The 137,083-nt window shown below is 38.7% G+C and overlaps 2 protein-coding genes and 2 long non-coding RNA genes across 9 annotated transcripts in view; 2 read left to right on the top strand and 2 right to left on the bottom strand.

Moving 5' to 3' along the window:
• The window catches only part of DMXL1 (Dmx like 1), a 74,259-nt gene extending 73,988 nt beyond the window's left edge, over positions 1–271 (bottom strand). For all 6 annotated transcript variants that reach the window (XM_041398414.1, XM_041398415.1, XM_041398416.1 and 3 more), the window contains exon 1: positions 83–271. In XM_041398414.1, the coding sequence (XP_041254348.1) occupies positions 83–169 (87 nt within the window). In that variant the 5' untranslated portion in view covers positions 170–271. The remainder of the gene's footprint in view (positions 1–82) is intronic.
• Positions 272–15,431: 15,160 nt separating this feature from the next.
• On the bottom strand, positions 15,432–21,167 carry LOC121332711. The gene is made up of 3 exons (XR_005952188.1): positions 20,895–21,167; positions 20,698–20,799; positions 15,432–18,330 (listed from the first exon to the last, which is right to left on the bottom strand). It is a non-coding gene; the product is annotated as an uncharacterized LOC121332711 (long non-coding RNA).
• Positions 21,168–21,336: 169 nt separating this feature from the next.
• On the top strand, positions 21,337–86,239 carry DTWD2 (DTW domain containing 2). The gene is made up of 6 exons (XM_041398413.1): positions 21,337–21,491; positions 47,336–47,426; positions 50,771–50,865; positions 58,679–58,865; positions 80,447–80,575; positions 82,716–86,239. The coding sequence occupies exons 1-6, from the start codon at positions 21,337–21,339 to the stop codon at positions 82,884–82,886; spliced, it is 828 nt and encodes a 275-aa protein (XP_041254347.1). The 3' UTR covers positions 82,887–86,239.
• Positions 86,240–132,816: 46,577 nt separating this feature from the next.
• LOC121332708 overlaps positions 132,817–137,083 on the top strand; it is a 6,905-nt gene continuing 2,638 nt past the window's right edge. Inside the window, exons 1-3 of the long non-coding RNA XR_005952187.1 lie at positions 132,817–132,981; positions 136,512–136,598; positions 136,830–136,959. This is a non-coding gene — a long non-coding RNA (uncharacterized LOC121332708). The remainder of the gene's footprint in view (positions 132,982–136,511; positions 136,599–136,829; positions 136,960–137,083) is intronic.

The following is a 137,083-nucleotide window of genomic DNA, read 5'->3' as shown; positions in this document are numbered from 1 at the left end:
GCCCGGGGCCGCCGCGCCTGACGCAGCCGCTTTCGGCGCCGGGCCCTGCAGAGGCGCCGCGGCCGCGGCGGGGGACGCTCACCGTGAAGGGCTGGTCGTGCAGGCTGCCCACGGAGAAGCAGCTGTCCCCGGGGTTCACGGCGCCCGTCAGCACCTGGTGCAGGTTCATGATGGAGGGCGCGGCCGCTCGGCCACCACCCCTCGTCCCCCCGCGCCCGGCGGAGGCGGCGCTTCCCGGGGGCGGAGCGGGCGCTGCGCATGCTCGGCCCGGCCGCCGTCCCTGGGACGGGCTGGGGACTCCGTCCGCCCCGTGGGGAACTCGACATTCCCGTTAAAATAACCCGACTGTGCTGTCAAAACAGCGCTGGAAAACGCCGCCGCCGCGCCGGAGCCCGGCGGTGGTGACGGAGCGGACTCGAAACCTGCCGAGCTGCTGCGCTTCCCGCCTGCCCGGGCCGACAGCGCTGACCCCGAGTGCATCCCCTGCCAGCCCCTTCCACAAGGGCAGGGGCTCAGCCGCAGCCCTCCCACCGGGCAATGACAAGAGGAAGCACGTGGTTACAGGAGTCTTGGGTCCCCGAGGTCAGGGTAACAAAATGTTTTTGCTTGCACCTACAGAGTGGCTGTAGGCAGCGGGGCTTGTCACCGCCCGGATGAAATGAGGGGACATGGGAGCCGGCTGGCAGCTCAGGAGCGCGGTGGGTGCGGGCCGCTCGGGCCCGAGAGAGCGGGCAGTGTGCCCTCCGGCCCTGCGCGCCCGTCCCACCGGGACACCTAGCCATTTCAGCAGCTCCTCGGCACCGAAAATACGCCAAGCTGAGGTGTCTCCCAGCTGTGAGGCGGCTTGGCCATTCTCTCTGCTACACTTAAAGAACTTTGTAGTATTTCTTTCCACTGTAACTAGTTTTTAGTCTTCCATCAATTTCTCATAGGGAACTTCAGCATTACAAGTGTTTTCTCTTGTAAATTACAGGTCCCACATCAGTTTTCATTCTTACATTATCCCTGTATCAAATATTAGATCCTCTTTCTGCCCACCAGCTCGTCCAAGAAAAAATGCAAAATTTGACGGTGTTAGGCATAACTTTGTGTACCACATCGAGAATACTTATAAAGTGATACTGTGTATCTGTAGATGGCAATGCCTACGTTTCGGGTCCTCGCATAAGCAAGGTCAATCTCATACACTTTTGGGCATTATGTCTTACACATAGTTTTAGTAAATATAAGCCTTGCAACCTTTGAAAAGCAGATTGACAAGCATGTCACCATAACACAATTTGCTGATGATAATTCATGCATATTAAAAAAGACTTATTTTTAAAGTCTTCTGATATGAGAAAAAATTATCAGGTTTGGCAATCTGTGTATGCAGATGTTCCTCCAAGGAAAGCTATAAACTCCTGTAACCCTAATCATTTTTCTTTCACAAAAGATCAAAAAGCTTATAAAAGTATCCTGTCAATGAGTAGGATCTTACTCTTGCAAGGATTGCTGATCACAGACAAATGATCTTAATTCTTCTGCCAGCTGCAAAATCTCAAAAATCAACCCTAGTGAATTTTTAAGGTAACAAAAATTCTGTTCATTGGGTTCTAGGTAATAAAGAGAATTATCACTGAAAAGAGTAGGAGACTCTCATCTGCAATTTTCAGCACAACCAGCTACTTCTGAGCTCACACTGTGAACTGCTCTGACTTTGCTTGCAGCCAGTTGGGACTTCTTTCCACAAGGACTGATCTGGAATACACTGGACAGAAGAGGTCAGAGGTACTGCAGATCTATATTGGTTCTTCAAGTCTTATTGAATTCACAGGTGTAAATTTCATAGGATTTGCAGTATAATATAAGAAAGAGCAGGCTAACAGTAGACAGCAATCCCAGACCCTTGTCTGAGGAAGGTGAAGAAACCAGGAAGGAGGGGAAACTCAGGACGCCAACGAAAATGATGAAAGGAAGAGTTTTACTCTGCAGTTGATAACTGCTTTTTAATCTATATCTATTTACAACATAGTAAGACATAACTGCAACATCCTAACATGCTGATATGCTAAGAAAATACAGAACTTCTCATTTCCTTTCTAAGTGAATTTGAAAATTGTCACTACTCAGATTAGTATGTTTGGCTTACTTTATAGAAGGACATTAACTTGTGTACTCTCCACTGTGGATAGAGTGAGAGCCTATATAATGACCTGTCAGATATATAAATCCACATCAGGGCTCCCATCCCCACAGGAATAGGGCACTACCTTCCTCCTCCCACATTTGCTGTTGGCAACGTGCAGTAGTGCAGGACTTTCACACCTCACCTTGCTGCTGATCCCTGACACGGCTGCTATGCTTCTTCCACTTCTTAGCCTGGGGAATGGCAAGAACAGCCACCAGCCATGTGTCCTGCAGTTTGATTGATGCCCCTCCTCACTTCTGCAACATCTGTGAATTCAGCTGCAAATTATCTACTGTATATTTTATTATAATGTCAAAGTGAATGCATTGTAGAACATTGGCATTTAAAAAGAAAAGCTTTAAATTGTTTAATACAATTAAAAGTGTATTTGTACATTGTCTTGTTGACAAAAGCACATAAGTTGGTTTATCTCAGAATTTTAAAACTCAATGGTTTCTCAAAGGTAAAAAAAAGCTCAGAAAACTAACAGTTACAACAGTTTTTTCACATATTTTTTGTTCATTTTGCATATTTCCACACCTTCTAAATAAACCTGTTTTCTTCTATTAAAAAGATCTTGGGTTTGCCTTTCACTCAGAAGAATTAAAAAAAAAAAGAATAGGCATTGAGTTTAACTTACAGTATTATAAAGTACCGTTATAAACTCCTTTTCATTGTTCCCCCCCTAACCTCAGTAAATCTTCTTCATTTGAATCTTTCAGGAACTGAAGTTCTTCTCACAATCTGATGATTCCTGTCATTCACAATTGCTAATGAGTATGCTCACTCAGTCCTTGACTTTGTTTCTTTAAAGGGAACAGTATGAAATGGTATCTGTATTAGAAGATCAGGAAGGTCTAATTTCCCAATATTTTAACACACAGTGGCCGTGGCTGTTCTGAAAACCTGACAGAACTGCAGCATTTGTGCATGTACAAAAGGGCTTGGAAGTGAACAATTTACTGCTTTTTGATTATTGAGAAAAGTATTACTTTTTCAATAACAATGAGGCCCTTAAATGCTCCATAAAGTATATGCATACACACTTCTCATTAGTAAATTCTGCATATATTTTCCTGACAGTATCCAAGGAAAGTCTAAATGAGAATTTTAAATCATACTCCCACGAGTCTCTTCTAAATTAAAAATTGCACATCTGCACAGCAAATCCACATTAACGATATTCTTCAGTGTAATGAAGTACAAAATTGATATATATATATATGTAAATTATTTCACTTGCAGAATTACAATGACATACTTTGTGTTCTTTCTGTACAAGAAACATCCATGAGTCACTCATTAACAGCGGTGAGGCCACTTATGTCAATGATATACAGGCAGCTTGAAAGAAGCTGGCATTTTAAGTGGCAAGTTTAGAGTTTGTCTGTGGTACTAGAAAATGTTGAATTCTTCCTGTATTTCTTAATAATTAGCTACAGAAAGGTAAGATACATTTTACGTTTATATTTTACCTTTCATGTGAAAAAACCAATGACTGCAGCCAGGAATAGCTGTGCCACCTCATACACTGTTTGACCTTGTCTTTGCTGCCGTTGATCTTTCTGCAGGGTTCCTTTGGTTTGTGAATACACAAGGCAAAAGTGGACCTTAGTGAGGTTAAGACTGAAGAGCCCTTACTGATCTCCTCAGGAAAAGGTGTTCTCCCTTTGTGCTCACACTGGCAATCACTTGAAGAACTACTTGATTCTCCTCTTGAGCTTTTGTGACTTCTAAAAGTGTAAAACAGTAAAAACACACCACAGAATCTTGGAAAATGTGAAATGCATAAATACATACATATTGGCATTTAGTAGTGAGATTCTAAACCGAAGACCACTTTATGAAACTTTTCTCTCCAAAAAGCTTGCTTTATTCATGTCTTCAGTACCCCAAGTTTCATTATTTGTAGCCTGATGCTTAGAGTGATATTTGGCTGTTTGGTTTTTTTTTTAATATAATTTTCATTTGGTGAAAAACGTTTTGTAACAGATAATGTTGCTGTCACATCTCCTGTACAGTGCAGTACATTGCCTTTCACTTCAGTGATCTGATATGACCTTTTACTTGGTGAGGGAGATATATAGTGACTGGTATCCTTTTTTACAAGATATGAGTAAAGATATTTTCATTTATTAAATTCAGGTTTTCTTTGGCTTTTGGTGATTCTTTGGTTTCAGCAGAGAATATCATAACTAGTTGATTCTAAAGTAAAAATCAACAATTACTAGATCCCTCAGGCTTGCAAATTAACAGTTAACAATTAACAGACTTTTAAAATTTCCATTCATATACAGAGCTTTATATTCATTTCACATAACTGAGATTAAAACTACTTTGAAGAAAGTCATGAAAGGACTGGTGGATAGTACATTAACTGTTCTCTCCTTCCCCATGTATTTATAAAATATTCTGTGATCCCTGACAGCTGAGGATGTTATCTCTTGAGTGAGAGTAGTGGGGGGCCCTGACAGGTCCACCCATCATTTTCCAGCAGGCTGCTCTCAGGATACAGATCTGCACCACAGCAGAGCTGGGAAGGCCAGGAGGGCTGCTCTGGCATGGAGGTGCTGTGCAAAATATCCACTGGTGGATTACACAATGCATGGTTGAGAGTGATCTTGTTTGGCATGTAGAAGTCCTGTCCTACTGCAAATGCTAAATAGTGATGATTTCCAGATGCATCAGTCAGTTTTCACATCATCTGTCTTACGTGAACAGGGTACTTTTTGTGCTGTGGTGCAGTAGTCAGTACCCTGGAAATGACTGAGCCTGGCTTTCTCCACCACTGCAAAGATGGGTCTGGTTGGGTCAGTTCTTTGTGTAAATCTGGAAAGCTCCATCTGGCCTTGGAGAAGTTCTGCTGACAGCTCACTTGCTGGCACTGAACACTGACTAGGCTGCTGATGTATAGCCTGTTACTTGAAATTCATATGAACAGCTGCTGAAATAGTCGTTATGCAGTATTATCTACCGGAAAGTATTTGTCCTTTTTATGTAAATTCTGAATTGTTCAGTAAGTCTGTTTCTTTTTTATAAACTCTGATTTTCATGTTGAGCATAATAACAAATACTATTTTTTTTTTTGTTTACTCTGAAATGTCAAAGTATATGTAAATAAAAATGTAGACTCCATATTCACATAATGAATTGTCATACTGCCAGTCTATTCCAATAAAGAATATTCTTTTATATATTTTGAACTCTCTGGGGTATTTCAGATGGCATATGGTTTCCATATCAAGCTTAAAAGGGTGACACCCTTTATATGTGTCCCTAAGAATCTTACCTGAAGTATAAGGCAATCACTTTACTTTTCCTTTCATGTTTATATCAAGAGCTTGGATACGTATGTTTCCAAATTCACTATCAGCATATCTCCACAAGTCTATTGCATACAGACATTCATATTTAGGCCTTTAAAATGGCTTGAGACACTTAAGGGCTAGCCTGGGGGAAAAAAAAAAGTGATTTTATGCTATTATTTCAACTTGTTACCTTTTTAAGGTTGTTAATGGGTAGGTTTTAACCTCTTATGGGGATGATTGAGCTTTTGACAGAAGACTCATTTTTCCTTATACCTGTACATAGACTTAAGCAGATGGCCATTTAAGTATTGGGAAAGAAAACCACAAAAGCCCATTGTTCTTTCCAGTTGCAGTGGAACTAGCAATTTTATCCTTAAATGCATACACTCCTTATCTCACAGGCATTTTGTAAGGTAGCCCTGTATTTTGTTCTTTGCCAGCAGTTTTCATGGTATGCAACTCAAAAGTTGTTTCTTTTTCTGATTGCTACCTTTCATTAATATAGTTCACAGTCATATGTACAAATGCAGGGTTTCTGAACTGTCAGGCATACTTGCATTCACAAGATTAATATTACCTTCTTTATACTGTTTTTATTCCACAGGTAGGGAAGAGAAAGGAAGAGCAATCAAATGAAGGATTGTTCATCTGTGTGTTAATGCACATTCATTCCAACATTAAATGGCATATTCATAATGCTGTAGAAACATAAAATTTAACAATGGTGCTGAGACAAACAGAATGTTTCAGCCTGATGGTAGATTCTCTGTTGACTGTTATAGGCTGAGTAGAAAATGGTGTTCCAGTGACTGATTTTGAGTGGAACAAACCACACACCTAACAAGGCTTGACAAAAGCTATTAAAATTGCTATCTTTCTCATCACTTGAACACCTGTATGCCATCTACTTTTCTTTACAGGGTAATAGAGTGTTTGTGTTTTTATAGGAATGGTCTTGAAGCATCTTCCATTTTATAAACATTTATAAACATTTTTATTTTTTTAAAAACAAAAAGTCATAAGATTTTTTAACATAGTTGTGGACAGGAAATAAAATTTATACATGCACATTTTAAAACATATTAAAGAGCGGCAGTTCATTATTACCAGACTTCATCTGTTTTGCAACTAAAGAAAATAATTTTTTACCAGATTAAAAAAAAAAAAAAGCACATGCAATTTCCTTGTTTAAAGATTGTTAAGAGTGTAAAGTGTCACTGTGTTTTATGAACACTATGACTTTCCTGAAACAGCATGTGGGTTTGTGGTGTACACTGTTTAATCTGCCCAAGAGCGATATTGCTTTCTCGTGACTCTTCTTCCACCACATACTGTACACTCCACCTCAATGGACTGATTTTATTTACTGCTGAGTCAATATTTATCACTTTGCTACTGCCTGCCTGTTTTAATCTCTGTCTGAGCAAATGAATGGTACCAGGAGCTTTTTAAAGATTTAGGCCTTAATCCTGTCACATTCATCAAGATTCTAGTGGAAGTTAAGGATGCTCAGCACCCCAAAGTACTAGAATGCCTTGGTTATTATTGTTTATTTCTTGTATTGCAATAGCTCTGGAAGACTTGATTAAGCAATGGGGAATACTGTGAGGCAGGACATATATAAAACCTAGAAGGTGCTTCTTTTTTCTACAGTGTTTTTCTAACCCCATGGAACAAGTAGGAAAAATAGGATTTTTTTCCCTGCATGTGTGAACAGAAGGGATCCAGTTGTACCAGAAGCATACACCTGAGAGGAACCAAATGTAAGAGGAAATATGACAGAAATGCCACAACAATAGCGATCAAGAAACTGCTTTGATTCACTAAATAATTTTGCAAATAGAGACTCCAGACTGGCCTGTTTCAGTCTTTCTTCTGAAAATCGGTATATGGCTTTGTAAGCAGTTTATTCTGACAAGTTTTCAGCAGTGATTTAAAACCACAAAATCTGCTTGAACCACACAGGTATTAAAATACCAGTAGGGCAAATGAAAAACAGCTGTGCAAAGCTTTCTTCTGTAAATACAGGTAGCTCACATGTAAAAAATTGTATCGTCTTGGAGTAGACTGTCAGCTGTGTTGTAAAGACACTGTCCTTAAAGACATTTTGGGAGAAATACATTTATCTTCTGCAATTCCAGTGTTTTCTTCTATATGTTAACTGCAGAATTTCCATTGCAAAGACCACTGTGACTCTCTGAGCATTGTGTAATGCTGCTAAATGAACAGTAGTGTTCTAATTAATCTCATGTCTACAAGGAATAGTTGCTTGTACTTAGTATCAAGAATTTCATCTCTATTTTTTCTGGGGGACTGCACAAAGAAAAGAGGTAGCAAATACAGTCACATGGTAAAATAGAGACATTGTATGTGTTCTGGTTTGTATTTGCAGTTTACTCTTCTTTCCAAAAAGCATAGAAAGCTCCAGTATTGCCCCAGGAAGAGAGAGAAATAAAATTGAGAGCAATCCTATATAATCTATAATTAGACCCTGAGTTTAAATATACTAGTCCAGAGGAAAATAATTAAACAGGTAAATAAATAAACAACCAGCACTAGAAAGCCTACAAGTGGCAGTTAAATCTAGGAAATCGTTTCCTGCTCTTGAGGTCCATGTGAACATTGACCAGTCCTGTTTACCTCATTGCAAATCTATGTGTGCAAATGTGTACATCCATTTTTGTGGTTTTTTATGTAAGAGAAAGAGACTGTGAATCATCACCAATGCATGCTATTTGGCACATTTTCAGCAGGCATAGCAATCAGCAATGTTTACTTGAAATATGAAGAGATATGAATGTTTAATTATGTCATTGCTAGATGATTCAAACAATAACACATGGACCTTTGGGTTACAAGATTTTCGTCATTCTAAGAATTCACAGTGCTTTCATATTACATAAGAAATAATATCTAACATAAAATGGATTCTTTCTCAAGATGCAGCCTTACAGTTTTTGCATTAACACCAAGTGACTACTTGAAAAATCAATCTTTAATTATTTTAATGTGCTATATAATAAGCAACAGAAGATACAACATAAAATATGAAAACTGTTAAAATCAACAATTTGGATTTTACCATAGATAAAATTTACTGTGACAAATGTAATTTTCCATTGAATGATTGGTGTACATCCAAATAAAAATAACTGGTCTCAGGAAAGTTCCAGTGAGTATTATGTGTTTGTTTCTGTACTGCTTGTGCAGTTTTAAAACTGTCATCTTCAATAACTTACAAAACTGTAAGGAAAAGCAGGGCTCAGACCAAAAGCATTACAACCCCCAATAAATTTTTAACAAAGGATATAAGTATTTATTGGGGGGAAAAAAACCCCAACAAATGAATTGTTCATGTTTCATGATTTGTGACTTCCATGTTAATTCTAAACTTGTTTTGGTTCTGACTTTTAATTTATAGGCCTCTAATTTCAATGATATCACAGCATTCTTTTTTAAGAAGTTGTATTTCACAAGGACCATAAAAGCATTTTAAATTTGGGAAATGGTAATTGTTACAAGGACACATTGCATAATATTATACTAAATAAAATACTTGAATTTGAAGAAATTTAAAGTTTCATAAAAGAAGGAAAAAATAGTAGATTTGCTGCACAATTTTATATACTGGTCCGACAACAGCAAGGAGAATGAAAAGTAAAGTCCAATGCAAATCATTAACTAAATGTATCAGCTGTCAGTTTAATGTCAGACATTTGGAGAAGTCTAATAAGAAAAATATCTACAAATAGCTTCATTCTTCCTAAGACAAGTTATCTAATTTTGGCAAAGTTATCTAATTTTGGCAAAGTGTGTGTTTTATTCACTGATTACAAGAATTGGGAGATGGATCTGGAAATTTTCCAAACCCTTTTATAGATATTATATATATGAAAAGCAAAATATATATATGAAGTAACATATATATATGAAAAGTAAAAACATAATAATCTTTTATGTAAATTGGAAAAGTGATTTCTGATTTGGTGTGTGAAATTGATGGATTCAGAAGTACGTATATATTGGTGGAACAATTTACCCCTCAACATATCTGGGCACTTGCCAATGGAGTGTTTTAAGAAGCTCACTAGTGCCCTCTAAGATATTATTTCATTCCTGTTTATTGCAAATATTTGGCCAAAGCCCCCCTAAGAGCCTCTCCCAAGGGAGAGCAGACAGGGCTAAATTAACTGAGCAGAGATGGAAGGGTGTCCCTGTGTCCCTTCTCTTTTATTACCAATATGAAATATGTGAGCCCTTGGCCTAAAATGCTTTGGACACTAAATTTATTTACAGGTGCCCTTATTAAGATCTAAGTTTTTACAAACCTACCTTCCAGAGCATTTTTGATAGGTGCAGCAGCAGGCAGCCACATAACCTGCCTGTCATGTCTGTTCAGGCTCATGTGCAGCTCCCATTGTTGCTTCTTGCAATCTCTTTACAAGTGTGCTATGGGCACAGGACAAATCTGGTGGTCTGTAGACTGATACAAACCAGATAATTTTACAGTTAGCTGCTTGCCATTAAAAGTTTTAACAATTTCCTACCTCTACATAAAGTAGCGTAATGCACATGCTGAGCACCTGAAAGTTGTGTAAATACATTTCCCCAATAATATCACTGCTCATTCATACACTTTTCGGCTTTGCAGTGCATGCATCACACAACAAAATTTCTATTGCGATGTAGTAAACAAGCTGTGTGCAAATCAAGGTAATCTGAGGATAAACCTTTACAAGCTACCCATGAATTCATCACCTTTGTTCATATCAGCACACACTTTTTCACATAGAGGCTGTTTTCATAATTTTACACCTGAGAAGGACATACAAAATTGACACACACTGCTACTTTTTTTCTGCTTCATAGTTTTAGGTGGCAGCACCATAATAAAGACCTCTGCTGTGCATGATCACACAGATAAACAACAGAAAAATCAGTGTCAGATGCAGCTCAAGCTACAGAAAATTCTGAAATGTGCACCTTTGTGTAATACGGTGCAGCCAAACCCCATATTAATTGCAGTATTTCTGTTGTTTGGCTGTTAAGTGGGTTTTCTTTTAGCATTGAATAGACATATTTCTGTTGCTTTTGTAGTTTTGTTTTTTCTTTTCATGAGGATGTCACCTTAGCTGGCCTGAACCTGCATGAGATAAATTCCTTCCAGCTTATTTCCCACTCTTCACTGAAGTGAATGCTGATTTTTTTTTTACCATTCTCAGTAGGAAGTCCATTGAGCCATCTTTTCATATTATCTCACAGGTGTTCTTATATAGTCTGTGGGCTGCAGTGTTGCAGCATGGAACTTTAAATTCCTCTGTGCTTCAGATCATACATCAATATTGCCTTCTCATCCTGTTTGTTAAAAACTTCAGCAATATTCAAGAAAATTGATAGCTTCTATGAGTCTCCTTTGTCCTTGGATCCAGCTTGTTAAAAACCTTGTGGCCTTTTCCCACAATTTTGCAGCATTTTAAGTTTCCAGCCTTCTAATTCACAGAATCACAGAATAATTAGGGCTGTAATGGACCTTCAGAGATCGTCTAGTCCAACCACCACAAATTTCATTTACTTTTTATCCCGAAAGTCAAAGAATCATCAGGTTGGAAAAGAACTTTGAGATCAAGTGTCACCCTGTAGTAACAATCAAGTCCAACCCATGACCTAACTATCAGGTCTTGGTCTTGGAACGAAAATTATGCTAGCAGATCCTTTGAGATTCACTGCTCCCACTGATATCAAAGCTGGCTCTGATTCTCCAGAGAATAGGCTCATTCCTGAAGTGTCCATCCAACACCATGACTGACCATGCTCTGTCTTACCAGACAATGCTATAAAATTCAAACACATGCCCAGGGTGTTTCTTAAGTAGTGAACTACCTTATAATAGTGATGTATTCCCTGTCTCCTTTGTCCTTATGATATTTTTAATAATTTTGCTGGGCTGGCATCTAAGTACACTTTCCTTTTCTCTTCCCCATGCCTCCAATGCAGCCTCATGACTAAAATAATCTACAGTAAAATCACTACTACATTTGGTGTCCACATAGGGACAGGCTGTTTAGGTCCATAAGTACAACCCATCAAGCTATTTAGCCCCTGCACAGCTCGCTGTCCTTAGCAGGACAGTGTCAGGGACAAATCATCATTCTTTTAGGAAAATCCCTGTTGTGACTTGTTGCAAAGCTAGAGGGTTTTGTAGACTGGCTGAAGTGTTGTTAAAGACAGATGCAAAGATAATAGATGAAAGATAATAGATGCCATGTCCTTGCCCTAGGAATTACATTGCAGGGCCATTATATCAACATTACATCAAGGTTTCTACTGACATAATTATATTAGGCATTGATCTTGCCTACTACATTATCTATCAAGCAGATGGTGAAGTAACACAAATATATCGACACTCACACAACAATTTACTGTGCAAGGCCACTCATGGCACTACACATTTGGGTTATTTAGCACTGGTCAAAACTTTTGCTAGAATGTAAAATTTCTTGGGGGAAAAAAATCAGTCCAATCTAAGGAAAAGAATTTGATCAGGGTGTGGCAAAGCATTAAAATCACGGTATTAAGAAGGAAACAGTCTGATCAGCAAAATAATAAGATTCCCATAATTAATAAAGCAGTTTATTTTTATTTCCTCTGATTTCATAGCTGCTGGAAGAAAGAGTATGTTTTGCTTGACAGTATTTTCTATGATGTAAAACATTTCTTTGTAGGGGATACAAATCCATGAACTTCAATTTTAACTTCTTTAAATGTCTGATACCATTAAGGATATTGCTGGCATTATGAAGGATTAGCAAATATATGCCAGAGTAAGCACAACAATCAGAACCAAAGCAAAAACAGAGTCTCAGAACCCAAGATGCAGAAGTAACTCAGGGGAATATTAGTACATATGCACCATTGCTAACATTTAGTTTAAAAATTATCCTAGTTGTTTATCTGCATCCATTTAACAATTCAGGCTTAACCATTAGAATAAAAATCAGTATGGCTGAGATAGATGCAGTATGTCATGGAGTGTAAGACACAGACAAGAAACAGTACCTAATAGCACCAGATTTGGGACATCTGCACTGTTAGATGCAAAACAAGAGAATTGATCTGCCCTGTGAGTTGGAAGCATCAAAGAAAGGTCCTGTCCAGGACCAGGAAGCACCCTGAATCAATCCCCTTACTGCACCCTTGCTAGCACAGAGGTAAACATTATCTCCTGTGCTGTACACTTTGCTGTCTAAGGCACAGTTTTGTTCAAAGCTCTTTCTGCTGGAAATATGTGTAACATTAATGCAGCTTTCTTTCCATGTCATATACTACTGTCTTCTCTCTTACTACACAGGATGAACTTTTGTTTCCATAATTGATGAACTTTTGTTTCCATAACAGCCCTCCTCACATTTTACTGTGACATGTATCTAACTACAACCTAGTCCTAGAGTAGCATGGCAGACATTCAGATACACTATTTAATACTAGTCTAGAGTTTGATGTATAAATCCAGGACAATAGTGCTGCATGAATTCTGCTTTAAAAGAGAGCTTTTCTGACTTACTGTTTACTTTCACATCTTTCAATAATTTTCTTACACAGTATAGAGAGGAAACTTGAAATGCTCACATTATATGGAATAATTTTGTTACTTTCTTGTTCTTTACAAGAAGACTGAATCTCCTGTGCTATTGCTGCCACCTGAGGCTTTTACTGTATTTGCTGTAGTCTTGTCTGGAAGACCGTATTTGCAGAACCAGAAAAAACAAATCCTATAGAATCCATTATGCATCCATCTGTGAAACTGCCCAACCTAAGAAATGGCAAGATATTGCTAAACTCATGGACATGAGTAAAGTTGCCCTGACATTTCCCCTTCGCATTGTCATATTTTCCAAATGACCAAAACGTCTTGGATTTAAAGAGAGAGGTACTTCTGCTTTTCAGAGGTGCATTCTTTGCACCAATAAATAATCTCTGTTGGTTGCATACGCCCTTCTGATAGACGAAAAAGAGCACAAACTGAATGTTACATTGCAAGGCAGGTACAGTTTAGACTTTTCATACACCTTTAAAGCTTTTTACTTGACTATTCATTAAGTGCAGAAGTAATTCAGCTACACTTACTGTGGGAGTTAAAGAACAAGCAACAGTTTCCAGAGAAGTGGAACCTGTCTCCTTTGACCACCTAGGGAAGGCCATACCATTACTGACAATGGAGCAGGAAACACTAAAAATTACTGTAATTATGGCATTTGACCAGCTTTCCAATCAGAAATGTAAGAAACGTCACACTCAGGTCATAATTTTCTTATGGCTTCGAAATGACTTGCTGAATGCAAAGTTTTTTAATTGAGTGGAAAAAGAGGTTGGTTTTGACATCTCAAAATGCCCTGTAAAGGTACAGCTGATTGGAACATTGACTTCTAGAGGACTTCAATAAAAACTCAAAGATTTCTGTCAGTATTCTGAAAAGTGCATTCTTTTCTCTCTCCCTGTAGCAAGACACATCTACATGAGCAGTACACTGATTCTCTGATAAAAGTGAATTCTCTGCTGACATGCTTGTCAGCATTCAAGAGACATGTAACGTACCGGAGTCTCCACTGCACAGTCCTGAAAACAGAAGCTTTATGGTTTAGCTCTAAAGCTATAAAGCTCTGGAGGACATATTGACCCTTGCCTATAGTATTTTACAACTTCAAAGACCATCTCTCTTCTACCTATTTTAATCTCCATCACTGAAGTTTACCTGTTTTGTTTTACATCTGCTCTTTGTATTTTCAACTGCATTTGACAGTTACAAAATGGCATACACAGCACACCAAGATTATACAACCAGCTACACTTGTCTCTATACAGTGCACAGGCTTTGATTTTTGAATCTGACTTAGTTAAGAATTTTGAAATTAGCATGAAGGTCTCAGGAACCTCTTACTGTAATGTGCTCCAAGTCATCAGAGTTGCGATCACAGAGCTGCAACTACAGGCTTAGTGATTGGAATTACCTGTTATTAGCTATGTGTCAGGAGTGAAACCATTAGAAGTGACCAAACTTTCAAATCAGTGATGAAATGACTGATTGAAAATGTGTTTACACCTTACAAATGTTTGCTTTTGCGAAAGAAGCAAATGAATGTGAGTGATCTGTCACAGAATGTATTTCACTTACCTCGGATGTTCAGTCTAAGCTGTTTCAAAAAGGAGATGACAGTTACATGTGACCTTATAGAATAACTTTATGAAATCCCATGTGACTTTCTTATGCAACATGAGAGATCTACTTGCAACAGACAAAGCCAAAAGGAACTGAGAAGGCAGTTAGTTTTTACAAGCATAAAAGCAATCACTCATGAATTGAATTAGGCAACCAAATTATAATTCAGTGTATTTTTCCAGACCACGATCTCTTCACATCTTTTGCAACCTACCCATAACAGTGAAACAAAGAATTGAGTACACAGAGATTTTCCAGATCAGCGAAGCCTTGTGAGTGTTGTGCTGGCAGGGAGCATGGTCCAAGCAGCAGCCTGGCAGGTTGTTTCACAGCACATCGTGGCACAGGCGAGATGAATACTGCAGCAGTAGAGCAACATGAAAGGAAGAGTGGCAGCTCACAAAAGGAAGGGTGACAGAAAAAAAAAACACAAGTGAAGCTGCCATGAAGAGTTATTTTTAGCTGGCAATGCTTGCATATATTGCCATATGCCCTTCCACTATATCATGACTGTACTCATCACAGGGCTGGCCCACAGCAAAGCAGCAACTGGTGACCAAGGCCAACCTCTGCAGGCACCAGTACATGCCCAGAAAAACAGCTTTTTTCCCGCAGCATTTACATTTTTACTGGTCTTTCACTTTTTCATTGATGCTAGAGATCAGAAAGGAAAGCAGGACGTTTTTCTCCTCATTCTTCCCATGAGCATGCTTATGCCAGCATGAATGTCTGTCTAGTCACAGGGTAAACCCAGCTGGTCTATCTGAGAGGAAATAGAGAAAGAAACATGCAGGGTAGCTGATGGGCACATGGGGACTCACATTAGCACCAGGCAAGATGGGGAATGTGGGAAGGTGGGCAAGATCATGACCTTCACCAGCTCTGATAATTTATGTGCACCTTCAAATTATTTTTTGCATTAAAAATGTGCTGCCATTTTTAATGTTTGCAGGCTTTAGCAACATGCTCATTTAAGCTTGATGGAAATTGGCTGGAGGCAGCCTGCAGCAGCATCGTCTAACACCTGCTACCCTGCCAGCACTCACCAGTTTCTGAGCTGGAACAAGTGAACATTGTTTTACGAGAATCCAATATGTCCATGTTTGTTTACAATCCTCATTAGGAGAAGGAATTGTTAATCCACCACTAAAAGTGACTACTTGATCAGGAACAAATACTTGCAGAGTGACTGGCACCTGCCCACCAAATGTAGAATGCTGAGCTCACAGCACAGGTAGACTGCAAACAGCCATACAAGTACTACAGCTTTTATTAAATTCCTTTGGAAGTGGCCATCTTCCTGTATAATTAGCAACATTTTATCATAACAAATGCAACCAAAATGTTCAAAAGCTGCCTTTCTATAATGTCTGCTGACCTAATTGTATCTATGCTAGAAGCTTAGGGCTCTGCTAGTTTATCTGTGTGAGGTAAACACTGCAAAACGTGTTTGCAAGTGATGAATGGTAACTGCACAAGTGTGCAGCTGCAGACCAACCTTTGGCCTCCTTAGGGTTTCTCTCTTCAAAGTGAAGCTCACATAAGCCACTTAGGCTAACCTGGATGAGACTTCAAAAGCAAAGCTCCAGTCTGTACTGATATTTGTCCTACCCCATATTCCTGGAAGAAAAATATTACTGTGTAAGTACCTTTATATAACTTCACTCAAATTAATTTCAATGCAGATTCACTAAAAGTTTTCACTGTTTTAAGACCAAGTAAAGAAATAAGGTTCTACTCATAGTATCATCTTCACTATTTTTTTTTTCAAAATGGCTAGTAATTATCCTCAAGGGAGAATGAGAAAGAACACTTCCTGGTATTAACAGTATGTGAAAACATGTAAACCAGTGGTTTTGAAATGCAGTAGTTACCTTGTAAAGTCATACCCTTATTATTTCACAGTAACTCATCTGTGTAGTTATGCCAAACATAAAAGTGTATGCACAGGAGATGGCATGAGACAGCTGGGATGGAATGTTACTTTGAGCTATTTCCTCACACAAAAATAAGTTCCTAACTGCATGTTCTTATAGGGTATCTGCAAGGTGTGGGGAAAGTTTCAATGGATAAACATTATTAAGCCCCAAATCCTTTGATTCTGGGAAGTAAATGAGGCTATGGAAAGTACTCTTTTTTTTTGGCAAATATGTAGAAGAGAGGTGCTAAAGAACAAGCTCTGCAGAAGGCTTTTCATCAAGCAGAATAAAGGCATAATCACTGCTGCAAAGCATTTTGGACATGATTGCACAAATTTTAGTTCTTGGGTCAACAGAAAAAAAATACAAAGGAAAAATAAGCAATAGACTGGATGTTTCTATTGCTGGTGCTGTTTCTCTAGTTTATGTAAAGGACATTTTCAAGCCCCCAGCAGTAACAAAAATAGCTGAAATGAATTCTCCATTTATCAAGTCACTTGCTGTTAGTATTTACAAAGCAGTGATCATAAATGACAGACAAATCCAAAGCCTTTAAACATAATAAGTAATGTCTGAAGCCCACAGGTTAAAAGATTGGGAGACAACAATATGCACCATACATAAATGTTACACAGGTCTGACCATGTAATCAGTTTTTTAATACTGGATGTTTAAATCTTTGTAACTGTTGTTTTTTGTTGGTTTTTTTTTTGTTTGTTTGTTTTTTTGGTTTTTTTTTTGTTTTGTTGGTTTTTTTTCTTTTGTTCTGTGGGGGGTTCTTTTTCCCTTTTTTTTTTTTTGGTGTGTGTTCTGTTTTGTTTGTTTTGTTTTATTTTCTATTTTTTGTTCCCTGGAATGTAATCCTTAGCTGCCCAGGCAAACAAGTAAGACGGGTGCTTTACTCTCATCCTTTGTGTTGCAAATCTGTTACAGAACTGATTCTTCTGGAATAGAGACAGGCACAGGCAATTTTTGCCCTTAAGTCTCGCAGTATCTCTGTGCATGTGGAAAAATACAGTACCTTCAGCAACAGTCACCAAGTCCTTGGTGGGAAGTTGGAGAGGATTATTCTGGGCAGCTATCTTGTCTCCCTAAAAACATACTTTTTCCTTCAAAAAGGCCTGTCTTGGGAAACAAGTGGGCTGACAAATCAGGTCAGTACATGCTTAGGTCAAACAAAAAGCAAGCTCTTCCTCAAAACTCAAGAGTTTCTGGTTTTGAGTTCAGACACCCCCACACTTCTCCTGCACTGAGCTCCATTTCCACCCTGAGTGGTATTTACCAACATTAAGCTGGAACCCCCTTATCTAGTATAGTCTTCCATATTGCACATGGGCTTCTGTTTGCACATGTTGCAAGCTCAGAAGGTGCTTTGTTGATACCATTCTGCTGTACAAACACCAAGACGTTTGTCTGTCTTCTGTTGTGAGGCAATGAGGCAGAATCATACAGCAAACAAAAGCCTTCTTCTTCATGGCAGCCTTTGTATAAGCATCTGCCAGTTCACCTGTCTCAAACTTGTTCCCCTTGGCTCACATTTCCCAGTGGCAGTCAGATCTCCAGGCTCATCTGTGGTGCTCTTAGGCAGCAGTTTTAACTCAGCATGGTTTCCCAGCTCCCAGTGCACTTACGTAGACTGTTCCTCTTGCTGACACCAGTGACTGCGCAGTAAGACAGCTCAGGCAGCCCCTCCAGCTGGAACGCTGGATCAATCACCTGAATGCAGGGACAAGGAGGGGGATGGACAGGAAACATGAACCACAGCTACCTGAATTCAACAGTTGTCAGCTGCCATGAAGGAACACTCTGTACAAGGACACAGCTTTTACAAAGAAAACAAAAGAAAAAATATAATGCATCCAGCAGGATTTCAAATTACTTATGCTAGTATTTGAAACTCTGAGTCAAACAAGCCAGTAGAAACAAGGGACTTGGAATTAAACCGGCTAAAGCTCCCTGGAAACTACACCTGCCATTTGCATATGCTTCTTTGAGAACTGCAATCCTGACAGCTTTTTCACATCTCTTAAAATAAATGTATATTAAATTTGAACTTCTTGGCAAAGAAGGGATTTTTGGTGACTTGTAGCAGCAGGAAACGTAGCTTGTTCTTACTCAGTAAGGGCTAACCCTAAAATAAAATAAATGCTAAATCCTAAAATAAAAGAGAAATGGTTTATAAAAGATGCAGAAAAGATTGGACATGCAGAAGAATGGTACTTTCCACAAAATTTAATGGACTTTCCACACTACAGTGAGTCACTAAACACGTGACCATTTATTATCCCAAAAAGGGAACAGTGCAGAACATCAAATGTACTAAATGCAAGAAAGAAGCTCTCAGTCACAATTTAGGTCTGTGAATTTACAAATTGTAAACATTGGTTCAAAGAGATGCCGTGAATTCCTCAGGTTTCTAATATGATGGTGGACATGTTAATTTGCACTCAAGTCTGCACATCAAATACTCAAGCTACTAATGCATTAAAGAAATAGTGTGAAAATGAATACCCTACTAGCCTGCAAAAGATTATCAAGATCTGTCATAAAATACAATTTTTTTTTTTTTGTCTTAGACTTCAATAGTCAGTCAGTTTTCCTCTTAAATCCCTCTTTATTCAAGCAAGATGTTTTGGTCAAAAAAGAATGCTTCCAATTTTAAAAAAATTAGTATTTAGTGTCAAATTTGTAGTTTTTTGGCCTTTAGTGAGAAAAGATGCTTTGAAACAACACAGATATAGCAAATTCTAGCTCTGTTAAAAAAAAAAAAATCTAGGGTTCAGCTGGCTTTTAATCTCTTCTACTGTTGCTGGTAGTCCAGAACAGCAATGTTCTGCTAACAGGAACCCTCTGTCCTCAAGCCTATCCTTTAGTCATGGTCAGGTTATCCTAACCTGATCTCATGTTTCCATTTTCCTTCAGTTTCAACTGACTCACTTTGTTCTTCAGATGTATGCATACAGAAAAAAAGCATCCTCTCGCTTCTGAACCTCTCCATATTCACTGCCAGGTTTACCCATTTCCTTGGCAACAAAATTACTTCAGACCAAGTTATTGTTACATTTATTTTAGGCATCTATCTGCAGATCTATTTTCTTCTTTTGTGTGGTCCAACCAGAACAGTTTACAATGTTTTACTTTCTTTTAAAGCTGATTACACTTAGCAGAGCAGATAAAAAACTCAAATCTTTGAAGGCTTGTGGAAAGCTGTGAAGGCATATCCAGGCTGCTGCTGGTAGCCCTGCATGGGGATGCTTCTAAGCAAGGTGGAACTAAGTAATCATTAATAGTCCTTGTCCTGTCCACTACAACTGTGATCCTTCTAACAATAGGCCTAAATAAGATGTTCATAGGTTATAACAACTTTCCTCAAGATAAGGCTTTCAGCTTAACAAAAAAGTTTCAGCCTTCCCCACCACCCACATTAGTCTCCCTGTCTTAAATTAGGACAGGCCTAAAATACTAGCAATAGATAACTCTCTAATTTTGAATTTGCATCATGGTATTTTCCTTTTTATCTATTTTTTTTTTCTTTCTGTTTGTTTCTTTGGTGTTTTTAAAATTTATTTGGTGGTTCTTTTCAATTTTTTAAAAAATTACAGTGTATAAGTATATAGCCAGCTTCAGAATCAATGATCTCTGATTTTTTTAACCTTGTGAGGAAAATTTATTTTAATGGCTACACAAGAAAATTAGCGTATATGTACCTTGAGCTACAAATACAAAAGTACAGTACAAAAATATACAACTTAAAAGCAAAACTATGTTAATATTGTGCATGAATCTAATACCAGGAGGCCTGAATTACATTAAATGGCTCTGATCATTGTAAATACGTAAACACAATACAGTTTATTTTGGGTACAGAACAGAAAACAGGAAATAATACAACCGGCCCACTCATCTACAGATGCTAATTTCAGGAGACAATCTCTTGTGTGGAAATTTACCGCTGCTATATTTCAGTAGATTTCTAATGTAAACTGCAACAGCTTTGGAGTTGAATTTCATTGCAGTGTACAGTGGACTCCAATAGACTCAGCTTACTAACATACCTACCTTAATGACCACAGTATAACTTACATTTTGTCTTGTGCTGCAGAAACTCTCTCGGATCTGTGTCAGCCCAGGACAGGGTATGGGGCATCTAGGGCACGGGAAGTCCTGAACTCTTACTCTGCAGCACTTGGAATAAAATATCAATTCAAGCGGTCAGATAATCATTTAACAACCAGAAGTCCGTGATTAAAAAAAACAGTATCAAAAATTCAATCTCCCACCCGAGAGTCACTAGTAGCACCAGGAGCTGCTATCCACGCGGAGCGGGAGACTGTCAGCTCCAGGCCGGGGCTGTTTGCCGGTGTCTCTCGGCAGTGCCGGTACCCGTGTGGTGAGGGCAGTGGCGGGGGCGGGCCGGGGCTGCCCGTTCCCCGTTCCCGGCGGGCCGGCGCTCGCCCGCTCCCGGCAGTGCCCGGGAGGTGCCCGGGAAGCCCCCACGGCACCACGCGACCGCCGCGCGCCGACAGCGCACCGCTGCGGAGCGCGAGCAGCTCTCATTGGCACCGCCCCGATGGACGGGGCTCCGCCGGCGCTTCCCGCGCTCCTATTGGGCGTGCCCCGGGAAGGGGCGGTGCCGCCTCCTCACGTGAGCTGGGGCCGCGCGTTCTCCTGCTCGATGGCGCCCTCTGGCTGTCGGCGGTCTCACGGTCTCGCCACGCCGGCATGGAGGGGAGCGGCGGCGGCGGCGGCGGCGGCGGCGGGGCGGATCCGGGCCCGGGCCCGGCCACGGCCCCGGGCGGGGAGGGCGAGGGCTGCGAGGGGCTGTGGGAGCTGCCGGTGGAGCGCTGCGAGAGGCGGCCCGTGTGCGGGCGCTGCAGGTGACGCGGGCGTGGGGCCGAGGAGGTGCCGCTGGGCCGGTGGGTCCCGCCCCGCTCGCCGTGAGGCGGCGCTGGGGCCTCGGGCGGGCGCGGGTCGGTGGCTCGGCAGGGACTGAGTCTCCCTCAGGGACACCCGAACAGAGCGGGTCGGTGTGAGGGGGGTCTCGCTCGCCCTATGCGCCCTCCAGCGCCTATGGCATCGCACAGTCCCGGCACGGGTCGGGCTGGGAGGGACCGCGCGGGGTCATCTGGTTCAGCCTCCCTGCTCAAGCAAGACCATCCCAAAGCAAAGGATTGCATCCAGATGGTTCTTGGGTATCCCCAGTGACGGAGACTCCACAGCCTCTCTGGACAATCTGTTCCAGACACAGTAGAGATGTTCTTCCTCGTGCTCAGGTGGAACTTGGTGTGCATCAGTTTCTGGTTGTTTCCTCTTGTCCCGAGGCCATCATTTCCTAAAGGCACGCACACACTTCTTGTGTAGCAATAACATGACATGAATTAACTCTGTTGTCCAATAAATTGGTAAATGTGATGGGGAATACCTAGAAGCTCAAAACAGAGAGGGTGCTACACCTTTTCTCTGTATGCTCCCCTTTGAAAAGCAGAGGGGAAGCAATGTGTCCTCTCAGTGCCATGCAGCGAGGACATGAGGCTCAGTACGTCTGGGCAGTCTTTGGTGCTCTGTCAAAAGAAAATGAGAAACTAGCCTTACCTAGTAGCTTTACAGCTAATTGTGAAATCCATTCAACACTGGTTAATACAGCTTGTGAATTCAGGTGTCTTTTTGAAGCAGGCTGACTTATGGTCTTACAGAAATACCTCACAACCTGATATTATGCTTATGTATATATGTATGTACTTTTAGTAAAGTGAGTGCAAGTTCCTGAACTGAAATGCTTGTGCATAACTTCCAGGGAAAAAAGGCTTCTTAGCACCTATACTTATTCATCTGTTCATGGTCATTGGTGAAATGAGTAGAAAGGCATGTAGTTTTGCTAACGTGGTAGTTGCAGTCTCTTTCAAGTGTCAAGAGTTCAGAAGCTTATTGCTGGTGAGTTTCCTGTATGTAAGTTATAATAAATAATATGTATTGTGCAAGTCATAGTATTTGTAAGTGTTCACTGTTAGAAAAAGTCGTCATAAGCTATAGTTGATGCTCAGAGATGAAAACCAAGCAGATGAGTGACACTAGCCTTTTGCTGCCCTCTTTTTCTCCAGTGACTTCTAGCTCAAAGAACTTCTTGAGCCGGATGTGGTTCTGTATCTAATATCCCCCAGTAAATGTAGGGGGGTTTTTTTATGTGAATTTCCCCAGTCCCACTTGAACCCATGTAAATTCCATGTATCAGCAACATCTGGCTAGCAAGGACACACCACAGGCCTACAAACCACAGTGGGGAGGAATTAGCTTTTAATTTATTTTGACTGTGGCTTCCACTGTCCTCCCTTGCACAAAGTATTCGAGGTATGAGCAAGCCAGCTGGAGATTTACACCTTGGGTGGTGCATTTCTGTTTATATAAGGATCCTTCCTCATCCTGTAGCTGCTTAGTTTCCTAGTAACCTTTTGGGAACTCTTTTGGAAAGCCAAAGTTGATTTTTGTCAACTACAGCACTCTCACCCCTGTATTTATTGACTCTTTCAGAGATCTTAAATGGTTCTGAAAAGTTATGTTTCCTTTTCCTAAAGCCATGCCAATTCTTTTCATATAAACCATGTATTTTTGTAAGGTTCTACTAACCATATTTTTATTTGTAGTTTCTGTTCACATTAGCAGTCTTCTTTGTTGAATTTTTTTTGTAGTAGTAGTTGCTTACTGTTCAACATTCCTAGTCCTTACATGCCAAGGAATTGGCTGAGTGAGAGTTAACCCACTGTCAGCCCTTACTGTGCTTTTTAATTTTGAGTTCTTTCAAAATGCCTGTAGAGTACTGCTGTTGTTGTGGTTATTTTATTAGTGTGTTTCACAATATCTACTTCAGATCCTTAAATTTTGAACAGATTCTCTGAAGAGTCACATACAAAAATGGTTTCTAGAATGGGTATCTCTCTGTTTTCTTTCATAGTAAATGTGATGCAAAATATTTGTCCAGCTCCTCATTACCATGTAGAGTATCAAAATATCAGCTTCCTAAAGAGCTGTGGATGAATTACATCTCCTTGTGAGGAGCATGGGAACAATGAGCACAGACACTGAAAGAAATGTAGGGGCAGAGAAACCAAGGAGGATGTAAAGACCACAGGGCTACTGTTTAAGAAAAAAGGAATTTTTTTTTTTTTTGTGGTGGTGACAATGCAAGACTAAATTGTACATTCCGTGTACTTTTGCACTGTATCTCCTCCATGCTGTTCTTCAGGATTATAGCTAAATTTCATTAATTTATAGCTAATTTTCATTAATCATGACTTTCTGTGGCATGACTTGAAGTGGGTAACACTGTAACTTAGGATGCCTCATGGGAAGCGATATTACCCTTAATAGTATCATGTTGGTTGGGGCCAGGTATATTTAATTGACTTCCTCAATTTTCTGAACTCTACATTTTTGTTCTAAATTCATTAATGAATGTGATTTAGGTCTGAAATCAGTAGAAAAGCGTGGAAGAATGGGTTCTCTTTAGCATCATCTGGTGATTCCTCAGGGGAACTGACTTCAGGTTCTGATTTTTTTTAGAAATGTCAAGACAACCGATTGACAACTTGCTAACAAGTGCTCAGTCAGTTAAGATGTGGGAGTAAGGTAGATAGGTTTTCATTTTGGATAATGTGAATGTCACTTGAGTGTCCTGAAGGAACAGGATGTTTCTAAGTGTTATGTGTTTGAGGCTTCTTATTGCCTGTGGTGGTGGAGAAAATTATTAGCATTTGCAATAGCTTATGGGGGAGAATTTGAGTGAAACAATGTAATACAGTTTTACATTTTGAAGGTGTTGTGTGTGTAAGTGCCAGTTTAAAAAAAAATTAAAATGACCCTGCTTATGATTGGTGTTTGAGATGCATGCAGCATCTGATGCAAATGAGGTCTGTGCATCATACTGTTTTGTTCTTGAGGAGAGAATTTAAAACACATTCTGTCTGCCAAAACCAAAAGATTAGTGGTGATAAACTATGAATTAATGACTTCTTAAGGCTTTCATAGCTAACTTAAGTATTCTACTTGCTTTCAGAAGTTAAAGCTCCACACCCAAACATTTAAATAGGAGACTAGGTTTAATATAATTTCCAAATTGCTATTAGCTTGAAAAACAAAATGAGCAGGCCCTACAACTGAAGTAATGTAGGAGAACAATTTGATTTTGTGGTGTGACACTGATAGTAATTTAACATTTTGAAATTGTGAACTTCTCTGGGTCAGATTTTATTGTTTTCTAGATAGATGGTGTTCTGTTAGGGAAAAAGCCTTTTATTTGTACAAGAGCCATGAATTGACTTCTTGCCATAAATCTTGACTATAAATATGGAAAGCTCCATTGTTATAAGAGAATTTCTGGGTAATATTTTCAGAAGAAATTGTGACCTTAAACTGTATTATGTATCATCTCTGGACATTGCTAGGTGTCACGTAGGCCATCAAAAATACCCACTGGTAACAGTCCTCTATATTTGCAGGACGAGTTTGTGTTGTAAAGTTAGGTTAACAACAATTGGTATTTTTTCAGTTCTGCTATAATATATGCTGTGCTGCTGTATATGTATTTCAAGGGTGGGGGCAGGAAAAGGAGTAACATTCTCCTTTAATAGAAATACTCCCTTTGCCTATAACTAAAATAATGACAGTGAATTTGGGTGCTGTGAGGGCTCTTGATAGCATTGATAATTCAATGATGACTTATGATGACATATTTTTCTTCATATTTTGAGGAAGAATATAGTGTTCTTATATAAGTGTCACATATTTGTTAATAATTCTGTTATGTCATATAAAGGCTGAGTCTGAAAAAGCAATTTGGGCTTTCTTCAGCACAATAGATATATGCATTTGCTTTATAGCACACTGTTATGATATTTAGGTGCAAACGTGAATTTTTAAAGTTTGAGTAGCAGTCGCAGAAAGTGAAATAAGCATGCATTAAGTATTTTAGCAATGGCTGTTGCGAGAAAATAGCTTCATAACCTTTTATTACTTATACTTCAGGATGATTTTTTTCCAGTTGGCATGTTTTTGTTATTGCTGTGTGGAGATGAATACCTGCTTCCTATGAGAACATAATTGTCAATTGCCACCCTGTCATGGATTGAGGCTGGCACAGTGTCAGCGCCCCCATGAAAATATACTTTCCCTAGTGGCCTCTGTGAGATGTGATCAGGAACAGAGCAAAGCAGGCTCTAACTTAGGAGTAAAGGAAACAAACTTTATTAATTACAATGTCTAAAAAGGAACAGACACAGCACTAAGAATGAAAACCTTCCAAATACATTTCTCCTCCTCCCCCCCCCATTTCTTCCACAGCATGAAATAACACCATAGATTTCCACCCCGTCACCATCTCTCAGATAATCAACTTTCAATCCATCACCACCCCTTAGAATAATCGACTCTCAAGTCTATCAGGGAGAGAGGAATCCCTCCTTGCACCATAGGCTTCCCCCAGAAACACAGTTGAAACCTCTTGTGTTTCCATGTCACTCATGGAGTGAGTGACATCTCACTCCTGGAGTGACATGGAAACACAAGTGGAGTGACTCCTGGAGCCTGGAGAACATCTGCCCTCGTGACTTCTTCCCTCCATGTCCAGTGCTCTCACCACTGCACATGAACCAGGACTGCTTTTAGGGTTCCCCTATTAAGGATGCCCCACCCAGTTCCAAAAGCAGCAGTCTCTCAGCTTCGGGACACCAGTCCCCCCAAATTTACCCCCTGGGGCCGAGGGGCCTCGTGAACAGAGATCTTCCTCTCCACTGAAGACAGAGGGCATCACCACACCCTCCTCAGCCGTCTCTGTTCACGCCACTGCTTCACTGCACTCTCTTGGCTCCAAGGCATTGCCTCCCCCCCCTAAATGCAGTCTCTGTGTCACAGGAAAAACATGGATCTGTCCATGGCCATACAAGAAAGAGTCTAGCCTAAGGCCACTCCATCATCTCCTCCCACCTAGGATTCTTCTCACCTCTTCTGACATTTCTCGCGTGCATCAACTTTCATCACACTTGGTCATTTCCTCCTGCTTCATCTCTCTCTCCTCATTCAGATTCAGGAGGATCAGCATTTGTGAGGTTTCCACTTCTCGCTCTGCATCCCCCACTTCTCCTTCTGGCCGGCTGTGCTGCCAGTCCATGATATCGAATTTCAAGGCAGCACAGACACTCTCTCTCTCTCTCTCTCTATCTCCCGGGGCGGGAGGCCTGGTGCTTCTCAGGGCTCCTCCACCCTTCCATCTTGCAAGGCCTTCACCCCCTCCTCTGCCCAAGGCTCTGGCCTACCTCACGCTGCCGCATGGCTTCCCTCCCCCAGCCAGCCCCGGCTGGGCAGGGGAGCTCTGACCTCCTTCACAGACCGGGACCAAGAGAGAGAGAGAGTTCTCCTGGGAGTTCTTGCTTTTAACCCCCTGTGTTCTCAGAGGTGGTCCATACCTTCAGTGGCCAAACCAGGTGCCAATATTCAAATCCAAGCACTGATTGGTTTGACCACACCCTCCCAAAAAACTCACTTCCTTCTTAACCTATGACATACCCTGTAAGTCTGACATACTCAGCTGGGGCTGTAGCATGGTCACTCTCTCATGTCACCATTGCTTACATCACAAAATTTTACATGCAGAATGGGTGAGATTGGCAGGGACCTCTTGAGATCATCTTGGGTCCAGACCCTTGCTGAAGCAGGATCAGCTAAACCAGGTTGCCCAGGATTGTGTCCAGCTGGGTTTTGAATATCTCCAAGGACAGAGATTCCACAACCACTCTAGGAATTTCTTCCAGTGTTTGACTCCATCTGTGTTCAGATGTAGTTTCATAGTTTACCTGTGTGTTTTGCCTCTTGCCCTGATAGTGGGTGCTGTTGAGAGGAGCCTGGCTTCATCTTTGTTCCCTCCCATCAGTTACTTATGCACAGGGATAACGTCCTCCCTAGCCTTCTCTTTTCCATATCAAAGATTGAGTTCAATTTCTCAGCCTCTTCTTGTACAAAACCCTCCAGTCCCTTAGTCATCTTTAGCTGTGTGCTGGACCTACTCCAATAAGCTTGTTATGTTCTAGGAAGTCCAGATCTGACCCAACACTCCAGACATGTCCTTAGTAGTGCTGACTAGAGAGGAAGGATCACATCTCTTGACCTCCAGGCAGAAGTGTTAAATGCAGCCTAATTTGCTATTGATGGCCTTTGTATCAAGGGCAAGAACAGTTTGCTGGCTCATGATTAGCCTCTCTGCCAGTTTCTTCTCTACAGAGCTGTTTTCCAGCTAGCTCTTTGGTTCCAAAGGGTGTATTGGTGCCTGAGGCTGTTCTTTTTATGCAGGGCTTTGCATTTGCCTGTGTTGAAATGTCATGAGGTTCCTTCTAGCTCATTACTCCAGTCTGTAGAGGTCTGTCCTGCCAGAAGCCAATATCCCCAGATATCTTCTAGATGTGCACTGTCCATCCTAAGTTACCAGAAGGGAATGCACGGGTTGAACCCAGCTAAAACCCAAAGCTCTTTTTGAAGTTCATTTTGTGTTTGTTCAGTTTTTGTGCTATGCTAAGCCATGTACATACTTCTTCCATGCTGGTCTGGCTGTGTCAGAAAGATAATTGTCTCTATTGATTTTCTGGGGGTCAGGAAGATAATTATCTCTATTGATTTTCTTGGTGGAGACGATTTACACAAACAGTTGATCCACAGAGAAGTTTATCTAAAGCAAAGGCCACCCTCCAGTCCCTTTGTATTGAAATAAGTCAAGCTTCCTTTGTGATAGCCAGGGTGTCTTCCTACATTTTTTTCTGAACTTTTTCTTGAAAGGGTTTTTTTTATCATCAGTCACACTTTTGGCTGCACTGCCATGTATTAGCCACTCCTATCAGCTGTGAACTTTTCTAAGGGCATGCTCTGTTCCAACACACAGGTCAATGATGAAGAAGTTAAATGGTGTTAGCCCAGTATCAGTGTCTGGAGTACTTCACTAACAGCTTGTCTCCAGCTGGACTTTATCCCACTGGTCATTCCCTCAGCATCTGGCTTTTGAGCCAGTTCTTTTCACTGTCAGTTTATCCAGGTACTTTATCAGCTTGTCTAGGAGGGTGAGACACTGTCAGAAAAATTATCAAAGCTGAGGTGAGCAACATCTACTGCTTTCCTCTCCTCCTCACTCTAGAGGGCCATCAAGTTGATTAAATAGGATTTTCCGTTTGTAGATCCATCTGATTTCTCTCAATACCCTTTTTTCTTTTGTTTGTTTAGAGATGGTTCCATGAGGAGTTTCTCTACTGTCTTCCCAGAGGTTGATGTAAGGTTGACTGACATGTATTTTCCTGGACCTTCTTGCAGAGAGGAGTGACATTTTCTTTCTTTCAGACTTCAGCAGCCTCTCTTGTTATCTGGAGATCATCAAAACTGTCCTTGTAATAGTGTCAACCAGCTCCCTTAACATGCAGGAATGCTCCAAGAAGGATCCATTGCATGGCAAGGCTGAGCGCAGCAGCACTGCTGTGATTTCCCTGCAGCTCATGGTGAAGACCACTGTGAGGCAGGCAGTACACCTGCAGCGCATGGAGATCTGTGGTGGAGCAGAGCTCCATCTTCAGCTCTTGGAGAACCCCACACCAGAGCAAGTGGCCAAAGGAGGCCATGATCCTGTGGGAAGCATGGCTGGAGTGGACTCCTGGCAGGATTTGTGGATTTATATTTTCTCCCCCTGTTAAACTGAGGAGGAAAGTGCTAGAGGCTTTGGTGGGCATGTGGGTCAACCCACCACTGATAGTAAAGAGACAATGGTGAATATGAGATCTGTCAGAAGAGCACAAGTAGCTGGTAATAAACTTTTGTCCTGAGATGAGGCAGAAACTGCTAGAGACAGTAATCTTTCGTAAGCATGAATCTGGCTTTCCAGTTCTTAATCACAGTCCAAGGTTATGTTAGGGAGATGCTGCATAGTGTAGTTTATGTGGCTATCTCTAGAGTGTCTGTAGCATCAGCATTTGCTGAGAAAGATATTTTGGTAAGTAGTAGTATTTTGCAGATATGTCTAACAGAGCATGTGTGAAAAGTGATTATGTTGATAAAATTAAGTCTTATATTTGCTTTTAGATTTTTTGTAGAAGGACTTTGTAAATGGCACAACTCCAGTTGAGGCCTGGGAAGAGGGGGTTGCCTAGAAGGGAAGAACTGGAGAGAGGAACCGGGATTTTTAAAGGGGTTGTTTTCAGCTGTTGCTTCTAATAGAAGAGCGAGTAAATTGGTCTGTGTGTTTCAGTGTAGCTGAAGGAATCAGAAATTACTTATCTCTTAACAGATTTTTGGCCTATGGAACCAAATTTTCTTTCTTGTAAAGAAAATCTTTTTCATTCATTCCTTTTCAAAAAATACAGTGCCTTTGCAATCCTATTGTATCCTTGTGTTGACCCAGTAATTGCTTGCATAGGTTTTCCAAAGTGTTGTCCCGACCTGGGGACATAATAACTGGAATGAGGCTTTTGTAAGCTAATTTTAACACAGAAAAGCCTGATAAAATATTGGAGGCCTTCTCACTTATAAGTTGTATTTCTTAAAAAAAACAGAAGTATTTGCAAAGATTTCTTATCTCCTTACCATGAATGTATTGTGTTTATTCCCAGCATTCAGTGAGTTGTATATAAATAGGGAATTCATTAGGGTAGACATGCAGATGTATTTTTGTTTCCACAAGTGTAGGCATATAGGCAGCTGAGAACGTAAGAGAGACCTTGGTGTCTGACCCTTCTCCAGGGCTTTGTCAGCCCTGTGGCCAGAATGAATCGCAAGAAGAACTCTGTTGCCGTGATTGTATTTTTTCGTTACGCGACATGTGCTTTCTTAGCCAGCTTGGGGAAATGTGTATTTGCACTGAGAGATATAGAGCACTGCACTTAGAAAGCTAGAAGATGAGTTAAGTTCTTAAGCAAGAAGGTGCTTGTGCCCTCTTGCCCCCAGTCTTGGAGTTGGTAAATCTTCACTGACCAGAAGAGAATCCAGCCACAAGACCACAGAACAAATTATTGTTTTGAGTTCTATGCTTGAAAGAGAAGAACATTTCTGAATGGGTTTACAGCAGATTGCAGATTATTTTATCAATAAGTGCCTGATTATTTCAGCATTAAGTGGTTATGTTGATTTTCTTGCCACTGGAGAAGCAGAGATATTTGTGCCGTAATCTGTCAGCTCTTCTGAAGAGGCTAAGGAATTTGAATAGGACTGGGGGTGTGAAATCAAAAGTATACAAACTGAAAGTTTCTTCCATTCAATAATTGCCCTTTTTGCTTGATAGACATAAATGTCTTTTAAGTTTTTTATTTATTTTCAATAGAAGATGCTCAAGGAGATTTGAGGAATGTTAAGAGGGGGTCTTGAACTTACGTAATTGGTTGTAAAAAAGATGTGGAATTTACCAACTACAAATTAAGATGTTACTTTTTTTAAATTGATCAACTACAATATATGTAATCTATATCACATTTCAAGAAGAGTAGCTAAAGGTAAGTGGAAAAATTATCAAGCATTAGATTGGAAGTTCAGTGCCTTTTATAATCTTAACATACTTCTGGTAATGTTGCTTTAAATGACTGTAGTTTGCTCACTAAATTCTGTATCTTCTTTTGGCTAGAATTATAAATATCAAGCTAAACATTGGGGTTTTTTCTTCTGTGTTTAGCAGTTACTTTATATGCAGTAGTTTCTCATACTGATGTTTATTTGGTGTGTAATACCAATATTCAGTGGTGCCAGAGCTGTTGGTGAATTAAAGATTTTGTGACTTCACTGTTACTTATTTTTGCTGTACTAAATTTCAAAGTAATTTATTAATTTCATACTATATTGTGATCAGATTAATGAGTAGAGACCTTTTTAAGCTGGTGGTTTTGTGCTCAGCTGACTTGGTTAGCATACTTCTTGATCTGTTGGTATTAAAAAAGGAAAAAGAATATGTCAGGCTGGCCACATATGGTGTGTGGATAACTATAGGTTATCCTATAACTATAGGATGTAGCAGCACACCCAAAGACAAGAACTGCATCAGAGAATAATCTTGTTAGTTAAAACAATATAGTACATTTGATTGGCTCCTATTCTGTAATTACACCAAGTACACCTTTTCCTTGGGGATGGTAGTGTATTATAAAAGAGGTCAAAAATGTTTCAACATTGATCAAGTCTTCCCAGTTTAACTGTAAGGAATACTAAAAAATATGAATGGCTATTTTTCTTGATTTGCTTTTGATTTTTGTAAACATAGCACAAAGCAAAAACTGAAAAAAAGATTAATTTTGCTTTCCATTTTCTGGGGGCTACAAAAGTAGCTGAAGACTTATCCATATACCCAAATAAGAGTTGGTTTAAGTGAAGCAAATCCAGTGATTTTTCATGTAATTTTTGGGGTTTATGTCTGATAGTGGTATATGTAAATTTCAGCTGCAGCATTATCTCTTTTGAGGAGAGCCAGCCCTGACATATCCCTGAATTATTTATTACGTAATGTACTCTAGAGCTTGTTTGAGCATCCTGTGTCTAATTGGTCTTAATTCAGTGAGATTCTTTTCAGTTACCTGTTGTCTGTTTTTTCCTTTTTTTCTTTTTTTTACATTTTCCCTCAGTTTGAGTTTTGGTTTTAAAAAGGCTTTCTTGTAATTTCAGGTGCATCACTCACTTCTTTTGTTGAAACAGTATGCGTAGAATTTATTAGAATTTCTTTTTTCTTCTGAGTAGTCTGAGAATGATTTATCAGGTCATCTGACTTCTTCCATCTGATTTTTTTCCTGATTTCTTTCATTGATGAAATATTTTTTGTTTGTTTTCCCTTTTAGCTGTGATAATTGCTTGTTGGAATCTTCTCTCTGCCTTTTAATGACTGTATGTCATTCTACCCCCTGATCTCCCATTCACATTTATCCCTTGCAATGCACCGTGTGTCCCTTTCTCACTTTTTTTAAAGCCAAATAATGTTCTGAACACTGGATTCAGTTTTCAGTTGGCACTTTTATAGCTTTAACAGAACTGTACTTTTGCTTCACAAGCTCTGCTGAAATGTTTTCATCAAAATCTTTAATGCTTTTTGCTTGTAATAAACAATCCCAGTTCAGACTCCTGGATCTGTCGGCCTAGTACTTGTCTGTGCTGTATGCTAAAAGCATACCTGATTTTGGCTTGCAAGACATGGTCAGTAGATTTTTTTTTCTCTCTATCTTTCTCCATACAATTTCTGAGTTACACCAATTATGCCTATGATGTATGGTACAAATTTCTTTTTGAATTCTTGAACTCAATTCTTGAATCTATTTAACATGTCAATATGGAAACTGCAAACTGTCTCTAACATATGATTTTTATTTAATCTCAAATTTAGTTTCATGGAAATGTCCAGCTGTATTAGTTATGTGAAGGGGAATGTGTCCTTGCAGTACTTAATTTTTTGTTTTCCTGTGAACATGTAAAGAAAATGGGCCAAACGAGTCCTGGAGCCCTCATCCTGTGGCTCTTCTGGCACAAAGTAGTAGGTCATCTATGTTGTAAAGTTAACATGAATTTTAACCTAGTGAATTGTCAAATACTTATTGTGGCTTATCTTTATTTCTTTCTACATGTATTCCTACATGTATTAGTGTTTATGCATTAATAATTGATAGTACAATTTTCTGACAGCTTTTTCCTTTTTTTCCTTTTTTTCCTTTTTTTCCTTTTTTTCCTTTTTTTCCCTTTTTTTCCCTTTTTTTCCTTTTTTTCCTTTTTTTCCTTTTTTTTCCTTTTTTTCCTTTTTTTTCCTTTTTTTCCTTTTTTCCCTTTTTTAAGCAGTCAATCTACTGTTGTCCAAAAGGAAAAAATATTAAATAAAATTGACTGTGCATGCATCCTACATTTGGAAGGAGCGCCTTTTAATGCAGACTTTTGTGTGAATTGACAGTATCAGCTTATTCAACCTTACAAGATTTATTATAAAATACTTTTATTTTCTTATGATACCATGGAATTGGCATTCTTGCCTGTATTTCTGTTTGACAATTTAGCATTTCTATTTATTCCCAAAGTCCAGTTTAATGAAATTGGAAGTAGGCAAGTTGTGCACTAGGAAGAGAATAAATGGGTTAAGTTGGAATGAATATGAGATGTTCAGGAATTCAATATTTTGATGCTTTTGTCAGATAGTGGAAAGAAAATACCCCTTATCTAAAAATAACCTAGGGGTTTTGGGTTAATTACAGATGCCAAACAGTCTGAGGAAATCTACTGCCAGAAAAGTTAATTAGAGATAAGGCTAGTTTTGTTAACAATGGATTATATTAACAGCTGTAAAGCGGTAAATCAAGACAGTAGTATTTTATTAAAAAGGATGATTCAAAAAAAGGTGATTCAGAGGTTCTTATGGTTTGCTATGAATATGAAACAGTAGCTGTCCAATTCAGTGAGTTTTATATAAAACAGTAGCTGTCCAACTTGTTGGAACTTGTTTTTCCTGGTATTTTTGAATTCAGTATTACACTTCAGCAATTTAGGAATAAGCTGCCTTTCTCCCCCTGCCCTTGATTTATTAGAATTGTTGGTTAGAAATTCAGAAATTCTCTTTGTTAGAATTTTCAACAAATGAAGCTGTAAACTATAAAATCATTATAGTTTAAATTTATTTTGTTTTTAATAGAAGGGCTTGTTAATTGTACTTTCTAATAGCAAGTTTCTTCATTATAATACCAAAGAAATATCAATGAATTCCAATTGTGCTGATTCTTCTGGAGACCTAATTCTCCTAATTCTCCTTGAGCACCAAAGTTCGTTTAAAAATCCTAATGCATGAAAAGCAGGCAGCTAATACAGTGCATTAAGTTGACTTTAAGTGACTTTTAGAATATGTCATCTCCAAGTAGGTTAAAAAATAACCCCTAGTGTACACCAAGCCTACTTACGCCTATAGCTGCTTCATGCCTTACAAAAGTGAGCAGGGATGCTGATGAATATGTGCTTTAAACTCAAGTGGTTTTAAAGATATCTAGGCACCCAAATATCATGGAGCTTAAGCCTTTAAAACTACTTCAGTGATGTCTTTGATGTTTATAATGGTACAGTGGATATAATCTGTCAAAATCTATTAAGTTGGTTATGCTTTATTATAATTCTGTTCTGAGCCACTGCTTTCATTTTGTATTCTGTTCACGTTGGCAAATGCAGATTTTGTAACTTTGGGAGAGGGGTCGGGGAGGAATTTAGTAGGGGCCCTATCAGAGGGCTAATGAAGTAATGTACCAGTAAAACAAATGTGGGTAGGGGACAAAAGAAAGAGCAGCATCATGCCCTTCTGCGACAGACTGGTTAATGAATTTAACTGTATGTAACCAAGATGACAGGTTCTGGTTCTGGAGTAGGGGGTGATTACCTTTGTCTGAATTTAAGAATATTAAAGGAGTATTTGAGAGCTTTCTACAAAATCAGGAAGATACAGACTAGATTATAGGTTTACAAAATAAACAAAATAAAGAGGACCTCCCAGACTGCTGAGCTTAAGCAATCTACACTTGAAAGTAGGAGAGGTCTTTGTGGAGGTTTATGCTTTGGGCAGAGCTATTGAACATGCTCCCAGTGCCCTCGTGGAGGGAGCAAGTGCTGCACTGCAGGAGGTTAGAGCTGCCATTCAGAGAGACACTGACATCTCTCTTGTCGTGAGGAACCTCAAGAAATTCAGCACATTGGAAGCTCAGTTCCCAGGGCTAAACAAGCCCAGGTATCACTGTCAGCCTGCGAGAGAACCACTCTGCAGCAGCGGCGGGCAGCAGGGTAAGAGTGGGCCAGCAGCATCCCCTGGTGGGAGAAGAGGCCCTCTCCTGACAGTTTCAATCGGAGTGTAGTTGTGTTTTGGCTTCACAAAAAACTAATTAAACTTTCTGAGAGTGGTTAAATGCTAGAGCTGGTTGCCTGATGAGACTCTGGTAGGCTAACATTAATTGGCTCAAGGCCTTTGAAATTATGTCTGCTTTGAGTCCAGAGCTGTCCAATTCTGAATTATTTTATGAGTCTGTTTATAGCGTTTTACTGTTGTGCTCTGTTTAAGTTAACACCAGTGGCATCTCAGACCATGATACTTTTATGAGCGCAAGTTAACTGTTGTGATCCTTCTTATTCCTGTCAACTTCTTAATGAGGTACTCAAGTGCAGTCTAACCTTGTTTTTTATTAACTTTTATTAGCATGCTTGCTAAATATATACTACACTAGTAATAAAACTAGTGTTTCCAAGTTACACAAGAAAGTTTCATCTATGCAACAGACTTCTAACTTTCTTATTTTAAAGGAAGCATTTATTGTGGAGTATTTTTTCCTAGGACCTGAAGCCTGAAAAGCACCTTGAGTGGTAAAAATCAATGTGGTTCTGAGATTTGATGTTGTGACTGCTGTATTAAGCATTAAAAAGCATTTGTGCTGAATTGTTTACCTTATAAAAGCAGCATCTTCCAGTATCTGGAAAATGCTTTAGAATGGCTTAATGAATTTGATACCTGGTTAAGTAAAAGAGATATTCTGTATTCTGTAAAAATCAACATATTTTAAAGAAATAACATTTTACTGTTAAATAACAGGTACACCGTTTTAAAATATATTATTTTGTTGCATTATATCAGGAAAGTGACTGCTTTTTAATAAGATAGATGCTAAATCAGAATCAGTGTGTTTGACAGAAGGGCTGCTCTCCAGAAAAAGGACACTAGAGTGCAGTGTAACATTTAAAGTGCTCTCACAGCTAAGTGGTCAGGAAGTCTGAACAGAGCATTGCACAGGGCCTTTTTGGTATTGTTTTATATTGTTGAGTTATGCTGAAGTTTTCTGAGTGTCTGAACACAATTCCATTCTTCTACCATCTATGGCAGAAATGAATATTATACTAGAATACTTTAACTGAATATTCTATTTCATATTTAACAATTTTCCCCATACAGGTTCTTTGTCATATACTCTGATGACTTTATTTTTGCTTGCATTCAGTTGAAGATAAACTGCAGAATCTCTTTTTTAACAGGAATGTGTATTCTTTAAAAGAGTTTTGTCTGATAGACATTATCTACTTTCATGTTAATGCTAAATATAATTTAGGAAGGGAATACTGTTGTGTGCTCTGTTTTACCATAGTAAATGACAACAATACCTTCATTTAATAGGGTTTTTAAAAAGTTTTTGAAAGGAATAAAGCTTAAATTCATAGCTGTAAGTGACAGGATATAGCATTGTTGTGTGGATTGAGAGACATAAGAACTTAGCTCTTTTAACTTCTGAAATATGTGTGGACGCTGATCTTGCTTTCATGAAAAATCAATGACAGAATTTCTTTGACTTCATTTAGTGCAGAAGTAAGCTGTTAATTTAACTCCCTTTTTTCATCTGCTTGTTTCAAACTAGGACTCAGACTTGGTTTTGCTATTAAAAAATAAAGTATATATTTCAATAGGTTCTGTGTTTAAAACACAGTATTAGATAAGATGAAGTTGCATGAGAGACCTAAATTTCGTATGTGAAATGATCTATTGCTTTTGTGGAGATAGAAAGGGCAGTTTTATTGAAACTTGGTCAACGTGTTTTGAAGATACTGTCTTTCATGTAATTCAAACTTAAAACTGAAAAAACTCCATAAGCTGGGACTTAGAAATGTAGTGTTAGAAGTTTTTATTCTTGCCTGGATAGAGTTTTGCAGTGTTACCCTTAATGAAAAGTTGTAACCATCCTTTTTCATCAATAAACAAGAAATAACAAAACAACAGTGCAGGAAGATTTTAGGTAAATTTAACTTGAGATTTGTAGACTGCATTTACACAGTTTCAGTTGCTGTTTGAACCCTCACTGCACCTGGAATGTACTGTCAGTACCTTCTGTTTACAGTGTCTTAATCTCAGCTTCCCTGTCTCACTGCAGTTTTAATTAGGAACCTTTATTATACATGGGGTGCTAAAGAACTTGTGTTCCTTCACACCAAGCTGCCAGACTGAGAAGAAGAGGGAGAGTCAGCCACAGTTTTTGAGAGTCATGTGTGGAGAGGCTCTTTGTGCAGTCATACAAGCTACTACCAAGCCTACCAGACCCAAAATGATGGTATTGTATTATTGGAAATGTTTTCTTTTATTATTTTTAAATTTTTTTGCTCTTTATTGCTTGGATTGGTGAGTTCCTCTCTTCTCTGGGAAATTCAGGACTTTTTCATTAAATGTTTTGGTTACACAGTCTTTCTGCTTTGTCTTTTCTTGTGGAAGCACCTGAGCTCGTGAAACAGATTGGGAATTATAAACTGGCAATGTAAAACGAGTTTAACTTCTTAATGTCTCAGTGGCACACTTTAAATGCCATTACTGCTTCATCTTCTTCAACAGATTTAAAGCTCTGCTAGCTGTCTGGCATCAAGCTTGTCAGGGTGCCAGGTATTTTGCCAGACTGTAGAGCCAAGATGCATGAAAATGTCAACAATCTCAGGCTCATTAGTTTTTGGCTTTCCTGGCCTTTCTGTAATGACTGCAGTGCTGCATAAGCTAAATACTATTTTATCTATTTACTCCTATTAGTTCCAGTGGAAACCACAGCCAACTTTAATGTAAACAGTTAAGCTGTTGAAAGAATGTTCTCCTATTGATTTGTTAATTTAAGTTATTTACAAAGAAAGCTGCTTGCCAAAGTCTGCTTTTTTGTTAAAAGTTCAGAAATGGATGCAGTGCTGATATTTTGTTATGTTCTTCTTTGCACCTTTTGTCTTCTAAAGCACTAGAAGGTACTTGTTGTATTGGATATGTTTTGATTAGGCTTGTAAACCTACTGTGAATGTACCAGGCTGAAAAAAAAAATCCCCAAATGAACTTGTTTGTCCTTTATTTATGATTTAATTGGTCAGGCAAAAAGGTTATTTGCCTTGGGAAATGGACACATGAGAATACAGCACAATTTAAAGGCCTTTAATAAGGCTCATGCTGCCTTTGTCCACATTTTTGAAATATATTGATTTTTATCTGTATACTTTCAGCATAAAAATATGCAAAAGATTGCTCATTAAGGATAGCACACTCTTACAGGGTTCATACGCATGCTGTACTGAAGAATCTACTGATTTTGTTGGGTAACCTGTTGATTCCTGTTGTAGTGTCAAAGTCTAAAGGAAATGTCCAAATTATCTTAAAATTCTTCCAGTAAATTGCATGTCACTGTAGTGTTATAAACTTCTCCATAAAAGCCACTTCACCCATAACTGGTAATTCTCTAGATACTATGTCTTCAGTATGTGCTGCTACTACTACTACTTATGATGAGGGTAAAATCTCTTGTACTGTTTACTTTGTGTTGAAAACCACTGTGAAAATAAGGTAATGCAAAATAGGAGAGAAGTTTAGAATGATACATAAGCTACCAGATACTTGGAAGAAAAGATACTTCATTAATTTTTTTTTTTTTTTTTACGAATACACATTTTCTAAAGAGAAATGTATCTATCTATTTATGTATGTATGTTTATTTGCCTAATTTTTGAAGAACTGCACTAACTGATGTAATTTACAAAAAACAGGAAGGTTTTCTTTAATGAGAACTCACAGCTTGTCATGAACTAAGTGACTGCTTCTGTCTTCTTCTTACTTCTGGAAAGTTGCCCTTTTAGTCCAGTTTTAGTCTTAAATCTAGGGAAGTAAGATCTTGTAGTCTTTGTAAGTAGGGTTTTTCATAGTTGTTTCAATCCAGACTATTTGAACTTTGACTGAAAATCATTACAAGCTGATTGTTGTTTGGTGCTGAAGAAGAAATGAGTTAGTGGTGTCAATCCTGTTTCTAGTAGCTGTCTATCAGCTGCTGAAAACTTAGCTGGTTTTGAGATGGATTTGTTGCTTTTCCCCCCCCAGTAAGTGCTTAGGACATAATCTCTGAAATATATTGGGTTGCTCTGAAAACAAATGCTAAAATGAAACCACATATAGTCTGCTCTTGTTTTCTTGTTTACCTCGCTGAGCTTTATGTTTTCCTGTTGAGTGTAGAAGCTGGATAATGGTCTATTCCTTCTTTTTTTTTTTTTTTTTTTTTTAATAGTGATTTCTGCCAGTAAACCATACTTAGAGCAAATGGGTCAAACATGAGGTTCTGTGGTGGAGAGCTAAATAATGAATAACACGTGCCTGGGGATCATTATAAATTCTAGGCACCTGCAGAATGACATTTGTGGCTGATAGAAATAGTGGTTTTGTGATTTTCTGAACTAAAATGCACATACTTTGGTAACTTTTGATAACGGACAGCTTTTTATTGCTGTGAATTTCTCCCCATAATGTGATGCAACATAACTGTTCAAGAAGCAGATGTAAATAGGTGTTTCTTTTTGCCCCTAGTCTCTGCTGGTATTCCTTGATGCCTCTGTGAATTAACTACCTTATTCTTTGTTCAGGTTTTCTGAATTCCAGTGCTCTGGGCAGAGGCCCAAGACTATTTCAAATTTACAAGAAAGCAAAGTTTTCAAATTGATTCACTATGATGGAAAATCAGTGTTTTGCACTGGTGGCTGTGGTTTGAGTGGGAAACAGAAGGCCAGTGGATGTATCTTCTCACCATACCACGTAGGAGCAGGAGAACTGCTAAGAGTACCAACTTCCAGCAGTTCTCCTGCTCCTGGGTGGAATCTGAGAAATCTACAAGAACTCTAAGTGCTAGAGAATAGTTCTGTGGTCTCCTAGCTGCTCACTAGTACTATGCGCTTTGTTGAGAGGCAGGGAGATGACTGTCTCCCTGTCCCCCTTCTGAACCTCTTTCTGTACCTTATCTCTGAAGTATCTCTGACCCCATCCCATTGCCTTTTCCCACTGCTGTATCCCTTGACCCAGTTAGTTCCAGTGGGATTCTAGGTCAGTTCAAAGGCAGTTTTTGTTTAAAAGTACTGCATTGCTTTTTGAATGCCTCTTTATACTGCGACCAACTTTGCTGTGTTGATAGTACCTTGTGGCAAGAAGAACAGATGCTATGTTTTATCAACTGTGCAATTATGAGGAAAGTGCTATGGAAATGAACTTGTTGAATACAATGGCAACCTCTGTTTAATTGGTCAGTTTTATGGTCTTGTTGGTTTGGAAGTTTGTGATACTGCTTTAAATGTCTTCTGGTACAAAATGTTAATCTGGCATATTTTAATGAATTTAATATTTAGTACTGCAGTGGCTTTTCCTGGAACTAGATAGAAAAGTTCTGGAACCTGTACCAGAATACATTACAGTGTAAAAGGAGCAAGATCTATAAGTTAAAAGAGATGAAATTAGGTTTAAATTAGATCTTAGGAATAAATTCTTTGCTATGAGGGTAGTGAGTCACTGGAACAGTTGTTCCAGAGGAGCTGTGGGTGACCCATCTCTGGAAGTGTTCAAGGCCAGAACAGGGCTTTGAGCAGCCTGATCCTGGAAGGTATACCTGACTGTGTGTGGGGAGTTAGAATGGGATGATCTCAAAAATCTTATTCGCCTCAGGCCATTCTTCTGTCGATCCATTGATAGTGTTGGTGTTTCTAGGAAGATACTTTTTTGTTCTGGCTGGTACTCTGAAGCAGTAAAAGGAGGAAGCTGGTAGTGATATGGTATTATATGAAGTCCTGACATTCAAACACCAGGGCCTCAAGCTTTTTAGCACAGTGAACATTTGATATGCATTGGAAAAGGATCTGCAAAATGGAGAGACACCAAAGGACTCCACATGATAGCATGAGGAGCTATTTCAAAGCTCTCTCATGATAGCATGGGAGCTGTGGTAGACCTTTTCATATGAATTAGAACAATATCAACTGAGTTTGTTTATTTCTGTGTTCTGTTGCTTAAAGTTGCTGTCTTTATTGTATTGAAAAGGTTACAAAAGCTTTTGTGCAGGAAAACTAAATTTTCTTTAAATAGTTACCTTTTTACAACTGAAGGCAATTTGTTTGGAAAATAGATTATTCATATTGTTGGGTAACATAGAAACAAATTTTTTCCATTATTGTGTGTAATCTTTGAACAAAAGATTTTCACTGTGATTTGTATTAGATATTTTTCCTGTGCATACACATTTCTCTGTTGAATGTATGTTTTTACTCCGGGAACAGAGGTATGTTCCATTAAATTCATTGGTTACACCATTAAAAAACTAAAATGCTAAACCAAAACCAACCCCATACACCTGTTTTATTTATTTATAACTTCTTATGGAAAGCAAAACTTTGGCAATATGCCTTTTTTATTTTTTTAAATTTATTTTTCTTTTTTTCTTTGCCAGGAAGCTGGTGTTATACAGATTATCAAGTGGAAAAGGAAGTGCTCTCTTATTGTTCTTGATACTCCCTCCACCTGTGTTTCTGATACTGTGTTTTATGTGGCTATTGACTCCTAATGAAGTTTGTAAGGATTTAATTTTGCATTTTTACACCTCATGACCACTGACTTTCTAAATATTTTGAAAGAGATGGGAAGAAGAAATGGAAGTTGGAATACAATAAAGTCAGAGTAATGTTCTGTGACTGATTTTTCTTGGGAAACGCCATTAAAAATAAGGCTTGAAGTTTTGCTTGCATAAAGAATGTTCAAAATAGGCCCAGAAGAACCCAGATAGTGCCGATGACATGAGAAACTACTGCAGGTATTTTTGATCTGGCTTCTCCAGCACTCAGAGTGCACACCAGAGGTTTGTGTAGTGTTGTAAAAATGTTTTGTGTTTAATTATTAGTAACACTTTACAACTGATCTGCATTTTTGAAAACTGGAATTAAACTGGTGTTTTCACAGGATTATTTATTGAAGGTTTGTACTGTTGAATATTAATGTCATATTAACTTCAGACTGTGGGGTTAGGATTGTTTCTTCCTAAATGCATAAGTTTATACATATCTATGTATAAGATCCACTCTGTGTATAATCCGCTCTTTCTTTTATGTTCCCTTTATAACTGTAGTGGTTAAGGTGGAGAAGGCAAAATGTTATCTTAAATAAATTTTTAGTTTTTGTTTGTCCTCTAACATAAAAGTAGGAAAAATAGCATTAGTTTCCAAATTTTAAAAAATAAATGGGGTTCTCCTTTTAAACTTCACCCCACTACCACCCCCCAGCTTTGTAAAACTCCTGAATGTTGTTTTAATGCATGGGAGTAATGGACTTGTGTCAGTATAAAACATACATAATAGCATTAGTATAAAACAAACATATGGTAACTTTGTGGCTTTTCTTCAAATTTCTCAGGTGGGTTTTGACCTTGAAACCCTTGGTGTTTTGACAAAAACAGTAGAGAAATCTAATTTACTTGAAGCAGCTATTTCTGTTTTGGCAGGCATGTTTTTTTAAAATACAGTCTGGGGCCTGACCTTGACAATATGTGTTGGAACATGAATATATTGCTACAAGTATTAGTAGTTAATAAATATCAGCTTCTTCTTTATTTAAATATTGGAAGCATCGTTTCTAGAACATGTGCTTGGTACACTTAACCCTGTATGTTTCCATACAAATGTTTACAAATGCTGAGCATAAAACTGCAGCTTTGTTAGTTTTTGCTTGCTTTGGGTTTAAATCCTTGAATAACTTAGCTGTAGTTTTCTGAGTATGGGTGTATGCAAACACTCACTTGCATTCACAGAATGGTGCTTGTTTTCAGAAGAAGATTTTGGACATGTAGCGAGGTAAAGTTCTGAAGCAAGTTGCAGTAAAATAATACAGAGACTTGGAAAGAATTCCAGAATTAGCTCACTGTTTTCCAGACTCTGGTATATTTAATTTTGGAGTATCTCTGCCCAGAAACTAGTAATCAATTAAACCTGATACCTCAGTCCCCTGTCCAGATTCAGTTCTGCTGGGAAGACAGACTTAATGTTATTCTGAGTATCATTAATTGAGATATAAATAATGGAAAGAAAGCTATGAAGTCAGTACATGTACATGACTGTCTTTTTCATATGGAACATTCTTTCAAGGTGTGGAATGATGATTTTTTTTCTTTTAGTCATGTCATTGTGGTAGGTTACTTCATCATAATTTTTTAGACTAGAAAAGCTGTATTGAAAAACAGGTAAGAATCCACTGGGTAGCTTTGAGCTGTACTGAAATTGCATACAGGAGAATAATACAACAAAAATTATCCTCTTTAAAATTCTAATCCCAACTCACAAACCTTTTCCTTAATATTCTGAATGCTACTGCTCCTGCCTAGAGCTGATTTCTGATAGCAATCAGAAATTTCCAGAAATGAGAAAAAGATGATGTTCAGTGTTAAAGAATTTCTTGGTGCTGCTTCTTTTCTGTAACATCAGTTGTGTATGTAGGGCACGAGTAAAACAGCATCTTTAAACAAAAGAAAAAGACTAAATGCCTTTTCTGCCTAGGTGGCTTTTTTCAGAGCAAAGTCAGCTTTTGTGGGGGTGGAACAGAACTTTGTTTTGTAGTGCTTCCTGTCCCACAAATGTGGGCTGGTATGTTGGTTTCATGAAGAAATAATGTTGGGGGCTTTTTGTCTCACAAATAACTGTTAGGTTCCAAAGTAAAATTACAGAAGTAAGGCTTGTGCCCTCAAGATGGGGTTGTAAAAGTGTGTATTCAACATAATTAGGTACCTAATTGGGTGCTTAAAGTTAAGTGATGTATATGCATATGTAAATAATTAAATTATATTGGGAAATTCTTTATTTGTCATAGTCTGTGCTCTGCTCCCTACAGATCAAATTATAGGCAGAATCTATTTTGCAGTTATTTGAAAATAATGTATTTTCCACATAATTTCCTTATTTTTGATTGGGTTTGTTGATTTTTTTTTTTTTTTCTGTGAGATTAAAAAAGCTTAAAATATCTGTGAAAAATCCAAACCAGTGTGGAAAATACAAAAAGCATATACCAAAGGGAGACTTGAAATTTTTTTATAATTAAACTAGTGAATTTTTTTATAATTAAACACCCTGAGGTCAGAAATCACTGGGAAGTTCTTTTGTGTACTTATGAGAGGTAATGAACAGTGTAGTTCATGGGATTGAAGTCAACAGCTAACTGTTTGGAAACAGCTTGCTTTACTAGATGTTCATGCCTTCATCTCTCTTCAGCAGAAAATTTCATAATGGGGAGACCTTTAACAACTTACCTTGTAAGTGGAACCAGCTGTTGGAGTGAACCAGCTCTTGAGGAGAAACCAAGGAGTCACACTTTGTACACACACCTGAGTTTCTGATGAACCTGATGATCAAAAAGAGGATGAACTTTGACTTAACAATCAGGGCACAGGCAAAAAACAATCTCCACAGTATTTGCTACTTCTAGGTTGTTATCAAAACAGAGATTTCTGTTTAAATTGCTCATATCTGAGAACATTTGGGAAAATGATTAAGAGATTGCCCTGGAGAACAACCCATCAGACCTGGAAGTGCGGTTGTTTTCAGCTGATTCACAATGAAGGTCCCTTGGGTAGCCCACTGAATAGTCACGTTTCTGAGTGCTTAATTTTAGGCCTGAGGCCTGGCCATTAGTGCATCAGAATGTGCCAAATTTATGCTACATTAGCAACAGGAAAATGCCAGTACTAGAAGGAAAACCAGGCAGCAGGCTACTGGATCAGTACACCAGAAGAGTGTATCAGATTAATTTCGAGTTTGCCATTAGTGACATAAATAGGGCAGGAGATCTTTCTCCTTTTTAATGCCTTTATTAAAGAGATTCAGCTCAGGTGGGGAGAAATCGACGGGTCGTGCCCACGCCGCCGCTGTCCCCAAGAGTGGCACGGAGGAGGAGGAGGGTGATGCAGCTCTGTCCGCTGGTCTGCAGGCAGAGCTGGGGACTGCGTCCTCACGGGAGATGCGCAGATTCCTGCTTTTCGGTCCAACACTCCGGGTCCCCTCCGTAGTGAACATCCTGAGGTCAGGGTGTGAAGCAAAAAGGATCCAAGCAGGCACTGGACTTCACGCCCATCCTTAGACATCACCTAGGGTCCCCTAATTCTATATTGGTTCGTTGTTTTTAGGGGTTTTCCTAGAAAACGGGAAATTTTTGGAGCAGTGCATTCCTCATCTGCATACGTGGTCTCAGGCCACTCCTATTCTCCTGGGCTGCTGTGTCCAGGTGTAGCTCCGGGGCAAGCACCAGGGAGGACAATGGCTAAATCACCAACCATTAACGGGCAATTAAAGAACGCTTTACAATTAAGCTAATTTAACAGCAACTGGTCCCACCGGTTTTAGCTCTGTAACCTTAAACAAAAATAGGTAACTTTTTATTCATAACAATTAGGCTGATTTATTGTCTGTAAGCCTTTAAGTCTAAATGTTTAACATTCGTTTTTCTGGTGCTTATTTTGAGAAGTATCAATTCCTTGTTTTGCATCAACATTCCCCGCATCTTCATTTTGTGTTGTGACTGGTGTTGGGTAACCTTTAACTGTATATCCTGTGAGAAGGGAATAGCCACTGTGCCTCCTTCAGTAGTTGGGGCTTGAAGTACACCTTTTAAATTAGCACAGCCTGTCAAGTGATAAAGAGGAGCCTATCAGTTCTTATTGCCTTTTTATAATGCTGCCATTTACTATTAAATAGTAATGTTTGAATGGGGAACGCTTGTACTGGTGTGGATCACTGTAACATTACTTAGTCCACATGTTGGGGTGCATGCTCTTGTGAACAAGCAAACTCATTCTCTGTCAGGCTCATCATGAATTTAATCTGAACCTGTTTTCAGAATTCACTTATTTGAATTACATCTACAGTGATTCATTGCTTACTGTCTCTCCTGTGTGGTCAACGTATGAACTGTTAACAGTAAAGGTTATGAGGAGGGTGCAGGTGGAGTTCTGCTCCGAGTCCCTATCACTGCTGAAAATACTGACTTTGTATGTTTTAGGTGTATAGAGTTTTGTTTGTAGAGATGGTGTGACTTTAATTGATGAATACATATAGTAGTTGCACTGTTAGGAAAATTCATTTTCCTGAGTAGTTGAATAATCTATGCAAACAGCTGACATCTGTCCGTATGTGTGCATGTGAATGTGTGTTTTTCTCGAGTGACAGTTCAATTTCTCTGAAAAACTTCAAGCTTGCTTCTTTGCTTCTGTTTATTCTTGATCATTCAGCAGATCAGTTTCATACTAAGCATAAGTTGATTTCTTTAGGTACTGTTCTTCAGCTAGTCATTTCAACAGCTTGAAACAGTACACTAAAGAATTTTAATTTTTTTTTTTTTCTAACTTAGATTGGATGTTCCTGATAAGGATTTCCCCGTTTTCATTCTACATGTCTGCTACATATTTTGGCATAGATGGAATTATAGAAAATTAAAATACAGCATGTCTGAGTTTTCATGTGTGTATACTTCTAAAACATTATATTCTAATTAATCATTATAATATACACTGTAAATATTGTAAATATTGTATGTTCTGTTGTAGCTCATCATATTGTTGAAACTGACTTGTTAGGAAAGTGGTAACAGACTTGTCTAATAAGGGTATGGATACTAGTAAGCTGCTTGAAGCTGACAGAAGAATTTTTAGAGTGCTATAACCGTAACAAAACCACAGGAAGTGTCTGAATACTTTTCTCAAAATGCTGTTTCAATGAAAGCCTTGCCTGTTTATTTTTAGAAGTGAAAGGAGTTTCAAATATAAAATTACGTGACGTTTAATACAATGTTGTTAGGGGAAGTTCTTACGGAATGCGATATGTATTTGTGCAATGTAATTATATTTTCTTTCACAAACTGCTGATTGTTTTTATTGTTCTGTCACTCCCTTTTGCCATTTAGCCGTCCTCAGAAGGTGTGTTTGTGTCCTTTCCTGCCTGTACATCCACTAAAGGTCTCCACCTGCTTGTATATAATTCAGCATCCAGCAGAGGTGAGTAAGGCTGTGGTAACTGTGGGACTTGAGCTCAGATCCTAATGCAGCAAATAGTAGGCAGGAGGAAACAGCTGTGCTGTCAGCTCATTGTTGTGCTTCAACCCCAGCCATCAGCTCAGTACTGTGCAGTACCACCGTACTTGCCTCTCTGGCAGGTGGGATGGGGATGAGAAGCAGAGGGAGAAAATGTAAAACTTTCTGTGAGAGAGATAAGAACAGTTTAATAAATTAAACAAAGTGAAATACAGGAGTAGCAGTACTACTACTGCTGCTATTAACAATAATAATAGCAACTGATGCACGATACAGTGCTCACCACCTGCTGGTGCCCAGCCCATCCCTGAGCAGCAATTGGCTCGTCCTGACCATCTCCAATTTAAATACAAGGCGTGACATTCTATGTGTGAAATAACCATGTTTAGCCAGCTCAAGGCATCTGACCTGGACATGCTCCCTCAAGTTTTCTTGTGCAGCTTCTCACTGGCAGAGCATGAGACACTTGAGAAGTCCTTGGCTTAGGTAAACAGTACTTAATGTACTGATGTTTTCATTGTTGCTATCAACATTATTCTCCTGGATCCAGAACACAGCATTGTATCAGCTACTGGGAAAAAAATTAATTATATCCCAGCCAAAACCAGGGCAATCATATAATGATTTTTCCTTTTAAACTTCATGACCGAATGCCAGTTCATCTGAGGTGCTACATTTGTTGTTCAGTTCTTCTGAATTATTGTACCTTCTGCAATCACACCTTATTTCTGTAATTCTATGCATGCAAGACATCTTAACTGTATAGTCCTACTGGAATTGAAATCTACTTGCCTTTGTACAAATTGTAAGAATGAAATAACATTATGATTAAGTAGCATTAAGTAAAATAAAGGCACATGGGTGTGGAGGCACATCTTGTACCACGCCAAGAGTTGGACTTGATGATCCTCATGTGTCCCTTCCAACTCAGCGTATTCTGTGATTCTGTGAACACCGTGTCTCACAGAGGTTCTCAGAGTTGATCCATGGAGAAATGTATTTTGATTACAGCAGTGGTCTTTTATTGATGTTAATGTTCTGTTAAAAATGAGAATTAAGCTATTCATCTTAGTGATGACCTTATCTATTTCCCCAATGAAAAACTACAGTTCAGCTTCAGAACAGTATGTTTTGTTTTACCAAATAGGAGGACATACTGATGGTTTACTTACTTTTGGTTTACTTTAGTAGGAGGACGTACATTGATGTTATTCTCTTTGGCTTACAGTGGCCTATGGAGGTGGATCATTAGGTGTTTAGAAATTGTGCCAGAGTTGCACAGATCTGGTAGATGGTGGGTCTGCACATTAGTCTGTGGAATTCAGAAAACTGTACTCTCATGGTGCAGCTTGACATTGCACAGTGGTTCAATCAACATGCAAAGAGTCATTTCCTGAAGGAATTTAAGCAGAACACAAAAAAAATTTCCTATTTAAAATAAGTCCTCTCTCGCAGGGAAATAAAACAGAAGCCATGACATGTTTGGACCCTAAATGGGAAAACTGATTTTTAGTGGACTGTGTATAATAGAAATACCTCCTCCATGTTACTTCCTATTTTAAAAGTACCTAAATATACACTGAAGTCACTTGTTGGGAAAAAGAAGTTTAAAAATATGCCAGAGATACTGAATTGGCATTTTAATTTTGTTGAATTCCCTGTTCATGGTGGAGAGCATTAGAAAAAGTCTGCAGATTTTTCTGGATTTATACAGTATTCCTGTGTCTGTCTGGAAGGCTATCTACAGTTTTTTATTATTCAGTAATCAGAACAGCTGTCTGTTACAATGGGCTGCAAGTTTTTCTGTTACTCTATATTGCATAATGATAATTCATAAAATAAACTATCGTTGGAAGACCACTATGGTAACTGTCAACTAAATGAGGGCCCTTGACTTATTAGAGATAAGTCCTATTAAATGGTGGGAAGCTAAGAATGTCATACAGTGCTGTTTGGAAGTGGTCACAGGTGGTGCTTTTGATTGCATAACTGCAGAGGTGTACATGACAAAAGGTACGTTCCCTTTGCTTGTAGCTGCTCACACTCAAAACACAATCAGTCTTGAAGGCAGATGAGCCTTGGACTGTATCTGATCCTTCAGGCTGCCATTGCATTACAGATACACTCTTAAGAGTGTTTCAAAAATAAACCATTAAACTAACAAGGTAGAGAATATCTTTCCCCTGCTGCACGTCAGTCTTATCTGTCATCCCCAACGTGCTTCATTGTTGGCTTTGGAAGTCTGCTGTGCATTGGATTGAGCCTTCAACTCTGGTCAAATTCTGCTATTGAGACTGGTACTGAGGGAAGATAGTAATGTACAAAGTCAGGAAAAACATTTCCTGTGTTCTGATTAACGTGACTAACGTCTTCACATTCACACTATTGAGAGGCCAAGCTGCCAGATGATAGACTTGTGCATGTGTCAGGTGTTGTCAAAGGGAGAGGAATCACAGTGGATCATCTGTGAGAAATTGTACTGTCAAAATTCCATTTTGCATAGTAGCTACATTAATTATTTAGATATTTATTTGTGGAGGAATCCAAGGATAATACAGCATTCCATGTCAAGGTGTAAATACTTGGTTTCAGATCAGTGTTATTGCGCCATTGCTCATCATGAGACTAATTTAAAAACTAAAAATATAGAAATCCAGCATCAGGACTAGTACAAAGGTTATGGAATTATTTGCTCCTTCTGATTGCTTTTTTTTTTTACATATAGGTAAATATATATAAGTAAATAGAATAATTTTGTCATTTTTCCTTCTTCATGCCTGCTGTTATGATCCATAGGTCAGTGGCATAGCTAGGTGTACAAACCCCTTATTATCTTACCTTTGCCTTTGATTATTCTTGAAGTGATTCAAGTAGGATGTAGACCATTATGTACTTTTGAAAACCCGAGTGATGTGTGTAACTCAGGACAGAACTCCGAAGCATCTGTTGGTAGAAATTGAGCCCTACCGTAGTTTTCTTCTGATCCTGATACTATTTCGTTAATGCTAATGCTATTTTTGCCCACTGTTTATTCAGTGATTTTCTCTGAAGTTTTGTTACTGTTTTTATATTGATAACCTAGTTCAAATTTATCATGATGATTGTAGATTAGTTGAGACTGTGTTCAGTGTTGTCAATCAGAACAATACAATTTGAATCATCAAGACTGGGGTTTTTTTTCCCTGTTACCTGCTATAATTTTTTCTCTGTCTGTAGTCAACAAATTTTGATAGAAAATGAAAACATTAATAATTCATAGAAGCCTTTCTTGATTTTATTCAAAAGTAACTTTTCTTTTTTTTTTACAGGAAAGTCGAGTGTTAAGAACAGTACCTTTGCTAGCAGCTTGTCTCCCTCCAGACAAATGCAAAATTTTGGTTGGTCGACGTTTTAACGAAGACAGGTGAGCAGGATTGCCTGTGCATTTTCTGATTCTCTGTAAATAATAGGAATATGTCTTTCAGTATCTTTTTAAATAGCCAGCAGTGTTCTTAATTTTTATTTCAAGTGTGCACACTCACTTTTGATACAAGCTGATTTCCAAAGATAGTGAGAAACACTTGATATTCTTCCTTTAGGTGATCGTCTCAGTTTGGTGCTCTTGGAGTGTTCAGATGGCTACTTTCAAACTCTTACCTGTTTCCAGTTCTGTTTTTTCCTAGTACTAGGTCTGTCTTGCTATTCTGTTTTGTTCTTTTTTGATTTACTTTATCTGACTAATCATTTGGTGTCACTGAAGTAAAACTAATAGTTGTGGGAAATTGAGAAAGCAGCCTTGTTGTGAGAAACTCTTTAAAAATGGAAAAAAAAATATTCACTTTCTTCTTCCTCTTCAAATTTACCATAAGAAAGCATAGCTCTCAGAAATTTTAAATTATTTTTTTCTAATATTCTGAGACTTTGGAAAATATTGCTTTCCCAAATAGCATCTTTAATTTTCATTAGATGAAGCTAAATCTTAGAAACCAGGTCTTGGTATGAATGCCAGTGAAGCTTTACTGCATACATTTTTAATAAAGCAAATAGAAATTGTGAATACTTACAAAGGAAATTAATTCTCAAATTGAGTTGAATCCTTAGAGCAACTTTTGTGAATTGTTAATATTTGCTGTTTTCCTTCAATTAAAATTGAGTGTTAATGTTAATACACATGACATGGTGATCAAGGGCAGCTGAAATATACAAAAGCATAGGGAGAACAGAGGGGTAGCTAGGGCATCTGTTGTCTCAATTCAGTAAAGTGATTACTTACTCCTGAATACAAAGTTAAGATATAATGTATATAGCTAGATATACACTGTACAGTGTGGTTTTTTGAAACTGTAATTATAAAAGCCTTTACATTTGAAGGATGTCTATTAAAATGCTCTCTACAGAGACAGAGAACTTTAAAACAGTGGAATGTAGCAGGATGGGCAAAAAAAAGTGCTAATGTCTTTTCCCTGAACTTCATAGACTTGTACAACTGCAGTATATTTGCTATTCACTATGGAAATGTTAGGGTAAAAAACAACTATTGGCTCTTATACATGAATAAAATGCAATTTATTGGATTAATGTTCTTTTTAGGCTACTAATAAAATTTTATAGGCAATTGTTTTTGTATAATAATACTGTTCCACTCAGAAGTAATTTTGGGCGTATATTGACCAGAGATAACAACTGTATCTAATACTAACATGTCAAAAATTTGAATTATTTTGGTACCAGACTTTTCTAAACAACCTTGTCACTATAGTTTTTAAGTTTCATTTTATATTTTGTGACTATTTGGATGGGATGATTTTGCCTTTATTTTATTTTTCTGGAAAGGTAATCTAATCCTCAGTTGCAAATATTCACACTTTGATGATTCTGGATGCTGTGATGAAATCATAGACTCTAATGAAGGAACACTTACAAGACACCAGATGCAAATATTTCTACATCCACCACCCTGTTACTTAGGACAGTGTGGGAACAATTACAAATTTATCTGCATTGCTCTCTGAAATCAAACCACACAAAGTGCTGGTTCTGTACCTGGGATGGGGCAACTCTGGCTGTGTGTGTAGACTGGGGAATGAGATACTCGAAAGCAGCAATGTGGAAAGGGACCTGGGGGTCCTGGCTGATGGTGAGCCAGCATTGCTCTGGCAGCCAGGAGGGCCAGGCGTGTCCTGGGCGCATCAGGCACAGCATCGACAGCCAGGCAAGGGAGGGGATTGTTCTGATCTGCTCTGCACTGGGACATCCTCACTTTGAATATTGTGTGCAGTTTTGGTCACCACAATATAAAAGACATTGAGCTGTTAGAGAGTGTCCAAGGAGAGCAGTGAAGGTGGTGAAGGGCCTCAAGGGGAAGCCGTGTGAGGAGTGGCTGAGGTCACTTGGTCTGTTCAGCCTGGAGGAGACTGAAGGGAGACCTCACTGCAGTTACAACTTCTTGTGAGGGAAAGAGGAGGCACAGACACTGATCTCTTCTTTCTTGTGACCAGCAACAGACCCCAGGGAAATGGCCTGAAGCTGTGCCAGGGAATATTTAGGTTAGATACCAGGTTTTTCACCCTGGGGGCGGTTGGGCACTGGAACAGGCTCCCAAGGGAAGTAGTCACAGCACTAAGTCTGTATAAGTTCAATAAATATTTGGTCAATACTCCCAGGCACATGGTGTGACTCTTGGGGTGTCCTGAGCAGGGACGTATTTGAGTCAATGATTTCTTGTGGGTCCCTTGCAATTCAGCTTATTCTATGATGTTATGGTTCTATGATTCTATGAAATCTCAGTTCAGTAGTTTAGATCAGAAATTAAGTGGAGCACTTGGGAAAATTTGTAGCTTCACTTTAAAAGTAATAAAATGCAACTTATTTCTGTTGATTTTGTAAAGCTGTTTAAGGTAATTATATACAACAGATATGACACTTTCTAGTGCTTGTTCATAAAGAAGAATTCTTATTATATCAAATATCAACTAATTGGGTTTTGCCACTTACCAAATAATGTAAAACTGTTTACAGGTTGTGGTTCTTTATTCAGGTAACTTTTTTTTGTGAGCTTTTGTGTGCTTTGGTGTCATTATGCCATCAAACTAAATTAATGCATTTTTGCCCCTTACCACAATCAAGAATGACTAGATGCAGGCAGAGATCATCAGCCTGTCACAGCTTTTGTCATTCTGTGTGTGAAAGTAATTAGTGCTGGTTAACTGAATATGTGCTAATTTCCATCCAAAACTCTACTTTACTGAATCAAATTTCAGATTTCTCAATATAATTTAGATAACATTCTCTCTAGTATTTTTTCTTTGAGTACTATAGACTTCAGCTTTGCAGTAAGTCCAGAATACTTCCTTTCTGCTACTGCTTCCTCTTCGCGCTTTCCCTCTCCCTCAGTGTGTGTGCTCTCCCCAGGCTGCAGTGCCTTTCTGGACATATTCACAGGGAACACACAACGACTTTTGCAGCTTACTTACTACCAGAACCTTGACATGAGCCCAACACATTGTATGTCACATATGGGAAGACCTTCTCACGCTCTACAACTAACTGAAAAGAGGTTGTAGTGAGGTGGATTTTGGTTTCTTCTCTGAACTAACAAGCAACAGACAGAACAAGAAAAAATGGCTCTCAAGATGTGCTTCAGTGAGAGGTTTAGATTAGAAAATTCCCTCACCAAAAGGACTGTCAGGCAGTGGAACAGGCTGCCCAGCAAAGTAGTTGAGTCACTATCCCAGGAAGTATTTAAAAGACTTGTAGATAGGGAGTTTGGGGATACGGTTTAGTGGTGGTCATGGCAGTGTTAAGTGTCCAGTTGGACTTGATTGTCTTTGAGGTCCTTTCCAATGTGAACAGTTCTATGATGGTCCTTGTGCTAATGTTTCTGTTCCTAAAGATTATGCTTTACATACAAAGAAAGGAGATAAATAATAAAAAAGTAGATAAAACAAAAGCACTCTTGCTGGATATCTTTTATGCTTCAGTCCTGATCCTAAAGGCCTCTTTCTGAATATGGAAATGACAGAGGGTAGTTACCTTTTTTTTTAATCCATTTTATTACCTGATGGAAATTACTACCTTGTAGGAATTACAGCAGTCCACAGTCTTCCAAGCACAGGAGTACTGAGAAAGGCAGAGGCATGTGCCTATAACTAAGGTGAGATAGTAAAAATGATAAGAAAAACTGAGAAGTCGTCATTAACCTGATGGTTTTCTACAGATAATATGTTAGCATCTATTCTTTATTAGTAGTACTATTTGCTACTAAATGGCAGTGTTATACTTTTAAAATTTGAATGCTTGCCTTTCACACTGGATCCATGTTGAATTAAAACCATCTAGAGAGTTTGAGAGCAACTGAGTAGATGTGTAATGAAAATGTATGTGGTACAAAAATGGGATTATGTTTAAATTACACATTTCAAGAGCATGCATCCCAGAAATGAAATGCTACTTAAGTGCAATCATGAGAATGTATAAATCTTCTGTGACAAAGTGGTTGGATATTCAGACATGAATGAAATATCTGAATAGTTCTGCTTCGCAGAGATTGTTGTTGTGCTAGATGGATTATAAAAGCCTGCAAAACCTCCTACATACCAAAACTAATGCTAATGTATAAGAGAAGCAAGTATTGTAAGTATTTCTCTTCTGGAGCTCAAGGCCACAGTTGTATCTTACAGCATAATGTTTAAGTTACAGCATAATGTTTAACAGTGTCATCTGTTTGAGTTTTATGTTAGCTGCTGGCCATGTCAAGTAGATAAAAAAAATTGTATTGATGTATTTATAGAAAGAGAAAATTAATTATCTTCAGATTTATCTTACTTTTCATTATTGCAATAAAAATCTTACCTGGATTGAAGTAAATTACTATAACTGTAAATGATACGAATTGCTTTTTCTTGGGAAATCCAACTTTTTCTGAAGTCTGAAATTCTGCAAGTATTGCAAAGTGCCAGTGAAAGTATTGGAAATGTCATGGTGTCTGTATAAAGGATTTTTTTCTTCAGCATAGTCTTTATAGAGGATATTCCTTCAATTACTTGAAATCATTCTGTTTTAAGGATAAGAGCAACTAAGGGCCATCATTGGCTGTCGATATTCATTACATATGTACTATAGAATTACAGAATACCGGCATGGAAGGGAACTTCAAGGATCATCTGGTCCAGACTTTTTTAGCAAAAACATGGTCTAGACAAGATGGTTAAACCTGTTCAGACAAATCTTAAGTGTCCAGTGTTGGGGAAGTCATGGAATTAGCACTTGGTGGGAATTAAAGCGGTAGAAGGACTAGGAAGAGGAGACTAGGAGAGTTAAGATTGTTCATCCTGGAAAGGAGATGAGCTAATTGCAGCCTTCTATACAGAAGGGAGCCTGGATGGATGGAGAGAGATTATTTAGAAGGGTATTTAGTGACAGAACAAGGGGGAATTGATTCAAACTGAAAGAAGTATTAAGAAGAAATTATTTACTTTGGGCTGGTGAGGCACTGGGACAGATTGCCCAGAGAGGCTGTGGATGCCCTGTCTTGATATGTTCAAGGCCAGGTTGGGTGGGGCTCTGAGCAGCCTGGTGTAGTGGCAGGGGTCCCAACTTGTGGCAAGGAGGTTGGAATGGGATGATGTTTCCAGGTGCCTTCCAACCCAAGCCATTCTATGATTTTGTGATGATTCTATGATCCTTGGATGAGTATGCATTGAAAACCATTGTTTTCAACTGAATTGTCAACTAAAACATCAGTTGTGGTGTTCATAATATGAACTTAAAGAGCTTCATAATCAATACAGATTTGGAATCTTTTTAAGAATGCATTTTTTTAAATCCTCTAAGAGGATTTAAAATCTCTTCTGTCTCAGAATTAGGATAGTTTGCTCTTTGAAGACTCAGGTTCTCAAGGCAAACATGAAAACAATGACCAGTTTTAAGCCTTGCATACTAGATACCGTTTAATCAGATGGCCCCTTGCTTTTGATTTAGTGTAACAAGATTATTGGTTAAACTAAAATGATACCAAATTACTATAAGTAAGGTTTAAAAAATAGTGGGCAGAAAAGTTTCCATGTACTTCTGTTTGCCACCGGCTTATCTTACAGATTTCCAGTTTCTATTTATAGTTATTTTCCTGTTCATTTTGGAAAGACAGATCATTATGTTTTGGTTTTGTTTCTTTGTTTGTTTGTTTGTTTGCATGTTCGTTCTTTGTAGTAGATGATGTTGACAGGAGTGAAACACATAGTGTTGAATCAGTCTGGACAGTTTGCTGGAGGTAGGATGGCTGGCAGTGAGGGTGGTTAGATGGTGGAATACTATTTCCAGGCTTATTGGTACACTGAATTCCATTCCACATTCATTTCATATACATCCTCTATGGTCCCATTTGAGTCTTAATCTCAGGATCTCAATGTCTTGCACTTCAATCCTGTCTGAATTTAACATTCTTAAAATTGTTTTTTTCACGTGCCTCCTCAAAGTGATAATGGAGTGAAGGTTTAAGTACACCTTGTATATATCAACTCAAAATCCGTTATGAACCATTTCTTTGTTCCCTAGTCCTCCCCACTCCTGCTACTGCTTCCCCCTACAAATCCATGTTATTCTTGCTTGATTTTTGGAGAAGTGGTGCAAGGCCTGGTTCCTGGAACTTAACAGCTCCAGGTGACAGTGACAATAGGAATTCCGCAGTGTGAACTTAGACGTTTACAGTGTGCCTGTGTCTGTGATTTTGCACCTAGTGGATTTTGACAGGTATCATGAAGAGCCTACTTGATGTGCTGGCTATTGTTAATCCCATTCCGATACACCTAAGATGTCCTGGTTTCTCTTTCCACTTCACATGGTGTTTCAGCTGCATATAGCTCTTCTCATCCTACCAAATCATTTTACACCTTATAACCACTGAGGTACTAAGTAGAATTAATTTCTTACTTGATGCCACATGCTTTGGACAGTCAACCCTTGCTTTATATTTCTTCATGCTTTCTGATTGAGGCAAGACTGAAGACTGAGAAATGAGTTCCAGACAAGTAATGCAATCTTTGTTAGAAGACTAGCCTTTTCTTGGATTCTTCCCTACCAGTCTGCTTGACTACTCCATTCTGGTGAGACCCCATCTGGAGTATTGTGGCCAGCTCTGGAGCCCTTAACACAGAAAAGATATGGACCATGGACATGTTGGAACGAGTCCAGAGGAAGGCCATGAAGATAATCAGAGGGCTGAACACATCTCTTATGGGAAAGGCTGAGAGTTAGAATTGTTCAGTCGGGAGAAGAAAAGGCTTCAAGGGAGACCTTATGGAAGCCTTTTGGTACCTAAAGGGGCCTTCAAGAAAGCTGGAGAGGGACTTTTGCAAGGTCTAAAACAAGGGAAATGGTTTTAAACTGGAAGAGAGTAGTAGGTTTAGATTAGATACTAGGAATAAATTCTTTACCCTTATGTGGGGTGAGGCATGGAAAAACAGGTTGCTTACAGAAGCTGTGGCTGCCCCATCCTTGGAGTGTTCAGGCCAGACTAGTTTAAGCTTGGCTTTTGTGACCTGGAGTACTATTTAAATGACAATGTCTTTCACAGGTTTTTATAGGCTAAGACAGTGGTGTCCTTCAAAAACCTCAGGAGTTTCCACGTACATTAACTGTACACTTAACAGGCAGTTGTTACGCCTGTGGTACCATTGACAAATATAGAAGCCAACAGGAAGGAAGAAGAGAGTGTAAAAGTATGGGAACTATAACTCTACCAGTTAGTATTAGTAGTAATTAAAAAAAACCCAAACGAATGGAAATTATAACGTTTTCAAAAGTGCCATATAGGTATGGACCATGAATTGCTAATATTCTCTTCTATATATAGAAGATTAAAATGGGATAATTGCAGTAATTTTATACCAAGTGTTTGAACAAATTTTTCTAGAATACATGTATTAAATTTTGGTAAACAATTCAAAATGTCTTTGGCTCCAATACACATTAGAGTAGTTATTAAGCATTGGAAAAGATTTGATATATTGCTTTATTCAGCTTTCATCGGTCACTTTTGTGGTTGTTTTTTGACTGTGCCCACTTAGAAGCTGGGGTAAAACCAACAACTTCTGAGATGTTGGAAGGAGAAAGTGACCGATCAGAAAGGGACATTTTAAGTAAAATTTGGCGGAGATGAGTGGGAGCTAATATTTGAAAGTATATGTATGTCATGAAAACTTTCAATAATTAATTTAATTTTGTATTTCTTTGCATTAAAGGTATCCTGAATTAGCATCTGTGTGCAGAAATCCCAATACTCTAATTTTGTATCCTGGAGCTGAAGCAACCAATTTGGAAGAAGTTGTAGTGTCTTCTAGTCCATCTGTTGTGATTATCATCGATGGAACATGGAGTCAGGCTAAAGATATATTTTACAAAAATTCTCTCTTCCGCCTTCCCAAGCAGGTGAGTTATAAATTGCAAAATAAAAATTCAAAATTTGTCTAATAGATGCTTGCTTCTGATCAGTCAGAAGGGAGTGGTTTTCTGAGGATGTTACCAGCTAACAAGAGAAAGACAGCTTGAGCAATTATTTAAGCAATCTGTAAGATTGTAAGAAAGATGATTGTAAATATTGAGGGTTTCTACTTTCTCACTTGAAGTTTGCTTTTTTTGTTTTTGAGCTAGCATATGTAACTTCACAGTGAATCATTGTTTTGCAAAATTGAAAACTAGTTTGTGTAGAAAATTCTAGTGTCTTGTTTAAGATGTCGGAATACATCGATTGAAATAAGCGTTCCTTTTCCCCTGCATAAGTATCTTACTTTGCAGAAATAGGAAAGCTGAAAGTTGAATTTTCAGCCTCTTAGGAAAGGGTCACATTCTTCTCATATGTGTTCTCCACGTCTCAGGTAGCATGTTACACATACTGTAACATTTGACTGTATGAATGGAATAATTTTGTGTCTGTATCTTCAGTATTTTCATCAGACTAGCATTGTTTGTCTATATTTAATTTTTTGACAAAGCTGCCATTTTTATTCAGGGGCTGAATAAAGATAAAGAAATTGTATTGATGTATTTTTGAAAGAGAAAATTATTATCTTCAGATTGATCTTTTCATTATTGCAATAATTGAAAGTGAATTTTAGAAAAAGTATTAATACCAACAGTTTTACTAATGGAAAAATAATTCCATTCATCATTGGATCATAATTAGTATCCCTGAGGCTGTTAAAATGTTTATTTTATTAAAATAATGGACAGCAAACTTATGGATCATTTTACATACAAGTAATGCTTTTAAAATTGTTAAATCCTTTCTAAGGCAAATTGGAGCTGATAAAGACTTTGAAGTGATAGAACAAGTAAAAATAATGTAAACAAAATGTGCTAAGCTACCACACCAAAAAACTCTTGGAAAATTGAGCAGTAGTATTGACTATAATGCATGAAACCTTGTTTGACAAAATAAATACATATATAAATAATTTATATTTAAAAAAATCCATAATACCCAGTTCGTTACTTTACTTCACATTTATTTTACTATTGCATTAGATTTCACCAAGACATTAAGATGTACCTGTGCACTACAAGAAATGAAAAAAACATTTCATGTTTACAAACAAATGTGTTCCTATCATAGGAGGTTATTACACCACATACTAGATTTAAATCATGTCTACATGTGATTTTATAGACACCTAATTTGCCCACAACTGTTTTCTGTATGTTAAGATGTTTTGTCCAAAATTTCATAGCTATAGGAGCAAATGTAGGTGTAGGGTGTTAATCTATAACCCTTTGTACGTGAACATGGATAAAAACATGTAAAGACGTGAGAGCCCAGAGAGATTTTCTGGATGAAAGTTGATAACTGGGTACTGTGTACCTTCGCTCCCTGCAAGTGGGCACCTCCGTACAGGGTGTAAGACTTTGCAGAAGTAATGACTGGGTATTGGTTTGTCACTGGGGTGAGTCACAGACTTCCTTTCTGAGAAAGTTCAGAGGCATTGATTTATAAAACAGTGATGCAAAGGATGATACTTCAAGCTCTAGGGAAAAACATCAGCAGACAGCTGGAATATAAAAAAACATTCTTAGGAGATTTGCTTCTTTGTGCATGCTTGAATTCTATATTGTATCGATTGTAGTCTTTAGCATTTGCAGCTATTCATCAACACTCTACTATCTAGCCCTTTTTTCAAGGAAAAGTATATTCTGCTATCCCTATCCTTCTTTTTTATTGGAATTGCACTGCTGCTTTTGTTTTAAAGGGTTTAAATTCTTAGAGTAAATGAATACAGTGATACAGTGATTCTTGAAGTATTAAGTTAATAAAAGTATTAATTTTTTCTTAAACTATGGTAGATGGTTTAATCAGTCTGGTAAATATATCAGAGCTAAAATCAGTATTTGGTTTGATTTTTATTTTATATGCTACTTGATACTTTCTGTTATTCAAATCACATGGATGTGTTATGATGACATTGTTGGAGTTCCCAAATGCAAAAACAGCTTCCTGCAGGAAAAACTGTTTTCCCATGTTGAAGTGTGACCTGGCTGACTTCAGTCTCTTAGCTCACATTTAAAGGTTACATTTAGTAGTTTGACTGTTATTTTAGATTTATTTGTGCTGTGCTGTGCCAAGTTAGAACTTGTGCTGTAGCTGCAAACAGTCACCTGTGAGACAGGTAAGGCTCAGTGAAGACAGCCACTGAGTGTGGAGCAGTGCAAAGGCTGTGTTGGAGCGCTGTGTACACACCTGCGTGTTAGACTAAGTTTGGTCACTTTATGTTGAAATTAGCTTGAGGCACCTGTGCAGCCCCCTAGAAGCTTCTTAATGGTTCAAATTAGCAGTTTTGTGGGAGAAGGTAGTTCTAAAACTGTCTGCAAGTAAACACCAGCATTGTTAGAGACTAAGATTTGTTCAACCTTTGGCAGTGTTCTGTTTCATCATTCTCACTGAACTAGCTATCATGGCCAACAGTGTAGGGCTTTTCTGGCTTCTTATTATTTCTACATTATTTCTTGTGTTCTATGTCATAGTTCATATTTAAATAAACTATGTAAATGGTTCTCTATTTAAAAAAAGTTTTTGCTGATTATATCTTGAAACTTTGGGTTGATATTGCAGTTTTCTGAGACAAAAGTGTGTAGAATATCCCTGTGTTTGAAATTCAAGAAGGCAGGCCCCAGAGAGAGGGTGAGGTGGATATGACAACAGCTATATAGAGGGGATATTAAAATTGATCATACCTGTAGGCATTATCTGTAATACAAAGAGAAACTAGACTTATTCAATAAATGGTGATTTGTGCTTTTAATCAATATTCTGGAGGTAGAAAAGAGCTATTTTAGTAATGAAGTTAGCAATTCTTAACTACAAAGACACAATAGATTGGAGGCATTGAAAGGAATATTTTATTGTATTACTTTACAGCTTTGCTGATTTTGGGTAATACAAACTGCTATGTTGAATGATTTTCAAGATACTGTGGGATATTTTAATAAACTTTGCTGCTGTTTAAAATTAGTATTAAAATCTTGAGATCTCCAATAAAAGCTCTATTAATTAACAGCTCAGTCAGCAGAGCATTTTTCCTTGAAAAAAATGATAAAAGAAATTTAAATTGCACTCTTCCAGAAAGCCCCAGAGGAAATAGATATATATGAATCTAATACATTTAGCTTTCTCAGAAAAATGTAAATTTATATCTTGATCCAGAGTCATTCTTATTGTATGGAATTTTTTTCATAAATTACAAAGCATGAGCTTGGACAAACTTTTTAGCAAAAACCTATAAGGCGCTGAATCATAGAATCAAGTAGATTGGAAAAGACCTTTGAGGTCATCAAGTTCAACCTAGGACCCAACACCACCTTGTCAACTTGTTGGCACTAATACCAAGCATCACATCCAGTATTTCCTTAAAAGTCTTTTCCCCTCCAGGGACAGTGACTCACTCCACTGCCTCTCTGACCAGCCCATTCCAGTGCCTAATCGCCCTTTCTGTAAAAAACATTCTTCCTAATGTTCAGCCTAAATCTCCCTAGGGCAGCTTTAGACTTGTCCTGTTTCCTCTTGTCCTCTTTTTAATTGTGTGGGAGAAGAAAGGGAGCCCCACCTGGGTACAATCTCTTTTTCAGGGAGTTGAGAGTGATAAGGTCTCCCCTAAGCTGCCCTTCTCGAGGTTAAACACCCTGAGCTCTCTCAGCTGCTCCTCATGTGACTTTAATATGATTATTACACTGATTGCATAGTGTGGCAGTGGGGTTTTGAAGATTGTATGTTTAGTCTCTCCCTAAAGTTGTTTACCACCTGTCTTCCCACCTTTTCTCTGTGGCAGTTATGACAATTCCAGATTCTTCCCTGTCTATCCTCCAAAATTCTGTCCCTGCAGCCTGTCTGTTGTAATTTGCTACAACCATTTATCCAGAAGCTTTGGTGTCAGTTATGATATTTCCCTTCTCTCATTGGTACGTACCTTTCCCATCCCCTTTTCTATTAGCATTATGTTTACATTTGTTCCCCATACCCCTCCTATCCAGCCCTTGACTTGTTAAATGGTCTCCTCCTGGGAAACTGCCCCCCCCCCCCCCCCAGTAAAAGCCGCTGTTTTTCTTTGTTTTGTGCTCTTTTGCTGCTGTCCCCCTTCGAGCTGCGCTGCTCCTATGCAGCGCTGCGTCACCTGCACCACTCCCATGCAGTTCTGTGTCACCTGCGCCGCTCCCATGCAGTGCTGCGTCACCTGCGCCACTCCAGCGAGGCGCTGCAGCCCCGGCACCACTCCCATCACGGGAAAGAATAAAGACAGCTTGGAGATGCAAGCAAAGAGTCTTTCCTTCTTCCTTTGCCTTGATCTTTAGACGTGGGTCCACATTTATCGGCCGCACCTGTCGGTCCAGGACCTCAGCCAGTGGCCGAATGCGATCCTGCCTGACGGTGGCTAAGGTGGGACACGGACACTCCTGATGTGCATCAAATCCAAAAGGGGATCAGAGCGTGCAGGTGACTGGTGCCACCGCTCCTCCCACCATTGGGATGCAATGTCAACATAGGATACTCCTTGAACTAGCACCCTCTGGAGAAGCACATTATCCCGGGATATTTTGCATAGCCACAATTGAGGAAGAGGTTTGCAGGCTTTTTGTGCAACAGCTGCTGTTGCAGAGGGGATACAGAGAAGATATTCAGTTACCTTGGGCAAGTTGATGCAGTTAGCTGGAGAGAAGAACTAGCCATTTGGCATGTGGTGGTGTATTGTGTGAAGCAATCAAGGCCACTGTGGGTGAAGCTGCTTCTGTTTATGAGGAGATAAGCACAGCATAGTGGGAAGAGACGACTAAAGTCCTGCTTTTGGTGTTCTACTCCTTCAGCTCCAAATAAGAATTGAAAAAGTTAACCTGAAAACCATATATATAACAAGTAGACAATCTATCCCAAGTGCTTATTGTTTCATCAGAAGTAGGTAATACAGAAATAATTTTTATTTGTGAATAAGTATTTTTGGATCACTGTTGTAAGTCCAGGAATCTATCCCAAACCTGAATGAATTATTTCTATCACCTGATATTGTTTTCCTTTTTTAAAAATGCAATGAAAATCTTTTGGTCATCATACTTATGCTGGATAATTATAAAAAATACATAACCATCCCTTAAAGATTGGAAAACACTACACAGTGGTTGTTGGCTTTGCTGGCTGTTTTTTGGAAGGGATGGGAAATAAAGAGAAAAAGTTTACAGGCACTTTCTGGATAGTGTGGTTTACTTATTTCTTATTATTTTTGCTATCTTTCTGGTCTTGTGGCTGCCTAAGGTGCAGCCAGCTCAGGACAGGAGGATCCCTGCCTGGCCTGCAGCTCCCTCCTTCTCCACTCTTGGGGTATTTTGAGGTTATCTTCCTGTGACATTGAGGCAGCGCTGGGTTCCAGGGCTAAATGTGGTGGGATCTGAGGAACTGTGTTCGGAGGCTTTGATGGGCTTTGCACTGAGCTCTGTGCCCACTGGAGGGGAGATTGGTCATCTTTTAGATGTAGGCTTTGAATCCCTTGTTTACTGTATGTGTTTGTGCCCCACCCTGGACCTCCAAGATCTGTGCTTGTCCCAGAGGTGCTGCTTTCTGTGTGAGGCCATGTCCATGAGTCTTGCTGGCACACATCTGTCCTTGCTCACCTGTCATCTCATCTGGTTCACCCCTCGGGAGGGAACAATAGAGTCCTCCCCTTGCCTTGTCTGCCCTGTTGGCAGTGACTCAGCTCTGGGGGTGGTTCAGTGCCCTTCGGGGCACACTGGCTCTGATTCGGGGCTCAGCAGAGGTTTTGCACCTCTTGGATTCTGTTTTTTTCTGGTGCCCATCTGCTCCCTCCTCAGAGGAGAGGAGTTTTGGGTCGAGAGCAATACATATCAGTGTGTGTGGTGAGACTGAACAGTGGAGGCACTGGGAGCTGCACCATGCCATGCAAATGCCAAGGGGACTGTCTCTGCCCAGATACTGGAGCAGCTCTCACCGCCTCAGTGTCATCACACTGTATTTTGAGAATATTGAGGAGTGGGAAGAAGAATTCATGTTCTGGTATTCAGGTACAAATAACTAGTTTTAAGTGAATGTGGAATGATGCATGGAAACTGTATTTCCCTATAATTTTAAGGGCATCAGCATCAATCTAGCCAACAGTCAAGAAAAATTCAATTTTAGACAGTCAGGTTTGGGGCATAAAGTGTAGTTCACTGTTAATTTTTTTTACTTTTTCTTCATATGTTGTTATGTGTAATATTTTTACCTAATAATCAGTAATGCTTTGACATTTTGTAGTGACAAGATATTTTGTAAATATCTTGTCACTACAATATTTTGTAAATACCATTTGCACAGATTATTTAACTTCTTGTTTCTGCCTTAACTCACTGTTAGTCTGAATGGTGTGTCTGTACATGAGTGGGCTCAGTTTAAGGCTGGAGGAAGCTTTATGCTCATTGTGACTTTTAATTATTTTTTTATGTACTCTTCTGCTACTTAATGGGCATAATAATGTCAGCAGTATTGTGCCAACAAATTATCCTATTTATGTATGTATTCATCACAGGATTGCTGCTATTCATATATTCAGTACCTCATTTTCTTTTCCCATCATGCCTTCACTATTTCTAACACATCTGTTTTGTTTCCCTTATACTTTCTTCGCTACTTGAAGATTGGTATCATCATCTGAAATCTGGTTTCTTACAGCAGATTTTTAACCTTTGAGCTTTACTGCTTAGTTCAGCTTGCACTGTATGCTTAAATCTGCTTGACTAGTCATAAGCATTTGTAATGTATGCTTGTATTGTCAAGGGCTGGTTCTCAAGCAAGTTGATATTTTGATATCCAGCTTCAGATTATGCTTGGGATCTCTCTTGCTCTTCCTCTCTCTCCGTTCTCACGCTTCCTTCCCTGCGGTGGAATTTATTTTCTAAGCAGCTTTCTTGGAGCCCAAGATGTCACTTTTAAAAGAGTTTAACTTGAGTTTGCCTGTCTGCAGTCTTGCTAGGGCTTTTAAAAAAAAAAAAAAGATCAGGGAATCATCATTAAATCTGACTTACTATAACTACTCTTTTAACATTAGAAAATAATTTGTATCTTTCTTCTCCTGCAAGAGAATTCAGATACCATATTGAGAATATATGGCAGAACCATCCAGAAATTGCAAGCACGTATGTGTAAAGACTAATTGTTATTCAGAAGTTTTCACAAACACTGCCTATACCATCTTTTTAGTGGACATTTAGAGATATGGAAATGAGAGGTTTTTATCAATATAATCTATTTGCAGTAATCCTTGTAGAAAAACAACCTTTAATGGTCAGAAAGTATTTCAGCTGATGCAAAGCAGACTTTCTATATGATCATTTTTAGTAAGGGCCATGTAATTTAAAATTGTAATTATAATTTTGTTAATGTATTCACGTATCTGCATCAGAAGAGTGCAGACTACATCATGTGTATATAAGGTCATGCATGACTTCTCTAAGGAGGAAATGTCACCCCTCCAATGCTCGAAACTTCCAGGACAATTGATACAAAGGAAGTTCTTGAAATAAGCATAAAGTATTCAGAATGATCTTTTGGCCACGAAATTTATGTTCAGCTCTAGAATTGTCAGTTTTCTGAGGAAGGTCATGTGTCAATGCTTTCTTACCCAGTCAACAGCGAAGACAAAGAAAGTTTTAACAGCACAGTTTAAGGTTATCACAGTCCCTGATTATTGCATGAGTATTGCATATTGTTGGCTGTGTTTCTGCTTATCCTTTCACATATCTAGGTACACTGCAGTAATACCAATAACCTAGTGGAAAATATGATTAAGAACAGGATTAGGAGCTCCAGGGATGTATGTGCAGTATTGGTCCAGTTCAATGCAACTGTTGTAAATAGGTGACATGTCTTACAAATTTACTGAAGCTGTTTACCCACATGCGTCATGGCTCCTTCAGAAGCAATCTGACTGAATCAGTGTGCAGAGGTCACATTTTGCAAATCCCTCACCAAATACTCTCAATAGAACTAAGTGTAATATGAAGAAATGCTGTCTTGTATAAAAAATACTAAACAAGGCATAAGTAACTGGTCTGTTTTTACAATAGTGATTGTAATTTTATTTTACAGTTTGTAGAGAAATTGTTAGTGGAGCCTGCAGTGAATCCAGGTTGTTCAACATATTCTGAAGTAATACTGAAGGTACACTAGTCAAGTGTCAAAATGTTATCATGACAGTAAGTTATTGAAAGTGTTAATGATAACTCAGTGGAGAGTCCTATAAGGAGTATAAATTTCAGTAACTGGACATTAATACAGCACAGGAAATTCACTGTTGTTCCAATACAGAAATTCTTTTAATTGTTAATTGGAACTGGGATTCCAATTTGCTGACCTTCTGTTTAGTAGTAGTAATCAAATATGATGTCTGATTAACTTTATGTAAGACTCTTACTGTGCAGTCTCTGTAGATTTACTTCCATCGCTTGTAAAGTAATACCTGCAAAGCCCCAAAAAGATGGCTTGACAAGCCTCTTAAAGGGCCTCACAGTTTTTCATGTACTCGGAGTTAGATGCATGGGAGAAATGCTGGCAAGATATCCTCAAGCAGTCAAACAACAAAAAAAGCTTTAATGGCAACTTCAGAAAAGCAGAGAACTCTGGCAGAAGTTTAAAACAACATACAATCAACATAAAACACTTCAAAAAACATTAACTTGATGCCCCATTCAACTTAGCAGGCACCAAATCCATCCAGTTTTAAATGTCTCAAAACTCCAGGAAGAGGAAATGAGAAGAAGAAAGAGAGAAACACATAAAAGCTGTAGAAAAGAGCATACAATTCTGGTGTTCAGCTGATAGGAAGTACAGCAGGAAATAGAGTCAAGATCTGTGCTTGCTTCATGTCCTGGCTAAATTACCCTTTGGTTTTCCTTCACCCTTTCCCCACGTGGAACTTCCCTCATCTGGCTGCTCTTGGGCAAGACTGGGGCTCCAGGGCCAGGTGTAGAGTATTGCCTCTGTTGTGCCAGGGACTGATGGCCACTGTAGGGCTGGGATACAGGCCAGGAGGGGCTGCGCGGTGCAAGGCATCGCCCCAATGAAGGCAAGGCCCGGCCTGCCCTTTATCCCCACATGTGCCTGAAATGTTCCAGCCAGCAATCCACCCAGTCTCTTGGATACCCTCTCCAGTATTTGTTTGTACCTGAGTTCATTGCAGCTCACCTTACTTGCTTTTTACTGCCTTGGCAATTAGTTCAAGGTCTTCTGTAGTGTATACAAAAATTTCTTTTGCAAACTGTAGAACCATAGAATGGTTTGGGTTGGAGGGGACCTTAAAAATCGTCTGGTTCCAGCCCTTTCTACAATGGAGGGATTACACCAGTGGACAGGGCTACAGGAAAGGGCTACAGGTGTCATCTATCTGGACTCCTGTAGGGCTTTTGACAGGGTCCCCACAACTTCCTTTTCTCTAAATTGGAGAGAGATGGATTAGATAGGTAGATTGTTAGATGGATCAGGAAAACTGTCACATCCAGCGTGTAGTGGCTTAGTGAGGGTCAATGGCTCAGTGTCCCAATGGGAATCAGTGGCATGTGGTACCCTCAGTGGTCTCTACTGGAAACAGTGTTGAGTCTGACACAGACACAGACAAAGGGATCAAGTGCACCCACAGATTTGCAGATGACTATAAGCTGAATGGTGGCATGACACTCCTGAAGGATGGGATGTCATTCAGAGGGATATGAATGAGCTCAAGAAGTGGACCTGTGGAAGCCTCATGAGGTTCAACAAGGTCAGGTGGAGGGGGACTGGTCAGGGGGCTTGACTAAACAACCCTTGAAAAGTCCCTTCCAATTAAACTATTCTGTGATTCTGTGAAAATAAATAAATAAAAACCCTTTTTATGTCTTCCTATGTATGATGGACTTCAGTTCAGTTTTCCCCATTTTTCCTATTGAATTTAGGTATTCTTCATTATACAGTTTGATGTACTTGAAATGAACTGGAAAAAATGTGATCTGCTAGTAGGTGAGGTAAATACTACCATATACTTTCTTTCTTATATATATTTTTAAGCTGTTTGCTCATATTTATATGAGATCCTAGGAGTTCTGTGGTAAAATGCATCATCATAAAGCTGTTAAAATAGGTTGTACATTTGCTGCTTATTAAAGGTAAACATAATGGTGTTGAGGCAAGACCTTCAGGGTGATTTATGAACTTGTTTGTGGCAATAAACTGCAGAGTTTCAAGGTACCACACAAATGTTCTTACTCAGCACTGCATTTGTCAAAGGGTCATTCCTGCTGAGTTTATTTACTCCCTTCTGTCTGACCTTTTTGTGACATTCTTTCTCTGTGCATAAGATGGGTACAGTCTGCTAAACATAATTCTATTTGCAAACAATATAATCAGGTTGTTAAGAACACTTACTGTTCAATTAAAATACCATAGTGCTACAAAAAAAAAAAAACCTCAAAATGCTTCACTGTCTTCAGTACAAAGGAAAAGTGTGCAAAAGGCGTTACCAGTGACAAGAAACTGTGTTCTTTGACCTCATAAACTAGTTAATTAAAAGCAATGATGCCACTTTATAGTTGATGTGCTGTCTTCTGAAAAGCCCTATAAATTTGAAAAATCAAGGTTATATGCTGTCTAGAACTCCAGTCAGTGGAAGAGAACTTCAGCAATTTGTCAGGCAGGGGGAGCTTTTCTTATTCTCACCTTCTGAGAAACGTGGCCCAAATCTGTTACAGTTTGGAAGATGGTGTGATTAAATATTTATTAAACACAGGCATTTCTGTTTCTTTTCAATTGTTCACTGACCATCACGTAATATACCTGAGTAGTTGTCAACACAAACTGGTCTTTGAGATTCCAGAGTTTTGATCTTTCACCTAAGTCAGTCATATCAACATCCGTTTTTAAGAATTCTTTGCCAACTTACCTTGTTGCTCTTGTCAAAACTTCATGTGGTGCAAAGTGAGTAGCACTTACTGGATTGTGTTTGTGGTTTCTGTGTTGCCTCTGCTGGGTAAGCATGGATTCACAGATGGTATGGGATGTCTGAGAGTAATTCTTATCAAACAGCTTGCTTGAAACTCTGTCATCATAGGGATTCTTCGGTAGGGCATTCTTAACCCTCCTCTGTAGGAATCAGTGAATGAACGTGCCAGCTATTCTCAAGACCTCACTGAGCACTAAGAATGAAAGAAAGGAACTGCTCATGGAATATGGAAAGCAAGGGACAAACTCTTGCCACTCTTTATTTAAAAGAAAAGACATAGACCCCCCTCTAGGGGTCCACCTGCTTTTTGATTGAAGTGGTGCTACTGGAGTTACTAGGTAGGAGTCCCATAGGCTTCCCCTGAAGGTTTAAGTGCTAGACAGGAAGTCATAAAATGCCACCTGGTTTAAAGCAAATTGTATGGCAGACGTGATGAAATGCTAAAGTGTCAAAAGGTGTAGGACGCTGAATTGTAGTTGGCTGTAGGGTCTTCTGTCAGCAATTCAACCTGCAGTAATACCAGTACTGTCAATGAATGCATAATTCAATTTGCTCAGCTATGCACTATGCATAGCTGAGCAAATGCTGAATTTAATTTTTTTATTTTTCTGTTAATGATGGGTAAAGTCATGAATGAGTTGGTGGAGAAACTGTAATGGTTTGAGGTTCATTGAATAGTTATAGCATACCTTTTAACAGTAAGTGGGGTTTGTGGTCTAGTCCTCTGGTATATTCAGATAATAAAACTTTATTTGTGAATTTGCCATTTTCAAGCCTAGAGGATTAAGGAATGGGTAGCATTTTGTTTCTGAAAGCATGTTCAAAAATCAGAGGAATTTCACTGATGAAGCAAGTAGTTATTTTGAAGTGTACTCTGTCATTTACATAATTTCCTTCTAGAGAAAGTTAAAACTTCATTCTAGTTTAGTTAGTGCTCACAGACACAAGTGTAATACAGTTTACTTGTAGCACACAGTCTAACACCTTGAGAGTGCATTACAATTAATGTGAAAGAAATAATAAAACCATTTGTTCATCTTCACACAGAAAACACCCAGAACAGAAGTAAAAGTAAAATATCAAGAGTCACTATTGTCATCTGGCTGTATCTTAATTGACTCTTATTCTGATTGCTCTCTGAATTTTTTATAAAATATCCTATTCAACGAGCTCAGGAGATGCAGAGAAAAATATTTTTTCTCATCTCCACAGTTACGAGACTTCAGCAAGTGATTTTATGAGGACTAAATAATAAATAGTGCCAAGAAGTAAATGAATTTTTTTACAGCAGTCCTCTTTTATCTTTATGCTTTCCTCTCTCTGTTTTTATTTGTTACAGTTTGCAATTTGCATGAGAGAAATTCAATACTAAATTTTGCCATATAACCTAAATAAATGAACAATGCGCAGTTTAATTCTGCAAGGGAAAGAAGTATGATCATGAATAAAGAGTGCAGGAGGCAAATCAGAACCCAAGGCAACAAAGGCCAGCCACAATGGTTGCAGCAGGGAAAACCGTAGTAAGGCTGGTCCTGGAAAGTATGGATTCAACCATCCATCTGTACTCATGGAAGAAAAACACTGCATTTTCACTGCCTTGTTCCAAACACATTTTTTATCTATCTGCATATGACACTGGTGATTTTACTAATAATCCTGCAGGGTAGCCTAGTTGTCCTTAGAGCGAAGGAGGCTCTGTGAGCCTTTATAGTAAATTTTTGTTTGTGCATTATATTTGTTTTTTTTCCAACTGTGAAATTTTTGCTGTAGCAAGAAAACTTGTTTTCATTAAGTAAGTAGTTCATAACCTATTCTGTGTATGATGACTTGTAAGATAAACATAATCATTAACAGCTGTTACATATTGTGAAATGTTTGATGTGTTAAGTTTTTAGCTGCTGTCTTATTACAACCAAAACATTAAAAAAAATTTCAAACTCAAGACAATAAAATGTTTTATGCTAGGACTGTCAGAAATTGCTGTTTGAGAAAACTGAGATCAAAGAGAGAGAACTGGGAATTATCTTGGGTCAGGATTGGAGACGTAGTTGAGATATGATGCTGAGCAATCAACAGCATCCTGTCCTTGTGACATTTAGGTTAATTTGAATGACATTGGTCATTGACATTTTTCTGGTCATAAGTATGTATTTATTACCTCTCAATACAGTGAAATTTTCTTTGTGACTGAAAGGTGTGAGATGATTTTCCAGATGTCAGAAGTGTATATGTCTTTATTCTTGGTGTCATGTTCCACTGTGGGGAACAGGAGGAGTTCTTTTAATAATGATGATCGGGAACAAAATTAAGCCAAGCAAGGCAAACATTGCATCTGAGAACCGTTTATTGGTAATGAGAAAGCAAGATAAAAAGGAGTCACTCTACCAAAGACGGCTAGAGAAGACAGAGCAAGAGGAAGAAAAATGGGATAGAGGGAGAGGAGGCAGAGGGAAAGAGAGGGCATTACCACCAGAGGTCAGGGAGTGCTGTCGTTGTCCATGAGGTGTGGGCTGTGGATGGCTACTGTGGCAATGGGCCACCAGACACAGGTGAGTGGCGCTCAGGGAAAAGGTCCAGAAATCTGGACAGGATCACGATGAGGATCACGGTTGTGGGCAGGCTCAGAGGCCGGCTGGGTTGGACACAGGTGGTTCAGGCAGAGACACAGAGATGAAGCAGGCAGGGTGCTGGTCAAGGGCACAGGGAGGCAGGGTAGTTACAAAGGCAAGCAAGAGCCAGCGAGGACAGGAGAGCCAAAAGGCTGGGGCCAGGGCAGAAGTGTAAGGCTCAAAAAGCCTCAACTCAAAAGCAAGTTTAGGCAAGGAAGTCTCAAAAAGCCCCTTGAATCACCAAGCCTCAAAAGCAAAAACACAGCCCCAAGCCAAAAGCTCACACTCATAAAGCATGTTTGAAAAGCCCCCCAAGAGTCAAAAGGCAAGGAACAGAACAGCCCCCCAGAGCTTCTTGTGCAGTTACTTTTTATGCCCTGACTCCTCCCAAAGTCCACCTGCTGACAGGAGACCATTGGCTCAATGTCCCTGGGAAGTGGAGAGTGTCTCTGGGGTACAGTGTCTGTGGTATTCCCCTTCTGACTGCCTGTCCCATGCGAGACATGAAATGGTTGCCAAGCAAAGTCTCCCTGGAGACGAGGCTTTCCTCCATCTTTTCCTAGCTGCCTCCTGGACACATGCAACCTCTCCCCCACATGCCTCTGACAACCATTGTTGAGGCATAACAAAACTGAATTGACTCTTCACACTTGGGCAGAAGCTTTGCTTTTATTTTTTTCCCTTTTTTTTCATAATTGTTGTCAAACCCTTCAACAAATGTTTGAATATCCAGGTGCTAGAAAAATTCAGGAGCATTGGCAAATTTTGTACCATTGTGCCCATGCTGATATTCTCATGGGATATGAACATTTTGTAAAAAGTAAACTGGAAATATATTTAATTTTGATTGAATTTGCTTTCAAATAGCTAGATTAATTGAAGACGTTTTTATTCTTTTTTCTTTTCATGTACCATTCTGCCCTTGCCAAAATTATTCTCAGGAGCTTCTTCTGCTGCTTTTCCCCTGTCCAAGGAAGTGCCTACTGCTTTTCACATACAGTAAGAAAACAAGAAATTGCACAAAGCAAAAATAATTAGTAGGTTCCAAAGAACAGTATCATTGCATTGATGCTACATTTCGACACTGAAGTATTTAATTTTCATTTTCAATTTTCTGATATTTGCAGGTAATTACAGTTAAATTGCTGTGACAATACAAGTAATTAATTTTTCTTTCTTCATTTCATGACCCCATTCTCTACATTCATACTCTGCTCACTGACTGAATTTACTTGCCACACTTTCCTGTTTTATTAATTATTAAAAGAATAGTGCTGCATAAAATATTGAACTGTTGGCTGATATTAATTTTTTAAATGTAAGCAGAGCAAGAGAGATATTACCAGAAATAATTTCTAGCTTTTTTCTTCTCTAAATAAAAAAAAAAAAATACAATGCCTGGAAATTAACTGGAAATGCATAGTCATTTTACAAAGTGGCATGAATAGCCTATATGACATGTACTTAAATATAATTATTTTTCCGTAACTTAATGGCAGTATTAAATTATTTAATTCCTTAGTTATAGGTCAGATCATGCAATTTCAGAAACTGAGACCATAACCAGATGGTATTTCAATTATTTTTTGCAGAGTATATAGTCCAGATATTCCTAGGTCAGTCCTATCTTCTCTAATGTCTTATTTGTGAATATTTGCCTTTTCTTACATTTTTACTGTATGTTAGCTCTTAGTTTTATTGACATTTGGATCTTTCTCATGCTGTGTTCTTTTACAGGAGTTAAAACTGTTCCTTTTGGGTTAGAACTGCAGCTTGTGTGCATTTGGACTTTATTTCAGTTACCTGTTTTAACTGAAGACCAATCTAAAATCTAAAAACTGAAAGAACTAACCTTCTTAGGCAACCCGTTCCAGTGTCTCACCACCTTCTCAGTAAAAATTTCTTCCCAATATCTAATGTAAATTATCCCTCTTTCAGTTTGTACCCATTACTCCTCATCATGTCACTTCAGTTCCTGAGAAGCCTCTCCAGCTTCCCTGCTGGCCCCTTCAGATCCTGCGAGGTTGCCATGAGGTCTCCACACAACCTTCCCTTCTCCAGGCTGAACAGCCCCAGCTGGTGTTGTAGGGGACGTGCTCCAGTCCCTTTATCAACTTCATGTTCCTCCTCTGGACTTGCTCCTACAGTTCCATGTCCTCTTATGCTGGGGACACCAGAACTGGACACAGCACTGCAGTGGGGTCTCATCAGAGCAGAGCAGAGGGGCAGAATCCTCTCCCCTCCTCTGCTGGCCACGCTCCTTTTGGTGCAGCCTAGGACACGACTGGCTTTGTGAGCACTCACTGCTGGCTCACATGGAGTTTTCCATCTGCCATCCCCACCAAATCCTGCCCCACAGAGCTGCTCCCAGTCACTTCTCTGCCCAGCCTATGGGTGTGTCTGGGATTGCCGTCACCCAGGTGTAGGACCTTGCACTTGTACTTTGTTGAACTTCTTAATGTTCCCACAGTCCCACTTTTGAAGCTCCCTCTGGTTGGCATCCCTTGCCTCCCACATGTCCCTGCACCACACAGCATGATGTCATCAGGGAGCTTGCTGAGGGCGTTCCCGATGCACTGTCCCTGTCACCAACAAAGGTGTTGAACAGTGTCAGCCCCAGAACCGACCCTGGGGATCACCGCTGGCCCCAGGTCTCCGTGTGGACAAGGAGCTCTTTGCCAAAACTCTCCAGGCAGCCATCCAGGCAGCTGTTTATCCACCAAGTGGTCTGTCCATCATACCCATGTCTCTCCAATTTAGAAATAAGGATATCCTGTGAAACAGTGTCCAAAGCTTTGCATAAGTACAGGAAGACAGTGTAATTGCTCTGCCCTTATCCACCAATGCTCTCTTATTCACCAGTAACTCCATCACAGAAGGCAAGATTTCTCCTCTGTAAAGCCATGCTGGCACTTTCCAATTACCTCTTTGTTTTTCATGTGTCTTAGCATGGTTTCCAGGAGAATCTGCTTCATAAGTTTGCCTGGCAGATGAGACTTCTCTGTAGATCACTAGATCTTCTGCTTTCCATTTTTTTCAAAAATGGGGTTTATGTTTCCCTTTTTCAAGTCATCAAAGTCTTTAAAGTCATGCCCTCAAGGATGGAGGGTTTTGTGACAGGTATCTACTTTTTCAGGCTGTCCACTTGTGACAGTTGCATGGCAGTTATTCCCTCCAGTATTTTAGAAAGAGAGTGCTCTTAAGTTGTCACTTTAAATTAAAGCCAAGATTTTGAACAAGATAATTTATTTATATTCTTGATTTAAATTTCAGTAGCATGCTGAGACTAAATTTACTCAGCCTGTCTTCTCCAGCACAAAGGTAATTTTACTTAACTGCATGAGATTTCTGTAGATACAGAAAGCTGTTTTGGCTTACAGGTAAAAGGTGCTTGTGCAAACTGGATACTGAGTGAAAGATCTTCCCCTGCCTGTCACCCATCTTTTGTCTGAGGTTGTTTTTGCAGTAGCTTCCAGAGAATGCTCTTACTGCCTTAAGCACCTTAAAAGCAATTTAGCTTCTAGAAGGATAGGAAAGATAGCAGGATATGGTTGTACTCTTTCTGAGGTTTTTTTTTGTTTTGGTGCCTTTTGAATTAGTTTAAAGAAATGTCTGGGGTTTTTTTTCTGAAGGGTGTTTATTAAAGTAGTAGGACATATGACCTATGTTATATGCTATATATGACTATGTTATAGTGCCTGTGTTAAGCAGGAGGACAGATGGTACTTTCTTCCTTCATTCTTGAAAAGTTAGCAAATTAATTCCCAAGCTGACATTCAGATTTTCAAAAGACACTATCAACATAAAGAGGAAGGGATCTTAAGTGTTAAGGTTTTTAGAGAAACCACAGGAAAATATATTATGCCTCTGCCTTTTTTGAGATGCCTATAGAACAGGGAAGAATTGTTTAGTGTGCGCTGTGAGACAGATGTACTAACTTTTTTGAATTCTTGGTAATGCATTATTTTCCAAGTATAATTTTGCATAATATTGGGTTCTCTTTGGAGAGTAGAGCTGGTGAGAATACAGCTGGTAAGAGCAGTGATGAAGAAATTAACACAGAAAAGATAGAAAGATACTGATATTAAGGAGAGGACTTAGAGCTTTCTGCTAGACCTTCAGTACTATTATTTAAAATAAAAGCAGAAATCAGTTTACTGTCTTTACTGACTTAAATTTTTAAAATTTCAAACAGCAGGTCTGTGACCCCATCAAGGCAACACTTTTCCTCCCATCAATTTTGAACAGCTGAACAAGATCAGCTGGGTCTTCAGTTGCCTGGAACATGTCCAAGGAAGGCTCAGGAAGAAAAACGCTGCCCCAAGAAACACTGAAGGGTCACAATTTTTACTGTGGTTCAAATCCTTTGTCAATGCTCAAAGGCTGTAGCATTTGCTAAGGGAATGGTGCGTTGGCAGATAAGCCAGTGTTAAGTTAGTCTAACAGTATGTGAGAATTCAGGTTGAAAATTCAGGCTGAAATTCAGGTTTTTGGAAGCAGGAGTCTTGAGTTACAGATAGAAATGAAACTTTATTTTATGTGTTGCTTCCTACTTCTGATGGCTTGAAAATTAAGTCCCCAAACGCCTTCGCACTTAGAGAGAATAGATACACTAATTTCAGTGTCTTGGCTGAATTCCAGTGAGTAATTGCATTCAGATTATTTAAATTCCTCTCTGGTTTGAGATGATTGAGATAGTTTCCATCTTCTTTCTTGTTATTTTGGTGAGCAATATTAAACTGGCTGGTTTTTTTTCAACTTGTCATTTCTGTATTTTGTTAGAAACTGATATTATTCCATAGTATGCATATGATTTTCAAATTACTTTGAAGCAAAAACAAACAAGTTGTTGTATTGTGGTGTCTATCATTTTATGGAGAAGCGTTTCTAAAATATCATGATTTTTATTTTGAAATGTACTTAAATGGGGTATTTGTATATACTCATTTTGAACTGAGATTTTGAAATCTGGTGTAAGAGGTAGACAGTGTGATTTTGTTTAAATTAACTGTATTTCTGTTAATTTAAATTAACTGTATTTAAATTAACTGAATATTTCTGTAAATTTGAACAAATTTTGTTCAGCTGGATTTGAGATACAGAGGTGACAGATAAAGAATTAATGCACATAGGTAATGCAGGAACTTGGATGAGATTGTTGCAATATGGTATCTGAAGCTATTAACTGCACAAAAGGCAATGCAATTTTAGACCTCTTGGTCAAAAATGAAATAAGCCATCTTCCTACTCAATCAAGTCTGAGGGCAAGTAAATATTTCATATGTCTAGGCATTTTTTTTTCCAAGAAAATATCTTCCTGTGTCTGAAATATTTAGTAGCTGTACTAATTTGTTTTGGTTTCTGTATTGTTTCTGCTTTGTTTTACCATTCAGTTTATGCTCTGAGTAATAGGTGTGTTGTTTGTTTTATTGGTTCAGTAAATGTATCTAGTTTCAGATGGGAGCTTTGGTGAGTCTGTCCAATTTGCAGTAGAGAAAGACTACCCTGACTGTATTTCAGGTGACTAGGAATCATTTATTTAGATTGTGCCTGTTTTAAAGAGTAGGGTAAAACGCATGCTGAAAGAAGCCTAAGAGACAAACTGTAGCTGGCAGTTGTCTTGATCAGGTATTCTTCCTCTGGTCTCCAACACTGTCTACGGTATTTTAATCTTATCTCAGGGAATATGTAATTTTTCAGAAAAAGTGGATGGGGACACTTGTTTCCATTCTTTTTCTTTCTTTTCATGAAAGAAGAAACTTAGTTGCTGCTGTTGTTGCTGTTAGTACTAGAAAGTTGCCCTTTTGTGCCTTGTCAGTTGTTTGAGAGCTGCAGTTATGTTTTGGCTCCATGGTTGTGTGGCAGTGTGCAGGCCCCTTTTCATTATAGAAGTGTCTTGCAGTCATTGATAGGTTTTCTTTCTCTGCAATGTTGACTTTTTCAGCATGAGACCCAAGGAATGAAGTATAGAAACCAGCAGGCAGAACTATTCCTAACTCCTAGGAAAAAAAGCCTCAAGGTGCTATCCAAGGAGGGGGCAGCCAGTGGGCCTGCAGGTGCTCCATCAGGTGGTTTCACCCTCCTGAGAGTTACTCCATGAGCAATGTAGCTGTCAGCTGTTGAGAAAAAGTGTGAATATATGTCTGCTTTTCTGCTCAGGACATGTGTTGGAAGAGGGATGGACTGAGTTCACCCTGCTTTTTGATACCTAGGTAGAAGTTTCTAAGTAGGGACCACTTCTTCCAACATAGTTTTCTGTATACTACAAGTAACTAGGCTTCCTACTCTGTTGTGGTGAAGATCTCTACATGGTCACAGACAGAAGGCATAAAACCAAAGAAATCCTTGAGGAGTAACAAATGAAAATACTATCTTCTTTTTCTTTTCATTACCTACACTGATGTCTAAATTCTACATTTTTTCCCTCCTAAGTAATTTTATTGTCTTCTGTTTTTCCATACCAAATGGATGAAGGTAGGCTAGAAAGGCTTAATTTTTCTGAATTTTCCTGTATTTCAGTAAATTGACTTTTTTAGCTAACTTGCTTGTCTTTTTCCAGAATGCCTTTTGCTCTTTTTTGTTTCCTTTTTTTTTTTTTTTTTTTTTTTTTTTTTAATTTTACTATTTTTAATTTCTTTTAAATTGGGATAAGTAAGGTAGTGGAATTTCATCTTACTTATTTATGTCTCTTCAGCAGTCTGGAGTTTTCCTTTTATAAATGGGATACCTTGAACTTTAAGGAATGGGTAATTGCTTGTAAGAGAGATGAAGAAAAATGAAATATTTCAAATAAAAGGAAAAATGAGAAAAGTGAAGGAGGAAAGTATTGAATAAAGTGAGGAATAGTGAAAGACTTCTGGCATGCAAAATGGTAACAATATTATGGCCATGGGGATCACTCATTTTTTCGAGAAGAAGAAAAATAAAAGACAATTGATGGCCTGAGTTTAAAACAAAAGTAAATTAACATACTCTTTTATAAGGATGTGTCTGGGTTTTTTGTATTGCACTACAATATTGTTGGAAAAAGAACTGAGAATTTTTAGTTAAGAATACTGACAATGTTGCTAAAACATTATTTGGTTTGCATTCTGAAAAATGCAAATTGCATTTTAGATATATGTGGAGATGGAAATCTTAGGAATAAAAGAATAATATCTGAATTTTCACACAGAGTCAAGTAGTGTAAATTCTGTGTTGTTTCAACCACTGTTTAGAAACCTGGTAAAATCTTTTGGAGCTTTTGGTTGAATTAAATTTCCTTTTCTTAACATCCTTTAATTTGCAAGATAGTGTAAAGTGTTTATCACTTCAGGCAGAGCCAGTAAATTATTTTCAGACATGATTTTGTTAAACAAATAGTTCTAATCAATCTGATAAACCTAATTCAGTGTGTGAATAAATACAGTTTCTAGAAGTCTGAGATTCTTTGTCAAATAATATTTTGACAAATAATAATTTGCCAAGATATAACTTTGATAAAAATATTTTGCCAAGATATAAAGTGTTTATGACTATATGGCCATTGTAGCTTGAATGTTTGTGTGTGTTTGGAGTAATTTTAAAAAGCATCAGTGAATAAATCTATTTTTGTTATAGCATGTCTATGGCAACTGAAATCAGTTGTTAAAATTTCACTTAGTATTTCTCTAACAAAAAATTTTATTTCCTTTGCACATTCATACAGTAACAAATGTGCAGTTTTTGTTTGTGATGGTGGCTCATGTTTATTACACTGAACAGTTGCATGGCATTGGCTACTAGGAGACTAAACACCAAAACGAAAAGAAGACGAGTGAACACAGAGGGAAAGGGGATGTGTTTTGCTTGGTGTAGAGAATAGGTATCTCATGGTTATCCTGGTTATCCTGGCCTGTTTATTTTACTAGAGTTTGCTATTTTTCAGGTGCAGTTAAAACCCAGTATTTCAAGTCAATATGTAATTCGTACACAACCAACAAACACCTGTCTGTCTACTCTTGAATGTGCAGCTGTTGCTCTTTCCATCATGGAAAAAAATAAGAGTATACAAGAGGTATGTAAACTTAAATACCTGAGTTTTTCTTTTATGAATGGCAGAGGGGCAGTGAAGATACTTAGCTATTAATGCAAAACTTGACAGTTAAAGTCTTAATGACATTTGTAATAGTTCTGTGGCATAGTGAACTAAAACAAGAATGCAGCAATGGATACCATTTTCCGTTTATTAACTGTAGAGTGTTCAAATCACTGTGACTCTTTCATGTTGTGCTCCAAAAGCAAACACAACAAAGTGACCTTTAACTCTGAAAAAAACTAATTACTTATGTAATAGGAGATAAGGTATGTTACTGTATGGAACAAAGTAAATTGTTTTCTCCAAAAACTAGACAGCAGAGATAATCTGAATACCCCCTCACAGCTATCTTGAAGATTAAATGGTTTTTAAAGCCAGGTTCTCTGATCTCCTGCACTCCTCAGCCGTGGAATGTAACCCACTGGGTTACATCTGCCTACCAGCCAGCTTGCAACTCTTACATGTCACTGGAGGAATTTGGGACTTAATAGTTCTTGAGTTTAAGTTTATCCTAGGTCAGAGAATACTAATTGGACATTAGCCTTTCCTTGCAAATTGTGATCCCACTAGTCTGTGATGGAAGAGGTCATTAAGAAAATGTCCTTCTTAATCTTTTGTTGCTGACATTAGTAATATCAATTTAATAAGCCCTCTGAAAAACACCTACAAGTACTTTTACGCCACAGAGCCAAGTCTGCAATTCAATTGTGTGCCCAGAATTTAGTAGTGAATGACCTGTGAAAAGAGATTTACAGCCCATCCATGTACCCCCTACATGCTAGTCTTCACCCTGGAGTGCTCATACTGCTCTCCATCAGCTAGCTAATATTTTCATACTCAACATCTGCCTACTAAAAAAGGTGCCCAGGTCAAAAATTGCTCCTGTAGCTGGCATAATATACAGTATGCCACCTCTGTGTCTGCCTCTGTGACACTAGACTCACCTTAATGTTAAATGAATTGGATATAAAACCCAGATTTGGACAAAGTGTGTGGACATACAAGAAAATAAGGCTCAGAAATTGGAACTCCAAGTAAAAATGGTTTCCAAGAAACTTGCTTATTATATATGTGGGTTTCTGTATTTACCTTTTCTTTTGTTGTGCTAGGACAACATATTTTTCCTTCACTAGGACTTCTGTCTTACAGTGAATGCGTAGTTAACATCTATAGTTACCAGTCTTATATTCTGATTCACCCTGAGAATTGGCGCAGCCTACTTTTCAAAGACAAAATTTCTGTTTTCTCTAAGCATTGCAGTAGCCAAGAGCTACATTCATGCATTTTTTATACCATCTCTGAACTGAGTCCTATTCCCAGCATATGAGACAGTGAACTGAAGTTGAGAGGCATGGAATGTAAAAATGTGCACTTGGTTTGATACCCAGTATGTCACTTGATTTTCCTGTATGCTCTTAAGAGTCATATTTTTCTCAATAGAATCTCAGCTCCTGCTAACTGCAGTTACACATGCAATTGCTTTACACCTTTATATCTGCACATGGGGCCCCCCTGACTTAGCCAGGCAACCAGAAAATGAAGAGTCTACAATTAGGAACCACTTGAGATAAATTTGGTTTGTGTGGCTTCATTAATCTTACACAATACCTCTGGGCAGAAGCATGGACACAGTTATGACTCCAGGATTGCAGTCTGCCTGCCTTGATCATAAGTCCCTCCTCTCTTCCTCAAATCCTGCCTCAAGGGATTTTTGTGCAAGCACAAACAGCTTAGTTATTGTGACTTATTTTATTGCAGCTTGTTGACTGAGCCACAGTAATTGATTGTAGTCCATTGCTGAGGTCAAGTCAAAGCCATAACTTACAGTAATGTGGCTGGGGCTGAAGTCAAGATTGAGTGGTTCCAAGGGAAGGAGTGAGGGATGGCACCATGCAGGTGGTGTATGACTGCTCTGTGGTTCTTTTCAGTACATCTTCTATTCAGGTCTGCCTTTTGTGTCTCCAAAGGGTATATTTTAACAGCATTTATCATCCAAATTGTATTTTATTAGCATTTTAAAGTAGTAATTTATTAAAAAACTTGTAATAATTGATGTCTCTAAAATACCTTACTAAAAGCTTGGGGTTCTTTTGTCCCCCACCCCTTTATGTTTCTGCAGACTATACTCCATCCGCTTCAAGCTTTGTGCTCTTTCCAACTTCAGCATGGTGCCCAGATCCATCACAGCAAGGAACATCTTCTCAAAAATGGCTTATATGACAAGCCCATGCCAAAGAATAAACGCAAACTCAGAAGAATGGAGCTTCTGGTGAATAATGTTAAAATATAAGAAAACTGTACTGACTGTACAGTGGGATTTATTTGCAGCTAGCAAATGAATATTAATCTGGATTTGATCCAGACAGTTGACTGTACTCTAATAAAACAACTTTTAGGCAAGATTTTATCTACCAGTGTGACAAACAGTAATGGACAAGCTTTTTCATTTATGCAGTAAGTCAGGTGCCTCTGTTCAGATGATGGAGGAGCATTCTCATTTCCTGTAGAGAAGAGGAAGAAAACTGAACATAATTTAGACTTATGTTATCGCTTGGGTGTCAGATATGATCCTCAGTATGACTGGATGAATTTATTTTGGAGAGACTTTTACCAGTACAAAAAGACAAGAAATATGAATATGGATGTGATGGAATGGTAAGGCTTCAGTGGTTAGAATTATTTTGAATTACTACTGAGCTTTTTAGCTTCAGTATCGGACTACAGTAGACTTTCAAACCATAATTCCTGATATTCTTTAGTTCAGATGAACATAAGACATGTTATTTGGACAGTTCTTTCTAACTTTGAGATTTTTATTTCTTCTATAATTAGAGCTCCTTTTTGTAAATTTACATATGTTTTACAATGCAGTCGTGTTTAGTTTCTCTCAGACTTAATTTTTAAATTAAGTCTGCATAAGTTTTTACAAGAAACTAAACAATTCTGACTTACAAAACGAAATGTAGAAATAGTGATTTTTGGAATTATAACTCAGGTGCATTGCTTTTACTTGAGCAAAAATTAGTCTTCCACAGATGGGGAGATGTTGTGGATATAAATACTTCATACCCATACTCTGACATACAATGATTATGCTACTAAAGGAATTAAACAAGCCCAGTGTAAACTGCTGTGTAAGAAGTATGATGCAATAGCAAATGATTATGTTTGGATACAACCAACTAAAATAATTATAGATTCTCTAGGCTTCATGTGTTTAGTTTTTCACTTCTAACAGTGATATAAACGTACTTCTTTCTAATGGGAATTGCTAGAAGCAGAAGAATTGGGTATTTCTGAAATAATATTTTATGATCTGGAGGGAAAAGTAAATGAAGATTCTCAGTCCTTTCTTCTACATAAATGCCTCCTGCATTTAAGAGATTAAAATGCTTAATGTTTGTCTTTACTGTTAGTTCCCCTCTAGGTAACAACATGAAGCTAATTGGGTACTAATTAGTCTTAGAAAAGATATTTTGTCTTTAATTTGTGATCTGTAAGACAAGAAACTATAGAAGTGCAGTGGGGGTGAGGTGAGGGGATGTGTAAGCCCAACTAACCGATATTTTACTGAAAGCTTTTCTGCAATTAATAAGAGAGGTCAAAATTAGGTCAGAGATTAGCTAAGAAGTTTTAGTTAACCCTGAGCTAATAGTGACCTTTTGTTTAGGCATGGATAAACAATATGATTTGTCTGGCTATGCGAGCAAAGCTTATATAACCTTTTCCTCTTCTCCCAGTCCAGATATATCCCATATCTGTCACTAAATTCAGCAAAGCTGAATTAGTTTTGACAAATCTGAAGCAAACCAGTCTCATATGATTAATGATAGCATAGATGCACTTTTGTTCACATTGGAACAGAGAAAGGGCATGTTTATTCCTGTAGAACACCAATCTCCAGGCTAACTTGGAGTCTGAAGTTGCAGTCTGGAGCAATTTTTGTGCGTAGCCTTGTGTGTGGTGCTGTGTCCAGTTACCTGCTGGACTGGTAATCTTCCTTTCCTGTGCCCTGGGACATGGTCAATAATTCCTTGAGGAAACATGGGTATCAATTAAGCTTTATTCTTAATGTCATATTTACATATGTGAATGATGTTCACATTTAATGTTGTATACGTTAATTTAATTTACCTTATTTTAAATTTATCTCAAGCAGCAGTGTATCTTTTGACCTACATTTGAAGTTTGTTTTCCTAGGCAGAAGATTAAATGTGTCTTTACATAATATGTGTGTTTATATTTTAGAGGACAGAAGGAAATTCTTACTACAGCCTGGGATTCATAGCCATCTGCAAAATGCCTTAGAATTACAGGATCAGAGAAATAGTTGCCTTAATTGAGTTATAATCCTACATTAAATACTCTTGTACATGGAATCTGTGCAGAGTTTTCATGTTTTTCAGCAATGGACAAATTCTGCACAGCCTACAAAAAGCAGTTTTTAGCTTTGTTGATTCTTCTTTTATTTTTGCTCCTGTGGATAACAGGATTTTGTAGGACCTCATGCTGGATGCATGGAAACCCTTAATTGCTAACTTCCTCTGTTGTACAATACAAGATCAGTCAATATGCAACAGTTACTGATGAAATTAAAAACAATGCATCGCAACTGCAAACTCCAGGCATTTTATTTTTTTGACTTTTTTTTGTATGTCCCAGCTCAGCTATAATGTAATGAGCATTTAGGTGCAGCACAGCAGTCACATGAAGTTCAGTTTCAGATTTGTTTGAAGCTATTAAACAGAAAATAAAGTACTTTTTAGGTGGAACTTGCATGATTTTAAAAATATGCACAGTGCAAGAGGAAGAATTTAGAAAGTTTGTTTTCATTGGATTCTTTTGGATTCAGAATTTGGCAATAAATACATTACCTCAAAGAAATTAATACTCTGAAGTCCAAACTCTCTTGACAGAAGCTGTGTGTGAGCACTCTTTGTAAGCAATTTCATTGGACTGAATTTAATTTGCAATTTTACTTTGCGTAATGGTAAATCCATTTCATTTTTCCCTTACCAAAAGATTAATGACTGAAACCCACCAGTCTAACAAGATATTGATTAAAAAGGAAGGAATGTGTTTGCTTCTCATGTTTGGTCCTTTGTCCTTGTCCACTTCGTACTTCCAAATATTGCTACCAAAAGGAAATCTGCTTTTTATGTGCCGCAATCTCATGTGTTGGGAAACTGGTGGCATGGATAGGGGGCTTTAGAACACATGCAAATATTTTTCAAAGGTGAACACTGTTAATTCACCATATTTTCATAGTCCATATGAGTAAGTCTATGAAAAAAGATGAGGATGGAAATGTTTTAAAATAAGAACACAAACCACACCTCCTGTTTTGTTTAGAATGCTTTCTTATTAAAGAGACACTCAGGACAAACATAAATGTATTTTTCTTAGACGTTGTACTTTTGTTGCCTCATAAGGCCATTCTACCAATAAATTACTCTTTTATTAGTTTTTCTTGAGATGAAAAGGAAACTTTTCAAGTGACTTCAAAAGAGGCAAAAATTATTTTAAGACTAAGGGTTTTCTTCTCAACTGCTACATTAGATAAAAAATTGCTTATGCTGCACTATTTTCTACAACTTCCCGGCTTGTTTTGAAATTTAATTAAAAACTGGACTTTTAAAAAGAGATAGTAGTTCATGCTTTTCTCTTGATGTTTCTGTGTTTTATGTCTATATACATGAATGCACATAAATTATATATGTGTTTGTGCCTCAAAGCAATAAAATATCTAATTTACTGTGGTATGTTCCACTGCATCTCTACAGAACTGAGTTTGTTTACATGTGCTGATATTACAAATCCTGGTCCTTTTTTTCTGTCTTTTTAATGCCACACAATCAGTTAATGAAGAGATGCGGCTTTGTGTATGTTATTTGAAGAAAAAGGATTCCTTTGTTGTCCAGTGAAACCTGCATGAAGACTAAATTGCTGTGGCAATTTCTCAAGCATTTCAGTTTCAGAGCCCTCCTCTCTCTTTCTGCAGTGGTGACTAACTCCTGTTTGGTACCACACAAATATGCATACCTTCCCACACTGAAACACCACCCAAGTGCCGCGTCTCCACCTACTGTGCCCTAGTAGGTGCAATGAGATAACCATTCTATTTCTCACCCACAGTTTCTTCTATCCCAAATTGCTATAATCAGTTAAAAATAAACAAAAAAAAAAAAAAAAAAAAAAAAAAAAAAAAAAAAAAAGAAAAAAAAAAAAAAAAAAAAAAAAAAAAAAAAAAAGGGAAAAAAAACCAAAAAAAAAAAAAAAAAAAAAAAAAAAAAAAAAAAAAAAAAAGAAAAAAAACCAAAAAAAAAAAAAAAAAAAGGAAAAGAAAAGAAAAAAAAGAAAACCAAAATAACAGAACTGTTTCTATTCTTGTGCAGCCATTTCTTATCTCCCTTCTACAAAATGTACACTTCAGGTACTTAGTTATTGCTTTGGTTACAGGATTTGTTCCTTGTGTTCCAATTTACAATCCTTCCAGACTCCCAGCCCTGAGAGCTGCTGCTTTTGTCTCATAGGCACAGATAACAGACGAAAATAAAGAGGAGAGAAGAGTATGTGTTTTAAGTAGGATGAGAAACTATTGTGGTTCAACCCGAGCCAGCAGCCAAGCCCCAGGCAGCCACTTGTTTGCTACCCCACCAGCAGGATTGGGAAGAGAACTGGAAGGGTAAAATTAAGAAAACTCATGGATTTAGGTAGAGACAGGTAAGTAGGGAAAGCAAAAGTTGTGCACAACAGCAAAGCAAAATAAAGAGCTAATTCACTGCTTCCCATGGGAAGGCAGGTGTTCAGCCATCTCCAGGAGAGTAGGGCCCTATCACATGTAACAGACTTGGGAATACAAATGCCATCAGTTTGAACATCCCTCTCTTCCTTCTTCCACTAGCTTTATGTGTCAAGCAGGATGCCATGCAGCCTGGAATATCCCTTTGCCCATTTGGGGTCACCTGTGCTGAGAGCCTGTGTCTCCTCCCAGCCTCCCATACACCCGCAACTTCCTCACCAGTGTGGCAGCACAAACAGCAGAAAAGGTCTTGGCTCTGTGTAAGCCCTGCTCAGCAATAACAAAACATCTCTGTGTTATCAACCCTGTGTCCAGCACAAATCCAAGACACGGGCCCATATTAGTCACTGTGGAAGGAAATTAACTCTACCACAACCAAAACACGTACAGAGGTTTAGGTAACAGTTGTTTCTGTTGTTAGGGTATGTCTGCTATAAAACTTGGTACTTGTCACTGTGGCTTGGTGTTCCACGTAATACCGGGATTGTCCTCTTTATGAAGTATATCTTAGGTGAGCTGCATTGGTTTAGTGGTTTATCATTTACTAAATATTTCTTTGAACTCATTGTATTGCCTAAAATAATGCTAACTACTTTTGTGTGTGAGAAGGTACATCTGTCACTAAGCAGCAGAACCATTGCTCTACCTATGGGACCAGGGAAGCAGTAACAGAGCCTCTGTAGCTGTAACTGAAAGATTCTTTTGGACTTGAATGCTAAGATTTGCTCTTAGATGTTAACGAGTATATACAAATTACTTAAAGCACATGAAGACATACCAACTTCATGTGTTAGTGGAAGAGAACTACAAAAATATTTTGCAAATTAATAATGTATAAACCATTTGCTCCTTATATACATGAATGGAAATACAGATAATGTATTTACAAAATGCATTTTATTGTTAGAAGTTTATCACCATTTTAAAATACATTTTTAAAGGAAAATTAAATTTCTATGAAAAAAAAGTCTTGCTTCTACTTGCTTGTTTTCCTTTTATTGACTCATATATATATATATGTATATAAAATGGATAGATAAAAGTAAAAATAAATTTCTAGTGGGATTTTTATATGTTCTTTTTAAAGATATTTTAAGATGGATGTACTGAGAAATGGGTCATATACTTGTCGTGATTAAGCATTTGCAGAATTGAGGTCACGTACATTACGTTTGAATTTTTTCCATAATTACCAGCAGAAGGTAATGAGGAAAAAATTATACTGTTCTATATTAATGTTTCAGCTTATGGTGCTTCATTATACTTGAAGTAGTCCTCTAAGGTATTTTAAGTTCATACAAAATCAAGTTCCCTATTTTTTTCAGAGATTAGATAGGATGTCTTCAGTCACTGCTAGATGTGGTGGTATGTGCCAAGTATGGAGTCAGTATTGTGGGAAATATTAGGTTTAGATGAAAAGTTCATTCATATAACTTTCCCTAGAAAGTTTATGTGGATTTTCTTTTTCACAGCAAATTAAATTCCATACAGTAGTGCCTGGTTTGCTTTTTTGATGTTTTTTTCATGGGAGTTTAATAGAGCTATACATAACTGGAATCTTACTGGTCATTCTGTTTCATTCTGAAATGTATCAATAATGGATTAGTTAATGAATGGTGCTAGTAGTCAGGTATTTGCCAAAAAGGAACAGTTGTGGTCTGTGACCTTTGCCTTATCCAAAGACATTTTCTCTCAGTTCTTTGAGCAGGAATCGGTAGTAGATAGAATATGTACTCCATTTATTTTGAAATTGTTGTGAGATTATCATTCTCTTGGCTTTGTTCACCTGCGTCCTGCCAGACAGACAACAGTTCTCCCCTCTGGGGAGCACTTACCTCCCTGTGATCAGTGAGAGTTTCTTTAACTCAGCAAGCTGAACCTACATCTCAGCCTGCAGAACTAAATCCTCCCTGCCTGTTCAGACAGCAGTCGTGTTTCCTTTTGACCCTGTTGTCACTGTGGGATCACAGAAGATATTTTGCAGAGCTGTTCTGGTACTGTTGGGGCATTATGTGCTTTTGATATGAGAAAGGTGAACACCAGTTTCTGTTGCAGTTACTGTTTACTGAGGATTTATCCAAAATGGAAAAAATAAAATGTCGGTATTTTCTGATAATAACAGAAAAAATATGAAAGCAAACTTTTAAGGGCCAGATTTTACACTTTACCTAGGAGCTCCTAACAAGAGGTCCTTGCTTGTATGCCCTTCTCAAGATGCATGGAAAATCACAGCCTTTCTGTTGCAGGGAATAGAAAAACAGTTCTGTCTTTCTATCTCTAGAGGCGTGTATCACTTCAAAGACAGGGGAAAGGGTCATGACTATAGTGTAGCTCAAAAATGTAATGCTGAATATCACAGCTTTAAAAGTGAACCTGTGCATGGATGCAGCCTCTTCTTTAGGATATGTACGCTTTAAGGTGTTTAAAGACATCAAGAGAAATGTAAGTGTACTTAATACTAAAGCAAGAAACATTCACTTACCTGTCATCATTGTTGACTTCATACATAAATTGCTCTAAATTATTGCTGTTGTTTTCATAATGTGTGTATGAGAAGATGGTACTTAGTCAAGGTGATAATGAAGTTTGAGGAGAGGGAATTGAGTATTTCTGGTTCTTTTTTTAAAGGTAGTTCTAAAATTCAGAAGCACAGGACAAATTGTTAAAGGAGTTGAATTAGATGTGGAGAGCTGTATGAGTTGCAGAATAAGAGAGTTTCTGGATCTTAATTTGCATCTGCTCTTCCTAGCACCTTGAAATCAGAAAAATTTTTAATGTGAATTTCATAATATTTTAGAGAATTTCATAACATTTTAGATTCAGTCTTCATCTTTATATTCTGTTGAAACAAATGATTTTTTTAAAAAATGTCTTGTGCTGCCCTTTTTGGAGATATGAATTTTTCTTTTGTGAAGTTTTGGAGTATATTGTAGTGATTCAGATTAAATTCACTGCAAGTTTTACAGTCAGCAGATTTTTAGTGTTTTTTTTTCTTTTTTGGTGTGTAAAATACTGAGCATATTCTGTCCCCAAAACTACTGAAGCAACAACAGAAGAAGAAAGCTAGTTGCACACTGTATGTGTTTTCACCTTTCATGGTGAAATATCATCCTCCTGAATTAATTGTCTAAATTATGTCTATTCAATATCAACAGGTGATTTTCATTTCCTTTATAAGTTCATCCAAAGTTACAGTCATATTAGTGCCTTTAGTTTGAGACAATTACTACTTCATAAAAGTACACGTCTGGCAAGTAGTTACTTATACCAAATTTTATTAATATCAAAATGTTACTAATATCTACCTATTTGTATTTCTTCACTAATTCTTAGGAACTTTGTCCTCTGCCCAGCAGGTTATCCATCTTCCAGTCTAAGGTTCTGCTTCTGATGTGTGGCAGGTAATCCATGATCATGAATAAATTCTTCATACACTACTTCTTTTTTGGGGGAAAAATGCAGTGCTTTTGATTAACAATGGAACTTAGTAAAGGGAAAAAAATAAAATATGACAGGGGTATTCTGCTGAGTGATTCTTCCAGTTAAGTTGATGATTTCTACAGAAGCATGCCTCATGAATAATTCAGGTAAGATGGAAGCAAGTTCTTTGCTGGCCAATGACTCAATGAAGAAATCGTGTTAGTACCAAAGCATTCTATGTAAAATGCATGATATTCTTAATGCTTATGTTTAAGTATTAATAAGTTTTGTCCTATAGGATAACCAGGGTGCAGTAGGGTTGAACCCCAAACAGGATTCATGTACATCACTTCTGAAGCTGTCATAAATGCTGTTTTAAAATGGAATTGAGGGAAGAGTCACTGTTGTTTAACATAGCAGCAGACTGCAGTTCTCAGGCAACCTGAACTGTTTTTCAAAAGAGAGCCAAAATTTTACAGATGGCTGTGAAAGTTCTAGTGAAGAAGCAGGTACTCCACTCTATGTTGCTCTGCTTCCTGAGGAGTTAAATTTCTTTGAGTAAACAATCTGAGCAGCAACACAAGCAAGCTTTAATAGAAACATCTTTCAAAAATGATCTATAGTAGCTCATGTAAGAAATGCATAGTAAATACCAACTGTTGTGTTTTAATTTCCATATTCATTAAATAAATATATTTGTTGTGCAAATATGCCTTGTTGTGAATGCATCCAGTGGATGCTTGAGTTATACACAGGATAAGGACTTTTATCTGAGAATCTTTAAAGAGTTTAAAGATGTTTCTTAATTTCTGCATTTTCACTGTGGTGCAAAAACCTGCTAACTTGCTTTTTATGCTTAAAATGAGTTTTTGAGAAGTTAAAGGATTGGTTGTGCCATTCCTATTTTTTAGTTCCATTAGTGCTGCTTGGCAAGGCTGGAGTTCATGTTGCAGCATGAACTGTATGTGCTGGAAGCCTCCCTGAGGAATGTACAGCTGGAGACTGCCTTTTCCTTCTGCTTTACCTTCACTGTGGCATTGCACACTGGCATAAGGGCTCCACTGCAGCATGTAAAATTTGTTTAAACATCCCATAGCTGAAAATGTGTTATAATGTGCAGTGGCATTCAAAATTTCACTGAAATATCTGCATAGTTACTGCAGAAATTCTTTTCTCCTTCTCAGCTATGTTATCCGAGAAGTCCTGCCAGCATCGCTGACAGGCTCAGTCTTGGCCAGCAGTGGGTCCATCTAGGAGCCAGATGGATCTGGCTCTATCTGACACTGGGGAAGCTTCTGACATCTTACTGCAGAAGCTACCCCTGAAGCTTCTCTCTTTCCCCCTCCCAAACTTGCCTCAGAACTGCAATACTGTGTGCTTGCACTGCTGACAGCACAGCTGCAGAACAAGGTTCCCAGGCCCTGAGCAGCCCACACATAAAACAAAGATCAAGGAAAAATCTGCAGCTTTAAGGAGTACAGGAACAGCAGAAAATGTTGGGATGCAAGCACCCATGATATCTTTGTGCTGCACGAATTGTGGGCAGACCCTTATTCAAAATAACCCACAGATGCTCTGGCAAGGATTCTATGATTAGGTCTTCAGATGAAGACAATCCCCCAAATCCTGGGACCATGTCAGTGTGAACCAAGGGGAAAAAAACTTCCTGACTGCAGACGCAGGGCACCAATGGTGTTGTGGTGCTGCAAGAGCAGCAGACAGTAAGTTACCCACAATGGCCCAGGGGATTTGCCAGAATGCCCTGGGACAAAATTTCTAACACCAGAGCTGCCCATTTCCTGACCTTGTGAGCAAGCCCAGACCAGGGGCTTCTCCTACTGAGCCACAACCAGCCAGGTAGCTCATGAGCTGAGCACGATGTGCCATCAGCCTGGAGGGGTCTATCAGAGCCCTTCCCCATTAGGACTTTGGGACAACCCTCAGAACAGGACTTGGGCACTCCTGCAAGCCATGCCCCCTCCCTTGGGCTCATGTGAGAAGAGGGCATCACCCTAGGACTTGCTGTGACAATCCTTGCAGTTATCTCCTGCTCTGGTCATGCTCCTCATAAAGCTCAGGAGTGTGGGAAACAGCTGTCCAGCGTCGTACCTCTGCAGAGCCACCTTCCCAAACAATGGCCATGGTTTCTCCAAGAAAAGACAGGCAGTGCCTCAGGGTGATGGAGACCTGCTACTCTCCTGTGTAGCACTGCAAGCATCAGGCCATGGCACAGGTCGCTGCATTCAATACCAGCATGAGAAGTATGTGGTATTGTGGTATGTTGGAATGAGTCCAGAGGAGTGCCCTGAAAATGACTGGAGAGCTGGAACACCTCTGCTATGAAGACAGGCTCAGAGTTGGGGTTCTTCAGCCTGAGGAAGGAAAAACCTTCAAGTACATAAAGTGGCAGCACCAGGCATGGCATTGCCAGCCGGATGAGGGAGGGGATTATGCTGCTCTGCTCTGCTCTGCTCTGCTCTGCTCTGCTCTGCTCTGCTCTGCTCTGCTCTGTGTGGGAGCAGCCTCCCCTCATGTGCTGGGGGCAGGCTTGGGTGCCACAATGTAAGAAAGACATTGAGCTGTTAGAATGTCCAAAGGAGGGCAACCAAGACTGTGAGAGGTCTGAAGGGCAAGACTTATAAGGAGGAGCTGAGGTCAGTAGGCACATTCAGCCTGGAGAAGGTGCAGGAGATCTCATTGTGGTTTACACAGGGACGGCAGTGGGCAGTAGTTGCTGATGTCCCTTATCTGGTGACAGTAATAAGATACAAGGAAATGCAATGAAGCCGCTGGCTGGATTCTAGGAAAAAGTCCTTCCCTGAGAGGGTGGTCAGTCACTGGAACGTTGTTGCCTGGGGAAGTGGTCATCATACCAACAAGCCTGACAGAATTCTAAGGGTGTCTGGATGACAAGTACGTGGGAGGGGTTTTTTTATGTAGTCCTGCAAGGTACCTGCAAGGTATTGGACCCAATGATCCTCAAAAGGGTCCCTTCCAGCTTTAGGTATACTACAGTTACGTTATTCTACTACACATCTAAGGTAACTGCTTTAAATACCACTAAGCACTATTTCCCCATTACTTGGCAACGTAACAGCTTTCTGTTTTTAAACAAGTTGACAATTTGTTCTTGGCAGCTTTTGTTATGAATAGAATTAATTGTGTATAGCTCTTGCATACTGTCCTTGTCTTTTGCAGTGTGCCTTCTAGGATATAATAGGTTTAATTAAACCTACTCAGTCTGACAAAACATATTTTAATGATGCTCTGTAATGCTAGAGATTTTGCATGTAATGACACTTAGAGCATATTGACACACAAAGTAGTTGTGACATGTTTATATTTCAGTGTTCCTTGAATCCAAACTCTGTTTTAATAAAAAATGACACACTATTTATTATGCTATGATACATAGGTCATTGATTATTAAGGATGACATCATTTCAGGAAAGTAGATGTGATTGCTCTGAAATGTAATGACAATTTTAAAAAGATTATCTATACTTCAGGCTCCCTATGGCTTTCGATTTCCTTTCAGTTAATTAACTTTAAAAAATATTAATTCCAGATAGCAGGTCAGATTTAACTACAAATAAAACCACAGAAATATGGGTTAAACTAAAATAGGTCACAGTATTTTAGTCCTTAAATCTCAAATTGTACATTGTTGAGTTGGGGTATCTCGTGCAGGGCCAGAAGTTGGACTCAATCCTGATGGGTCCCTTCCAAGTCAACATTCTACACTTGTATGACTTTTAGTTAAGTATATGGGCAAAAATATTTCAGAAAACATTGTAGAGAAGTAGTTTTTCTTGATGAGTGAGGTGCCGTAACTGGTCATGTGTGTGCACAAGCTGTGATGTAGAATAGTTAATGTTAAAACATGGTTACAGTGTAAAGTAAACATGGTTACATCATGTGGCTGTGCTTTTCAACTCAGTGAGCTGTCCAGTTAGCCTCAAATGCTCAGTGGAGCAGCGTTTTAGCTTGTTCCTGCAATAGTACAACATGCTAATTTCAGTACTACAAACTGGTATTTTTACTGGTGCCTTTTCCTGTTCTCTTAATAGGTTTTTGTCTCTCTGTGAAACAGAAGTCAGGTCTGCAATCTTGCTAGAGGTTTCTTGCTCAAGCCACCGTTAATCCTTGGCTAAATTGTAATTCTCATAAATCGCAAATATAGTTTATGCTTTACAAAAATGTGATCTACTACAGATCCCTTTAGGAGCATTTACTTTCATATTCCTTTGTTGTCTATTTCTTGATTTTGAACATTTCCTTTATGCTAGGAATTACATTCTAACCTCCTTTGTGTCTCTCTTGACTTGCCCTCTTCCCAAATTAGAGCACATGCCAAACCACCTCTCTGAAAGGTTGCATTTAAATATATTTCCTTTGGCTTTTGTCTGACAAGTTACCAAAAAAGAGAGTACCACTTTCCCCTAACTAATAAATTAACATATTCTTTCTCTTATTTTTATATGCCAGGCTTTTGATTGGCCAGCCTTGAGAATTACTCTGCTGAGTCTCTGGAATTTAATTGCATGTAAATTAGTTCTTTCATTTGCCTGAATGTGCTAACCACTTTCTATTAACATTGCTTTCAAAGATCCATTTGCTTTGCTCCAAAGACCTCATATCTCAATGTAAGTTTACAATATTTTCTGGTTCATAAGCCTGTATCTTAAACTAAAACAGCAACACAAAGTTGGTGCTGCCATGACATCAGTTTTGTACAAACTAATATGTTTAAATTTGCTCTTCAAGAAGTTCTCACTAATTTTCCCATTTGGGACCTCTTAGTCCTTCATGTATGTTAACTGAAAATTTATCAGACAGTAATTTTCTGTAAAGCACTTACCAGACTATAAAATACAAGAGCCAGCTCAAAATTTGTGAAGTGTATTATAGGGGTGAATTTGCAAGTTGTATTAGTGCTTCTTTGTCTTATGTAAACTCTGTCCCTTGGTGATCTGTACATTGGTATGCAGCAGGTCTTGGCTTTGGGCTGTGTCTGCTTCCCTTGGTGAGAAAGCCCTTGTGTTGGACACGAGCTCTACAGAAGATGGAACCAAACCTTCTCTTTTCCAGTGGGACACAACTGGTGCATTCTGCAGGAGCCCAAGTCTGCTGTGTGGATATGCAGCTGGCTTGCACAGTGCTCAGTGTATTTAGGCAGACAGGTGAAAGTAAATATTCACCGAAGTCCTGCAGAGCTTGTGTCTGTTCAGTGTGGTCAGAGGAAGCCTAATTCCTCCTGGTGTCACCTCCCTGAGCTCAGTGAGCTCTGTGCAGGCCACACCCACTGCCATAGGAAATACTTGATCCTGCTGATGTGTGCAACAGGACCCTTGTACTGCAGGGCACAAATTATGTGTGAGGACATGAACTCATCCTCTTCCCTTAATTTTCCTCCTGGATCTTTGTAAAGCCTACTTGGCAATGAGACAAAGACCGTGATGGCCAGATGAAAGATATGTATTAAGGCATTCTCTGGAACATAATTTTATTTTAAATAAAGTTTTACTGCATCAGAAGTGACTGTAGTGTCATAAAAAATAAACAAATTATTATTCCTTCCTTGGTAAGGAGTTTAAACACAATTAATATTTAGTAATTAGTGAAGCTGTATTTTTTTTTTAATTTGTCTTATTGTTTGTTAATTTTCTGTCTAGTGCAAACATATCTTTCATTAAAAGGGAACTTGGGCTCTGATTTCTCAAAGATCCCAAGGGAAACTCATACTTTTGAGCACTAATCCTGCTAAAAGTAATGTAAACTAGTAATTTGATTTAATTTGTAGCTGTGGGTAATAAACATGCAGCCTTCAGATGTTGGCTTAGTTTTTGTTGGTGTTATCATATAAGCAATTTTTCAGATGAATGGAAATATTTATGTAGAAGTTGATTGTGCATGACAGTGCTAACATTATCAGACCAGTAACTGTTTTGAATTACCTTAAACTATGTAGGAGATAACTCAGAAAAAGCTTAAAAATTTGTGAAAAGTCTCTAAGACCTTTTAGTGGACCCATCTAAAACTAAATGGACCTGTAGAATGCACTAAATCTGATCATCAGGAGATGTAAAGTCTGCTTATTTTCCCTTTTTCACTATTTCCTTCTAAAACTCTTTGTGACAGTTCATGAATGTAATAGGCTCTTGTCAGTGACTAAAGGAATTCCATTTTCTTGGGCTTTTTTCTCTGTAGATCTAGATGGCCTTAAGTGGCAGCATAAAGTATTGTTTTAATAGTCTTTGGAAACTGTGGCTATTTTCTTGTGGATGTATGTGAGCATTTGAAGTATTGTTTAAAAAACTCAAGTTCATGGTGTGTATTTTAAGTGTCCTGATCTTAGGAATGTTGAAAGCAAATGTTGGTTTTTCAAATGAGTAGCCTGTTGGTAAAAGGAGTGAGAAATAGTGCATAAATTGATTTGCCTCTTAGGGAATGACTCTTGAGTGACGATAGAATGCATTGTTTAGTCCAGAAACAGCAGTATGATACTGGGGGACATAGAGATGGTTGAGAAGCAAAATTGGTTCAAGGGAAATGTGTTAGTGAGGCGTCAGTAAATGTGCAGCTGGGAGGGAAGGAAAATAGCTAGTAAATTTCCCAAGAAAAAGAGAGAACATTGAAAAAATGTAGTTAGTGGTTTAGACAAAGTACTAATATAACAATGAGAACCAGAATGAATTTGGAAGTTGGTTTTCTAAATTGTATATTGTATTTCCATATGTAAAACTGCATAAACATTTTTGTGTTTGTGTAAAATACTGTGTGTAGTTGGAGAAAGAGAGGGAGAATGTGTGTATTTTGTCACCAAATTGTGCATAAATGAAGACTAAAATTTGGCTTTGAGTTTCCAAGAACCTTTTTTTCAGCCTCTTCTTCTATAGTTTTTAGTGTCAGAAAAAACCCTTTACATGGGCTGTGCTCTGTGGTGCACTGTTAGATGAACCTTTTTTTAAAATATATTTTCAAACAGAATGCATTAGTGGAAACCCTACGGAATTGCTTTGTTCACAGCAGAAACTCCTTGATTATGTTGTGAATGCACAAGGTGTTATACACAGAAAAGTACAGAGCGCAGTACACAGAAATTATAATTCTGGAGTTTGTCTCAAATTTTATCCTCTTTTTTTAATAATAATTTTTAATTATATCTGTCTTCTCATTCTGAAAATGACATAATAGTGGAGTTTGATAGCTGCTCTCCATTTTCTAACTTCAGTGAGGGTACTTGGTGGGGAAGAGGGTCATAGATCCTTCAGTAAAAGAAAACCTACTGGACCTTTCAAGTCCAGCTACTTTTTTCACTGAGCCACGGATAGAAACCTCCGAGGTATCTTCTGGTTTGGGTTCAGATTTTGTTGGATACTAGCTCTTGCTGGGAGATTTGGGCGTATGGGACTCCTGAAAATCCAATTGTCAAACAGCCCCTGCCACCTGTGTCCAGCTTTATTTCAGTTAAAGCTCAGCAGTGGTGCCTAAACTAGAATGCACACACGAGTGTCTTGGATAAAGGAGGGGGCACCAAGCAGCAACAGCTGTTCCAGATGCCTCCCAGTGGGGAGCAAGATCTGAGACCATTCCTCTGAAGAACATATGTAGGAAATGTGTGGGAAAAAGCCACCAAGCCTTTAAAATCTTGAAGTTATAGACATATTTTTAAAGTGTCTGAATAGTTATGTAAGATAATCCATAGAGCTAAGGGACAAAACCATATCTGTAAGTCTACTTAGGATTTTGAATTACTTATTCTGGGGAATGAATCAGGAAAACTTTGACGCCTTGCTACTTCAAGAAAAATAACAATGATTTTTTTTCATCTCTAAAAGAAAGAATACATCTTGTCTGAGGAAAGCATTAGTTTTTTGGTTTTTTTTAACCTCTGTTTATAATTCAATCCTTGTTCTTCACACAAGAGCTGTTTTGCTGTAGCAACTTTACTAAAACCCAGTAGAGTTCATACATAGCTTGTAAACAACTTTTTTTGTCTTTGTAAACCCTTCAAACTGAAAATTTTGTCATGGTTGGATAGAACTGCACATTGCAGGATCAACCATTAGACCTGAAGACGGACTAATTAGATGTTTACCTTTTGCTACGTGATATTAAGACTTAAATTCTATCACACCTAAGGTCCATGCAATTCTAGGCATCAGTCAATTAGATAAAGGAAAAACAGGTCAATTTTATTAGACGCCCATGACTCAGGCAGTTGATTATTCTGAGAAAACACAGGACTTGGTGCTTTAGTGGAGGGTTTGCTTTCGTAATTGACTAACTGTTGTCTCCTGCTCTGTTGACCTTCACTAATTTGTAGTATTGTCTGTCACTCCTTATCTGCAGTGGAGTGGGGAGGTTCACATGTAAACATCAACATTGTTAAGGTCAGGGGGGACTGCATCTGTCTCTGTAGCCAGTTCATTTTTAATTGTGCGTACAACCAGGCTGCAGGCTTTATGCCACTTTGTTCTGCATTTCTCTCTGAAAATCTGCAGCTTTTGTCAGACTGTCACTGTTTTAATAATATGAAAAGAATAATGTAAACAGCTATGGTTCATTTGAAACCCTCAAGAGCTTCTTCTGTTACAGTGCCTGTGCTGCCACAGCACTGCAGGAGGGTGGCAACCCCTGGGAATTGGCTCCCTCCAAACGCATACAACACACTGGTGTGCCCTGGGAGGTGTGGTGCTGTATCACAGAGGCCTTGTTGTGGTTACTGTGGAATTCTTTCCCTTTGGGGTATCAGTGTAGGGGCTGAAACTGAGAAAAAATGCCCAAAACTTCTCCAAAACGTTGCATAAATACTCTCATGCTGTATTTACCAATGTTTCCCAATATGTCTACACAAAGTGGAAAAAGTGTGTAAATTATTTCAATATCCTGGTAAGTTTCCAATATTTTTAGAAAAATATTTATTTAGCTTTATTACCAATGCAGCATTTACATGTTTGCAATTTTTAAATACATTGTCAGTCTTATTAATTAAAAATAAGGTGACAAAAGTGGTCTAGGAGTACTGGTGTTTGGTTCTTTCCATAACATCACATTTCTAATGCAGAATTCTTGTATTTTTCTGCCTCCTGTATTTTTATTACCTCTAAATTGTTATGAAGTTTCAGTTCTGCTGTGATATATTCCATATCCTGATGTATTTTAACATAAGCTATTTTTGGTAGTAACTGTATTAAATGTCCTTATTCTAATTTCATTTCTTTGTTCAACATAGCAAGCTTTCTATTTCAGCGAGTGATTCTTCTTCCTTTGATGTTTCTTCCCTTCAGATATTTGTATCCAATTACTTTTTTTTCCCCTTACTTCACCTTGGCTAAGGTGGCATACATGATAGTCTTTAAGATTTTTTTTTCTCAAATTTGTCCTCAAATTCATCCTCTAGCCTCTTATGCTGATACTGCTTAGCCTAAAGCTATTTTTTCAGTTGTCTAGCTAAATAAGAGAAGTCTTGGTGCTATCACTTTGCTAGCAGATGACAGTTCTTTCTCTGCCCTGTAATGAAATGGAGGACCCATACATAATCTTTTACTTCCCTGCTCTATATTCTTGTGAGCTGTCCCATCACAATCTGCATTTAATTATTAGTGCTGTGAATTATTTTGTATGCAGAGGTTCTAGTTTGACTTTTTTTTTTTTTTAGGTTGATTTGCAATGTAATTTGTTTTTATCCCAAAGCTTCCTTGTTTTTGAAACAGTATATGTATGCATTCATAAACCCCACAGGCATTGTATCAGTCAGGAATAAAATTGACACATTTTCTTCCTGCTAAAAATTATTAATGAGAATACTAAATAAGCGTGGTTTTTTCTAACTGTGATTTGAGCAAGAAGTACAAAACCAAAGGGAATGCATGCTTCGAGGTCTTGTTGTGAAGCAGTCTTGAATGTATGGAAAGGAGATGAGTGCATTAATGAACAATCAGCAGTTTCACTTTGGCAAAAGTCAATGAAAGTGTTTTTAATGACAATGACCTACCTGATCCTCCCTCCAGCATTACTTCTTCAAAATGATCTTCACAAAACTGTGCTAACATGTACAGAGTGCTGAGAAGCATTAAAACCCATCCTGCTTGTCGTGATGACTAATTGAAAGGAACAGCTTGATGAATTTTCTAGTTCAGTTATCTGGCTTTTGCAGAGAAACTGCATTTCTGACACACAGCAAGCTGAGACCAAAAAGTTGTTGCCTCTAGCAGTGGATCTTTTATCTGGCTCTGACTGATGTTGCATAGCTGTGAATTCCTCAAGGAATGAATGATGAAACAAATGTTGAAATGATGAAACACCATTTCTGGGCTGTATTACTTGCAGATCAGGATGATGGAGCAGAAAAATTATCAGCATCCATATTTAACCCTGCAGCTGTGCTACACTGCATTTCCTTGACCACATGCTCATGTTTATTCGTTGCATTACTTTCTTCAGAGCAGTGCTGTTTGTGTGTTTGTGAGCCCTAACAGTGATGTGTCTTCAGTCAGATCAAGTGTCACTCCTGCCTGCCAAGCAAGTGTAGATGAAAGAAAGGAAACTAATTGGTGCTCTTGGGAAGCTGCAGTAAAATACTGTCCTCCTGTGTCAAATTTCTACATTTGAGAGTTCTAAAAAAGAGCAAGAATTCCACAGTTCCCTGTGAGCTCAGGAGGTGGTGGCAAGATCATCAATGAAGGATGTTGTAAATTTTTCGTACAACTAGTGGAGAGAAGGAAAATTCTCCATAGATTTGTGTCCTGACAGTTGTGTATAAATTGCTTGCACTTTCTTGGGTGTTATTTTCCTACAACAGCCAGATATTTATCTCCCTGCCTAAGTAACATTGCTGTAGTGATGTGCAGATTAAGAGTGAAAGGAAATGAAAGCAAGGTCAGCCCCCAAATGAAAAAGCATTCTGTTTCAACAAGACCTTTTTTCCCAGACAGAAGGGAAAGCCTTTTTCCTTTAAAATGTGCTTCATCTTAGTGACAAGTGACTGAAACACGAGAGTGAAGCAGAGAGAGAGAGATGGATAATGGGGTTACTTTAATTTGGCCTTTATTTCCAAGGGTTGGTCAAAAACTGACTACACGATTTGAGGAGAATTGATTTGTTGTTTTATTTTGTTTAATTTTTAAAAAATAGTAATTACAGTTTACAAGAACCTTGTCTCAATGCCCTAAACTTGGGAAATATTATGACAGAACTGGGTACAACACTAGTGCAGTTTGTAAAGAAATATTATTTATACAGTTCTTATCATCAAGAATAATTTCAAAGTGTTTTGCAAATAACAGAGGCTTGTATGCAAACCTAGACAGTGCATGGCATAGGCCCAATGACCTATGACAAGACACTGTATTTGAAAATTACTTTGAAATTGCTGATAAACAAAATTGACTTTATTAGATCATGGGGAAAAGGTGGCTGTAGCTAGGGGAGGAGCTCAGCTGGAGTTGGAGACTCAGGAGTTTCTCAAGAGATTGATATCAGGACTTGGATGAAGGAGTCTGTATGTGTGGACTAGTGGAGAATAAATACTGTATGGGAATGAAAGGCTGATATTTAGCGTTAGAAACCTGAAAGCATGTGATGTTAGTGTAAGTAAGTGACATGCTCTTCTCCAATAAACCTCTTAAGCCCACTTTTCTGATTCTTATCATGTTGATTTGTAAAAAACAGGGCCAGGAGACAAGCTCCTTTCAAAAGGCCTTTATTAAGAACAGCTCTTGGGTGGGGAACCCGAGGGGTCGCGCACACCGCCACTGCTCCCACAGGACGACGCTGAGGAGGAGGAGTGCAGCTTTGTCTCTCAGCAGAGCTGGGGCTTCCGTCCTCACGAGAGTCCTCAGGAAGACAATGTTGGCTCGTAGTCTAGGGGTGTCATCCCGACTGAGTATTCTTCAAGTCATGGTGACCGGACGGAATCTGGCTCTGTAAATGGTGGGTGATTCCGGGTAGTGCAGCCAGTTTAAAACTATAGTTTATGTGCTGGTTTGCTGTTTTTTGAGAGAGTTCATACAATACCAACAGCTCCTCATTAAAATTCAGTCCGGGTGCAAGTCCCTCTGGGAGCAGGGGAAGTGGTTCCTGACCTGACGGAAAGGGATACAAGTACAGGGGTGCAAGTCCTTCTGGGAGCAGAAAAAGTGGTTCCCGGCAGAAAGGGATACAAGCACAGGGCTACAAATACAGGGTAAGACAGTAACACTTAACAATGGCAAACAAAGTACATTCAACAACAGACTAACACTCCCAGTTAAGATCCTATTAACTTTGTCAACTTTATTAACATTAACTACCAATCGCCACCCTGGAAAAAGAACTCCCATCCCCAATGTTTCACTTCTTACAATATCCTCCCTCTTTCTTTTTGATCGGGTTTAATCCCACATCAATTTGTAATTTCTGTTTCCTTGGAGTAAAACTTTTGTAACTTCTGATATTGGTCATAAACTCTTTTAGCTGTCTTATGTTCTCTTTCTTGGCTTTCAACCATCATTATTTTGGTTTGGGCTTGAGTAGTTGTTTCTGAAATGTGTGTACCAGCCTGAATAGTGGATGTTATAATCCTAACTATACATGGGAGTAGGCAAGGCAAAAATATTAAACTTGTTAATGCTGCCACCATCATAAAAATTACTTTTTTTCCACCATTTCCCTTTGAAAGACCAAAAATCATCCCACCAACTGGTGCCCATTAGAGGAGTCCACTCTTGATTTCCCACATAAGCTATTTTTCGTATTTCTGTCAAGATGTTTCTTATTACCTCACTTTTATCATCGATTTCCAGGCAGCACTCTGATGAATTAAATTTTCCACATATCCCTCCCTCATCAGCTAATAAATAATCGACTGCAAGTCGAATTTGGTAGATGACAGTTCTAGTTTGGGCCAATTGGTAGCTAATATGGTCAAGGGCAAGTGATGTTCTGTTGGAGACTATTTCTAGTACTGCCTGGAGTCGAATAATCCTATTGAGCATGTAAATTGGGGTACAATATCCCCAGGATCCATCCTGAGGCCCATATGTGTTAATTATTTCTTCTGGAGTCCAGATTTTTCCCTTCCAGTTTTGTTCGCCCCCCAAGTCAATTATATTCCTCCGTTTCCGATTAGTCTTTCTCAAATTGTCATACAATGGAACTCCTAAGCCTGACCCTGATTCCTTTGGCAATAAGAAGAAGGCGGGTTTGATGACACCTATAGTGCAGCTTCCCATCCAGTCTCCTGGAAGAGTAGTATAGGCTGTGTTGCCACAAATCCAAAATAGATGATTGGGGGCTTTCCAAAAGATGTCTCGAACTTCCCAAGGGTATTCCCAGTATTTGGATATTTGTCTTATTCCCCAAAAGGGGTTTACTCCTTTTTCCGCACATTTGTTCAGTCTATACCCTTCGTGATAAATACACCCCTTTTCTTCTTTCCCAATGGACCAGTATTGATTTGGCTCTTGGGGAATCCATCTAGCATTTAAGTCTTCAATCTTTAGATATCTCTTGCATGCCATCTTTCCTACTGGGGTATTATATCTCTTCCCTATCCTTATTATGCATTCTTCCCCAATTACTTTAGATTTTAAGTCCCATTGTTCTTTCCTTCTTTGTCCTAGGATTTGAGGTTTCTGGCCTGAGTGTTCCCACCTTAGAATTTCTAATGGTGCTAAACTAATTCCCTCCCATGGCCAAATTTCTGTCATTTTAGTACTCCCACAGACCCAACAGTTGGTTAAATTTAGTTCCTTACTAATCCTTTCAACTAGGTCTAGGAATAGATTTTTTCCTAGGGGTATTTCTAATTCATCCTTTTTGGTGGTTACTGTCAGTTGTCTTTCCTTTATTAGATCTTTCAGCCCTTCCTGATTAATTTCATGCTCAAAACAAAACCAGGTTTCTCCTACAGGGCATTCTCCAAGCAAGCGTTGCCTAAATGAGGCAGTGCTTCTAGCAATCCAATAGATTTTCCCGTCCTCTTGACAGGTAGATAACTGGGAGTAGTTAAAACAATTAGGGTTTACATTGGTGTGAACCCTTATCAACGACCCAAGGTTCTCCCCATCATATAAGGGGTGATAGCACTTAGTACATGCATTTTCCTTACTTCCTACACTTTTCATAAACAAGACTACCACCAGTCCTCCCAAGAGTCCGGTATGAATCATCACCACGATCTCACCCGGCCTTGCCTCTTAGGATTGGGGAACTTTTCTCCCTTCTGATGAGCAGCAGGGTCTTCTCTTTTCTCCCACTTCCTATCAATTTGTTAGCCCTTGAGGAATGTTCTGTAGGAGAGTAAGTTTGAAACCCCAGAGGTTTTCTTTGGAGGAAACAGATTATCAGAACTCTATTGTTGGTATAACCTTGTAGTGACTTTAACCTTAACTATAATATTAACAGTTGACTCTTATAACTCCTCAACTTGTAATCTTAAACAGTTTAAAATAGGTGAAAGAACCTGTCCTCTATGTTCAAAATAATACTCCAAAACAAATGAAGGCTCCAACACGAACTAAAAATTCTACATTCATAAGTTAACAGCAATAACAATTAAATAATAATGACTTGAACAAAAAATATAATAATCTTGGTATATTAGTCTCTGTCCTTTTGTCAATCCTCCTAGATGACCTTTGGTTTCCTTCTAAAGGTTACTTTGAGATTGTTTGAGTTCGGGATTGCAACCCACGTGGGAGAGTCTGTAGTTGATGCAGTTGGATCTGGTCTGCTGTTTGAGGGGGGTGGTACCGGTCCTTTGACTCGGGTGATGTGAGTCCAGCCTCTTTCTTGTGTCCTCACTGCAGTGTGTGTCGTGAGTAATACCTGGAAGGGACCTTCAAATTTTGGAGTTAATGGGGTATTGACCCATGACTTAATTAGCACCCAATCTCCTGGACTTATTCGGTGCACATCTGTATCAAGGGGAGAAGTTTGGGGAAGGTATCCTCGTTTTCTCAGACTCTCTAGGGTCTTTCCAATGGTTTCTAGGTACTTTCGAGCAGTTGTTTCCCCTTCTAAATAGTCCCCAGTACTATAAGAAGTCATTAAAAATGGGAGTCCAAACATCATTTCATAGGGCGAAACCCCTATGTCCGATCGGGGTCTGGTCCTGATCCTTAAAAGGGCGAGAGGTAGACATTTGAGCCGGTTCATCTGTGTTTCTGCGATTAATTTTGTTAATACATTTTTTAGGGTTTTATTCATTCTCTCTACCCTCCCAGAGCTCTGGGGATGCCATGGGGTATGTAATCTCCATTTTATTCCTAGTGCCTCAATTATTTTATGTAATACTTGGGCGATAAAAGTGTGGTCCCCGGTCTGAATCAATGTTGTTCACCAACCCGTATCGGGGAATGATGTTTTCCAAGATAATTCTGGCAACCACTTCCGCGGTTTCTTTTCTAGTTGGAAAGGCTTCCACCCAATGAGTAAGGTGGTCAACTATTACCAATAGGTGTTTGTAACTCTGTACAGGGGGCATTTCAGTAAAATCTATTTGAACATTTTGGAATGGTCTTTGGGCTAATTCTCTTCCTCCTGGTATGGTTTTCCTCATCACCCTTTGATTTACTTTTTGGCAGATTAAACACCCTTGAGTTATTGCCTTTGCTAACTCATATATTCCAATACATAGGTTTTCCCTTAAAAAGTGATCACATAACCCTTGGACCCCCCAGTGGGTTAATTCATGAATCTCAGTTAACATTTTCCGAGCTAGGGCTTTATTTAAAAATTTGCCCCCATCTGGTGTCAGCCATTCCCCTCGCTCTCCTTGATGCATTTTTAATTCTTTTATTGCTTTTACTTCTTTCTCACTGAATATTGGTTCTCCTTTCTTTTCTTCGCCTGACACTTCATTTAACTTGAGTAATTTTACTGGCTCCCCTGGTTCTAATGCTGCCTCCTTGGCCACTTAGTCAGCTAACTGATTCCCTTTTTCTTCGATGGTATCCCCTTTCCGGTGTCCCTTAATGTGTACTACGGCAATCTCTGCAGGTTTAGGTAGAGATTCCAATATTGATCTTATCAGTTCTGTGTGCACTAAATTTTTTCCTTTAGAGTTCAGGTACCCACGTTCCTCCCAAATCTTTCCAAATGTATGAACTATTCCAAAGGCGTACCGTGAGTCAGTGTAAATTGTCCCTTGGTCCCCTTCTAATAAGTCCTCTCTTTAAAGCATAGATTTCACAACACTGAGCTGACCAATTAGAAGGCAGTTTGCCCTTCTCGGTAATTCTCATGTCTTCCTTTTCTGCAATTTCAATTACTGCATATCCAGACACCCTTCTTCCCTCCACTACTCTTGAAGATCCATCTGTAAATAATTTCCTTCCATAAGGCAAAGGTATCTCTTCTAGATCTTCCCTAACCTTTGTCTGAAAGTCTACGAGCTCCAAGCAGTTATGCTCCAGGTTTAATAATTTCTCGCCAGAGAGAAACTGCGCTGGATTTAGAGTTTTAGAGGTTACCAGCTCTAGGTCACCAGCATTTATTAAAATTATTTCATACTTTAATATTCTAGCGTCAGTAAGCCACCTCTGGGCTCTTTGGCTTAAAATTGTTTTTAGATCATGGGGTGTGTGGATTTTTATTTTACCTCTCAGGGTCAGTTTTTGAGTTTCTTCAATTAAGGTGGCTGCTGCAGCAACTGCTTGAATGCAGGTGGGCCATGCCCTAGCTACTGGGTCTAGCAGTTTTGAGATGTAAGCTATTGGTTTCTTACACCCTCCCCACTCTTGGGCTACCACCCCATATGCAATTCCTTTTTCAGCATTTACAAATAAGTCAAATTCTTTTTCAAGATTTGGCAAACTTAGGACAGGTGCTGAGGATAGTTTGTCTTTTAAATTATTTAGCTTTTCGTCATCCTCAATTGTCCATTCTATTGGGTCAGGATTTACCAATTTGTCATATAAAAATTTTACACTTTGGGTATATTGGTCTAACCATAACTTACAGTACCCAAATAAACCTAATAGCTTTCTGACATCCCTTTTAGTTTTTGGTGCTGGTATTGATAGTATGCCTGAAATTCTTTCAGGACTCAATTTCTTATATCCCTTCCCAATTATGTGTCCCAGATAAGTAACTTCTGCTTCCACAAATTGCAACTTATTCTGGGATACCTTTAAACCCTTTGCTCCTAAGAAATTTAAAAGATGTATACTTGTTGCCCTGACATTATTCTGTTCTTCTCCAGATATTAATAAGTCATCTACATATTGTAGAATTTGCACTTCACTTTCAGGGGTGAATTGTTCTAAAAGCTCCTCTAAGGCTTGCCCGAAGAGATTCGGGGACTCTGTAAATCCTTGGGGTAGGCGAGTCCACCTTAATTGTTGTTTCCTCCTTTTGTTCCCACTCAAACGCGAACCAATCCCTGCATTCCTCAGCAAGAGGACATGCCCAAAATGCATCTTTTAAATCTATAATGGTAAACCAGGCATGCTTCCTTGGGATCTGACTCAAGAGGGTGTAGGGGTTTGGAACCACTGGATGTCTAGTTATAGTTCTCTTATTTATTTCCCTTAAGTCTTGGACTAATCGGTATTTTCCATCCACCTTCTTGATCGCTAAAATAGGAGTGTTGTGTGGGGACATACATGGTTCTAGGATACCTTCCTCTAATAACTGCTCAATCACAGGGGTTAATCCCTTTTTGCCCTCAATAGACATTGGGTATTGCTTTACCCGAACGGGAGAAATTCCTTTCTGCATTTCGATTCTTATTGGTGGGATGTCTAGATAGCCTCTCTTCCCTTCTCCTGCCCAAACCTCTGGGTTTATCTGCTCTATATCTCCGGATGTCAATTTCATAATCTGAACTATCATTCTCCCATCCTTTGGGATAATCCCTACTCCTAACTGAACTTGTAGGTCCCTTCCTAATAAGTTACTTTCTAGATTAGGTAAATAGATAAGATCAGCCACACATTGCCTTCCATTTCCTCTAATTTCTACACTTTCAACTATGGAGGCTCTAAATGGTTTTCCCTCTGCTCCTATCACCTCACAGACCTTTCTCCCCGTTGTCACTCCTGTGGGTAATTCCTTTATACTTGATCTATCTGCTCCGGTATTGACTAAAAATTCAAATTCTTCACTTTGGGGACCCACCTCAAAGTTTACCAGGGGCTCTTCCTGATGGTACATTGGGTCCTCTAACATGTAAAGCCCCTGACACCCCTAGTCATCACCCCTCAGAAGTCTCTCAAGAGCCTCTTGTTATTTTGTAATTGCTTCATCCAAAGAGAGTTTGTTGCAATCCCTTCTTATGTGTCCTATCCCTCCACAATAATAGCATTTCCTGTCGCTTAGTGGTGCTCCTGGTCTCCTATTTGTCTCGACCCATGGTGGTGGCATAGGTCTATCTTTGGGTGTTTCAAAGGCAGACTTTCGTCCACCATCACTAATTCTGGGTGGTGGTCCCCGTTGATCTCTGTTCCCCCCCAGACTTTCCCTAGCTATAGCTGCCATAATTCTAGCTTTAGCTTTAGTTTTCTCTTCCTCTCGCCTTAAATATATCTTTAAAGCTTCCTTTAATAGTTCATTTATTCCCTTCTCCTGCCAGTCCTCCATTTTCTCTAACTTCCTCCGGATGTCCGGCCACGATTTCGTAACAAATTGCACTTTTAAAAGTACTTGGCCTTCAGAGCTATCAGGATTTATATTAGAATATAATTGGAAGTTCCTCTTTAATCTGTTAAGCCAAGTAGCTGGGGTTTCATCTTTTTCCTGCATGATGTCAAAAGCTAGTTTTTTGTTATTACTTCGAGGAACTGATTCCTTTATCCCTCTAACCATCAGGGACCTATACTCCTCCATGTTCCTTCTATCTTCCTCTCCATTGGGGTCCCAGTCAGGGTCCTGTAAGGGTAATTTCTGGTCACTGGGATCTCCTGAACGATTTTCTCGCTCCCAGATCCGCATTCCTGCAGCCCTAATCATCCTCACTTCTTCAGGACTGAATAGAATTTTAAAAATAGACTTCAGCTCTCCCCAGGTGTAAATGTTGGGACCCAGAAATTGGTCTACTTGATTCGATATACCTACCAGGTCCTCCACTAAGTTCCCTAATTCCTTCTTAAAACTTCGAACTTCAGTGGCCGTTAATGGGGCATTCACAAACCCAAGCCCCCCACGTATCCCACCCAAGGGGACTTCTCTAAGAGGAAAAAGCTTCTCTGCTTTAGATGTTTTAGATCTTGTATTACAATAAGGTCCCTCTGTGGGGTTACCCCTCTTAGAAGAAACGGCCGGTGTGGGAGCTAGTTGACTTACACTAACTGGGTTAGAGATGGAGGCGCTCACCTCCCAGTTAGGAGGAGGTAATGGTATAGCGGTAGGTGAGGGGGAAGAAACCAAACCCATAGGAAGGGGCACTGGAAGCGGAGATGGAGAGACAGTTGAAGGGGTTGATAGGGAGACTTGGGAAATAGCCGGATTAGAGGGGGGTGGGACAGGAGTGTTTGGAGCAGGTGAGGGGGTTGAGGTTAGGATAGGGGTATTAATCATAGGTGGTGATGGGATCGGGGTGGCTGCTGGTTCTGGGGATGGAGGAGACAAAGGTAAAATCGGGGGATCTGGGAGAGGAACATGGGGCATGACTGGGTAAATAGGAGGGAAAGGAGGTGGAGGTAAGTAATCAAGGGGATCCCACTTTTTACTATTTTCTTCCCTCCTTTCATTCTTCTCTTCCTGTTTTTGAAGCTTACAGATTTTTATAACTTCATTGCCGATGGTATCTCTCTGCCAACATGCAGCATATGTTAATTGCTCAAGATTGGGACTTTCTCGGGTTCTCAGATGTTGATATAATTGGGAACACATCCATGGATCTCTTGTCCCATACCATGGCCACTCCCCCTGCAGGTTTAACTTAGGCCAGACTTCCATACAATAGTGAATCATTTTTATTTTGTCTAAGCCTTTTGTGGCCCCCCGAGTGTCCCATTGATCTAACATCTGTCCAAGAGGGCTATCAGGGGGAATATTTTTATCTTTTTTCTCATCCTCTCTTCTGAATCTCCCTCTTTTACTCAAGCACTTTCCCATACTGACTCTAATTGGGTTCCTAACTGAAATCTTAAGGTGCCCCTACCCGAACGGAAAACTACAGACGGGCAACACAACGTTTACTGACAACTTAATGACTAGATTCTTAACGGAAAATCTTAAGGTACCCCTACCCGAACAGAAAGCTACAGATGGGCCACACAACACTTAATATTCTTCTACTGCTCAGACATCTTTCACTTTCACACTGGTGAGGATGGGGAACTTACTCACACACTTGGGACAAGGAGAGGAAACTCACCCACACTGTCAGGCCTGACTTTCTCACTTCCCTGGGGTTAGGTCCCAACGGGGCTCCCTCTTGCCCCTCCCTCGCACCCCTACAATACACAGCACTGGGATTAGGTCCCAACGGGGCTCCCTCTTGCCCCTCCCTTGTACCCCTACTAGGCCTAAAAAAGCCTACCACTGTTGTGTGCCACTCATACAGCTATCCCCTGCACACTGCGGGGGGTCCCTTCTGGCCCCAGAAGACACCTCACTCGTTCCTCTGGGCCTTGTTAGGCCTCTCTCGCTTCCCTCCTTTCCCGGCCGGCCCCCTCGCGGGAGTCCGGAACCGCAGTACTAGAAGGTCCTCACTCGCTTCGGGGGTCCGAGCTGCCGGCCCCTGTCTCACTCACTCCCCACTCGCTCGCCTCCAACTCCCGCCACCGGTTCTTACCAGGTCCTGGCGCTCCTCTGCGTCGCTAGTCCCAGGCTGTCCTGCCAGGTCCGGCGTAGCCAGCTGTTCCCTGGAGGCCCAATAGGGCAGGCGGCCGTCCCATCCTTGGTCCTCTTCAGGTGTGGCTATCCCAGACGAGTCCCCAAGCTGTGAAAAACAGGGCCAGGAGACAAGCTCCTTTCAAAAGGCATTTCTTAAGAACAGCTCTTGGGTGGGGAACCCGAGGGGTCGCGCACACTGCCCCTGCTCCCACAGGACGACGCTGAGGAGGAGGAGTGCAGCTTTGTCTCTCGGCAGAGCTGGGGCCTCCATCCTCACAAGAGTCCTCAGGAAGACAATGTTGGCTCGTAGTCTAGGGGTGTCATCCCGACTGAGTATTCTTCAAGTCATGGTGACAGGACGGAATCTGGCTCTGTAAATGGTGGATGATTCCAGGTAGTGCAGCCAGTTTAAAACTATAGTTTATGCACTGGTTTGCTGTTTTTTGAGAGAGTTCATACAATACCAACAGCTCCTCATTAAAATTCAGTCCGGGTGCAAGTCCCTCTGGGAGCAGGGGAAGTGGTTCCTGACCTGACGGAAAGGGATACAAGAACAGGGGGGCAAGTCCTTCTGGGAGCAGGAAAAGTGGTTCCCGGCAGAAAGGGATACAAGCACAGGGCTACAAATACAGGGTAAGACAGTAACACTTAACAATGGCAAACAAAGTACATTCAACAACAGACTAACACTCCCAGTTAAGATCCTATTAACTTTGTCAACTTTATTAACATTAACTACCAATTGCCACCCTGGAAAAAGAACTCGCATCCCCAATGTTTCTCTTCTTACAGATTTATTAATTTCTCTATCTGATGTTGGTTATTGGTGCTGATTTTCCCATCTTACTGTCTAAGATATTAAAAATTTCAGGAGAGAATATTTTCCCAATCTTCATGTTTTTAAGCTAGAGATCCCCAGCCTCTTTTACATGGAGACAAACACTGATGCAGAGCACTGGATAAGTCAACATCATAACTCAGAAAAGAAAAGAAGCTGCAAAAATTGAAAATTTGAAGGGAGATTAAGAGTGTAAAAGGGAAACTTCAAACATGCAAGCAATTTTTATTGTAATGTGCTGTTTTTATGCAAGTGTTGTCTGTCTTGGCTGCAAGTCAGTGTGCAGTACAATGAAACAGTGCTCCTTGTTTATTAAGCCAGAGATTAAGTCTACTGCTCTACTTCTGTGGCCTTCTCATCAGTCAAGGTTTTGAACAGAGCAGGTAGCCCCAGCCTTGCCTGAGGTATGTGCATTTTCTGAGAGTGTGATACTTTCTTTTCACAATGCCAGAACATCTTGTGTTGAGGAGATAGTAGATACTACTGATGGCTGTGGTTTTATTTACATGGAATTGTACCTGTGACTTTCTACCCTCCATGGGCCTGTTTTTAACTAAGTATGATGCTTTCTTTGGTTCAAACACCCAGGTTGTTAAAAGACAACCTGTGTCTTGTCCAACAGAGTCAAGTGGGGCTGATAAGTAGGGTGATCTGTTATCATATTCTCACTTGCTGTTGACTTTTGTTCTATGAGGGCTGCTTGAAAGACAGTATCTTGAAGAGCGTCCTGGGTTGACAAGGAAGTGGGTTTTTCAGGAAGCTGTGATCAAACCAATCAGTGCTCAGATTTGAATATTGGCACTTGGTGTAGCCACTGAAGACATGGATACGCCTCTGAGAACACAGGGGGTTAAAAAGCAGAGAACGGCCAGGGGAACCCTCTCTTGGTTGTGGCAGGGTTAAAGGTTGGACCTTCCCCTGCCCAGCACGGCTGGGTGTGGGAGGGGAAGCCATGTGGCCTGGGCTGAGGAGGCCAGAGCTCCCGGCAGGACGGAGGGGTGGAGGAACACTGAGAGGCATTGGGCAGCCCTCCCACCCCCAGCCCCGGGAGAGAGAGAAGGGAATTCGATACCATGTGCCAGCAGCACGGTGGAGAAGGAGAAGGTGCCCAGCTGCTGAGAAGGTGCCCAGCTGCCATGGGAGTTCTGGGTGGGCAGAGCCTGAGATTTTTAACACTTTTCTTGGACAACGAAAACTTTGCAGAATATTAAACGCTCCTAGAAGAGAGACAGACATGAAATAGAAGGAAATGGGCAAGTGTGGTGAAGGTTGGAGCAAGTGAAAGATGTCAGAAGAAGCTGAGGAGAATCCTAGGTGGGAGGAGATGATGGAGTAGCCTTTGGCTGGACTCTCTTCTTATATAGCCATGGACAGACACATTTTCCTGTGACCCAGAGACTGCATTTAGGGGGAGGCAATGCCTTGGAGCCAAGAGAGTGCAGTGAAGCAGTGGTGTGAACAGAGACAGCTGAGGACGGTGTGGTGATGCCCTCCGTCTTCAGTGGAGAGGAAGATCTCTGTTCACAAGGCCCCTCGGCCCCAGGGGGTAAATTTGGGGGGGACTGGTGTCCTGGAAGTGAGAGACTTGCTTTTTTGGAAGTGGGCAAAGCATCATTAAAAGGGGAACCCTAAAAGCAGTCCTGGTCCATGTGCAGTGGTGAGAGCGCTGGACATGGAGGGAAGAAGTCACAAGGGCAGATGTTCTCCAGGCAGTGCCACGAGTGACATGGAAACACAAGAGATTTCAGCTGAGGGAAGCCTGTGGTACAAGGGGGAGTCCTCTCTCCTTGATGAGCTGAGAGTTGATTATATGAGGGGTGGTAACTGGATTGAGAATCTAAGTTTTTATCTCATTGTGCTGTGATGGAAATTGGGGAGAGGAAGAAAGTTTTGGCAGGTTTTCATTCTGAGTTCTGTGTGTGTTCCTTTTTACATATTGTAAGTTAATAAAGTTTTTTCCGTTATTCTTAAGTTGGAGCCTGCTTTGCTCTAATTCTGGTCACATCTCACAGCAGCCACTGGAGAGGATATATTTTCATGGGTCACTGGCATTGCACCAGCGTCAAACCATGACAAAGGTGCAGGACAGGTTTTTTTTCTTAGTTATTCCAATTTTATGAGTAGAATCTTACAATTTTTAGTTTAAGTCTGAGTTAGCAATGTAAAATACCTGTATTTATTCTAAACATTTTCTCTTTAGTTCAATTTTCATGTTTCAGCAGATACATAGGTAGAAGCAGCAACCTTAGAAATTCCTGTTGAAAGAGGCTTCAAATCCTTTTCATTTCCATCTACTTTAGGGTCATAGTCCCATGTAAACAAGATGCAGAATTTCAAAGGCTTCAGCTTCTCTGCTGTAATATGCTGGTTACCCAAAGACATTCACTTCATTCTTACCTCTTATCTCCAGAATAAGAATGACTGTGGTATGTTTGCGTACCTGGAAGCTGAGGTTACGATAGTAATCAAATTAAAAAATGTGCATGTAAATATCATTCTCTTCCTCACCACAAAGCCGTATTCAATCTGTATTATTTAATGGCTAGTTTTACCCCATTGTGTTGGTAAAATCATCTGTGATTTCTTCTTTTTGATCCTTGACCTTCCCCACGAATACCCCACACTTTACAGGGTGTGGCAGATCTCGGCAGAGCAGAGATCCACCTAGTTCAGTACCAACATCTAACTGGGGGTCTGCAGTACCTGTCCCACCCTCCACTGGACCTGTCACTTTCCTTCTGTACTGCATCCAAGTTCCTAGACTTTTCCTCTGCTTCCAAACTGCAGAGATTGAGGCAGAAAATACAGCGTTGTTTTTCAGTCATTACCACTGGTGAAAAATACAACTAGTAAAGTACCTTCTTGGATTACAATTAAAGGAGGACCTATTTGGTCTTTGTTCACAAGATTGAGGAAGGCAGATGGGAGCCAGCCTGGTGCAGTGCAGTAGGGTTGATTAGCCAGGAGGTGGCATCTGAAGTACTCCTTTGCACTTGGAGCAAAAACCAGCAATAAGAGCGAAAACCAGCCTGTAAATAGCACAGATCCTGCCTTTCTGCATGGGAAAGTGCTGTACTTCATTAAGTCTGCTAAACAGAAAAGTCCTAATGGATGTGTGTTTTTATGCAATTTTACCTCAAGCAGCCCTCTCAGCCTTTGCATTAATTCTGTGTATTGTTGTGCAGTGGCATTCAGAATTAATTCAAAGCTTGGGAAAAAGTGCTTCTTTTGCCTTTTCATGGCTGTGTTTTTTCTGACTGACTTTAAAATAGCTAGATAAATGCTGAGTTTTGAAGGATGGGGAGCCTGTTTTAATTTCTTTGGTTCTTTCCAGAAGTTAATGTCCAAATATGTTGCGCTTGGAGTGCCACAGGTAGTCAGAATATAATGTTCCAAATGGCAATGATTTTAGTGTTGCCAGCTGGGTTTAAGTGGTGTCAGCACAGCTTCCCCATGACAAACAGTCTAGTCTATATATAAATAAATAGGCCCAAAATGTCTATTAAGTTTGCAAGGTAACACGAGTAAGGAGCAATCAAAACACAATTCCTGAGGTAGCCCCTGGCTATTTTATCCCTTACTGAATAGAAGCTTCGTATTAGAGGGTGTTGTCAACCAGACAGTTAATATTACAGAGGAGATGGCTCTTTCAGATGCTTAGGTTAAGTGGTTAGAAAACAACAAGCTACAGCTGGCCTGACTTCTTTTTATGGAAAGAAATTACACAGACAGCTGGAATCATAGTTGTTTAAAACATTTTTCACTGTTACTAAGATGCAACAGCTGGCTGAGGATTCTTAGTTTTGACTAGTCCTTCAACTGTACAGTTCCTTAAAGGACAGGTTTTATAAGTGAAGAATACACTTTTATTCCCTATTAAACTTAAACTGACCAAAACCAGCCAACCAACCCAAGAAGAAAAATGAACAAAAATGCCATCCTACAAAACACCACGCCAAAACCACCAGTCCTCTTGCCCCCAGCCTCCAGCCCCCCACCCCCCCCAAAACCCCACCAAAGAACAACCAACCAAAAACCAAACAGCAAACTCCTGGTGTGTGAATTGGAATCTGTGCTTCTCCACTGGTCTGAAGCCTATCATACTGCTAATAAGGACTTAGAGGACTTTGCCCTGTAGGGTCCTGAGTGCTTGCGGTTTCAGGTCCTGTCCCTGTACACAGATGGAAGTTTTGTTTAAATCTTTTATATGCTGGAGTAAGATCTCTCTCTGGCATACTTGCATACTGGTGACACCCCTGTGCTACCTCATTGTGTCCACCGAAATGGATGCAACAACAGGAATGCACACTTGGAGAGTTCTCAATCAAGCATCTTTCAACAGCAAAGTCTTGGAGGCAACCACAGGAATGTTTCAGTTCTTGAATGATGAGGTGGATGGTAGCAAATGTTGTTCACTCTGCACTAAGTTTTGTAGTCAACATACTTTAAAAAAGTATTTTTCTACTTGGTGAATATTGGTAGCAGAATAAATACTTTTATGTGAAACATCTTTTAAAGATGTACAGAACAGCACCTGGTAATACTGCAGCAAATTCATTAAACTTGCCTTCAGTACATCTTTCTTTGAAGTGTTCTCCCCTCCACTAAACTCATCCTTTGTTTCCTCCACTCTCCAGTCTAATGGGAAAAACCCCAATAAAGTCTACTTCAAACCACCCTCCTTGTCCTTAGCCTAGTTAAGAATGTCCCAGTGTCCCAGCCGGATGAGACTTCAGTGCAGCATCCGTCAGCTGTGCTTTGTGCAGAGGCTGATTTCCTGTCAAAGCCACTGGACTGGGGAAGAGACAAATCTGGACTGATCCTCACATCCCATACAGCCTGCTCATTTCTGGTGCTTAAGTGGGATTTGTATGTGCATCACAGGGTTTCCAGGGAATGAACTCTAGCTCCAAGGCACTAGTCGTGAGCTGCTGGAGACCGTCCGTTTCTGTGCTGTCGTGGCTTTGGTGTACAAGAGAAGCGTTTTGAAACAAGGACGTCACCTGGGGGCACTATTGTAGCCAGATACTCATGTCTTGTGTCATTTGCATTTGAAAGTTTATAGCAGCTGAATATATTTCTGTAAAGCTGCTCTTTATCAGAACATTTATTTTAGCTCGACTACTGGTTATAATTTTAAATGATCTCTGCCCCTGAGCAGAAAAACAACAGCAAAATTAATAATAGAGAAACTTAATTTCCTAGGTTGCTTACTATTGAAGTTTAGTTTATTTTATTTGGTGAGCCAAACCTTATTTTATCTTTAAAACTTTCCTGCAAAACAATAACCAGTTCCACTTGAGTTCTGCCAAAGCAAACATTCACATAATTTTATCTTGTGAGGTAAGCTGATATTCCATACACTTTGTTTCTAAATATGCTTTTTATGTCAAAAAGACAGTGTGTATTCAAGATGAGTTTCCAATATTCATGCCTTGTTGCAAGAGAAAAAATGCTTTGAGAGCATTTATTGCACTCATTTCTGGAGCTTACCCTTATACCAAACAGATATAACTCTCTTTGTTTTTATTTTGTAGTGGGTAAGGGGAAATAAATGATGAGAAAAACAGCTCTGCTTATGTTTGTGACATCAAATGTGCTGTGATAGAATTGTAACAAAATAGTAAATAGGTGAGTTTAAACTGTTGAAAGAACATAAATCACGCTATCCCATATGCTGAGATATCCCATATGCTGTGATATCCCATATGCTGAGACTATTGTAAGAGTAACTGGAAATTGTGATACCTTATACACGTCTTATATTTGGAAAAGCCAGGTAATTTCCATTCTAAAGTGTACCTATGCAAAATTCTCATCTTCTTGTCTTCTGCAGTTGTAAAAGGTCCAACTCAACAATTAAAATGTACCAAATAGTGTGTCATGGAAGAATACTTTGAAAAGGAAGGTACTGAAAGTGTTAGCTAGGCAGGGGCATGCACTGTTCCTGCAAGTGTTCTGCCATTCTGCAAAGAAGGATTTTAAGAGTTTTAAGATTAGTGAGTAAATTTTTCCTGCATGACTTATTACTTCTGGCCTTTTGTAGTATCCCTTCAGCAACTGCTGCATGACATGACCTTTTCAGCATATTTATCAGTCTCAGATGTACTGATGATGCAGAGTTATAAGTGTGGTTGCTGGGGGAGAAATGACCAATTCAAGGGGACTGATCCAAAATTATGTTTTGATACAGATGCTTTGGAAGACATCTGATATTTGAGCAATGTATTTTACTGGAGGGATATTCTGACTTATTACAGTGGTTTTCTGATACTCTCCTGTGACATTTCTGGTTGCATCTATGAAGCTTCAGATATTACAGTATACCATCATATCATTGGAGTCAGTGACAAAACTTCTGTTAATTTCAATGGTACAAGGTTAAGGCCTGGGAGTCTGGGTGAATTGCTGTACTGATTTACCATTCTGCTTTTTACCCTTGAAGGATCATGCACAAAAACCCCAAACCAAACCAAACCAAACCACAACAAAAAAATTAATTTCTATCTTTCTGCATTAATTAATTTACATAGAAACTAACAGTGTGTCCATGTGTGTTCCTGTGTTGCATTCCTGGCACTGACTGGCAGATTTAGAGACTCAGATTTTACAATCTCTCTGTCCAAATTTTCAGCTATTTCCCTGGCAGATATGAATAAGCAAAGAAAGATTGCAAATTATGGGCAGATTGGGATGAGATAGGACAATGTCATGATCCAGTGTTTGTGATATTGGAAGGAAGAATAAGATACTTAATCACTGCACTTTAACCTCTAATTTCTAATAGAACAAGGTTTGTATATGGTATCAGTGATGTAAGTGCTGCTTTTTGAACCTGTTTTAAGTAGCTCTTGGATAAACATGCTACATTTCTGATAAATTATATAGCTTCTTGGTGTATTGCTCTTTCTCATTTTCTGTTTTATGACTACCCTGCAGGACTTCAGATTTCTACTGTGACTCAGTTAGTGTCATTAGCACCTGTTTTAGAGCCTGGAGCCTGTCCAGGGCAGGATTTTATTTCATGGCAGGTGCTTCACCACGTGGCTGTGAAATCTGGGATGTGAACAGTGAAGAAATTTTCATTGTGTGTGTTCCTAGAGTTTTGACTTAGGCATTTTTCTAGATAAATAACACTCCTCTTTATTCAGTGAACTCAAGTCACTCATCTCAGAAGTCTGTTAAGGCTCTTTGGGGCCAACAAGGTGGTCCCTCAGCTGAGGTCTGTCCCTGCTTGGTGTTGGGACTTGCTGTTTTGGGAAATAAGACACTCTAAGAAATGAAATTAGCGTCCTTTGAGATGCACAGGTTAGGGAATTCAGTAAACTCAGTTCTACCCTAGGTCTAGCTTTTACTCCTGTTGATCTCTGCTGGCTGATGTCACCTGACTCACTGCTTACAGAATGGAGTTCCCAGTTATTGTTAGCGCCTTCTACACTGTGTTATGTAAATGGATGTGAAAATGAGCAAACCTGCTTTTGATTTTTTTGTTTATACACTCTTCCACTGATGAAGAGGAGCAGACCTGCCATGAGTTTGTGTACTGTTGTCCAAAATACCTGAGACTCTGCAGTCCCAGTTTACAAGAGAAGTTCAAGTGACAAAAATTCATGAATATCTGAAAAATTTCTGGCTCTGAGAGGTGAAGCCCACAGAGAGGGAGTCTTACACTACCGAAAATGTATAAAATGATCAAGTACAGCATAGGGTATGCTTAAAGAATGACTTCTTGTAAACTTTTATTGAAAATTCCTCTATTTGCCCAGAACTGTTCCCTGAGGTCACTTTCAAAAACCTTGCCAGAAGTACCTGATTTGAAAGCAGGCATCTGATTCAAACATTTTGCAGATCATAAATGGAGTTATCACAAGAATAGAATAATTTTCATAGGGGTTTGCCATAGCTTGTGATATTATTTGAATTGTGGTAATGCTGTGAGACTTGATAGTCTTTGGCTCTTCCCTGTTTAAGTGATGTATACAGAGCAATTAATATTTTCTACAGCAGCCATCAATATTTTCACTGGCTAGACAGTGATAGTGATGCACCAGAAGTCTGGGAGATTATATCCAGTTAAAATTCCCAAATTACAAACTTTTTGGGACCTCACTCTAGTTAATCATATCTTTCTCCCCCCTTTCTCCACCTTTTCTTATGCTGAAATAAGTTTTGCAGTTCTGGTAGATGCAGATCTGGGTGGTGACAGAAACACTGCTGAAGTCCAGTGAAGAAAGGAGAGGATGCTGGGGAAGAAGAAGAGTGAGAGGAGATAATATGTTACTGTGCTGCAGTATAGAGGTGAATTTAAGGAGAAAGACTACAGAAGGACATATAAACAGATAAAGCAAATTGATCTTTGAACTTCAACAGATTCAAACAGATCTATTAAAAAAACCCAACCCAAACCAAACCAAAACACGAGCAAACAACTCTGCTATTTTTTTCAAATTTATCTTTTCCTTTAGTTTTTCTTTGTGTTTCTTCTCCTTTTTAATTCTGTTCAGGACTCAAGTTTTGGATTTTGTCATTCTAATCCTGCAAATCTGTCTCTCAGCTAAGCATTAACTACTCAATGAATTATCTTTAAAGACATCCAGAAGAAGATTTCAATGCAATAAAACATTCTACTCTCTAGATCGTATTATGTAGGAAAGAAAATTGAACACTTGGACAAACTTCAGAATTTTAAACAAATTTATGTGTTTTATAACAGCATTAGTAATTTGTTATGAGGTTTTCATTTATTTCTTGTATGCCATACATGATAGAATGAAATCATAGAATATCGTGAGTTAGAGGGGACCCACAAGGATAATTGAATCCAGTTCCTGGTTCTACACAGTAGAGTCCCAAGAGTCAAGTGCTTGAGAGCACAGTCCAAATGCTTCTTGAGCTCTGTCAGGCTGCTGCTGTGACCGCTTCCCTGGGGAGTCTGTTTCAGCACCTAACAACTCTTTGGATAAGGAACCTTTTCTTCATATCCAAACTAAACCTCCCCTGGCACAACTTCAGACCATTCCCTTGGGTCCTGTCACTGTCACCACAGAGCAGAGATCAGTGCCTGCCCCTCCTCTTCCCCTCATAAGAAGTTGTAGCTGCAGTGAGGTCTCCCCTCAGTCTCCTCTTTTCCAGGATGAGCAGACCAAAGGACCTCAGCCACTCCTCACACGGCTTCACCCCAAGGCCCTTCACCTTCCTCATGGCCTCCTTTGGACACTCTCTAACATCTCAGTGTCTTTTTTGTGTTGTGGTGCCCAAACCAGCCCCCAGCACTCGAGGTGAGGCTGCCCCAGTGCAGAGCAGAGCTGGACAATCCCCTCCCTTGCCCAGCTGGTGATGCTGCCTTTGATGCTCCCCAGGACACGCTTGGCCCTCCTGGCTGCAAGGGCACTCCTGGCTCACATTCAACTTTCTATTGACCAGAATCCCCAGGTCTCTTTCCATGCAGATTCAACTCTTTTAAAATAAAGAGTGCCACTCCCTTAAGAAATTTGAAAAGCAATGTTACATGTATTCACTAACCAGAAAAAATTGCAGGTCATGCTAGATTGAAAAACTTGCCTGAGAGCAGCTGTCAGAGTGGTCAGATGCAAATTTTCAACTAGCTTTTTCCCCTTCCCATGAGACTAAGAAAGGAGAAATTAAATGAATATAAATTATAATGTGTTCAGTTGAAAGCAAATGGCTTAGCTGTGAACAGAGTACCAGTCAAAAGAACTCATGCTTTTTCCACACCCTAAAGACTCAAAGAAAAATATACAGCTGGCACTTCTGTATATGTAGATGAAGCTAAAAATGTGGGAAGTGGAATGAAATTAGTCTATTGTGTCCTACCATGTTTAGTGTCAATATGGCCACTGGAGTTTTTATTAAAATGTTTTTGACTTTTTCTGGTTGTAGTTCATTGTTAACAAGTATATTTTGCGATCTATACATTTAAAATGGCAAAAATAATGGAAAGGACAAAGAATGTAACTGAGTTTGAGATGCTTGTGACTATGGCTTCTGATGGGTAGAGAAGACTATATACAATTATTTTGTTTAAACATGGGGAAGCCACAGCATAAAGACTTCCAGTGATTTTGTGCAGGTATTTTGAGGAATGTATGAGACTGAATAGCTCACAGTCCCAAATCTACAGTCTCTTTGTTCCAGGGAAGCTCCAATCCAGCTTCAGGAATGAGGCAATAGAACTCAGTTTAATTGAGCAGTTGAGTGACTTTCTATTTGAAAAAGGGTTTTACCAGCATCAGTCTCTTTGATCCCAAACAAGATCCAATCCAGTTTCCATGTACCTGAGGACTCTCTTTTATGTAATAGGACTACTGATGGTTGTATGCAAGGTACCTCTGGCTGCTTCATATTTTTTACTTAAAATACAGGAATTTGAGCAGTTTTAACACTTCACAAACACAAAATGGACAAGGTCTTAATTTCCTCAGTCACAGATGCTGCATTGCTTGTATGCTGATAGAAAGCAGTCATCCTCTTCCCACGTGGGAAAAGATATCAGGCAGACATGAAGGATCCTCCCCAAAGTCTATAGTGCCAAATATGCATCACAAAAGTCTAAATTTTGTGTCTCCCTGATGCTACTTAGTACTTGGACTCTGTGAGGTCTGAAGGGCTTGTGCTCAGTGCTACACCTGCAGTCATTGTGCGCTGCAGAATGCTCCAGACTTGTACACATAAGTCACAATGAGCCAGAGACAGCAAGGCTTAGCACAATCCAGTGGTTGCTGTTTTCTCATGCAGAGCCCTGAGAGAGCCTGGGCACAGAATAACTAATTGACAGAGTGCTTTGCTGATCTTAGTACAAGTCCTTTCCCATGGTTAACTTTGCTTATTTAGAAGTAGTACCTGAATTCTGTCTGAAAATTTTTGTGGAGCTGGTTTCTGGTGAGGTAACACTTAAAATGGTACATGACTGCAAAATTTCGTTTGTTTTGTTTCCTGACATCTCTCTGTGGGAATTGCTATGAATGCAGCTCATTATACTAAACCAAATTTTCCTGCCCCTGCTAAAACTCTTTGGTAGGTTGTGTCTAATATGTTGTGAATACTGCCTTTACCCTCATATCTTTTCAGGTTTCCACTTTATACCACTCTTTCTTTACTGTTTTGTTGGGCTTGGTAACCTTTTCAATCCATGAGGTAATCTAGACTGAAAGAATGATTTCTGGCTTTGAGTCCCTAGAAAATAGTTTCTGAACTTTTCAGCATGAATATGAGGAAGCGGAACTGCAGCATATGAAACCCTTTATGGGATAGATCTTGACAAGATAGTATTATCTTTGAGTGTGTTCACTACCATAATGTGCTGCTGTCTCTGCCCCAAATTCTATTTTTATTTCTGTTCTCCTTAGCAGAACAGAACAAGAATAAAACATTCATTTTGCTCTTTTTTTTTTTTTTTTTTTTTTTTTTTGTTATTTGAAATATTTTCTGGCCTAACTCCAAAGAGCAAGTAGAGATGAGGTCTTTGTAGAACAGCATCTGCTGATCCTCTGTGAGGCAGCTTTACCTGTCCTGAATCTGCTAGATCTCTTGGCAGTGCTACCTTACTCCTGCTGGGCGAGAAATGGGCTGTTTGCAATTACACTTGGCTTATTTCCTGGCCCAAGTTTTTTACTTTGTCAAGTCTTCAGTTTTCTTGGTTAGGCGTGACACAAAGATTAATTAAAAAAAAAAAAAAAACAAAAAAACCTGAATCACAGTTGAATTTTACAGTAAAAAGCATTGAAGGAGTTGCCCCTGACTGAGCCACGGCCACAGAGGAGATGGGAGCAGAGCACCTGGGGACAATCCTGTTGCCTCCAGACAGGAAAGGGAAATGGGTGCAGTGGCAGATGTCATTGCACAGCCGCAGCAGTGCTCACTGTGTTGGCGCCCTGTAACTCGTCCACCTGAGCTGGCACTTCGTTTGCGCAGAACTGCTGGCTCAATCCTCAAAATGCCAAAGGGATTACTGTGAACTCCTTTTTGTTTTCACAGGAGGGAAAATGTTTGGAGTGATAAAGGATGGAGAGATCGTACAGAGCCACACACAGCCACCCTCTTCACAGAATTAGAGGGTCACTGGATGGGTCAGGTTAAGCTGGGAGGGAGGTACCTCAGTGGGTCATCTGCTCCAGCCTCCCTGCTCAAGCAGGGTCAAGCCAGAGCACATGGCACAGAATTGTGTCCAGAAAGTTCTTGGATTTCCCCAGAAAGAGAGACTCCACACCTCTATGGGCAGCCTGTTCCATTGGTTGGTCTCTCTCACAAATAAAGTCTTTGAAGTGTTCCATAGGGTTCTGAGCACTAATGGGCGAAATGTCACTAAACTCCTCTTAGGTTATGCAAAATTCATGTCCTTGCATAAGTGGATTAAGCTACTTGACCTAGCTAGTTTCCAAGAATCATGATAGTGTTATCATTATAAAAGATGAAAACCATGAGGAATACAGGTGGGAAAAGGAAAAGCGTTTTTGTGCAAAAACAGATATGTAGAGTCAAACTTCAGTTGGAAGCTGTTCTGCTTTTTTATCCACAAGGGGATGAATTGGATAAGTTGGGCCTAATTTTTTTTTTCCCAATAAAGATAGTAATTAAATTTTTGTATCAGATAATGCCATATTTTATGCACTGAGGAAAGCTTTTCTTCCAGTACCAAACAATGATTTCATTAGAATTGCATTTTAATGGAGAATGTGTTACTTCATTATCAAGTATTTTCTTTCATGCTTTGTATATTTTAAAAACACTCTTGCTCTAGAAAGTTTCTTTTCAGATTCAGGCGAGCTTTTGGAAAAGCTTTGTGTGAAGGTGCTCTCTTTTGTTTCTTTAACCTGTCCCTATTTGTGTAATCTAGCTAGCAGTCTCTACTGGGGAGGCCACAGTGTGCAATCGGATCTCTTATAGTCCAATACCTGGAGTTCTGTACTGTTATGCTGAATATAGAAAAGAAAGTTTTTTTTTTTTTTTTTTTTTAAATTAATTTTACTTTGATTCCAGCAAATGATAAATAGATGCTCTAGGGGTAATAAAACCAGGCACAACAGAATATGGTGTTTTTTTGGTAATGGAAAAGGACCCAGGAGGCTTTCGGGTATCTCTTTGTGCAGAAGATGCAATTGCATTAAGGCAGGACTTCATCAGCCGACCATGATGTGGAGATAACAGGTATGGAGGGAAAAGCAGAGCTGAATACCCTAAAACTTAACTTGAACTGAACTTCTACTTCTTCTACTTCTTAACCAAGGTGGTTGTGATATTTATTGACTGCATATTAAATTAATCTCTATGAATTTCAGTTATCCTTCATACTACCCTACAATTTGGCTTCAAATTCACAGATTGAATTTATTGTTTTGTCCGTACATTTTGTCCGTACAAAGATACGTCTGTATCTTTCTTTCACAGAAACTTTGCAGGTCAGTGCAGCAACTGTAGGATACTTGCAACTAAAAAAAATAATACAATGCACCAGCTGTTAAGGATCTTTAACAACTAGTTGGGTCAAAGTGTGATCAGGAAAAGCAGCTGACTTAGTTTAGGGTAGTGGGATAGGGAGAACATAAGTATTTAGCCTGAATTATAAGTCAGGATCGATTTATCTATATGTCTATCTATCTATCTATCTATCTGTCTATCTGCCTTTCTCTCTCTCTCTCTCTCTCTCTCTCTCGCATCTCTCTCTCTATCTTGCAAAGCTTTGCTTGGAACAGGATATTTTTCAGAATAATGAAGGAACTATCCCTTAGCCATTCTTTGAACAAAACACTGATTGTATTTAAGAAGGGTTGATTTTGATCCAAAGTTTTGTTAGAAAATTATATAGCATCCAATATATTACTTACATGTTCCTGATCTCTTTCATTGACTTAATTAAAGAGCTACTGGATTTCCTGACTGATATATTTTTATTATAGTTTTAGTCCTTCTTGTTTAGGCAACTTTTGTCCACATTATTTGTGTATTCTTTTCCACTTGCTCTGTGAAAAAAAAAAGAAAAAAGAGAGAGAGAGAAAGAAAATTGTCACTGGCATGTCCTTCCTAGTTTTACTGAGAGCAGTATTATTGTTACCAAAGGAAAAAGGATGCTCATCTGCAAATCCTGCGGTTCTCAAGGACGAACGTGTGATAGAGTGAACGTGTCGTCCTTTGGAGACAGACACAGCCTGCCTCTGCTGCCCTGCCACAGGATCAGCTCGCATCATCTGTGTGCAGAAGCACCTGCTAATCCCTTTGGTGTGAGGGAGGGCTGTTCTGAGCCTAAAATGAAATAAAATTGGTTCAAGGGAAATGAAGGGGAAACGCGAAGAATTAGCCTCTTTGAAGAGTTTGAAATGTGCCGTAGGGCACTGCCACTTCTTTTGTTTACACTGAATGGAGGTTGTTGTCTGCAGAGCTGTGCTGTTCACCTCTGAAGGATCTGGGCTCATGATCTAGAAGATGAAAGGTCTGTAGTTTGCTTGGCCCTTCAGACTCCTGCTTCCTGCTTCTGATTTTCTGGCAGCTGAAGGTACAGGGGAGTAAAACTTTCTGAAGAAGGCTCTTCTCTTCAAGAGAGAAACTTGTAATTACTTCTGATGAAAGGATTTTAAATGCTTTCATTATAGGACCATTGCAGAATGGCTCTGAGTCTTAAGGCAGAGGTTACCCTCTGGTATTCTTTACAATATTCCGGCTCCTTTAAGTTTTTTTTTTTTTTTTTTTTTTTTTTTTTTTTTTTTTTTTTTTTTTTTTTTTTTTTTTTTTTTTTTTTTTTTTTTGTGTTTGGCTTATTTGGGAAAATTCAAAGAGTGTGGTGTCTCTAAGGAGGAAAGGGAAGTAGCATGTATTTCTTTGCTCACAGGCCAGTCCCTTTACCCTTTATTTTGAAATAGTTGTGTATAAGTACAGGAAAAGGACTTCAAGAGCTTCTGCCTTCAGAAAAAGCTGGTTGTGGACAAAGGAGCAATCTTCCCTGAGACAGACATTGCTGAGGAGTAATTATTAGCAGCATGCCTATCAAGCTGAAACTGGTGCTGGACTTTCATATCTAATATAAAACTCCTACTGCTATCTAGTTAATACAGACTGGGTATATCTTACATAATTTTGGTGTTGTTTAACTCCCATTGAAAAAACATTCTCTTTGAGGAGAAGATAGATGATGAGTTCTGTTTCACTCAGCAGAGAAAATATTTATTTTTTTCTAAGAGAAAATATTATAGAAATTTCTATATTTCTATAGAAATAGTAGAAGTTACTTTTCTTATTGTGAATTACCCGTAGAGCAAGGAGAAAGCAGTTGAGCACAGATCATGTTCCACACAAGAGGAAAGTAGACTTTAGGGACTTTGAAAAGAAAGATAAACAAATAAACAAAACAACATGCCTTTTGGACAAAAAATTGGACGTTGCCCAGTTGTAAATGTTCATCATTACCATCATCACAGTGATCTATTAAATGAGTCTCTAATGTATTTCCATCATTTGTCCAATTCACTGTTTTGTGTCATATGATAATTCCTTTGGAGTGACCAATGTTTGCACAGCTACACTGACAATATAATTCTTTATTATTTGGATTCTTCCTGGGGTAATGCAGTATCTTGAACAGAAATATTAATAACCAATTTAACAGTATTTGTGTCATAATTTTTGTTCACTGCAGAAGTAAAATAATTAAAGAGCAATTATTAGACTGGAAATAAATTTTACATCATCAGCACCCCATTTTAGGATTTATTCCAATTAAAATAATAGCAATATTAAACATGTGAGGGTAAATCTATATTTTGGATACTACTATCTTTACTCCTTAAATGTGAGAGAAGATTTTTTAGATTTATGTCAATGTCACTGAAAGCTGAGCCTGGCTTTGATTGAGTCTTCTTGTGTGTCAAGATTTATAACCTCCTGGTACAGAGATGAAAGAAGATGGATATTTTTTTCTGATGTCCTCCAGTAGAGTGCTTTTACACTGATTACAATGTTTCCCCCAAAATTCATAATGCTTTGTGAGTTGAAATGGTACTTCAAATTCCTGGTAATTCACAACTGTGTATTTGGGAGCCAGGGCCCTCAGGATTCCCAGATCTGTCTTCCCTGGTAGCAAACTATATTGTCCAAGTAGAATATTTAACATTCATACATTAAAGTTAAGAGGTCTAGGAAACATGCAAAAAAGTATATCATAAATGGCAAAGAGAAATAAAGTCTTGCATGGTCAATAATTAAAAATGTAAATTGTTGCTTCACAACGTTAAAGGAAAAAAAATCTAAGCTTTTTAATTTCTTAATGTAAAACAACAAAAAAGTAGCTTTTTCCCTGCAGATGCAGAGGTTTCACTGCAACAATCTTGTACAACACTTGCTATGTGTAGCTTTTTACTGGAGACAATATAGAATTCTTCCTGAAAGAGTTTCAACAAGAAATTTCCTTAGTTGTTCTCTGAAGTATTCTTTACATCCATGAAGATTATTATGAACCACAAGACTAACATTTTAATTTTTGTCCATTACTGCACTCCTGAGACAAAATGCCATAGCAACAAGGAGAATAGCAGCGAGGTCATGTGCTCATACCGAGCTTGGCTGCGGGCTGCTGTATTGTACCAATATTCATTACTAGATCTTACTATTATTTACCTCTGGCATGTGTAGTTCCCTGAGGCTCTGAAACTGAAAAAAACCTGCTTTTGGCAAGTGGCAAAGTCTAGTCACTTCACACCTAAGATGTGGTATTAATAAAGGACTAGCAATTTTTTAAAAAACTTTATGCAAACGATTCAAATTAGATTTATTTAAAATTATGAAGGAGAGCAGTGAAGTTTTAACAAGCAGCTATGCTGTGCATTATCTGTGCACAAAGCAGATGTAATGATGCATTATAAATGCTGAGAAAATTTAATCAGTGTAGAAAAAATATAATGAAATGGTTGTTTAAACACTCCAAAGCTAACGTTATAGTAATTAGCTCCCATTGAGCAAGACATGGTGCATATTATCTTGGTTGTGTTTGATTAGTGATCCTGCTTATGACATCTTGTCTTTTCTTAACTCTACTTCAATATAATTTAAATTTTTTTAATCCTAACCCCAGTTAAAAATACAAAAACAAGCATGGCATTAAATCCAGTTGTTCTTCCTTTCCTTTTCTAACACAATCTGCGTGAAAGTCTGCTCTGATTTACTGTGGCTATATATGAGGAGGCTGAACACTTAGGCTTGCAGAAAACATGATTCTGTGGAGGTTGTAGGGGATTTTTTTTCCCCTGAAAATAATATCAGCAATATTACTTGTAATGATACTCATATTTTTCAAAATGCCCTTGTAGAAGGTGGATTGGAATATACTGAAGTTTAGTTATGTGTTTTTTCTGAGATTTCTTTTGGATGAATAAGACATGGATTTCAACACTGCTTTGTCTCAGTTCTCCAGAGCCTGTAGGGACACTTTTTCACTGATAGCTGTATGTCAGTCCCCTATAATGAAACATATGGAAAATTCTAATCATCTGTTCTTTTACAAACATAAGTCTTGGGCAGAAATAAACAATGTATTCTTATTAATCTTGTCTACTGATAATTATTTTTAGGAGCTGATTAGGGCATTAGGACCGTCTTACAGTCATAGAGATTCTGGATTGAAACTGATGTCTTTAATCACATTCGATCATAAATGATAGATGGAACTGAATTATTTTTGAAACCTTCAGTCAATGAGACTTACTCAAGGTTTTAAGATGTGTTCAGCTCCTTCTGAACACAGTAATGAAGGACTTATGAGAGTTGAATTAAAAGCCATTAATGGAAAGTTTAGAATCCACTATCTCGTAATGCTGAAGAGCAGAACAGGAGGAGACTGTTTTGCAAATGTGGAGTAACAGCAATCTGTAGGGAAAACAATGTTGAGGAGAAAGACTAGCCTCTAAAAAACCAAAAAAATTCTCCCAGTAAATATGAAGAGTAATATAAAAGTACAAGTGGACTACATACCGCTGCATTGCAAACTCTGCATGCTCAGGTCTTCACAAACACCAGAAGTGTAAAGATTTATTTCTCACCTTGAAGAAGCATGCAAACCATGCATGTATCTGCCTTCTTTCTCTTACTGAACAAAAGTAGTTAATTCTTAAAAAACATGCACCTTGACTGTAATTTTAACTAATAATTTGTGTATAAGACCTAAATTGATACTGTCAAGATAAAGTCTGTTCATGGCTTTAGAGTCAGTAAGAATTTAATGTAATGAAAATTGTTAAAAAGAGAAAAGATCTTCAGTGAAATATTCCAATTTTTACTTGTGTGAGTACTTGAAGGTTTTATCAACTTTGTAACAATTGTACTGTGAATTTTGGAGTCAGACCATTTCTAATTAATCTAGTCACACTTTTTAATGTTTTTGATTGATCACTGAGTTTTGTGGTTCTGATATTATATATTTTTTGAATCCTAAGATACATAATAGTATATGTTTGTAAACTGCATATATATTGCTAGGGAAACTGCACATTCTTTTGGAATCTTTTGGATTTACAAAGTTTTTGCAAAACTTTGATTTCACTCAAAGAAATTTAAAACCCACCAATTCAGAAAGGAGTGGTCCACTGATCTCAGGTCTAGGTACCAGTTGGTACAATTATTACTGTTGGCATAACCCTAGAAATGAAAAATGATTTGGGGCTAATTTGAGAAAGGAACAGGTGAAGCTGAAATAATTTAGGAGCAAGGAGAAAAGGAACAAGTGCCAGCTGCTCCAAGAATCATTGGCTTTTATCAGTGCAGCATATGGAAGGGCAAATCATAAGTGCATGATTTCATCATCTCTGTGGTAAAGGCTTTGCCTTCAGAACAACAGTACACAATTTTTGATGTGGGCTTTTTTGGTTAATAAAGAGGATTGGGTTATGGCTCCTCCAGGAGGATCCTGTAGAGTCAGAAAAGAAGCCAAGACATGGCTTTCCTCCAGAAATGCTTTTTATGTCTTGGAGAGTCTTAAATCAATACCTCAAAGCTAAACTGAGCTGACAGTGAATCTAATTTTTTTTCATTAAAAGAAAAAAAAAAAACCCCACAACACAAAAAAAAAAAAAAAAAACAAACCAAAAAAAAACCCCAAAAAAAAACAAAACCAAAAACTGTATAAACTTACCTAAAAAATCTGTATACATTTACATCGTTAAAAGGTTTGGTTGTCCTTAATTAGTTCTCTTGTTCTCTTTAAAGCTTTTTCTAAAATCTACAAGTTGCTTAATGCCTTCTATCTGTGTGAAAGTAAATATTATGTCACTGTGATGCATCCTGCTTTGTTCAGAGACTACACTTTGGACTCACATCTGTAATTGCAGCCGTGACATGAAGATACAGGGCAAACCTTATAGGCTGATTTATCTTTGTCAGAGGGATAGCAGGGCTCAGCACTGAAATCCAGGATATACGTGACTCTAAATAGAGCAATTTGTCAAGCATTTCATTGACACAAATTGAAATGAAACTGAGTTTTCAGACTCTAGAGGTCACTTTGCAACAGGAAGAATTCATTATCTACGTATACACAGAGGAAAACTGGTCCACAATTGAAGTTGATTTGTGAGAGATAGACGTACACACATAAAACTTAAAACTCATAGGTCACACTTTCAAAGTAAACTAAAAGAGCCTACAGGCTCCGCTATTCCCTGGCTAATAGCCCATCAGTTCCTCTGAAAATAAAAAAAAGCAGCTGTCATCGTAGTGAGGTCTGTTGAGTGTTTCAGACTCTTTTAGTTTACAGAAATATACAAATTACTTGCTTCAAATCTTAGATGAGGCAAATGTCTTCTCCTGAATGTGTATTAGAGTGCTACACACATATATACCTGGAATCCCAACCTAAGAAGAATGGTGTTTTTAAGGTTAGTGTATTTTATTTCACCTATGGCTTATTTTCAAAATTTATTAGAAATATGCTCTTCTCTTGAAGGTGTGCTTACATTCAAGGCTATTGCTTCAGAAACCTGATTAAAATCTTTCCTGGGTTAAAGCATAGCTGTTAAGAAAGAAGAAGAAATCTGCTGTGTAGAAACAAGCTCCTCTTTAATTCATTCAGATACTGTTGGGAGGTGAAAAATGCATGAGGAAAGACAAGGAAAGTGAAGAATTAATGATAAAATTGAGAGGGGGTGAAATACACGTTTAGAGCTGCAGGGAAATTTATCTTACATGTGCAGTGTTTTATGGCAGGGGAGCAAAACTCTGCTGGTAGGCTAAAATTGTTGGAATGGATGTCTGATCAGCAGTAACATTAGGATGGTCCCAGTGGTGGAGATTTGCCAGAGGGGAGGAATATTGCTTTCCATTGCAGAGTTTCAGCAGTACTTAGGCTCCCTTTTTTTCAAACACTGCAAGTTGTCTCTGCTTTTACTTGTGGGGCTACTCTCTCTGGTTGAGCACAACAGTACTTCACATCTACTTTTCACACGTGCAGAAGATCCCAGGCTAAGGATTTATTTTCCTGCAGTGGCACCTCTTAAAGGCTACTGAAATGAATGTGCAGGTTTGACTCTTTCTTGTGGGGTGAAAGAGAAACAGATTGACTAAGAAGTGAGTAATTTGAAAGCAACGAAAAGTCACTCTGAAAGGTGGAAATATGTTTACTGTGTGTAAATATGTTTACTGTCTTCTCTATCTAGAAAATGTTGGTTGAGGCATCTACTAGAAAGATAACTAGAGATGTGTGGTATCCAGAAGCTTTAGACAAATTGAAAAATCTTAAAATATTAGGACCACCATGTGTCCTTTTCTATGCTTAGTTTTTTCCCCCTTTTATAATAAGTTTCAGAGATGGTAATATTTCAGATAGTGCTTTGATAAATGTTAGTCTAATGAAATTCTTGGAAAACTGAGCATGACTTCAGGAGGATCATTCACTGCTCTCAATAAGGGTATTTTCAAGATAAATTGTCTCTTTATGTTTTTATCTACTAGAACTTCACTGATATCAGGGACACCACTGCTTCAGCTTTGCTCTTTGCCTGGATGAAAGGTGCCACGCTCTGGACACCAAGGAAAATCTGCTGGAAAACAAGGCAGACCTGACTGATAACTTTTATTTCTTGCACAGTGGTTTTTATGATCTACCAAAGTGCAAGTATTTGTTGGGACTATTTCTTTATATTATCATCTGTACAGAGTATAATCTGTTAATGTAATTTATCTCAAAAATTATTTCCCCGTTAATTCTTGCAGAAAAACTGTTTAAGTGAAGCCTTTCCTGTCAAAAACATGCTTTCTAACTGATGTTTGTCACCGGGAAGAAAGCTTCCTTTGAACAGTCTTGTCCTGCTCTGATCCTGCAGATGTCTCTTAATATGCTCCTAGTGGGTCTCCTAAAGTTTTTGTGGTGTTCTTTGTTCTGAAACACAGACAGAACAAAGCTCTGGTTTGCAAAGAGCAAGTTGTGCCAAAAGCTGTAGGAGACAATGTTTATTTTGGAAATGCAAATTCTTGTGCTATGCAGTATTCAAGGAAACAAAGGTTACAGAGATATTGCCATGGGTAGCTTGAAAAAATAATAAAATTGTGACAGTAAATAGTTAAGACTAAATTAATAGGCTGGAGATTTCTGGTGATAAAAATGACAACCAGAATTTGCTCAGCTTGGCTAGGAATGTTTATTCTTGTAAATGCACCATGATTTAACCTCTGAGTAAAGTAAATACCTGATGAAACAACAAACTTATTAATATTGAAATGCCTGACGACTTGTTACTAAAAATACTGAGAATTCAGAAGAGGACTTTTATGCAGTAGGAATATGAATTTCTCTTCAGTGAAAGTCTTAAATTATACTTACACAATTAGGCCAGGTTATGGAGTGTACAGGAAATTTCATCAAATTAATTATTTAAATAGAGGCAAATGACATGTTGCACACTGCTGTCTGTAGATAGCCTTGAAATTGCAAAATTGCAGAAGAAAAAGTAGACAACTTTGTTTTCTGAGAAAGAGAGAAGGTAGGAAACACTAAGGCGTTCAGGTATTCATTCTGACAAGTATTCTTCAAGATTTGGGATTGTAGTCTGCATTTTAGAGTGATCCAGATTAATCTGGAGGCTATTTGAAAAAGCCTTAATGATGCAGTTCAGACGAAAGAGTGCTAGAGCATCGAGTCTGATACAGACTAAGAGACAAACCAATTTGTTAAATGGAAAAAAAATCAATTAGTTAAAAAATATTGCCCATAAATTACTATTCAATTTTGACTCATTGCAACTAATGAAAAATATGCATACAAAAAAATAGAAATAAAAGTACCAAAACAACAGGCAAGAGAGGTTGTAAATCCAACTGGTGAGAAACTTTTTCCTAAGACCTGGTTGGAACTATTTGTCTGTACTAAGATATTACAAGCAAGTCAAATTGGTTGGCTAAATTCTACTTAGGACATTTGGAGTAGTTTAGTGATGCACTTAGGGGAACGTGGTGTTGTGATAAAATCCCTTTTCTTGATTACATGTAATCAATATACCAACAAAAATATAAGGTAGAGCTGTAATAATTATGGTTAAATATTGTAGTCTAAATTTTGGAATTCTGGATATATTTAATGATTGTTAGTCAGAACAAAAAAGAAAAGTTACTGTTGGAGCACTGTTTTGAATATTTAAAAATGAGACTTTTTTGTTACTGTGAAATTTATGTTTGGAGGAGAGATTCAAACAGTCATTGTATAAAGTCATTGAAGTCCATCACAGTTACTGATTATGTTTTTCTTTCCCTAATGATAAAACATGAATATGCTTGTTACATTTAGAGCCCTAAATTGATGGATAAAGTTAATATTATGACTGGATTGTAATTTCACTGGTAGTTTGTAAATCAATCATTATTATCTATTTGCTTTTATTGTAAGGAAAAGGGAAGACACCAAACAGTCAAATATTTACTTTAGGTTATAAAAAGCCTTATTTATCAAAGATAAGTACAAGTATAAATAAAATTCAAATGGAAAAATGTGACTAAAAGTTTTGATCTTATATTTTATGGCGAAGAGAAAAACTGGCGATAGTGTGTCTTTGAGAAAGAGCCCAGCTTTAATGGAGGTTTTCTGTTTCAGTACAGAAATAAATTTTTCAGCTAAAACAATCAAAGCATTAACTAATAGGGGAAATATGAATGACTATAAAACCTTAAAAATTAGGGTTGGGTAGAACACTCTTGAGGGAGTTTAGAATAATTGTTTTAAAAAGGACAAAAGCAGAAAAATATTTAAAATTTCCTGTGTATAACAGACAAAGGATGACAAAGTCCATTTATGTATGGGAGTGCTAAAAAAATGATGCAGGGAAGAGAGAAGTATTCATAACCATTTCGCTTCTGTATCTGAAAATAAATTAGCTGATGTGCCACTGTCACATGAGGATGACATACTGCCTTCTCATCCACTAAGGAGGATATTAATTAACAACGTTTAAAGATAAACACTTCAGACAGAAAGCCTGGACTATTTGCTACAGTCTAATACCAGTGGTTAAGATGTCTTTCTTGCTAACATTAATATCTAATAAATGTGAAAGATTATAACACTTTTGAGAGGTATTTGAAGTAGACAAGCGTTGCATGGGAAACGTGTTAAACTGTACTCAGCCTTAGGCACTGTAACAGGAAGGCCTGGTACTGGATTTGATTAAACAAAACTGTAAAACAGTAAGTTTCACATTTTTCTATGGAAAACAGGTCTTGCTTCAGCAGATTATAACTTTGGTTGCTTAAAGTAACCTCATAAAAACTATCTCAAAGGCATTCATTCAATGAGATTCCATTTTTAAAATTACACTAAAATAATATCAGTAAATCAAGTGTTTGTTAAATAAATTTCAAGTCAGATAGTGGATATCTCGTAAAATCCCTTCAGTTTTGGTATTTCTAGTAGATTTGTTGGATTATGCACCAGAGAGATTATGCACCAGAGGGGTTAGTGTTAGGTAGGATTTATTACCTAAAAAATAAAAAAAATGATGGTAAAAAAATGTTGGCTGTAAGATGATAGAGACTGCAAAAACAGTAAAAATTGAATTTAATGACCCTACTTTGTATTTTATTTAAATACATGTAATTTCTGTATTCCAAAGGGGAAAAAAGGAATGAAGAACCAAACGGAACTTGTTTTGAAAAAAATCTGGATGTTGCAGATGACATGAACTCAGAAGAATCTATCAGTGAGTAATACCATCCCTAAAACATCTGTACATGCTTTTCTGAAGTGAGTAATCTTGAGTGGGAGAAAATGGGAAGTGTATGTCTGGTTATGGAACACTGTGTATTTTACACAGTTCTGTAGTCCAGTTCTGAAAAAGGAATTAAGGAATAAGGAACAATAAAACAAAATTCCTTCGGAATGTGGAATATAAAATGCATTAATGTGAGTGCCTTTACTATAATACATCTAGATCATCAAAGAAAGCAACATAATGAGAGAGAACAGCAGCTTCCTGAGAAGTGAAGGCAGAGTGCTTGACCCTCATGAGACAAACCAGAAGGAAGAGCAAATGTTTGGAACCAAAAGTCAGACAGATTCAAGTAGGAAGGGGAATTTGTGTTTTCTTTGAGGGAGGGGGATGAATCACTTGGAGAAGCTGTCAAAGGAAATGGTGTTTCTTTTCTAATACTCCACATCCTGCTGTTCTTGGCTCTAGACTGAAAG

The sequence above is a fragment of the Onychostruthus taczanowskii genome, unplaced genomic scaffold (assembly GCF_017590055.1).
Source record: "Onychostruthus taczanowskii isolate IOZ18803 unplaced genomic scaffold, ASM1759005v1 scaffold147, whole genome shotgun sequence".
NCBI lineage: Eukaryota > Metazoa > Chordata > Aves > Passeriformes > Passeridae > Onychostruthus > Onychostruthus taczanowskii.
Note: the sequence above shows the minus strand (reverse complement) of the source record. Positions and strands in the feature narration are given on the sequence as shown.

Excerpts from the sequence above, each read along its gene's own strand:
- DTWD2 (XM_041398413.1), top strand. The coding sequence starts at position 21,337 with ATGGAGGGGAGCGGCGGCGGCGGCGGCGGCGGCGGCGGGGCGGATCCG. Across the intron at positions 50,866-58,678 it reads CGACGTTTTAACGAAGACAG|GTATCCTGAATTAGCATCTG; the intron begins GTGAGCAGGATT and ends TTTGCATTAAAG. Across the intron at positions 58,866-80,446 it reads TCTTCCGCCTTCCCAAGCAG|GTGCAGTTAAAACCCAGTAT; the intron begins GTGAGTTATAAA and ends GCTATTTTTCAG.